This window comes from Haliotis cracherodii, unplaced genomic scaffold (assembly GCF_022045235.1).
Source record: "Haliotis cracherodii isolate W230 unplaced genomic scaffold, xgHalCrac1.p SCAF_4, whole genome shotgun sequence".
Classification (NCBI taxonomy): Eukaryota; Metazoa; Mollusca; class Gastropoda; order Lepetellida; family Haliotidae; genus Haliotis; species Haliotis cracherodii.
The window spans coordinates 47197931-47313718 of record NW_027266297.1 but is presented as its reverse complement, the minus strand read 5'-3'; the positions used below and the strand labels follow the sequence as shown (position 1 = coordinate 47313718).

The 115788-nt window shown below is 39.3% G+C and overlaps 2 protein-coding genes across 6 annotated transcripts; one reads left to right on the top strand and one right to left on the bottom strand.

Moving 5' to 3' along the window:
* Window positions 1–26963: 26963 nt before the first annotated feature.
* On the top strand, window positions 26964–105034 carry LOC139478925 (cAMP-dependent protein kinase catalytic subunit alpha-like). Of its 5 annotated transcripts, none has more exons than XM_071261618.1 (10): window positions 26964–27199; window positions 64259–64320; window positions 75887–76015; window positions 76746–76844; window positions 85280–85362; window positions 91219–91345; window positions 96772–96867; window positions 98083–98205; window positions 102797–102961; window positions 103278–105034. In XM_071261618.1, exons 1-10 carry the CDS (start codon window positions 27160–27162, stop codon window positions 103401–103403), a joined length of 1050 nt encoding a protein of 349 aa, XP_071117719.1. In that variant the 5' UTR covers window positions 26964–27159; the 3' UTR covers window positions 103404–105034. The 5 variants fall into 5 exon arrangements, with proteins under 5 accessions (XP_071117719.1, XP_071117717.1, XP_071117716.1 ...); XM_071261616.1 differs by lacking the exons at window positions 26964–27199; window positions 91219–91345 and adding exons at window positions 37322–37758; window positions 91821–91947; XM_071261615.1 differs by lacking the exons at window positions 26964–27199; window positions 91219–91345 and adding exons at window positions 37322–37758; window positions 91511–91637.
* LOC139478285 (iron-regulated protein FrpC-like) lies at window positions 35305–37391 on the bottom strand. The gene is made up of 4 exons (XM_071260698.1): window positions 37328–37391; window positions 36773–37147; window positions 35939–36280; window positions 35305–35501 (listed from the first exon to the last, which is right to left on the bottom strand). Exons 1-4 carry the CDS (start codon window positions 37389–37391, stop codon window positions 35305–35307), a joined length of 978 nt encoding a protein of 325 aa, XP_071116799.1.
* Window positions 105035–115788: the final 10754 nt, after the last annotated feature.

The following is a 115788-nucleotide window of genomic DNA, read 5'->3' as shown; positions in this document are numbered from 1 at the left end:
ATAACATTAGTCGATTGGTTATGAAAGAAGGAGAGCCTATTCTTTATTATCTTAAAGATGGACCGGTGCAGGGCATTTGTACGGGAAGAGTTGCTCATAGTTCCCAACGATACTAAGGTATTACCGCCCTAAATAACCATAAGCAGAGGTAGTTACACCATCCTTATCAATCCATCTCTTTGTATCTAAGGGGGATAATGATGTCTTGTTCATTCTTAATCAATATATCCTATGATTGTAACTTCTTAAAGAGTTCATCTCGTGTTTGAATGTTCTACCATTGAATAATGCTTCTTTATACTGTTCGTGTTTGATATGCTTTTTTACCACATACTTCTTAACACCCTTAGCTTTTCTTATCTCTCCATCATCGGGCTTCTTTATAGAATACATCTTAGGTCTTAATCCGACATACTCCACTATAGGAGTCCCAGCACATTCATCCTTCATCTTACCTAACACCTTTTTATTTACTACGCTGTGCAGTGGATTATCTTTTGGGTAATCGCTCATGTCGTACATATCTATTTTTTTCTGCCATATCTTTATACACATCCTCGGTTTGTATTTCTATCAACAAAGAATCTGTGTCGGTATATAACACCTCACATCTATAGCCGTATTGTTATCTTAAGTTCGTTGTAATAAAAGTCATACATTAAGTGTTTTGAGAAGTCGAGAATACTCATACCAACGTACACCGGTCTGTTGAATTTTATATTACTCTTCTGCATATGCAATGCGGCTAAGTCGTTATCGAATATCTTGCTTCTGTGAAAAGCCGGACTGGCAATAAGTTTCCTGAGTCTTTCTTCCTCATTAGATCTGACGAATTTAACATCAACACGCTTCCTTAGATTCTCCATAGTTTTACCAAATACTGAGTACTTCATGAGCTTATATAGATTCTTTTCGAAATCGCTGGTAGCTATCTTTCTTAAATCTGTGTTCAACCTTATATAGGGCTCCATCCAAGGGCTTTGATCAAACTTTAGAACTCTGTGTATTTTCTTTAGTTTCATACCTAACGATAGATATAACTTGAGATTTCTATCGTGAACTATATATTTTGTCTTATCCATCAAATTTGGTACGAGTTTTTCTACGTTAGCTAACCTTGTATTACCCATCAAGGAGTGTTGATATTCCGACATCCAATCTTTATTCACTATAAATCTTTCTGGAGCTAGAGGATAACTGTTATGGTCTTTATGTAACGAATTTGGATATTCCAAGTCAACTTCTAGTGTGTACCCTTTATCGGAATCTGAGGGGATATCATCCACTTTGATATCATCGACCCACTCAAAACCACTGGTGGGTAAAGGTTGACTCATAGCCCATCCATAAAAATTGTTAGTGTTGAGATATAATATGTGCGTATCGGGTTTACTCGGATCATATCCTTCCACTAATTTATTATTAGCCTTAGAATACCTTTTCGCTACCATCGATATACCACCTACCAAGCCTTTCTCAATAAACAAGTGCATATCGTAATCGGTGAGTAATTTTAGTTCTACACCGGTCTTCTTCAACAATGCATCCCACGATAGTCCGGGACTGGAAAAGTACCATGCCGGGTCCAAGCGGTATTGTTTTAAACATGTCTTTCTAAATATCTGGAATATATCGGCGAGTAACAGTATATTGGTTTTTAAGTACAGATCGTGATAATCGCCTAAATTCTTACAACCTAATTTATCCCACACCGTCAGAGCGTGTTCATAATCGGCATCTGTTATTCTAGATTCTGTTAAGTTACTATTGAATGATTCAAGGGGTGGTAATTTAGTTTCGTCGAATCTAGACCAATCATCCATATATTCGTAAGGATATACACCTTTTCTCAACAACAAGTGACGAGTTAACCTATTGATTTGTTATCTCATAGTCATCGGGATTGTTCGCATTAGCTAAATTGTCCAGGGAAGATAACAGAAACTGTACGGAGTCTATGAATCTAAGCCCATTACTTTGCTTTATTCTGGCTTTCCCACCCTTGTCCGTATAATGTATAGTTTTAGTCAACGAGAATGATATGTATTTTTCCATATTATTAGGAATGCACGTTAAGCCACTGTCGGTCTTTGAGATAGCTTGCATGATGAGATGAGAATCGTATCCTCTAAGGTTATGAAACACAATGGGGATGGGTATTGTTTGAGAATTCATTTTTAGTTTCAAGTTACACTCGTTATGCGCGGCTCCCCGATAATTACCCATGACGTGGCAATTCTCTCTTACGCAATCCCCATTCAGGGGTTTATTACAAACATGACAACGCGTTGTTTTGCCATAGCCTTCAATTCTCTGACAAAAACCATAGTGATTTAATGGTATATACAAAATGATACATTTGTCTAAATGGTTATTTTTCATATATAAATATGTATTCTCACAAACCTATTCCTCTCATTGATGTAATCTCTCTTCCTAGCGTAAATAATCTGCATAAACTGTAACTACATTTGACTCCAATCCCACATACAGAACAAACGTATTTTTTAAAACTGTTTCTGATGTTATAAGCGTGGGTGCCACAGTAAATACCAACGGATAGCTTCTGACATTGAATCGATTTCCCCATGAGTGTATATTTGCACAGATTCATGGTTATACACATATTGTATCATTTGTCTAAAAGGTAAATCACATCTCCTCTGCTGAGTCATAGCTGTCAGCGCTACATAGATTAGTGGTCAGGGTGACATAGTGTGTTTACAGGTCATGGTTTATGCGTAGTAATTGTATAGCTGAAAATTGCAACAACTGATAACCCCAATATTATGAATATGACCTCGCGGTTTTTCTGAGCCTCTGACGCTGTATAAAACTTACCTATTGTTGGTCTCGGCATTGGGTCAAGTTATTTTCCATAAACGAGGAAGTATTCGTGCATGGCAGATTCAACATCCTTAAACGTTTGAATTGAATGTCCCTGCCTATGCAGTTCATCATGAATAAAATCTAATCTCTCCACTCTGTGCCTGGTCCATTGTGACTGGGCTGCTTCGAGTTTTTGTGATGCTTTATTATGTCTTTTCTGCTCAGAACCTCTCATACTAGAAAATAAAAAATTACTCCCCAAAAAAGCTAGAGCATTAACAACAGCTCCACCGACCATCATTGCAATTGATGCCATATTATATGAATATAAAATATTCAAATGTTCAATAATATAAAATATTCAAATGTTTAATTACTTCATTATGTCTTCCGGGATAAGCCCTTGTTTGATGAGCATATCTTTTGTTGCCATAGCCAATCCAATATCAAGAATCATCATACCTATATCATAACCATTAAAATCTAGCTTGGGTGGTGTGGCTTTAGTAATCATTTTAGCTAAACGGGCATAGCCAATGGCCAAGCCGCTGACCACTGCCGAATGATATGTTGCATTTCCCAATATTTTACCATCTGTAACTGGAGTAGTCATGCTTCTTATAGCATTATATGAGGGCTAACCTCTAATTGAACTTGTTGTGTAATCGGGGGTGATGTTTTCTCTTCTCGGGTCTTATAAATCAACCATACAATCGCTATAGCAACAATTCCTACTAATGCCCAAGTTTTAATCGGATCAATATTTGAATTATGCATTAGTTTCGCTTTCTGCGCCAGCCCGCCCATCCTACCAGCCGCGATTTTTGGGGGGTTCTTCCTCGTCACTCTGGCTTGTTTTTGTGTTTGTGGTTGTGGTGCAATCGCTGGTATTTCCTCATTCACAATCTGTTGTGTTTCCGCAATCTGTTGTGGTGTCACTTGAGTCTCCATTATTATTAAGTGGGCACGTATGTTTAAATTGACAATACCTAGCCATTATTAAAGCTGTTGTGAGTGGAGCTAAGAACATTCTGTATCTATGATAAAACTCACAGCTTACTGCGTGTTTGATGAATTGGTCTTTCTCGAGAGATTAATAAATACATGTGATGTTCTGCCGGGATAGAAAGAAACGTACTAGCTACGACTGTGTATAGTTGTAATATAGACGACCCTATCGTTTTAATCATGGTAGCTCCCAGTCTAGACTCTTAACGCGTGTACTGTTATCATGTTATCAATTTTTTCGATGGTATAATTTTCCCCCAAATATTGGGAACATTTTCCACCGGCTACCAAAGCCGCGAGTCTTTCTCTATGTTTATCTAAAGATTTATCTACATGTTGATCAGGCTCATCTTTGAGCATTTGTTCGATGAGTTTGTCGCATTCGATAATGTAATACCTAAGGAGATATTTAAGTCTTATATAATATAATATGCCAGATCCAATACAGACCGTAATAATAAACTGTTGCGAAAGAATGATGATTTCAAACCACATTATCTCATAATAACCACTAATGTTCAATTTATCGTATTTTTACTATAATTTTGCTATATTTGCTATAATTTTGCTATTTTTGCTATAACTTTGCCATATATTTGTCATATTTGCTATAATATTGCCATATTTTTGCTATAATTTTGCTACATTTGCTATAATTTTCCTATAATTTTGCTATAATTTTGCTATAATTTACTAAGCAATTGCATAAGCAGATGGTTGATCGGTTTTTAATATGAGTTTACAGTGTTTCGTAACTGCTAACAGTTTTCTGACTTTATCTCATTCAAGCTTGGTATAAATAACATCATTTTCGCGTAGACATTCCTCGAATGAATCTCGGTCTTTGCAGTGAAACAGGGCTATTAATCGTCTATTACGAAACGGGTTGATTCTCCTTAGTATTTTTCGTGACATACTCATAAACATTCTTGTAAACGATCGCCCAGATCAACTCTGTGTACCCCATCGTCATTCATTACCCAATCTCTCGATGGATATGTTTTATTAATGCTTATAGTCGGTCACAGAATAATAATATGATCGAAAACGTCCCGATAATGACTTTCTAAAATATCTAGAATAAAAGCTGTTTTTCCACAACCCGTTTGCCCGCATATGACAGCGCAGTGCGGTTCTTTAGGTAAAAGATTATCAATAGATTGTCCATTCTGTATATTAAGTTGCGCATCCATAATCACCTACAAATATATGTTTAATTTACCAGCTGATTCCTGGAGCTTCGTCATCTGTATAGTGACACCCTCGCTGGCATTTTCTATTCTCCTCCGACTGCCGTGTAGTTGGTCATCGTCCGTGGTTCGCATGTCGAGCCATAGCGCGTACTTCGTGGTGAGGTATTCACCCATGGATACGTCGAGACAGATCTTTCCCGACCGCATTAACTTCTGGGCTTCGTTTTATAGAAGGGAGTTTTTTAATCTCATCCCACTGTTGATACGCTAGCATTCCTTGACTATATAGTCGATTAGGAACGCCCTCGATAGTCAGTTCTACTTTTGTAATCTTGGAATTGTAGAACTTCTTGGTATTTCTTTTAAATGCATCGGAGGGGTCCTCGAACAACATTAAAATACCCTTCAACAACCTCGTGGGGACGTTTAGATTGATATTCCACATCGTATCTTTTTTGTTCCTCGTGATCTTTCGGTGTCGAAGCACGCGATCTTACAAAATGGCTAAACTTCCAGTATACTGGTTACGAATTTGTCTGGCTAATTCGGGATCTGTTATCATATCATACTCCAATGAGATATTGTCAATGGAATAGTTAGCATCTTCAGTAGCTCTGATAACTCTACCGTAGTCATTAAAAGTGAATTCGTATTCTAACCTATTGCCTAGGGATGCTTGATAAAAGGGCATTTGGGAATCTAGTAATTCAAAGTCGAGCGGAATATAGAATCGGTTACCTAATGTGCCGGCAACAGCGAGATCTTTTACGAAGGTATTATCACCATTTTCAGCACCCACACGCAGTTTCAATGTGTTCCGATTACAAATACCTTGGTACTGTAAGTTTTTCCGCTCTTTATCCGTTCTCCAGAGATCCATGTAACAATAGTATACATCGCTATCATCGATACTCAAAACCTCATTACAGCTATTTTTAATGGCGATTTTCTTAACGATAGCACGACCTATGTTCTGAACAGGCTCCCTGTTAATGTCGGTAGAAGTCAAACTAATCGTAAATGCTAGTCGGACAGTTCCTGGAACTAACACATCGTGTGCGCCGAGATTAGGAAAGTGAACCAGAAGCGCTTGATTGTGATCGATGGTACTCAGGTTATTAGTTATAGTTACAGACTGACGAATTGCTTTGACCCCTAATGGATCTCGAAGTCTATGTTGTGGGTTTAACTTGCGTCCGTATTGCGAAGACATTGATATATTGAAATTATGTAACCTTATGTTTAATATAAAAATGGATGATTTTAATCTAGATGATTTTGATAACCCTAGTACAATCGAAGAGGGTACTGATGAAACCAGCTTTGGTGGCATGAATCTTAACGATGAACTTTTACAATCAACCGTCAATGATTATTATGATACCTGTAAAGAGGTTAGTCCTATTGTTCATGACTATTCAAAGTTTGAGATAGATAGTAAAGGAATATTGCGACTGAGTGGCGCTCAAGATATTGATCTTATGAATTCTCATACTCATAAGCCCCTAGACTTGTCTACGATAGCCTGTAAACACAGCTTCAACCTTTTACATAATGAATTAGGTTTTGTAGACTACTCACGAGGAGCAAAACTTCCCGCTACTAAGGTCCTTCGGACTGTGCGTGATGAACTAGGTACCATAGATAATTTGGAAGAAAGCTCGAAGCTGGCCTCGGACGAAATCTTGGATATCTTGGAAAGATCGGCCTGCATCGAAGCGGCTTCCAGTAATAGAAAGGCCCTTCATTCACAAATCAGTTGAATTCAAGAAACTATCGATCAAGTCCTCAACGATGACACTACACTGGCCGATAAAATTAAAACATTGTTCAGAGAACAGGGAATAACCATTGCCAGTATTTTAACCGCATTGGGATTTATTATATCAACTTTGACTCTCACGCTAACCGGTGGTGGTACAGGAGGTGACGCAAAAAAGCATTTAAAAGCATTAGGTTCAGCACTGGGAAAGCTCGCTTGGAAAGCCGCGTCTGCACTTCCTGGTATAATAGGGAGTATTGTTTCCTGGCTCTTGAAATTATTAGCTAAGACCACCACTTGGCTTAGTCAAAACTCGTGGGTACTGATCGTAGTAATTGCCAGGCTGTTGTTCATATTCGCTAAGAACTATTTATCAAAATCAGTTCGCTAAGAACTATTTAACCAAATCATGAGTAAACCAGCCGCGACTCCACCTACTACAAGCGCTGTTTTTTCATCGGTATGTTGTTGATTTTTAGGCGCAATATGCGGTGGCACTTGTGGTTGTATGTTAGTAGATGTGTTAGTAGATATCTGTGGCTTGACTATTCCCGTTTCGCCTGTGTTTGTTTGCATTATTAATGTATCAGAGCTGTTCCAGTGAAAGATGAAAAATACAATAGCGGTAGAACGGAATCTTTCTCATCATTACAATATAAAAAATTAAAGCGTGGTATTATTTCAGACCTCAAAATTTCTGTATTAGATGTGAAACACCAGCCTGTACATATAGGATACTTAAGTGTAACACTCCATATTATAAATAATGGTTGATGCATCAGGCCCTGGAACGCTCAGACAATGTAATACAATTGCGCTTTCCGATCTCGGAGACACAGAAGGATTCGGTAGACCCGGTACCGATGGTAAGTTATACGCTTTACACTTACAAGATAATGTATACAAGTGGAAAGAAGTTACATTCACAGGTAATCTAGGAGATTCAAGTGATGTCGACGTTAGTAGACTCTTATTCTCAACGGTGATAATAAATGGACTATGGTCAAAGCAAACATCGAGTGGCTATTGAATATCATCATTACCCCACCGTATGTGATGATGGGTAAAGCACATAATTTAACTAAGATAATAAATCTTGGCATCGTACTCGGGGCTTATATCCCATCAAAACGAAAAAGTGTGTTCGTCACCCACCTGCCAGAAAACCCAGGTCATATGTTATATAGTCGTCCGGGAGTAAAAAATGTTAGTTTAAATTTGGTTACTGAATTCAATGATATTAAACAAACCTTGAGTGCAAAACCTAATATTTCTACGCTTATTATTGAAGCTTTGTTCGGAGATGCACCGGAAAATGCCTTCGAAATATTACCAGGTCTATCGATTAAATGGCTCAAGAAACACGAGCGTCAACGTTGCAGTATTATTCATATTGGAGCATCACCCGTTGCAACCCTTGAGGGGGTCCGAATTATTAAAAGTGACAGAATTTCTCTTACTAAGATATTCATGCTGTATAATATATATTTGATAAGGTTGATGTATACTCTCAAAACATTTAAGCAAGACCAATTAAAGACTATTATATTAGCGTAATATACACTATGAGTTTATACCTGGTGCTCAATGAGGCATCTGAAAAGATGGATACTGTTGATGGATTTAGATTACATCAAATAAGCGACATAAAACATTGAATAGAAAAGGAGAGGGAGTTTAGACTTGGATTGTATAAAAAGTATTGCAGAGCCGTGAATGCTCTCGACGGAGTTGACACCGCGGATGTAACACCTGGCATGGGACTCGGTGTAGCCGGTGTTGGTTTATTATCGACTATAATCGCCACGCCTATCGTACTTTGCATGGAAATAGCAGGAATAGCGATAAAATTCATTTCTCGTAAAAGAAAGCATTAAAACATGATAATATTCGGATACTCGTCGAGGCAAAGTTGAACAGCATTGAGGATCATATTTCGACAGCAATGGCTGATTGTAAGATATCCGAGGAGGAGTTTCATTTAGTGTTGTCAGAACTCACCAAATACAACGCAATGAAGCAGGAGATTCGATCTAATTCTCGTAAGACCAGAGTTATTAGCGAAGATGAGAAAAAAAAGTTCATAGAACAGGGGACACAACAAGCACGTCAATTATTCCGTGCCAAAACCAAAGAACTGGTTGGAGATTAAAAATAGATTGCTTACTATCATTAGATCACATTTAGAAGAATGCTTACGTAAATATATGATAATGGAGAATTACAAACCAACAAAGGAAAAACTCAAAAAAGCTATCAAAACATTTATGCTCAGGGACAAAATTATCAACTGGAGAGAATTACCACAAGGTATATATTATATCAGTGATGTCAAACCAACCAAATGCGGTCATAAATTGTTTCTTTCCAATTACCAAGAAGAATATATAGTCTGGTATCCTAGTAAAATGAACGAAGAACTTAGTAAAAATGTTGAATATCACTTCGTTAGAAATAATGGTATATGTATAAGTAAAAATAATAGAGAATATTTTCATTACAATTTAGTTTAGTCTTATCATCTTGTTTGTACTAAAAATTCCCTCTATGGTATCACTGATTGACTCAAGGTGGTGGTGAGCTAGAGTCAGTTTAGTTTAATCTCATGACTATCGTTGAATCGCATCATCATTTTTACATAAAAAATTCCCCCTGTAGTGGTGGTATAGGTATATAAATCTGGCTCCAGTGGAGTTGCGGCAGAACCCCTATTACCTATACTACTCGTGATCGTGTGATTTATCCAGGCCGATTTCAACTCTGCACAATAGAGGGCGTTCCTGGTGGAGAGGCGTGTGAAGTGGAGATCCAAGCGTTATTACCATAACGGTCACACTGTTCCTAACACCATCAGCTCATGCAGATAAAACGAACAATGCTAATGTAAATACACCATAGAAGATTAAACAAAAATGAAAGTAAGACATCAAAACATCTATGTTATTTCTAACATTATCTATCTACAACAGACGTATAGATGTGACGTTAGTACCCCATGGCATTTACTTCCATGAAGTTTAAACTTATATACTTAAAGGATAAGAGAACAAAAGTGGTTTATTTTAGTCATTGACTTAGATAAATTCATAACACATTATTCCAAAGTGATGTTTTTTCATACTAGATATTAATCTGATTGTTTGCGTATATAAAATTATCACCTATAAATTAACATCACCTCGATATATTGTCAGCACATATGTCTGACATTTTGCTCATTATTATTGATGATAAGATATATCCCCACTTCAAGTTCTGTATAAGATCAATGTTGTATGAAAACAGCGAAAGGTTTCTGATTGACACCGATCTTACTATTGGTATTACTAATCTCAACATTGTGCAGGGTGCAGTCCAAAAGGTCTTTGTGAGACAACAACATTACTTCCTCGCGATACACACAGAAAGAAAAAACATCATAAAACTATTGCAAAGAAAAATCACGTGTGGAGAAACACCAAGACACCCAGATTTCAACTGGCCCGGTCTGTCATGTATTGACCTTGTTTTACCAGTGAAGCTGTTCACCGCCAGAGTGAACACAACTAATAGAAACCGTTACGTTTATCAGTGACTACGAAGATAAATAGAATTATTTTATTTTGGAAACCTCTGTTTCATTTCACAATGACACTATGTACGTAACAAAAAAAGTTGACACTGAGAATGATATAATTTTATGCTTGTCAGTTTTAAGTGTTGGGTTTAAAATATATTGTATCGTATAACTATCAAAGTGGTTGTGCGAGTGCGCCATATCCTGTTCAGAAAAAGACAGCTTTACAACTGTTATACTGTTGTATTTCGCTTGCTCTTAACTCATTAAGAGTCACCACAGGATACCTGATACTGTTCACCTTGACCGTTGGCAATAAATCTACTGTCCACCTGAGCTTTACCCATATTTGACAAACAACACATCAACTATTGCCCCTCTATAGAGATATCCTCGATAAGTTTCCGCGTCAGAGAACTGGAGGAATTGACGCTTTGTCTCATTGTTTAAATACTTTGTTCACCCTTACGCTCAACAGTAAACTATTTTCACAAGGACAAAAGGGGAAGTTCAGTCTATTGTTTCACCGATAGCATTATTTACTGACGAAAAAGCCGACTATAGTTATTTGTGACGTCACAAGAAGATGACCCCAGAAGACGTGTTTTGTATATTCGTTCAGTGCGGTGATGAATAAGTTTTATATAATATTAGAATAATTATAAAATGTGGATTTCGGTCATTGTCAGTATACTGGTGGTGCGAGGTACACATCCTGTCAAACTTCTCCACAGATCATGAAATACGCATTATTGTATTGGAATCATAATTCAGACATCTATTTTTGTGCAAACCTTTTGTGAATAGTGCGTACTATAGTGGCGTCTACCGGTTCCACACACACTGTATTGATTATGATGAAGGATCTCTTCTAATATGGAATGGAATCACAAGAGTCACAGTGAGAGGATTACAGTGAGAGTATCTGATCTCACTATACTGATACTATAACTGATGCTTCTACAGTAAACTCCTCGCAAAAAATAAGTAACATATGTTATTTTATTTATTAAGTTGCAACTCTCAAGTAACGAAACAACACTCTGAATTGTTTGCACCCAAATAGCAAAAGTGCCGCGAACAGTTCACTGTACAAACAAGGGCGAGGAGCGCATAAGGATCCACCCTTGAAAATAACATGCACCAGTCAGTCCACTGATTTTTCAACAATCACCTATTCTGGTCATATGGTCATACAGGATCTGGCACGTGCATGTCCACCATTGGTGCGAATGTTTGCTTAAACAGCGTCGTGATATTGAATCAAGTGAAACGATCAAGTTGCTACTGGGCACTTTTCTGCCATTCTATCCGCAATGAATGTGATCAAAATCCTGGGGCTAAACATGCACGAAGAGTGTCTCTTTGCTGTCCCAATTATATTCGATAATGTTGAGGTCAGGATATCTGGAAGACCAGTTCATATGTCTAATAGTGTGAAAACGGAACACAATCGCCATCAACATAAAGGTAAGACAACCCACCTAGGAAGGATAACAGCTGTGATGATCTCAGCCCGATACCGTGAACCGGCCATGGCACCCCGTCAGACGATTACAAGATCGGTTCGTCGAGGAGGCAGAATCTGGTCTCGTATGTGAAAAGGCCATTTCGCCATAGATTTTAACCGTGTAATTGCCATACTGATTTGCCAAAAGTTGTCTGCTGGAGAAGTATGATACCTATCTTGTCTACTGGGGAGATCTTGATACTGATCTTGTCTGCTTTAGAGGTCTACTACTGATCTTGTCCGCTGAGGAGGTATAATACTGATCTTGTCCGCTGAGGAGGTATAATACTGATCTTGTCCGCTGAGGAGGTATAATACTGATCTTGTCTGCTTGAGAGGTATAATACAGATCTTGTCCGCTGAGGAGGTATAATACTGATCTTGTCTGTTTGGGAGGTATAATACAGATCTTGTCTGTTGGAGAGGTATGATACTGATCTAGTCTGTTGGAGAGGTATGATACAGATCTTATCTGCTTGAGAGTGAGAGAGAGTTTATTGCAGTAAAGGGGCCACCGGCCCATTATACAATACATATTTCATTGATTTTTTTCAATTCAATTGAGCGCCATACAATATTATACATTGGTCAATCAAAGTGACAATTAATTAATATTGAGTTGTTTACATCTTTTTTTCATTGACAGGAAAATATATTTCGCTAAGACATTTACAGTGTAGGCATTTTGTGATGACAGTAGTTGTTGGAATTTAAAAAGAGTTGGGTTTTGTACATAGTATTTCGGTAATAGACTTCTTATATCATTATAGAATGGGCATATCATACAAAAATGGTATTCAGTTTCGACACAAGGTACGATACACAATGGACAGAATCTTTCATTCGCACTTATACCAAGTGTACGTCCGTATTCAATCATAAGTTTATGGTTTGAACATCTAAATTTAATCAGAGCATTTCTATAAGGATGTACAATGACAAGTGATAGGTATTCTTCGAATTTAAAGACAGTCTTAACAGACTGGTACATTTTCAATTTAGAATATTTTGACAAATCCTATAACCACATTTGGTAATCAATCTCTTTACAACGCTCTTCAAACTCTGACAAAAAGGAAGTGATACAATTAACATTTTGGTTTTTCCAAACGAATCCAAAACCGTACTTAAATAAAAGCATTTTAACATTATATGCCCAACAACTCTTATCTAATTCAGCTAACCTATATTGAAAAGAATATGCCTGCTGTAAAATCACATTATCTTGTTGATAAATTAATCTCAGCCAATACTTAATTATTTTGATGTACATCTTAGCTTTTAATGAACAATATCCAACTTCACCTCTAGCAACAACATTTGGTGTGTTTCTACCAAGACAGAGTAATTGCTTAAAGTAAGTATCATAAACACGGGTTGCGTCTGGCGATGGATGAAAACCCCAAATTTCAGATCCATAAGTCAACACTGGAAACAATTTAACATCAAAAATATACAGCAATACTGGCAATGATAAATTTCTAAAATTATTACATTGGGAGCGCATTGTATTCAAAACCTTGGTCATTTGAAAAGGCAGAGTTTTCTGTGTTTTATACCAGGAACCACTGCTAGAGAATTGAACGCCTAAATATTTATAGGACGGAACTATTTCTAATGGTCTATTGTCAAGATAAAACTTTTCATATTTTCTAAGTCTACCACCTTTTCTAAAAACAACTACTTTTGTTTTCTCAACATTAACACAGAGGCTCCATTTTTTACAATAAACAGATAGTTTGTCAAGTCTTTTTTGCAGACCCTTTACTGTACTATCGAAGAGTGCCATGTCATCTGCAAACAGTAACATAAAAATATTACAAATACCCAGTTCTATACATCTGTCCTCATCTACATTCAAAAAATCTATAATATCATTAATATACAATGAAAAAGGTAATGGAGATAGTTGGCATCCCTGTTTCACACCGTTTAAGCAGTAAAATCAGTAAAACCACCCTGCAGTGAAATACATGACTGAACATTGGAATACATATTTCTAATAAGGCGAAAAACACTTCCTTTTATGTTGTACAACCAAATCTTATATAAAATACTTTTTCTATTAATTGAATCAAATGCAGCTTTAAGGTCAATAAAACAACAATATAATCGACCTTTATACAAAGCAAAGTATTTAGCGATCAATGTATCTAAAACAAAGATGTTGTCCAGTGTTTGAAATCCATGTCTAAAACCAGCTTGTTCAGGGATACGAATATCATTAGTTTCAACAAATTTGGTCAGTCTTTCACATATAATTTTAGCAAATATTTTACCAGAAACTTCCAATAAAGTTATGGGGCGATAATTTTTAGGATTGTTAACATTTCCTTTTTTATGAATTGGAAGTATTGCACCAAGTGACCACTGTTTTGGATAGATGCCAGTTCTCAATACTGCATTGTATAAAGTCAGTAATAGGTTAACGCAAGCAAATGGAGCATTTTTGAAAAAGTCGATTGGTATACCACTATATCCTGGAGCTTTGCCCTTTTTCATACCTGAAATAGCAGCAGTAATTTCATCATAACTAATATCTCAATCTAAATCATTCGTATTTACAGTTGTATCTATCAAATCATCGGTGATTGAGTCAATAAAGTCCATTATGCTTTCAATAAAGGATTGTTCATCGGGTGAAGTGCTTATACTATTAAAGTGGCTTTCAAAATGTCTTATCCACTCAGCAGGTGTAATATCTGGGTTAGTGAATTGTCGTTTTCCCTTTAGAATTGACCAGAATAGTTTGTTGTCCCTATCAAGAAGGCACTCCTGAAGTTTTTCCTTTTTCATATTGAGAGCACGTGTACAATTCAGGTGACATAAATGTTTGTATGATTTCCATGCTTCGATATAGGTGAGGCGGTCGCGTGTACAGTTAGTTGCATGAAATGCACGAAGTTTACGGCGTGCGTCACACCTGGCTTGGTAGCATTCCGCATCCCACCAGTTATGTCCCTTGTTGACTGTGGATACTGACGATTTCTTGAAGTCCTTTGAACATGACAGTAGCAAATCGTGGAATGTTTCAGCAACTTCCTCGACACGCCCACATGCTGCTATTGTTGTTATTTCTTGGATAGAATGTTCCGATGTTAAATTCCAATTTTCAGTGTATTTTACCCTTTTGTTCTCGTTCCAGACATATCTTGACTTTTTAGATAATGTATCGTTGGTCAACTTAGGTGATCTATATCTCTTGAACAAGACAGAGTATGTGATAGGAAAGTGTGTGGATTCATCTTCGTTACAAATATCGAAACTGGTAAACTGGTGAAATATGTTATTTGAGCACAAAACATAATCTACAACGCTTTGGCCCTCATTCACAACACAAGTTATTTTCCCAATGTCTTTATCTGCTTGAGAGGTATAATCCTAATTTTATCTGCTGGGGAGGAATAATATCTATCTTGCCTGCTGTAGGGGTATAATACAGATCTCGTCTGCTGAAGAGTTATACCATTTATCTGGTCTGCTGAGGTGGTATGATACAGATCTTGTCTGCTTGGGAGGTATAATACAGATCTTGTCTGTTGAGGGGTACAATAAAGATCTTGTCTGCTTGAGAGTTATAATACAGATCTTGTCTGGTGGGGAGGTATGTCACTTATCTTGTCTGCTTGAGAGTTATAATACAGATCTTGTCTGGTGGGGAGGTATGGTACTTATCTTGTCTGCTTGAGAGTTATGATACAGATCTTGTCTGGTGGGGAGGTATCATTCTGGTTTTGTCTGCTTGACAGGTATATTGAATTACTTAAATCAGCTGCCTGCAGTTTTCTGCCTCTATGTCATGAGCGGCATAACGTGCCTTTGAAGTGTAATGCAAAAAAAGGATAAATATCAAAAGTTCTTGAAGTTTATGTTTGAATCTTTCTCAGTTATCATCAATAACACAGACACTATTCTTTCACTGTTGCATTCAGGCAGAAACAGTCAAATGAGCGTCCACTCTTTTGGAATTACAGATTGAAATAGCCACATGACGACATACTTGGGTAGTCGCAGTTCGTTATATATACTTTCATCAATCAACAATACAAAATGAAAAAATATTACAATTCATTTGGATCATACCACCTGTCCGACTTTAGGAGAGAAGGTAATTTCTCCAAATTGCTATCTGTCGTCGTTTTGGATGTCATGAGTTTACAGCTTGTGATTTACAATCCTGCACGTAAATCGTCACCTGGAGGCCTAACTGTGTCAGCTGGGTCAGCCTATCGACCATTCTTCAATTTTGAATATCATGTGAAATAGCGTATCCGTTCGTAGTCACTGAGACCATCTGCCAGATGATGACACGTCTTGAAGTTGGCTTCAACAGTGCAAGGGAAATAACTGTAATTTCATAAAGGCAAAGACAGCTGCTCGGTGCGCAAACGTCTCAACATTGAGTTTAAAATGATACACACTGATACAGATTTCTACTTCTCAATCAAAAAATTAATCAAATAGCTCCATATGGTAAAAATATGTATTTGATATAGCTTGTAAACAACTTAATATCTGAGATGCAGACATCATAGCTGTACATAAAAACGAGGCCCTGAAATGAATTCCGCGCAGTGCCGGTGCAGTCGGGACCTACATTCTCCAGAGGAAGGTGTGCAAACTATATATAGCATGGGGCTAGTTCTAGTTTTGTCAATACCATCTATGGCAACCACAGTATGAATTGGGATGTATGCCAGTTATTACGTATCTAGTATGGCACGAGCTATAACAACAAATCACTGAAGGATACACAGTTATAGATACAGATCCATATAGGAGACACAGTTGTATCCAAAGATCACTATAGGAGACGCATTTGTATCCAAAGATCACAATAGGAGACAGTTAGAAATAAAGATTGCTATAGGAGATAGTTAGAAATAAAGATCACTATAGGAGACAGTTAGAAATAGAGATTGCTATAGGAGAGCAATACGGTTACATGATATACGGTTATAAATATAGATTACTAGACATAGTTATGAATAAAGATTATTCCAGGAGACGCAGTTATAAATACAGATTACTATATTAGACACAGTTATAAATAATACTATAGGAGATACAGGTACAAATACCGATTACTATAGGAGATGTAGTTATAAATACAGATCACTATAGGAGACACAGTTGTTTCCAAAGATCACTATAGGGGACACAGTTATAAATACAGATTACAATAAAAGACACAGTTACAAGTACAGGTCCACATAGGAGACACGGTTATAGCCAAAGATCACTATAGGAGACACAGTTATAAGTACAGATGACAATAGAAGACACAGTTATAAATACACATCCATATAAGAGACAGTTATAAATAAAGATTACTATAGAAGACACAGTTATAAAGACAGATTGCTATTGCAGACACAGTTATGAATACAGATTACTATAGGAGACATAGTTATAGATACAGATCCATATAGGAGACAGTTGTATCCAAAGATCACTATAGGAGACGCAGTTGTATCCAAAAATCACTATAGGAGACAGTTAGAAATAAAGATTGCTATAGGAGACGCAGTCATAAATACAGATTACTATAGGAGACGCAGTTATAAATACAGATTACTATAGGAGACGCAGTTGTATCCAAAGATCACTATAGGAGACACAGTTATAAATACAGATTACAATAAAAGACACAGTTATAAGTTCAGGTCCATATAGGAGACACGGTTATAGCCAAAGATCACTATAGGAGACACAGTTATAAGTACAGATGACAATAGAAGACACAGTTATAAATACACATCCATATACGAGACACAGTTATAAATACAGATTGCTGTAGGAGACACAGTTATAAATACAGATTACTATAGCAGACACAGTTATGAATACATATTACTGTAGGAGACACAGATATAAATACAGACTGATGTAGGAGACACAGATATAAATACAGATTACTGTAGGAGACACAGTTATAAATACAGATTACTATAGCGGACACAGTTATAAATACAGATTACTGTAGGAGAGACAGATATCAATACAGATTGCTGTAGGAGACACAGTTATAAATACACATTACTATAGCAGACACAGTTATAAATACAGATTACTGTAGGAGACACAGATATAAATACAGATTGCTGTAGGAGACACAGTTATAAATACAGATTACCGTAGGAGACACAGTTATAAATACAGATTACTATAGCGGACACAGTTATAAATACAGATTACTGTAGGAGACACAGATATAAATACAGATTGCTGTAGGAGAAACAGTTATAAGTTCAGGTCCATATAGGAGACACGGTTATAGCCAAGGATCACTATAGGAGACACAGTTATAAGTTAAGATGACAATAGAAGACACAGTTATAAATACACATCCATATAGGAGACACAGTTATAAATACAGATTACTATAGCAGACAAAGTTATGATTACATATTACTGTAGGAGACACAGATATAAATACAGATTGCTGTAGGAGACACATTTATAAATACAGATTACTGAAGGAGACACAGTTATAAATACAGATTACTGTAGGAGACACAGATATAAATACAGATTGCTGTAGGAGAAACAGTTATAAATACAGATTACTATAGGAGACACAGATATAAATACAGATTACTCCAGGATACACAGTTATAAATACAGGTTACTATATTGGACACACAGTTAAATATTAATATAGGAGATACAGGTACAAATACCGATTACTATAGGAGATGCAGTTCTAAATACAGATTACTATAGAAGACGCAGTTATAAATACAGATTACTATAGCAGACGCAGTTATAATTACAGATTTTTATAGGAGACGCAGTTATAAATACAGATTACTATAGGAGACACAGTTATAAATACATATTACTATAGGAGACGCAGTTATAAATACAGATTACTATATAAGACACAGTTATAAATATTACAACAGGAGATACAGGTACAAATACAGATTACTATAGGAGACGCAGTTATAAATACAGATTACTATAGAAGACGCAGTTATGAATACAGATTACTATAGGAAACGCAGTCATAAATACAGATTTCTATATCAGACACAGTTATAAGTACATATTACTATAGGAGATACAGGTACAAATACAGATTACTATAGGCGACGCAGTCATTAATACAGTTTGTTATATTAGACACAGTTATAAGTACATATTACTATAGGAGATACAGGTACAAATACAAATTACTATAGGAGACGCAGTTATGAATACAGTTTGTTATATTAGACACAGTTATAAATACAGATTACCGTAGGAGACGCAGTTACAAATACAGATTGCTATATCAGACACAGTTATAAATATTACTATAGGAGATACAGGTACAAATACAGATTACTATAGGAGACGCAGTTATGAATACAGATCACTATAGGAGATGCAGTTATAAATACAGATTGTTATATTAGACACAGTTTTAAATACAGATTACTATAGGAGACGAAGTTATGAATACTGATTGCTATATTAGACACAGTTATAAACATTACTATAGGAGATACAGGTACAAATACAGATTACTATATGATATGCAGTTGTAAATACAGATTACTATAGGAGACGCAGTTATTAATACAGATTGCTATAGGAGACACAGTTATGAATACAGATTGCTATAGGAGACAGTTATTCTCACGGATCACTGAAGGAACCTACAGATCACTATGAGCGACACAGTTATGAATACAGATTACTATAGGAGACGCAGTTATAAATATTACTATAGGAGATACAGGTACAAATACATATCAATATAGGAGATGCAGTTATAAATACAGATTACTATAGGAGACGCAGTTATAAATACAGATTACTATAGGAGACGCAGTTATAAATACAGATTGCTAAAGGAGACAGTTATACTCACGGATCACTGAAGGAACCTACAGATCACTATGAGAGACGCAGTAAGAACTAAAGACATACGATTGCAGTTATAGACAGGGTATACATGTACATGTACGTGCAAACAACCGTGTGGCATCAAGCATATGTGTATTTGTGTGGGTAAACATAATTATTTGTACATACTCAGCGGGGAAACAGTTATGTAGTTAGCAATTAGAGCTGAACTAGTAGGTACAGCTGTTATACTCTTCCAGCGAAGCGAGTACGTCATATACCTAACTCCAAGGTCATGGTGATCATTTCATTTACACCTCAGGCCAAGAATAATCAATAGGTTTTTTTTCATTCATCTGACGACACCCGTCTGGCACCAACCCACTTTGCTGGTCAGGATGAATCATGTTTCAGTGTTCGCAAACACAGAAATACACATTTGCACAAGAGAGTTGTGCGCCGTACCCGCTGACAACACAGCCACCATCACGATGCAAACACCAATGCAAAAATGTTCTTGAAACAACCAAAAAAGGCGAAGTGTTCAACTTGTCCTCGCCACTTGAAAATAGAATCACGAAATATCGCGATGGTTAATTAATGAATATAGCTGCATGCTTGCTAATACTTATAAAGTGAAAACAAGCCATTCCGCCGAAAAGGAATATTACTTATAGTAATTACAAGAAATGCAAAGTGCGCATTTCAAGAAATATCTATTTTACTAGCGATAAACATCACCATAGAGTTTTGATCACATGGTTACAATCAGACTGATGATCGGCAGACAATGGAATAATGTAAGGGACATTCTCGCGATCTCGCACCCTCGTGATCTCGACTTTTGGAAACGAGCTAATTATGCCCAAAACACGAGAATGCGAGATCGCTAAAACGCAAGATTTGGCCAAATTCTCGCGTTCTCGCGACCTCGCATTCTCGTGGGGTGTTTTTTGGTACATAGCACTTTTTGTCAAAAGTCGATAACGCGAGAATGCAACATTTGGACACGATGCAAAATCTCATAATTTAGCAATCTCGACTTGTCAAATTAGCTATAGCCCACTTGGAGATTGAAGAGCATGAAAGTAGCATGACGTCAGGACTACTAACGTGCGCATGCGCCTTGGCCTTATGATATTACGCATGCCCACGAAAAGCGTCCCAAACGCCAAAACGCGAGATCGCGAGATAATTAAAAGTCGCATTCTCGCGATTTCGTGTTTTTGTGGCCTAAATTGACAAGTCGAGATCGCGAAACTCTCGCGCTTCGTGAAACTTGTACATTTCAGCATGACATGACTTTATTTAAGTGTTTCATTTAAGAGGGGAGGAATGTTTTGTGTGATAAAAGATTTCATAGACTTTAAGTTAGTCTAAAACCCGAGGGAAGTGACTCCTTTGTGCATATTATGAACGCTTCTTTCCTATGCCAATTCCTCATTTATGTCTGTGAGACGTTGTGCATACATACATCCCAATACAACATATTCATATTGCTTTCTTTTCTTTAATCTCCAAGATGATATTGCGTTCAATGCTTTTATTTTATAGCACTCGTTTCTTAACGATGTGTGTATTGCTACCGTATCCCTACTAACATGATCCTGTCGTCATCACTGTTTCATAGTGATTCATAACCACATGCTCATGATATAGCCGGAATCGCACAATCGAATCTGCTTTTGGCAGATAATTCTTATGACTATAGCTTTGTCGCTTTATTAAACTACTGCCTCTGTTAAGGCGTATATATAGTAGCTACTGGACAAGTGCCAGTACTCTATCGGGATACAACGTACTGTTGCGAGTACAAAGGACTCCCCGAATATAAGCGTACTGGTACAAGTTCTCTAACTATCTTAGAGCATAGGCAATTATACAAGTTCCACGAAATATACACTACACGTTATGTTAATTTCCCTGCTGCTGGTTGTAGAATAGAGCTCGTAAGAGCTGGCTAGACTTGTTTTATATAAATCAAGATTGGTTTTGTTTTCATTAAATACATATATTCCACAGTAATGGTGAAGGACAACTAAGGTTTAAGCCGGACTAGATACAGTGACCAAATAACTTCGTTCCGAGTGTATGTTATATCACTAGAGATATGATGAAGCTATTGTAGTTTAAATCCATCCGTTATAGAGAGTCTTTATCTCCTGATAGTTACAGATATAGCGTGTGGTTGGTTATTGGACTTTATTAACCTTGAAATGCTACTATGCCATCACCCTTTCAAGGAGTGCACATACAAATGCACCGCTAAGTTCTCACCTGTCTCTCTGACAAACACCGGAATACCACATACATCATACATCATACATGCAAGCATACATATAGCTCTCAAATTCAAGCTATCACAGCTCAAAAGCGCTTTTGTGTTCTGACAAAAGAATTCAAGGGCTGAATCTTCACCAGAGACCCAAGTTAGACAGGTTTGTCTGATGTGGCTAAGACTGGTATATATCACACATTAAAGGTATTCTTGAACAAGTCTTAAGATTAGTACATACATATGGTCGTGACCCGATATGAACAGGGAGCTTGTTCAAGAGGTAAGGTCCTGTTCTTTCGAAAGCGACCGCCAAACGTTTTTATGCCGTGTCGACAGAACTTGCAGAAAGTGCTGTTCACTGGACCTCAACAATCGGTTGGTGGTGATTAAGGAGATGGTTAAGCTATTAAGGAGATTGTCCATTTACACATTTGATGACAAGGACATCATCCTGATATGATGGTATGATCTTGCAGGTGGTGTTGGCTCGTGACTCAAGATTAAGACAAGAGTCAAAGTTGTCGCAAAGGTTGCGAGGCTGTGGGCTTGTCGGAATTATGCAGCTGCCTGTGTATGAACTATGGCGGTGAACTCCTTGTCTGTTTGAGTTTGAGGAGAATATGAAAGTCTCTGTTCAACACAGCAGATTTCTCTAATGGTTTCAAGGCAAGATAAATCTAAGTATGATCGGCTTAAACGATTAAACCCAAGGTGTTGCGATCTGGAAAATGTCTCCCTGCGATATAATGTAGATTGTAAATAGAATAGACCTCATGAACAGATCCTTGGTGTACGCCGAACAGAAAATCTTTCTTGCTTGACATATAGCCGTTAATGCATGCTGACTGTTGTCTCCCCTACGTGTAGTATATATTCTATCCCAGTTCCATCCTGCAATACCAATCCTGCATTTTCTGTTCTGGAACCTTGTCAGCGCAGTCTCGGCCAGTGATAACTACTTCCAACATCAATTGTGTGTGTGTGTGTGTGTGTGTGTGTGTGTGTGTGTGTGTGTGTGTGTGTGTGTGTGTGTGTGTGTGTGTGTGTGTGTGTGTGTGTGTGTGCATGTATGTATCAGTGGTACGTATTGATCTTATGGTGGTGATTCTGTACAAGAAGTACTTGGAAAGTTCATCTTAAGAAGTGTTGAATAGCATACACACGCGTCTGTGAAAACACCTTTCTGTCCAGTGACAACCCTAAACGCATCATTGTAGAATACCAGTTTTGCCTTTTCAGACAAAGACGTGACGTAGTTTCTTTGCACATCAAGTATTTGCTTTTCAGATTTGTTTTCCAAAGTTGTTTTCAAGGTTGTTATGTTTTCGTTTTTCTATGCGGATTTCATCATTGCACCAATATGCATCTGGATCCAGTGTTACAATGTATGTGTTAACATTGCCTTTGTACAAGTTCATATATTTAAACACTGAAATCTCTTGGTAGTTAGCCCGGTACGTCGATAGGTCAGATTGGAAGATATCAACCCTGATGTCTTTCCATTTTCTGAACGAAAGTTTCTTTGTCTCACGTGCAGATACTTTGACACATGTTGTGAACAGATGCGCAAGATGGTCGGACTTGACAGAATAATCATATCTAGTTATTTCAATGAACATTGAGTGAATGAAGATTCCAAGAGGAGTTTCAATGCGTCTATATTCTTCATGTCACCCATGTGATTAATAAAGTCGTCAGTGATTCCAAGAGTGTGTTAAACTCTTCAAAGAAGTAATGTTTACTTTACAGGGGCATGTGTATTACTGAAACGTTCATACTTTGCTTGTTGGCGTGGACTGTAATGGCAGCATTTCAAAAGTAGTTGGCGAGTTCCACGTCTACAGATTGGTACACACTATCCCCCCACAATCCCTGTCTTCTCTGACAATCTGAATAAATTTGTAGCCATTTGGAGTCATTTTAACCGTGGAATTTGTGTCTATAATAGCCATAATGTCTGGTATGTCTGAACGTAAGATTTAATGTTCTTCACATTGAAGTGAGTTTCGTGGCCCTTTGTAGTTGTTTTTGTTGTTGGATGCACTTCTATATCCATGGCGTGTCTTCTTGATGCTGCAGGAACCAAGTTTTCGAAGCTTACGAAGCGTACATAATTGTATGCTAAGACGTCTTTCTTTATTGTGAGATTGCAGGAGGGTGGCGAGAATGACAGCAATGTGAAACACTCCTCATAAGTGTTCTTATTAAGTACTCCATTATACAATCAATCTCACATGTCACATGTGCTCTGACACATAGCAATACACAACATCATATCAAACATGACTCCCTGATACAGACGGGCGGTCGGGTAGCCTGGTGGTTAAAGCGTTCGCTCGTCACGCCGACGACCCGGGTTCGATTCCCGACATGGGTACAATGTGTGAAGCCTATTTCTGGTGTGCCCCGCCGTGATGTTGCTGGAATATTGCTAAAATATAAAATCTCACTCACTCACTCTGACACAGACCAGTGCAGCATATGACACGTCTTTCTGATACACAGGAGTACAGCATGAATATATATGTCTTTCTGATATTCACGAGTACAGCATGTTTATATATGTCTCTATAGTCCCGAGTATAGCATATAAAACGTCTCTCTGATACAAACGAATACAGCATATTACACGTGGCTCTAATACAGTCGAATACAGCATATTATATATGTATCTCTGATACACACGAGTACAGCATATTATATATGTCTCTCTGATACAAGCGAGAACAGCACATTATATATGTCTCTCTGATACAAGCGAGTATAGCATATTATATATGTCTCTCTGATACAAGCGAGAACAGGGTTTTATACGTCTCTCTGATATACACGAGTACAGCATATTATATATGTTTGTCTGATACAAGCGAGTACAGCACATTATATATGTGTCTCTGATACAAGCGAGTACAGCATATTATATATGTCTCTCTGATACAAGCGAGAACAGGGTTTTATACGTCTCTCTGATATACACGAGTACAGCATATTATATATGTTTGTCTGATACAAGCGAGTACAGCACATTATATATGTGTCTCTGATACAAGCGAGTACAGCATATTATATATGCCTCTCTGATACAAGCGAGAACAGGGTTTTATACGTCTCTCTGATATACACGAGTACAGCATAGTATATATGTCTGTCTGATACAAGCGAGTACAGCACATTATATATGTGTCTCTGATACAAGCGAGTACAGCATATTTTATATGCCTCTCTGATACAAGCGAGAACAGCATGCTATACGTCTGTCTGATACACACGAGTACAGAATATTATATATGTCTGTCTGATACACACGAGTACATCATATTATATATGTCTGTCTGATACACATGAGTACATCATATTATATATGTCTGTCTGATATTCACGAGTACATCATATTAAATATGTCTCTCTGATATTCACGAGTACATCATATCATATATGTCTCTCTGATACAAGCGAGTACATCATATTATATATGTCTCTCTGATATTCACGAGTACATCATATTAAATATGTCTCTCTGATGCAAGCGAGTACAGCATATTACATGTCACTCTGTTACACACGAGCTAGAAGCGTCGATTAATGTTATTGTAGCACTTTGTTATCACCACCGAGTTCACTATTTGGTGTTCCGTTGGACCTTTGATCTAGATACGCTGCGTGATCCAGGGGGCCAGGTGCTTGCATCTATCTAGTCAGTGTAAAGTAGCAGCTGGGAGGATGGAGACATGCATGCATATAATTCGATGTGTTACGTGCAAGCTTATCGAGAGAGAGAAAACAGGAATGAACGTGAGCCATCCGCGGGTTATGTTTAAAGAACACAACAAACTGTACTTTGTTTTAGTCATTGACTCACATAATTTATAACATGTTCCGCTACAAATATCATTCAAGAAATAATAAGTAAATTTTCCCTGTGGTCATTGAAATTCCTGCATTCTGATTAGCTGAATTGGTCACGTGTTATACCATTCATTTCCCAATGAATGAAAAAAGTAAGCCATGCCCACCGAGGCTTACTACCTTTATTACTACGGAATGTCGGGGAATCCTAATATTACAGTCGAGGGAATTCCCTTTCTGCTCACGTGTATCGCCATGCAGTGGTCATTTAGCTACTTTCATGCATATTCCTTGTCCATACAACCCTTGAGACCCAGGGCCGAGAAGGAATGAAACTGCAAATGTGCAGACTCGCTCGCCTGTTTTTGTCCCGCTCGCCTCGGTGCCACAACTTTCATTTCTTCGGGTTTCATTTCTAACTAGCATTTTTCCAACTAGGTCTTCCCGTTCTCAGGGAACTAATGTTCGAATCTGGCGGTAACTGACTATGTCATTTCAAACAGCCGCCTTCTCCCGGACACATTTGTTCCGGCTCGTTACAGTCTGACTAGCCGATGTGCAAACTGTATGAATACGCGGATACATACAGTTTGCACATCGGTTTTTCGATTCATACCTCAATGAACCGAGAGAAATGCACAGCCAATCCTTAATTATATCGCTACAAAAAAGAATTCATTAAGTGAATGATGATGTGAAAGAAACATGTATGTGCTTATAATTTCTCAGAAAAATCACTCCCTTGCATCATTCTTCCAAACCCTGAAGACAAATCTGTGCAAACAGACTAAGTGAAGAGAGCGCGTCTCGTTATATTGTACCTGAAGCTAGCTATAGCAGACCTATATTCAAGAAGGACGTTTTGGTAATGGTTTACCTCAGCGCCGGTGAAGTCGAGCGTTTCAGTTCTAGCCATACTCCTCCTACGTTATTGTTTGGCTTGAATAACCGTTAGCTCTCGACGACAGCTCGAGTAAATCTCATTTTGAGCCATTTAACAAGAGTAAGCAACAACCCCTGCTTGGACTCGAACCCTGCTTACCGACCGAAGTTCGCGAGCTCGCTCCTACAGCGATAACAGTTGAATGTTGAGGCGGGGCTGTACTACAGGACGTACTTTGTAGTGGTGCGGAGTCGGCGCACACCACCCACCTTCCGTCCCTTGGCATCATTAGGGCCTCGCGTCTCCTTGTGGACCACAAGTACCAAAGAAAATTAATAATTTTCTGGACACCTGTCTCGACTGACATTGTACACTGTTATTTTCACAACGTGTTTGGGCGGTGACAGTGCCATTAACGCAAGGAGTACTGCTGATCGATTGCATTGGGTTGATTCGAAATGGCAGAAAGTTCAAAGTCTGGCGATGCTAAGACATTTTGTAAGTACTTTTTGCTCCATTAACTGTCGAACACTAACATGCATTTCTCTAACCTATTAGAAACACTCGGTTGGAGTGCTGTGTCCTGTTTCGAAATAACGTTATTGCGATTTTTTTAGAAACAATAGCAGTATTCAAAGATATCATGGAGGTAAGCCCTCACTGTGTGCTTGTTGACATTGGCATGTAACTAAGGTTGTTGATAAATCCGCAGGGCGCCTTATACACTGCAAAAAATGCTACGAACATGCAATACATGTCCAGCGTTTCAGGGTAGCACTGTAATATGGTATATCTAAGTAGGTGTAATCACTTTAGCGATAATCTCTTTGACCGACTAAACAAGCTACTTGAAAGGTTGTCCTGACAGGATTGAGATATTATTGTGTAGCTTTATCAATAAGACTATAGCGATCAGCGTGGTGTAGATATGGAACGGTAACACACTGACTACCCGACATGACCTAGAAACACACACTCGGGATGGAACGCTAAACAAGCTAAAAGCTATCATTTTAGGAGCTTTTTCTGGAATGAGAATAACAAGCAATGTCCCTGCAGCTTTTGGTTGGGATGAAGAGGCTGGTGTTCTGTGCTTGCCAGCCAGTTCTCACTGTGTTTACATCCATATACAACTTCTCCAAAGTTTACATGGGAGATGGCGAGGAGGGAGAACTCTACAGTTGCCATGGAAACAAAATGCTCCATTGAAGTCTTGCACATCTGTGGATAGCTTCCTAGTTTCCCCTCTGTTAGGCTGAAAACGTTTCTGTGTTTATTATTAGTAGTATCGGTAGTGTTAGTCACGTACATATGTGAAACGAATGGAGTGCATAGTTGCCCTCTCTTATAGCGTTTTACAATGTTTCAATTCCAGTTAGAACTTGAGCAATGTAGACACGTCTTTTCACTGGTTGAAGGATGGTAATATGTTGTGAAAGCGTTGGTGCGACACCAATATATGAGAGCTTGTGGATATGAATCATAATAATGGTCTAATGGTTGGCTGGATATCACTGAAGTAAAAGGTCTTCAACTGTGTTAAAGTTTGATAAAATTTATTTTCCTTGAAAATAGTGTTTTTAAGTATGTACAAAAGATGCAATGTTGAATCGTACCGTTCAATATATCGAGCTGTTTGTAATGGGGGATGCGCTGGTGTGTCGTTTCACACACTCAGCACATGCATGCTCAAATAACACTAAATAATTGATTAGACCAGAGAAAGCAGTGTTTGATATTATGAGCATCGATATTCGCCGTCGGGGCTCGATAACACAAATTCAACCAAGTCAGCGAGCCTGACCTCCTAGCCGAGACGTCAGGCGACAGTTATAGGTTGCTAGGGGCCAATTCTAAAACGGAATGCCCAGGGGGACCATTTACATACACTCATATTCAAATGGTTAAACACAATCACAGACAGAGAAGAGCAGATACAACAATGTAATTGGAGATGGCAAAGACAAAGCAGGATAACACCTGAATAGTTTTGTTTGGTAACGCTATGCTGAGCTCATTGCTTTGTGTCGCCATGTTTTATTATACAATACATGCTTATTCACTGTGAACGTTTAACGTGGCAGGGTAATGATATAAAGTATGTTCATGGACTGTCATTGAAAGAAGATCGATCACCCTTTATACCCGCTTGATATGCGTAAGTTGATAGTCTAACATGTCTCCCAACGTTCTATGGCTAATAGCATTGTACGCAATACATACGAGTAATACAAAGAGGCTGATTCGTGACTGAAAGGAGGTATGCCATTGTCCATTGATTTATTAATTCTGTACTACTATCTGAAGGTCCAAATCAGAAAATATATGACAAATGACATCGACTCACAATCTTCTGCATATGCAATGTCGTTTTTGATCAGCTGACCATTGACAGCCAACATAATTTGACAAAGAAATGTTTCGTATTTACGGCTAATGTTCCTGTCAAATGATAGTCATCACAATGGTTTCAGTTTGTATCTTACACGAATACGTTCATACCATGAAACAGACAGTAAAGTGCGGGGGGTTTTAAGTCTCCTACTGAACGTTATAAGGAATGCTTGCAAGGATGAGTGTCTGCAAGCATGAAAAAAAAATGGGACAGAATGGTCTCTAGTGCCATCCACGAATTGTTCGCCTCCTAAAAATGTACACAAGTCAACCCCAGGCATTTTAATAGGGTGTATAGACGAGTGGTATAGGTGTATTGTATTACGTTTGGCCAGGGTCGACACAATACACGCTAGATGTGCTTGTAGATAGAGTGCCAGCGACTTGACATATGACACGACACAGTACGTAAGCTTATCCTACGATCTCTGCAATTCGAGAAAAATTATGATGTATCATAATGGACATTCGCTCTTACTGCAGATGGTGAGCCTAATGGCCTCTCAGAGGCGACTTTGGAATTATAATATCCCCTATGATCGTCCACAAATAACGTGTTCCTGAAAAAACAGTTTTGACTTTCAACTTGATAAATTGGATCATGCTATGTTAATGCTCTGCCGCCGACCCCTAACAAAGGAACCTTACATGATATAAGTTGTCAGGCGAGTTGTATATGCCCTAGCTGTACCTTCGGGCAGGTGACGCTCCTTCTTTAGCTAAAGGGCACGGACAGCCCAGCTGTCTTAGGTGCCGTAATATGCTGTGCAGATTTGCGTCCTTTACGCGTGCCTGGATCCTAAAATCGTGGGAACAATGCTCATTGGTTTCACCAAAGTGTTCAGACCTGCATCACTTTGGTGATTACTCTCACTATTAGCTGACGAGATAACTGAAATACTTGTCAAAGTGACCTAAAACCCATCTCGCGCACTCTATACCCAGTGTTGGGTGCAGCATGGTAACTGTGATATATTGATGAATATTCTTCTCTACTATCATTACCCAAACACCACAGTTGATCTCCAGCACAACACACTGCACGTGCCACGTCCTCCAAACAATCAATGACAGCGATGACATGCTGTTCGCAATTTCTTGTTTTAATACTTAAGGTGTCTCTCAGCTTAAAATGTACTTCATGCGACTGGAAAATACCCTTCACTCTGGCGATTTAATTTTCACTTTAACAGTGCAAGTAAACTATATTGATGTGTGAATGAAGCTATATTATAATGTGGTAGTGTTATATTGCATTGTGAAAGCAGCTGTATTGTCGTGCGAAGGCAGCCATATTGTCGTGTGAAGGCAGCCATATTGTCGTGTGAAGGCTGCTGTATTGTCGTGTGAAGGCAGCTGTATTACAATGTAAAGGCAGTCATATTGTCGTGTGAAGACAGCTGTATTGCCGGTGTGAAGGCAGCTATGTTATCGTGTGAAGGTATTATATTACAATGTGAAGGCATCTATATTGTCGTGTGAAAACAGTTGTATTGTCGTGTGAAGGCAGCTATATTGTCGTGTGAAAACAGCTGTATTGTCATGTGAAGGCAGCTATATTGTTGTGTGAAGACAATTATATTACAATGTGAAGGCAACTTTATCATCCAAACCGAAGATGAGCAGTCGAGCATTGCAATGTCTTAACGCTAATGGTGAAGGAGATAGAATTAAAAGAGTACGAGTCAGGTAGTAATGCCTCACATGGGAACGTTTCGCTCTCTCCTTTACCTGCAAACTGTTGGTGAGGCAAATGTGGGGAAGATTTTTCTGTCGGCTCATTACATGTTCGGTTTTACCGCCATAAGTTGTGCTATATTCCCTGTACCACGAATAGACCCGTCCTTCCTCCTTCCTTGCAACACCCATTCCCCGGGGATGCTGGTAAAATTAGCACACGTTCTGAAATATTCTCCGCCTGTTCAGCTCTAATTTTGTTCAACTAGCGTGTCTACCAACATCGTATATGCACTCTCCCTGATTGATTCACAGGCATGTTGTGGTTTTGTTGATGGAGGCTATTTATGTCTAACTTCGTAGTCGGATGTCTCCATAAATGTAACTTCATACACTTCCACATATCGTCGTTTAGCTTTATGCCTTCGAGTCTGTTGTACTTGACTTACACTGTTTACTGCGTAGGTCACTGGGTAAATGACCGCCTCTGTGGTCTAGTAGTAGAGCGTCCGCCCGGAGAGCGGAGGGTTTGAGGTTCGATCCCCGGCCGCGTCATACCTAAACCAAGGACTGGTCTGCTCGGAGTCAGTATACTGTGTCTGATCGGGGTATTCATGTTAAACTGCGGCATGGTATCTCAGTCAGCTAGCACTATAAATCGGCATCAGTCCGGACTAGTACAAGCAGCAACACACACACACACACACACGAACGCACGCACGCACGCGTGCTTAATTGCTTAATTTAGACAACGGATAGGTATTTTTAATGTATTGTTCAACTTACAAATATATGCATTATTGCTACTGAGCTATATTGGTGTAATTTGGCAAAGGCTCCAAGGGAGCGTCTGCCTCGACCTTGGTGAGTGTAGGGATCCGTTGCGCGCAACAAGCTCTCCCTTGTCGACTATGGTTCCAGTGAACTGAGCACGCTCACAGCTGACTGTGTTACTAACAGCTAGCTCTATCCACATTCTGCCCAAGGCAACACTGTCCAGTCCTCTATCTCTCGCCACCTGTATCTGGATAGTTATCTGCCGGGTATACCAAAAAGTCTTATCTTAGTAGTTAGACTAACAGCAACCCTGGAAACCAAGGATACCACAGGAAACCACCCAAGTTAGACAAACGTCAGGACAAAAAATGCTCGTGGACTGAGGATCAGTGTTTTGTTGAAGGGAGATCACTCGTTTTGTCTTAGGACGCAAATACACCGCATTGAAGAACTGTGTTTGTGTCTTGTGTCTTAGAACACTTACACGTTGTTAAAATAAAGTAATTACAAAAACATATTTAATCACTGTATAACATGGAACATACTCGCATGTGTATAAATAGTATATGTACGAGGCACTTAGAGAAAATGAACGAGCATCTCAAGGGAGGAGTTGGTTTGCACTTCATTGCGAAATAGGAACTCTTTTTGTACAACGTGCGTGTATTTAAATGTGTTGGTTTTCAAGATGACAGGTGCTCTGTACAAAATGATAGTGTATTGTCCGTTTTTCAGTCGACTAGAATTTCAGAGCGAAAATGTATGATCTTCGTTTTCTAATTTTAGTGATTCATAGGCGGATCCAGAGGAGGGTCCAGGGGGTCCGGACCCCACCCCGTCCGTTTTTTTAAAGTATGTTGTAGGCAGTAAAATTACATGAGAGAGGATTTTGGTGTCTTTCCCATCAGATTACAACACATTCATGGACCAATACATGTATGGAGTTCCTGTAATGCCACCTGAGTGTGCCGTGCAGTGATCGGAAGTACTCTTACTCCATGTGAGCTTGTGATGGAATGACCTTGAGGCGACTTTAAATGTTGACGCACATTATGCCTAATGGCAAGACATGCCTTGACGTCAATGTTGTACCTATATACAACCCAATATCTACAACCGCCTTCTTGCTGCAGGGGAGCGCGGAGTAATACACGATCACCTGATCGCTTCCCCGCGTTAGAAGTAACAGTGTTTGGCCTGTCCCACCCGACCGGTTCTGTGCCAACTTGAAAGTTCTAAACGTACCCTGAGTCTATGTAATGCGATATAGTATTTATTTGGTGTTTGGTCTGGCCACTGGCATACGCTATTACTTAACAAGTACAGTCCATAAGCTGCATGAGGTGAACCCGTCCAGGCCGTCTATTGGATGTATCTCGTTTCACCGGCTTCTCCGCCACGAGGCTGCATATCGTAAGGCATTCACATTGTGTATGTAATACACAGTTAGAGGTGCACTGTCAAATCACCACAGAAGTCACCACAAGAGAGTGTATCTTCCACGTAGCATTTATTAAGTAGAATACTGTACACAGTGCGTTAACCCTCGCCCAGTAATCTGTACACAGGGCGATAACCGTCACGTTGTAATCTGTAAACAGTGCGTTAACCCTCGAGTAGTAATTTGTACACAGGGCGATAACCCCTGCATAGTAATCTGTACACAGTGCGATAACCCTTGTGTAGTAATCGGTACACAGTATGATAACCCTAGTGTAGTAGTTTGTACACTGGGCGATAACCCTCGCCTAGAAATTTGTACACACGGCGATAACCCTTGCGTAGTAATTTGTACACACGGCGATAACCCTCGCCTAGAAATTTGTACACACGGCGATAACCCTTGCGTAGTAATTTGTACACACGGCGATAACCCTCGCCTAGTAATTTGTACCTACAGCGATAACCGTCATGTAGTAATTTGTACACAGTGCCATAACCCTCGCATAGTAATCTGTACACAGCGCGATAACCCTTGCGTAGTAATCTGTACACAGTGCCATAACCCTCCCGTAGTAATCTGTACACAGTGCCATAACCCTTGCGTAGTAATCTGTACACAGTGCCATAACCCTCCCGTAGTAATCTGTACACAGTGCCATAACCCTCCCGTAGTAATCTGTACACAGTGCCATAACCCTCGCATAGTAATCTGTACACAGCGCGATAACCCTTGCGTAGTAATCTGTACACAGTGCCATAACCCTCCCGTAGTAATCTGTACACAGTGCGATAACGCTTGCGTAGTAATCTGTACACAGTGCGATAACGCTTGCGTAGTAATCTGTACACAGTGCGATAACCCTTGCGTAGTAATCTGTACACAGTGCCATAACCCTCCCGTAGTAATCAGTACACAGTGCGATAACGCTTGCGTAGTAATCTGTACACAGTGCGATAACCCTCGCGTAGTAATCAGTTACCCCATACAGAATACAGGACACGGGACAGTTACCCCACACAGAATACAGGACACGGGACAGTTACCCCACACAGAATACAGGACACGGGACAGTTACCCCACACAGAATACAGGACACGGGACAGTTACCCCACACAGAATACAGGACAGAGTCACAGAGCATACTATGGATACAGTACACGTGAGAGTGACAGAGCATACTATGGATACAATACACGTGAGAGTGACAGGACATACAATGGATACAGTACACGTGCGAGTCACAGAGCATACTATGGATACAATGCACGTGAGAGTGACAAGGACATAATATGGATACACTACACGTGAGAGTCGCAGGACATACTAAAGATAATCTACACGTGAGAATCACAGAGCATACTATGGATACACTACACGTGACAGTCACAGAGCACACTATGGATACAGTACGCGTGAGAGTCGGAGGACATACTAAAGATACACTACACGTGAGAATCACAGAGCATACTATGGATACACTACACGTGAGAGTCACAGAGCACACTATGGATACAGTACGCGTGAGAGTCGGAGGACATACTAAAGATACACTACACGTGAGAGTCGCGGGACATACTATGGATACAATACACGTGAGAGTCACAGAGCACACTATGGATACACTACACGTGAGAGTCGGAGGACATACTAAAGATACACTACACGTGAGAATCACAGTGCATACTATGGATACAGTTCACGTGAGAGTCGCGGGACATATTATGGATGCACTACACGTGAGAGTCACAGAAAATACTATGGATACACTACACGTGAGAGTCGCGGGACGCACTATGGATGCAATACGCGTGAGAGTCGCGGGACATACTATGGATGCACTACACGTGAGAGTCACAGAAAATACTATGGATACACTACACGTGAGAGTCGCGGGACATACTATGGATGCACTACACGTGAGAATCACAGTGCATACTATGGATACAGTTCACGTGAGAGTCGCGGGACATACAATGGATACACTAAACGTGAGAGTCACAGAAAATACTATGGATACACTACACGTGAGAGTCGCGGGACGCACTATGGATGCACTACACGTGAGAGTCACAGAAAATACTATGGATACACTACACGTGAGAGTCACGGGACATACTATGGATGCACTACACTTGAGAGTCACAGAAAATACTATGGATACACTACACGTGAGAGTCGCGGGACGCACTATGGATGCACTACACGTGAGAGTCACAGCACATGCTAAGGAAACAATACACGTGAGAGTCACAGGACATACGATGGATACAATACACAATTACTAAACATATCATATACATGTATACTGTTGTTAACTGTCACCCCATATACGTATTACGTTGTTCACAGTCACCCCATATATTACGTTTTTCACAGTCACCCCATATATTACGTTATTCACTGTCACCCCGTATAGTAAGCTGTTCACTGTCACCCCATATATTACGTTATTCACTGTCATCCCATATATTACGTTATTCACTGTCACCCCGTATAGTAAGCTGTTCACTGTCACCCCATATATTACGTCAGTCAGTGTAACACCATATAGTAAGTTATTCACTGTCACCCCTTATATTACGTGTTTCACTGCCACACCGTATAGTAAGTTATTCACTTTCACCCCCATATATTACGTCATTCACTGTCACCCCGTATAGTAAGTTATTCACTGTCATCCCCTTATATTACGTCATTCACTGTCACCCCGTATATTAAATTAATCACTCACCCCATATATTACGTCATTCACTGTCACACCATAAAGTAAGTTATTCACTGTCACCCCTTATATCAAATTAATCAGTCACCCCATATCTTGCGTCATTCACTGTCATCCCGTATTGTAAATTATTCAGTCACCCCATATATTACGTCATTCACCGTCACCCCGTATAGTAAGTTATTCACTGTCACTCCATATATTACGTCATTCACTGTCACACCGTATGGTAAGTTATTTACTGTCAACCCATATATTACGTTTTTCACTGTCACCCCGTATAATAAGGTGTTCACAGTCACCCCATATATTACGTCAGTCACTGTCACCCCGTATAGTAAGCTGTTCACTGTCGTCCCATGTATTACGTTTTTCACTGTCACCCCATATATTACGTCATTCACTGTCACACCGTATTGTAAGTTATTCACTGTCGTCCCATGTATAACGTTTTTCACTGTCACCCCATATATTACGTCATTCACTGTCACACCGTATTGTAAGTTATTCACTGTCGTCCCATGTATTACGTTTTTCACTGTCACCCCATATATTACGTCATTCACTGTCACACCGTATTGTAAGTTATTCACTGTCGTCCCATGTATAACGTTTTTCACTGTCACCCCATATATTACGTCATTCACTGTCACACCGTATTGTAAGTTATTCACTGTCGTCCCATGTATAACGTTTTTCACTGTCACCCCATATATTACGTCATTCACTGTCACACCGTATTGTAAGTTATTCACTGTCGTCCCATGTATTACGTTTTTCACTGCCACACCGTATAGTAAGTTATTCACTGTCACCCCTTATATTACGTCATTCACTGTCACACCGTATTGTAAGTTATTCACTGTCGTCCCATGTATTACGTTTTTCACTGCCACACCGTATAGTAAGTTATTCACTGTCACCCCTTATATTACGTGTTTCACTGTCACACCGTATAGTAAGTTATTCACTGTCACCCCGTATATTACGTGTTTCACTGTCACCCCGTATAGTAAGTTATTCACTGTCACCCGTATATTACGTTTTTAACTGTCACCCTGTATATTAAATAATTCAGTCACCCCATATATTACGTCATTCACTGTCACCCCGTATAGTAAGTTATTCACTGTCACTCCATATATTACATCATTCACTGCCACCCCGTATAGTAAGTTATTCACTGTCACTCCATATATTACGTCATTCACTGTCACCCCGTATAGTAAGTTATTCACTGTCACTCCATATATTACGTCATTCACTGTCATACCGTATGGTAAGTTATTTACTGTCAACCCATATATTACGTTTTTCACTGTCACCCCGTATAATAAGGTGTTCACAGTCACCCCATATATTACGTCATTCACTGTCACCCCGTATAGTAAGCTGTTCACTGTCACCCCATATATTATGTTATTCACTGTCACTGTATCAACTTAGTTGCCATTTATTCCAATGTGAACCTATGTTGGTTAGTCCACCTTTTTGTCCAACTGAGTGACCCGTCTCGCTCGATCACTCAACGCCCTGTCGGCCTGTGGGCCAGCTTCTGTCTTCCTTTGCTCCTATTGTGTGAGGGTGCGGCGCAGAGTGCACCCCGCTCTACAGCTTCCTGGCGTCAGCACCGGATCTGCATAAACATTGAAACTAGAGCACAATTTAGTTGCCATTAGAGAGTCTGGACACAAACTAGTTGGGTCAAGGAAAGATTGTGGAAGTACAGTAAGAATTGTACGAAGTTTGTTGCGATCTGATCCCGAGATAGTGACGGATGCGAGTATCACAACAAAGAGACTGGGTTACAGTCGAATCCAAAGATGGATTTCTTCCTGGATCTGTTTGATTCTGATAAAAAGAACAGAAAGAAGGAGGAAAGTAAATTAAAGGCATCCCCTGGAAAGGGCGCTAGCTGTCCCGACCTCCCCCCACTAAGGAGAGACAAGGGGCAGCTTCTGAAGAAGTATGACCCGCGGGAGGCCACTCGTGTCAAAGACGATCGCATGAGAAGGGAATTGCAAAGGTTATACTTGTGGGACGGTAAGTTTAGAGTCCATCGTAACCATTTAAGCAGACGTCCAGGGCCATATATTTGTATACATACGGCTCCTCACATCAGTTGATTGTTATGTGTGGTGATTATCAATAAACGGCACTCAAACTCGAATCATCTCCGGTAAATCCCCGTACAAGGTGTTATAGCGGGGTATTATGACTACACATGGGAGATATTGTAAGGAAGGGAGGGCTGAGCACGCTCCACTGACTAAGCGCTTGGCTTCTTTGCGGCATCTGAACATAATAACACGGCGTATATGTTGGAGACAACATTTACCTCTTACACTATTTTAACAACAATATTCTATTCAGTCGGACAATATGAACTTTTCTGTAGCAAGTTAGAATAAGACATCACATGAAACGGACGTCACACTTCCATCAAACATGATTGTAACATAATTGTCTATAAAATGTTGTTGTTGTGTTTAACTATATACTGACGTACCACACACAATGGAGAGATGAATGTACATATGGATTGGCAACAATTTTTTCCTGCATATTCCTTCGCTTAGCAAAGATCTTGACCTATCCCCTGCGCGAAAGGCGTCGTAATCCTACAATTTTGTACGAAAAAATACATTTCTGATTTACTGACCATTGAAAAAAAATCATCCAAGTATAAGCATAGGCAACACGACCAGGACTTGGGGACGTGGAGTCGCGGGTACAAAGAAATATATCTAATATAATTAATGACAGATCACCACTTCCATGCAAATGTATACATGTCGTGAAGCACAATTATTACATTGAGAAAGAGCATTTTCTGAAACATCTGTTTGCTCATGTTCCTCACGGACACACAACACACCTGTCGTGGATGTCCTGTATGTTGCTCACTCTCACACACAACTGTCGTGGATGTCCTTCATGTTGCTCCCCTCACACACAAATGTCGTGGATGTCCTGCATGTTGCTCACACTGACACACAACTGTCGTGGATGTCCTGCATGTTGCTCCCCTCACACACAACTGTCGTGGATGTCCTGCATGTTGCTCACTCTCACACACAACTGTCGTGGATGTCCTGCATGTTGCTCACTCTCACACACAACTGTCGCGGATGTCCTGCATGTTACTCCCCTCACACACAACTGTCGTGGATTTCCTGCATGTTACTCCCCTCACACACAACTGTCGTGGATGTCCTGCATGTTACTCCCCTCACACACAACTGTCGTGGATTCCCTGCATGTTGCTCCCCTCACACACATCTGTCGCGGATGTCCTGCATGCTGCTCACTTTCACACACAACTGTCGTGGATGTCCTGCATGTTACTCCCCTCACACACAACTGTCGTGGATTTCCTGCATGTTACTCCCCTCACACACAACTGTCGTGGATGTCCTGCATGTTACTCCCCTCACACACAACTGTCGTGGATTCCCTGCATGTTGCTCCCCTCACACACAACTGTCGTGGATGTCCTGCATGCTGCTCCCGTCAAACACAACTGTGGTGGATGTCCTGCATGTTGCCCACTTTCACACACAACCGTCGTGGATGTCCTGCATGTTGCTCCCCTCACACACAACTGTCGTGGATGTCCTGCATGCTGCTCACTTTCACACACAACTATCGTGGATGTCCTGCATGTTGATCCACTCACACACAACTGTCGTGGATGTCCTGCATGTTGCCCACTTTCACACACAACTGTCGTGGATGTCCTGCATGTTGCTCCCCTCACACACAACTGTCGTGGATGTCCTGCATGTTGCTCACTTTCACACAAAACTGTCGTGGATGTCCTGCATGTTGCTCACTTTCACACAAAACTGTCGTGGATGTCCTGCATGTTGCTCCCCTCACACACAACTGTCGTGGATGTCCTGCATGTTGCTCACTTTCACACACAACTGTCGTGGATGTCCTGCATGCTGCTCCCCTCACACACAACTGTCGTGGATGTCCTGTATGTTGCTCCCCTCACACACAACTGTCGTGGATGTCCTGCATGCTGCTCCCCTCACACACAACTGTCGTGGATGTCCTGTATGTTGCTCACTCTCACACTCAACTGTCGTGGATGTCCTGCATGTTGCTCCCCTCACACACAACTGTCGTGGATGTCCTGCATGTTGCTCACTTTCACACACAACTGTCGTGGATGTCCTGCATGCTGCTCCCCTCACACACAACTGTCGTGGATGTCCTGTATGTTGCTCCCCTCACACACAACTGTCGTGGATGTCCTGCATGCTGCTCCCCTCACACACAACTGTCGTGGATGTCCTGTATGTTGCTCACTCTCACACTCAACTGTCGTGGATGTCCTGCATGTTGCTCCCCTCACACACAACTGTCGTGGATGTCCTGCATGTTGCTCCACTCACACACAACTGTCGTGGATGTCCTGCATGCTGCTCCCCTAACACACAACTGTCGTGGATGTCCTGCATGTTGCTCCCCTCACACACAACTGTCGTGGATGTCCTGCATTTTGCTCACTCTCACACACAACTGTCGTGGATGTCCTGTATGTTGCTCACTCTCACACTCAACTGTCGTGGATGTCCTGCATGTTACTCCCCTCACACACAACTGTCGTGGATGTCCTGCATGTTGCTCACTCACACACACAACTGTCGTGGATGACCTGCATGTTGCTCACACTCACACACAACTGTCGTGGATGTCCTGCATGTTGCTCACTTTCACACAAAACTGTCGTGGATGTCCTGCATGTTGCTCCCCTCACACACAACTGTCGTGGATGTCCTGCATGTTGCTCACTTTCACACACAACTGTCGTGGATGTCCTGCATGCTGCTCCCCTCACACACAACTGTCGTGGATGTCCTGCATGTTGCTCCCCTCACACACAACTGTCGTGGATGTCCTGCATGCTGCTCACTTTCTCACACAACTGTCGTGGATGTCCTGCATGCTGCTCCCCTCACACACAACCGTCGTGGATGTCCTGCATGTTGCTCCCCTCACACACAACTGTCGTGGATGTCCTGCATGCTGCTCCCCTCACACACAACCGTCGTGGATGTCCTGTATGTTGCTCCCCTCACACACAACTGTCGTGGATGTCCTGCATGTTGCTCCACTCACACACAACTGTCGTGGATGTCCTGCATGTTGCTCACTTTCACACACAACTGTCGTGGATGTCCTGCATGTTGCTCACTTTCACACACAACTGTCGTGGATGTCCTGCATGTTGCTCCACTCACACACAACTGTCGTGGATGTCCTGCATGCTGCTCCACTCACACACAACTGTCGTGGATGTCCTGTATGTTGCTCACTCTCACACACAACTGTCGTGGATGTCCTGCATGTTACTCCCCTCACACACAACTGTCGTGGATGTCCTGCATGTTGCTCCACTCACACACAACTGTCGTGGATGTCCTGTATGTTGCTCACTCTCACACACAACTGTCGTGGATGTCCTGCATGTTGCTCACTTTCACACACAACTGTCGTGGATGTCCTGCATGTTGCTCCACTCACACACAACTGTCGTGGATGTCCTGCATGTTGCTCACTCTCACACTCAACTGTCGTGGATGTCCTGCATGTTACTCCCCTCACACACAACTGTCGTGGATGTCCTGCATGTTGCTCCCCTCACACACAACTGTCGTGGATGTCCTGCATGTTGCTCACTCTCACACTCAACTGTCGTGGATGTCCTGTATGTTGCTCCCCTCACACACAACTGTCGTGGATGTCCTGCATGTTGCTCACTTTCACACACAACTGTCGTGGATGTCCTGCATGTTGCTCCACTCACACACAACTGTCGTGGATGTCCTGTATGTTGCTCACTCTCACACTCAACTGTCGTGGATGTCCTGCATGTTACTCCCCTCACACACAACTGTCGTGGATGTCCTGCATGTTGCTCACTCACACACACAACTGTCGTGGATGACCTGCATGTTGCTCACACTCACACACAACTGTCGTGGATGACCTGCATGTTACTCCCCTCACACACAACTGTCGTGGATGTCCTGCATGTTGCTCCCCTCACACACAACTGTCGTGGATTCCCTGCATGTTGCTCACACTCACACACAACTGTCGTGGATGTCCTGCATGTTGATCCACTCACACACAACTGTCGTGGATGTCCTGTATGTTGCTCACTTTCACACACAACTGTCGTGGATGTCCTGCATGTTACTCCCCTCACACACAACTGTCGTGGATGTCCTGTATGTTGCTCACTTTCACACACAACTGTCGTGGATGTCCTGCATGTTGCTCCACTCACACTAAACTCGTACATCCATATGCGTACCTTGTTTGTGGCTTATCTACGGACACTGTGACGTACATCCATAAGTGTACCTTGTTTTCTTTTTGCTTACCTAAGGACACTGTAACGTACATCCACATGTACACTTTGTTTGTAGCTTACCTAAGCACACCGTGACGTACATCCATAAGCGAGCCTTGTTTGTGGCTTACCTAAGGACATCTTGACGTACTTCCATATTGGTTCCTTGTTTGTGGTTTACCTCAGGACACTGTGACGTACATCCATATGTGTACCTTGTTTGTGGCTTACTTAATGACACTGTGACGTACATCTATATGTGTACCTTGTTTGTGGCTTACCTAAGGACACTGTGACGTACATCTATATGTGTACCTTGTTTGTGGCTTACCTAAGGACACTGTGACGTACATCCATGTGTACCTTGTTTGTGGCTTACCTAAGGACACTGTGACGTACATCCATATGTGTAACATGTTTGTGGTTTACCTGAGGACACCATGGCGTACATCCATGTGTACTCTTTGTTTGTGGCTTACCTAAGGACACTGTAACGTACATTCATATGAATGCATGTTGCTGACTTACAGAACACAGTGGCACACAGTTGTGATGCACGCTTTGCATGTTGCATTTTATGGAGCACTATGACATACAGCAGTGGTGTATGCCTTGTGAGGTGTCTTTATGGGACGGTATGCCGTATGATCACCACGTATGCCATTGTTATATCATAATGAATAATGTCGAGAACAGCCTTGCACATTGGATGACAGTGGTAACTGTCATACATGAAGGGACTAGGCGATGCTTTATTGCTTGCACTGCCTCTTCAAGCGACACCAGATTCATTAGTTTGAATCTTATTATTCTGGACTAGCCTAAGTATTGATCAGAAATCGCAATGACATTGCAAAGCAGAAATTATATTCGAGCGTTGCATGACATTTGACATGGGAGCCACAGACACGGAGTAAACATCCATTCCACTCATCCTTCCTGAGCACTAAATTAATGCGCGCACACACACGCACACACACATACACACGTGTGTGTGTGTGTGTGTGTGTGTGTGTGTGTGTGTGTGTGTGTGTGTGTGTGTGTTCATATATTCATATATTCGAGCGTTGCATGACATATATAATTAAGTATTCTCTTCGGGTGTGTAAGCACACATTCCAGATATTTGTGCTTGTCAAATCTCCTTTATTCCTTTATGTATAGCGACTGACTACAAACGTCTGAGTATATGGAGTAGTTCTTGTGATCAACGACGCGTAGAAAACAACGAAATTGCATTACACTATTCTTAGTAACAGTGACAAAAGGAACCAGCCTTGAGATGTTAATGTTAAATATAGAATTGCCCCGAAGCAAATAGACTGTTATGGGTCCAGTATTTCTTGAAATGATCATCTGCACTGTCTTGTGTATATGTATATACACCAACGCTATTTCACCACACACACTACATTTGCTTGTAGCCATCCTAAATAGGCAGTTACTACAGTAAATTGTTTATTTGCATGCGTAAAAATACCATAACCATACACACTGGTGCATCCAGAAGAAGGGGGGGGGGGGGGGGGGGGGGGGGGGCAACACACACACACACACACACACACACACGGATTTTTTAAACATAGAAAACAGTTTTATTTGACGCCCTTGATCTGTCTATCTCGCTAGCCAGTTATTCGGCTTCCCCGTGGCGACAAATTGCCAAATCGGTTTGCAATCACTAAAATAATACACCAACCTCATAATTAGTTAGCAATAACATAGCTTCACCTGTACGTATATTTTCATGTTCATCTGAAGCCCTTGTAAAGCGGATTTAAATGAAAATCGAGTCTATCATTAGGCTAATAGCGCGAGATTCCCCGTTAATTGACGAGACGCGCTAACGTTATCGCCATTTTAAATTCTAGAACGTCAATAACAATGCCACAAATCATTGTGAAAAATAAACAAAGTATGGACCTTGAGGAAGGTAAACCCATGTCCGAGGGTAGGTTTGTTTATCGTTCACATGCTTTTACTGATGGATGAAAGATAAGTCCTGTGATGCTCTGTCTAGGCCTATAAGGCAAATGATCTTGGTGTGACAAGATCAGTATCAACGCTATATTTTGGGTAGACGCTTTGGGAGTCTTGGTATAATATTGTGATTCGCGGGTACTTGTGATTGTATGTTTTGCACGAATTCATCCTATAAAAGGTTTATGACTTGTTTGGAAAGTAGGCGTTAGGCTCGCTCCAAATAACAAGTTGAATTCAGTTCGAGTCATTCAAAACCCATTTATCACTCATCTTTTTGTACGTTTTTGGTCGGTTCGATATTAGGCTAGGCTACGTTTGGGGCGTCGTAATTTTGCTGTCTACAGATGAGAAATACCTAAAAGACAAACTTTGGGGTCTCTGTCTTTTCATATTTATTTGTCTCTGCTTTTGATCGTCGATTAAATAATTTCATACTTTTGCTATATTACCTCAATTTGCGAGTTTGTTATTATTATTAGCCAAGTTATATCTAGGCTAGAGCCGGCATGGTCCTGTGGTTGGCTGTATGGCTCCCGTCTTATGTACTTTAACAAAGTTAGCGGCTACAAAAATTATACAATCAACGTCTCACTGACACACACAGATTCACGAGGCTCAGTTTAGAGTTTAGCATTGTTATATCATGGATATAGTACGATTTTGGAAGACTTTTCACATTTCATACTTGTAGGCTATTATTAGACTAGGTCGTCAAAGGCAAGTCTCATGTGCGCATTCATTAGGCCTAGGCGATAGAGTGTTAAAAAATTCAGAGCATATAGGGCCTATTATATATATACTAATGTGTGTGTCTAAAAGCACAAAATTGCAGGAAGCTGAACTAAAAACTAGCAAGTATTCATGCCTTTATTGAAGCATGTACAGCAAAGAGGCCCTCTCAAGCCACACTGGAGGAATACATAATGTTTACGACCTACATCCCATAATACACTGCGCAGTCTGAGAACGACTCGACAGCCGCGAGAGAAAATAATTCCCAAACATTCACCATCGATCTTACGATTTTACTCGCCTTGTTGTATTTAGTGTGTATATTTCATCAAGACAAGGACTTCCAAATAGGATTTTCCACACTAGACATTGCAGTTAGGAAAGTGTTAGTGTGTTTGTCAGATCGCAGGCACGGAAGAATACTGTTGTCAGCCATTCGTTTTCATGGTGGAAAGGCCTTGTAGACTATATTATAGTGACCTTGTGTTTGGATTTTCTGTAACAATCACTCACGAAAGAGCCTCCTTTTAGGGGAGTTACACCCAAGAAAAGGATATGGGTAATACTGCCACGGCGAAAAAGGGTGATCCGGCTGAAAATGGTGAGCAGATATGTGCAAATAACAGCAGGATATGGGTCAAATTTGTTAGCCTGATGCTTTGACTGTGGAACCTTGCAATGGCTTCTCTTCGTCACTATTTCTGGTGTGCATTGCCTTAGAGATAGGGTTGCATACATAGTATTTTACCTTCTTCTCATTGGTACCACTACATTGCTATGATTTGAACAATATTGTCGTTAATTATGTACAATTTATACAGTATATGTCACTTTGACAGGTGACTAGTTGTCATGGAAACTGAGGACCCATCACGTTCATTACAGCTTCAAGCAGTCATGTATCATGGTTGATGTTCATTGAAGACAATTACATCTCTTTGCTGATGTTTTGCAGTTTCTACAGTGAAATCTGACATTATTTGCCCCAGGAATATCTCATAATTTGAACAAATGTAGCATCAGTTATTTGAAGTACAGTGTGTCCTTTTAATATCTTCTTTGCTGTTCTTTCATTTTATACTCCATGGGTATTCTGCACATTGAAACAATCTTAAGTGACATTGAGGTATCGGAAAGACTTCCGCCCGTATCCCCCCTCCAAAAGTTTATGTATGCATTGCCACTCAATCCTTTTCATTATTTTTGTGTGTGTGTGTATGTTAGGGGATATGGGCGGAAGTCTTACCCAGTTATCAACATACTCTTTCAGACCACCTTTAGAATACAGTACCACAACTTCTCGTGAGGACAATCTCTGCCTTAGGTCACATGTCTCCAAAACAAGCAACTAGTTTTTGTGAGAATCCGCCAGACGCGAACTCGCAACCTTCAGATTGATATAGCTCAACAGCTTAACGAATGAGCTACATCCACACTGTAAAACTAAGTGCAAATTTACCTAGTCACGCCTACCCGTGAAGATTCCGGAGTAGAAATAGGTCTTCAGCATGTCAGCAACCCATGCTTACCGTAAAAGGTGACTATCCTTTTTGTAAAAGACGACTAACGGGATCGGATGATCAGGCTCGCTGTGTTGGTTGATGCATGTCATCGATCCCAATTGCGTGGATCGATGCTCGTGATATCAATCACTGGATTGTCTGGTCCAGACTCGATTATTTACAGACTGCTGTCATATGTAGCTGGAATATTGCTGAGTGCAGCGTTTCAACAACAAACCAACAACCTAGTCATGCCTACAACATTACGTAACTGAAAAGGGTCGAATAAGTGAAGGTTATGGGTATGCATGTGCATTCCTGTGCATAATAATGGAAATTGTTAATTGAAACAATAATATATGTATATTAGTTCCCAATTTTGATCATTTTAGCCACTTGAATTAAGAAAAAAATGAATTAAATGTAAAAATTCAGAAGCAAAATAGGCCTACCTTTAGAATACAGTACCACAAACTTGTTCAAAGACGTCATAATACCCTAGGATGTAATGTGTGTAATTTTATGGCCAGATACACTGGCGAAACAATCCCCTGTGACGTCAATGGTCATCAAGTGTACACAAGCTCTTCTCGATGATCTACATGAGCCTGCCTGCAGCAGAAGCCAGTTTATGAACATGTCTATTTTTGATATATATTAATTTTTTTGGTTTCAACTTAACCATGTAACTTAACTCAGTAAGATATATGGATTGTAAACATGGTAAATGGGAACTAATAAGCATATTTTATTTTTTCACTTGGGCAGTTTTAATAATAATAAGTCCATTTATACTGCGCCAGATTCCATTCACCAAGTTAATGCTCATGGCGCTACATAGTTTTAGCAAATAGTGCTGATGAAAGGTGAGTAGAGCCAGAGTGGATAGTGTTGTCTGAAAAGGTATGTTTTCAGATGAGCCTTAAAGGATGCAAACAATGACGACAGCTTAAGATCAAATGGTAGTTTGTTCCACAGCGAGGAAGCGCAGAACTGGAAAGATCTCTGACCAACGGTTTTGAGACATCTTTCTGGGACTTTGGAATAACAGGTGCTTATTCTGAGAAGAAAGACATCTGGAAGGCTTGTATTTAGGCAGTAGTTTGTTAAGATATAATGGGTCTGTTTCCATATACCATTTGTAGGCCAGGGTTAGAATTTAGATTTCAATTCTGGCTTTGAGTGGTAACCAGTGCAGCGACTGTGCCGACATCAGAGCAGGTGTTACTGGAGTCCATTTTGATGTCTTTGTGACAATACGTGCTGCTGTATTTTGTACACATTGGAACCTGTGGAGTTGTTCATTTGTTGTGTTAATCATGAGACTATTGCAATAGTCAAGCCGTGATATGACTAAAGATCTAGTCAAAGTGTGTGCAGCTTCTTTTGTGAGTAGATGCCGAACGCTTCCAATGTTGCAGAGATGAAACAAGCAGGACTTTGAGAATATGGCTTACATGTTGTTCCATAGTTAGTCCACAGTCAGTTTCATTATTATACACAGGAATGCATTTTTTTATGTATATATTTTTTGATGTTGCACACATCAAAACGTTGCCAGTCCGATCACTATCTACTGTGGGACTTCTTTAAAATACATAAATTAAGATTGTAGTGACATGTTTGGATACAGGGCTTAATTTTCGACCTGAGACAGGGGTCTAAGGGGATTGTACCTCCCGAAGAAACGAAGTGTGCAAATAAATGCACTTCAGAGCTCTAGATAAGCTTTTGGTTATTTGGGTATTTTACCCAGGGGTTTGATTATGATTGGGTATTCACAGTTGTTGGAGGGTATTCAATTGCTTGTACCCACCTGTTTCTTTACATTTGGGCATATAACATGAAAACTTGTTTCATAAGAATCACTGTAAATCACTAAAACTAAATGAATAGTAGTATACCTGTGTGTCTTGCTTGCAGCTCCCTCAAGCATTTTAAGAAAGGTGCTTTTTTTTAACCGCCAATCAGCGCCTGTGGAAGATCATTATTCAAGTTTGTTTGTCTCACATGTTTTTCTGATCAGCTGATACACAATCGCTAATCTAATAGTTGTAATTATTATATGCATTATTTTATTTTATAGCTATCTATCATGTTTATAACAAATGTTATATTTGGGATAACACTTTCTGAGTAAAGTACAAATTGTAGTATGATGCGGGGGGATATAGCGTTCAGCCAGTCTGTCTGTCCGTCCGTCCGCAATCATTTCCTTTTCCGGGGCAGAATTCCAAAATCATTCTGTGTATTTGATCGAAACTTGGCAAATCTATCCGGCACATACTGAAGTGCTGCCTTTGGATATTTTGGGATATTTCTAATTTTTATGTTTTAAATTTTTTATGGAACATGTGGAATGAAGTTGGACATAGACTCAATTGGGGATGGGGTTTGTTTCCCAGGCAGAATTCGAAAACCATTCAGTGTATTTGATCGAAACTTGGCAAAGCTATCAGGCACATACTGAAGTGGTGCCTTTTTATATTTTGGGATTTTTCTAATTTTTATTTTTTTAAATTTTTATGGAATGAAGTTGGACATAGACTCAATTGGGGATGGGGTTCATTTCAGGGGCAGAATTCGAAAACCATTCAGTGTATTTGATCTAAACTTGGCAAATCTTTCAGTCTCATTATACTCTCATACTAAAGTTGTGCCTTTTGTTATTTAGGAATTTTATTTAAAAAAATTACGTTTCCATGGGAACAAGTTGGACTTAAGTTCTATAGGGTAGAGTTCGTTTCCGGAGCCTAACTCAAAACCTATTCAAAAGTTCCTAACAAAACTTTGCATGTCTATCAGACTCTTGCTGAACTGGTGCCTTTTGCTATTTACATGGCAACAAGATGGATTTAAGTTTTAATATAGGGTGGGTTCACTTATGGAATAAAACAAATAAACTGTTAAATATATCCTTGCCAAACATAGCATGTCTATCTATATATATAGTAATAATTAAATAAGTGGAGTAAGATTGAACACAGTTTTAATAGGCTAGCGCTTTCAACTCGTACCACGTACGAGTCTCATCAGGTCATAACTGAATAACGGACATGAAGTAGTAACGTATAGTTACGTGACGTCATAACATTTAGGAAACTATGACGTCACAATACCAAGGTGACAATGGACAAATAACTTACGCCTTTACATTTAACTTAGGCGCGTATTTATGAATGAAATGTTGCTCTTTTTGAAACAATGTAGGTTCACGATCAAAATTTAGCTTATATAGCAGGAAAACTAAAACCTTGCATGCTTCTAAATGTTCACTGAGTGGAATACAAAGGCGCATGAGTAATAGATACAAAGGTGGGGATAAACTAAAGAATATTAAAACATATGGCCGACAACGGGGTCCCAACGGACCAAGACGTGATCATAAAAACAAATCGTTTGGAAACAAGTGTGATGGTGACAATGTTACCTACATCGGCAATGCAATCAAGAAATATTTTTTAGGAAGAGGCAGCTTCCACGAAAAGCCAAGACTCACAAGGTGGAAAAGTCAGGGAATCACATAAAAGATCCTAAAATCATAAACCTATCTTGTCATTCCCTCAGTGTAAATGAAGTCAGTTTACTGAAAAAAGGTTTAAAGTTTACACCTACACCCAATCAGGAGGCTATCAAAACAGACTTAAAGAACTTTACTCGAAAAGTGAGACTGGCTGAATATTTTGAACCTGAAGAGGACAACGACGTTAAATGGGATGATGACGCAGGCAATAGGAAATATTGTGAAAATCTGGTGAAAAATAAATCCAGTTTCATACCTCCACGCGGGAGAGAAAAATATTTGGAAGACTCTTGTGACAGACTTGAAAGTGCTCCTGTTCATGTAAAACAAACAAAACAAAACCTATGTGAATTGAAAGGCCCTACTAATCTTAAAAATAATACAGACATCGTTATTAAAGAAGCTGATAAAGGGGGTGCTATTGTTATTATGAATAAATCATTTTATCAAAGAAAGATAATTTCCATTTTAAATGATGATCAATATAATAGCAATTCTAGTAAAAGAGAAGAAAAATCTGTCCAGAATAAGGTTAAGAATTTGTTAGATAAGTATGATGACGAAATTCTAGACAAAGAAAAGGACTATCTTACCAATTTTGAACCTAAAACCGCTAATTTTTAGGGTCTACCCAAAGTACATAAAAGTAAAAGTATTCAAAAGGAAATTAATGATAAAAATTGTGAAGTTATTTCTATTGAAAATCTCGAAGATTTACCAATTAGACCAATTGTGGGAGGACCCGAGAGCTGTACTCAGTGTCTTAGCAATTTCATAGATATCATTCTTAAGCCTTTATGTAAACATGTAAAAAGTTTTCTCAGAGAGACATTGATTTTTTATGTAAATTACCTACTGAGGTACCGGAAGGATCTATCTTAGTTAGTTTTGATGTTGTTAGTTTGTATAGTAATATTGAAACTGAGTTCGGACTGGAAGCTATCAGATACTGGCTGAAAGAATACCGCCATGAAATATCAGATAGATTTTCGGATGAGTTTATCATTGATGCATTAAAGTTGGTTATTACCAATAACATGTTTTATTTTGATGGATCTTATTATTCACAAAAGAAAGGAGTAGCCATGGGTACTAAGGTAGCCCCTACTTATGCAACCCTTGTGTTGGGATTTTTAGAGAATATGTTTTATGATAAGGTGAGAGATACTCTTGGTGAATCTATGTAAGAACAAATTGAATATTCATGGAAAAGGTTTTTAGACGACTGTCTTATCATATTAAAAACCAGTGAAAGTCAACTTACAGCTGTTCATGAAATTTTAAATTCACTTAATGCGTCACTCAATTTCACCATGGAAAAAAGCGAATCCAGTTTAACCTTTCTCGATGTAAGAATCAATTTAATATCTGGGAGATTTGTACAAACTGATATTTTTTATAAAGATACTGATACGCACCAATATTTGGATTTCGGATCATGTCACTTTCATGAACGAAATATCCCTTACTGTCTCGCAAGACGTATTTGTACCATTGTTTCCGGGAATGATGTTAAAACTACCCGCCTTGCTGAACTTAAGAGTTTCCTACTGGATCAAAATTATCCCGCAAAGCTAATTGAAGATAGCATACAGAAGGCGCTAAGTATCAAGCAACTAAAACTGAGAGAAAAATCTGAAGAAAACAATATGGGGAATAATTTAACTCTAGTATCTACCTTCAACCCTAATCATGAAAAGACATTATCCATGGTTCAACGATACCTGCCTATTTTGAATCAAAGTATTAAAATGGAGAAGATATTGAGCAAATACAAAATTATCAACAGCCATAGACAACCCAAAAATCTTAGAAAGATTTTGACAAGTTCTAAATTTGATTCTATTGTCATCACTCCACAGGTGTCTAAGTGTGTCGACAAACGTTGCCTAACTTGCAGCAATATAATTGAAGGCTGTTCAGTCCAAATTACAAAGGACACTAAATTTACTGTAAAACAAAATATGACTTGTGATACTAGAAATGTTATTTACTTGATTGTTTGCAGTGGATGCAATGAAAAGTATATCAGAAAGACAGAACCCTAAATTAAAAAGAAGAATGAATCTTCATCGTTCACAAATAAAGCAGCCACACAACCGCACGATTCCACTCTGAACATTTAGAAGCATGTGGAAAAGGCAACGTTTTAGTTTTCCTGCTATATAAGCTAAATTTTGATCGTGAACCTACATTGTTTCAAAAAGAGCAACATTTCATTCATAAATACGCGCCTAAGTTAAATGTAAAGGCGTAAGTTACTTGTCCATTGTCACCTTGGTATTGTGACGTCATAGTTTCCTAAATGTTATGACGTCACGTAACTATACGTTACTACTTCATGTCCGTTATTCAGTTATGACCTGATGAGACTCGTACGTGGTACGAGTTGAAAGCGCTAGCCTATTAAAACTGTGTTCAATCTTACTCCACTTATTTAATTATTACTGTATTGTGCCTGAGAGTTACAACTTTACTGGGCTTTTTATATATATATATATATATATAAAGCACATACTGAACTGGTGCCATTTGATATTAAGGAAGTTAATAAGTTTTAGAAATGTTTATTTTAGAATTTCCATTGCAGCTATTTTGAAATGGGCTAAAAGAAATGTTGGGTCACTTACCTGGTTTGGGACCATTACATGTTAAAATGGGTGGGGGATATAGATGACTTCGTGACTGTACACTTGTTTAGTCATTGTTTCTTGTAATTTGTCATTTGTTTGCATAAAAAAAAAACACAGAATACAGAATAGCACATTTACTCGTGTTTACTTTACAGACAGCAGCTGGGAGGGATATGTCATCTTTCTGATGACTCTTGTTTTGGGTTGAGTCCCACAGAGCTCCAGATAAGCTGCGTATCTGCGTGAAATACGCATCAGAAATGCAGAAATACACAGTAAAATATAATCTAAGCGTATCAAATACGCAACGAGCATTACAGATACGCTACAAAAATAAAACTTGTGCGTATTATCAAAATATTGTGAAGTAACCCTGCGTATTCGATTAGCAAATCAGCAACTTATTTTGAAATTATAAAGGGGCATTCCGTCAACCTTGCCAAACTCCACGATGACAGTTACATCACGATCATTTGCCATCACACTTTCTTGTGGAAGTATCGTGGTATTTTTGAGTCCCATAAAGCTCTCGAACCCACACGACACCAGTTTGCAGGGATTAGATGAATAGTGTTTTTGAATATTTAACTTAAATACCCATGTGTAAAAACTAGTGGGTAACAGAAATTTGAATACGCAGTCTAAGGCGCCGCAATTCGCTGTGAAGAGTTAGGTCCCTTGGGCACGCCAGAAACCTAGAATTGTGGGTTTGAATCCCGGTTCGCCCTGATTATGTTTCTAGCACCATACCCGTGCTCATGGGTTTCACCAAAGTGGTAAATGTCAGAGAGCTGCATCACTTCGGGCTTTCCTCCCACATTAAGCTGACACAGCGCAATATAACTGGAATACTGTAAGAAGCTGCATTAAACCCAACTCACTCACTCACTCATAACGTCTTAGGCATGACTAGGTAAATTTGCACTAAGTTTTACAGTGTGGACGTAGCTCAGTATGTTAGCTGTTGGGCTACCAATCCGAAGATCGTGAGTTTGCTTCCGATGGATTCTCACAAAAACTAAAAACTGGTTGCTGGTCTTTGAGACCTAAGGCAGAGATTGTCCTATAGTTGTATCCTAGAGGAATTTTAGAAATTTCTAATTTTTTTTTGTTTCCATGGCAACAAGTTGGTCTTAGGTTCCATAAGGGTGGTGTTCATTTCAGGAGTGAAACACAAAACTGTTAAATACCTTCTTGCATATCTACCAGGCACATGCTGAATTGTTGCCTTTTGCTATTTATAAATTTTAGAAATTTATTTAAGTAATAACACAACTCAGTTACATATTCTATCATAAACTGTAATTAATTCACCAGTAAGGTAAGAACTTTTTTAGTGCTGCAATAAGGCCATTTACAAAAAGGTCAGTGAACATAGTTCACAGGAGCTATTGCATTGCACACAACTGGACATGTCATATTGGTGGGGGATATGAGTATTTCATGCTTGTTTTTTCAATATACCTCTATGTGAGAAGCATTGAGCGCAAGTAGCATCTAGGGATGTCACGATAAGACATGTCTCCTGGTATGATATGCATCACAATACTTTGCTCACAATATCATACATATCGCGATACAATTTTGCATTTATTTATGATTCATTGGGTATAAACGTTAATAAAGGCTTGCAACTTCCTGAATATCTGCTCTCGTATTGGAAAATATATATGTCTCATTCAATCAGTACTTTATTGCAGATAAAGCCTGAGTGTCATACTGTCAACAGAAGTATTTTCTATCATTAAAGAAATAGCAAATTCCCTGTTCATGAAGTACCTTAGATATGCCCACAAAAAGAAATGATTGAGTATATGGGTCTGTGACACAAAACGGAAATAAAATATGAATCGATTACAGGATTAAAATATGAATCGATACAGGTAAGTGCTTTTTACATATCATATTGTCAGAGAATATTATCGTTGTATTGGTGAAGCGTGACATCTGTAGTCAATAAAAAAGCGATCATCCCTAAGGAAATAAAGAGCTACAGATAACCTGCCTATTTGCGTAAAATCCCCCCCCCCCCCCCTAAAAAAAATATATATTCAAACCCAATTACTTTAATTTAATTTGCGTACAGAAGCGCATGTATTTAATGAAAAACTCAAATGTATAGAAACAGCACGAGTAAATGCCCAATTAAGCTTTTTAAGCATGCATACAGCGAAGCTAATTTTTCTAAACTAAATTACAAGCTTATTTACTTTCCGAGTCAAGCCTATATTCAGAACCGTTATATACATCTAAAACATTATTGCATACACTTTTTAATCTCAAAATGTTTACCTAATAGAGTGATGAATAGAATATGGATTACCGAATCAAAAATGTAATAACCCAATTAAGATAGAAACCTTCAAGTAAAAACTCAATTGCTCAAAAAGTTATCTGGAGATCTGATGTCTTGCAGAGTTACTAGTTCCTAGCAATTTTTAAGGTTGGGGGGAGGGGGGGGTCCTTGACCTTTGCGGCTAGATTATCCCCCGCCCAACAAAGTTGGCGGGGAAAACAGAAACGGGCTCCGTCCGTCATGTTTCGTTTCCGTAGCATAACTCTGAAACCGTTCAATATTTTTTCATGAAACTATGCAGGTCTGTCAAGTACATGCTGAACTGGTGCCTTTTGCAATTTAGAAATTTTAGAAATGTTTAGTTTTTACATTTCCATGGCAACAAGATGGACTTAGGTTCTGTGAGCATGGTGAGGGTAGGGTTCGTTTCCGGAGCATAACTCTTAAACCATTCAATATTTTTTCATGAAACTTTGCATGTTTGTCAGGTACATGCTGAATTGATGCCTTTTGCTATTTAGCAATTTTAGACATGTTTATTTTTTACGTTTCCATGGCAAATAGATGGACTTAGGTTCCAAATTTACACCTCGGTTAAAAAAGGTTAGGATTTGTTTAGATTTAATTATTCTGCAACAGGGGTGGGGGATATAGCTACGTTAGTGGCAAACTCTTGTTAGTATTTGAATCTAGGAACACCCTAAATCTTTTAGAATTAGGGTTGTGACGACGATCTCATGACTTCCATGCTTTTCAAACACTGAATATTAGACCGTCACATGGCTCATTGTGATGCAAAAGGTATGATGTTTATTGACTGAAAAAATCTAAGTCTCAATCTCTATGCTATAACTATGTAACTCTTTAGTAAGTTTTTGTTAAATAAGTTGTTTCAATTTGAGGTCTATTTTGGGATATGAAACCCCCGATTGACCAATCAGAATGAAGTATTTTCCAAAGTTGTGGTATTATGTACTCAAAGGCAAAAGTTATTGTGAAATAATAAGAACAATGAAAACAGTTGAAACCATTTTCCTGCCATGAGTGGAATGACATCACATGGAAAGAACATTGTTTCAACTCCTGCCATATGCAAATGAGCTCAGTTCACACAGTGAGCACAAGTATGTCCACCTAAAGTACTCATGGAAATTAAAAAAACCTGTTTTGCTGGATTAAATAATCGACACAAAGTATTACGTAGATGTAAATACGAAATAATAAAACAACTGGAAAAGTACTAGTCTGGATTTGCTAGTTTTATCTCAGTGCTCAATACAAAATGTACTTTACTGGAGGTTATTTGTAGGCACTTTCAACATTCAAAAATAAAACTAAGTCCAAATTGACATGGCAGAAACAGGCTATAGGCATTATGCAAATTAGCCTTGGAAAAAAGTTATCAAAACAACAATAAAAATAACAGCTATGTTCATGTACATAATAATAATGACATGTAAGTTGTTGTTTGAGAAGGGAATATGTTACTTTTACGTTCTGATATTTTGACGATGATTCACTATCCCACAAAACCACTCACAAATCACTAACCACTGACAAATCACATGCACGTGGGTTTCAAGCACCTGTCGTCAAGGTGTCATAGGTCATGGACATTCACCTTGATCTACTAACACCTGGTTATGCTCAGTTTCACAAGTCTGTTTTGTTCATATTTTTACACTCTTTTACGTGTGTAAAAAGACATAAAAACCTTTGATACGCTGTATTTGTGCCAAGGCCCAATTTGTACTAATTGAGTTGTTTGAATATTTATATATTTTGTATATTAACAGCATTTATTTAAAATCTGAGATGGAAAAAACATTTTTTTTTCATTCCTGTGAGTACTTTAGTGCATTGATGCAGACATGAAACCTTTTTCCTTTCAAGGCTACTAAATGTTGATGAAAACTCTGGGGAGTGGCATTCCATATCCAGGGATTATCCTGGAAATTTTTACCTATGAGAGAAAATCTCCCCTGGTCCAAAAGCAATGAGATTTTTTGGCGTGTGATGAGATTTTGCTAATTTTCAGAGATATTTCATATTCACACAGTGTGAAAACTGTATTTGATTTTTGGTACTTGTGACTCAAATAATGTTGCAAGTAATATTACTAGATTATATGGATATATCCTATTTTGGAACATTTATTATTCCACTGCGAATACATGTAGATTCTATTTAAAAATATTATCATTCGTATTAACAAAAAAATACATTCAACTTACACTTCTGTTCTACTTAAGAATAAATTACACTAATATTTATGTATTTCTGTTCATTGTTGACTTGATGGGGAATTATTCGCGAGGACAATTATAGATCGTTTACCACCATCAGCTGTTCATGTCGTTGGCATGCAGGAGACAACAATCCGCAGTTATCAAATTTCGACAATGTGTGTTTAGATCGTAATTCAATATATTTAGAGTGATGACATGAAATAGCGTATGGTATTACAGTTTGTTGGCAAAAATATAAATTATTTACATTGCAGTGCTTTCATCAATTTCGCCGTCTTATTTCCGTCTGAAGTGTGTTCCATATCAGATGCCTGGTCTCTGATCGTATCAAATGAAATCCTATCAATATGCACTTTTCAATTAATTAATCAATGAATCAGTTTATTATACAACGACTATTGCTCCAGGTTCACCCTCTTTTTTAATTAGCAACATTTAAGTCATTTATTTCACACAGAAGACGGCGTGTTTGCCATGTGCAGCAGCCAGAAAATGTTTACGAGTAACCGGAAGTTGAAAAGACTGTTGACATTAACAATGTTTAAGAGTTACATTTGAATGATTAAGTCACAGTTTTCAATTTTTTTATGGCAAATTTGGAAGCAAACGTGGGCCACTAGAAATAGTTCAAAATTTGTAATTCACGCACGGTGGCCATTCTTGCACGAGGGTACGTTCATGAAAGCTCTTCCACTGGTGCCGTCACTGGCTAGGCGAATCTCATCTAAATTACGATCGTTTCTGATCCGCAATTTGTAGATTATTATTGAGAAAGAGTTGTATTTATATTCATTTAGTTTTTGTTTTGCTGTCATTCCAAAATCGAAATTTGCTCGTGTTTTGAAACTTTACCCGTGATTGCCTTTTTCTCTCTTGACTTCTGCACGGACGCACATACATGTAATTCAATGTCTTTGATTTCTGCTATGATTTAAGTCTTAAAAAAATATGTTTCATGTCTTGGATTTGTAGATCACGGAATAACATATTTGTGCGCTACCAAAGTGTTTTGTTTGTAAAAACAAACACTTGTTTGCCAATCGGGGATAAAAAAAAATGTTGCGCACTCCGCCATTGTCAGCTGATGCAAAGCTCCATGCAGTGATATAGGAATCGGTTATGCACAGTATTAAGAGATACAAATGTAGCATGCAATGTTGCGAGTATGCCAATCGCTGTTTCGAGTGACAACATTTGACGATGGAATAAACAAGCGTGTAGGTTTTGTATTGACATTTTTAGGTACCGTAGATAAATTTATTCAACCAATACGACATTTTAGATTTTTGTTGGTGAAAATGAGAGTGTTAATGCAGATAAAACTATTGAAAGCTCCTCGCGATTTTCAATCGCGCCGATTGAATGTTGATGCGATATCTACGACAACAATGCGAGAATATCGCGGAATCGCGGGCTAAGTCAATCCCTGCGATATCAGAGGATGACATCACAAGCGTTCCCTTTATATCCAAGACATGTTTGATTAGTGACACATCAGGATAAGACATTAACATTAAGAACACTAACGTGTTGGCCAATGCATGTGTTGTTTGCACTGCTGGAGATGTTGATGTGTTGTTATCTGTACAGGTAGACAGCAGTTGTCATATCAAACTAGTCTGAAGCTCATTTTGGACCGGTGGTTGATGTTAAAGAACGAGAGTTTGGGATAAAACAAATTAAACAACTAGTCCCTCAAAGTCTTCACTAGTCTTGAACAAACAGACTAGTGACCATGTCTATCCCCGATCAGGATTGGCCTTCTGGCTGGGAAACTCAAACAGATGCCATAGGTGTGTAGACATAGTTGGTCTGTCCTCACCAATACGCACTTGCTACCTAGGATTGTATGGGCTTGGAGAATTCCTGTCACCCACTCTGAAATCTGTGGCTGCATATTATCATTTAGTTACTTGCAAGACCAAGCTCAAATGCGTAAAAGCCTTCTTTGATAAGGTGATATTGGAACCAAAAGTAGACTGTCAATATGTCACACATGCAAAGCCACTTCATAGTTTACTGGTAACTAAAAACATCCTGCAATATAAACATTAATCCATGTTTGAAAATCTTGTTTCAAATTGTATATGGCGCAAGTTGTATTCCAAAACAAGGTCATAAAATGATAAATATCCATTCCAGTGTTTAGAGTCCCTTATCCCTTATTTATTTACACTGTGTCTTGAGTTCTCAATAATTGAGATTTTATATATATATATTTTTTTAATTTATCAGTTTTAAAAAGTTCTGAAGAATCAATAATTTAAGTATTCTTTCCCCTACATATCAGATATTTTCATAGTGAAATTGACAAGAATTTCTCATCCCAAGTTGAGTGTTACTACTTTTCATTTGGTTCATCTAACATGTCTAACAAGTCTAACAAGTCTAACACAATTTAGAAACTTTCTTTACTGTATTTTCATTTTTTAACTAAACTCACACCTTAGAACAAGTGGTGGGTATTGGCCTGACTTCCATATTGCAATTTATTGCAGTGATGATTCATGTATTGCGATTTCTGAGATGCTTCTCTAAAAGATCGAAGTCCTGTGATAAAGTCCTTCCCCCATGATCTACACTGTTTCTGGTGGCATTTTATCTGACGGTCATGTGGGCCGATAGCAAAACCAAAATACCGGTCCCAGCTAAAATTTACTTGTCCGATAAATAGAGAATCTCACCCTCGTGTCTTTTGATATCAAACATATCAATGCTCCAACTGATGCTTGTCAAGTTTTTCCACTTGCACCAACATGTCTTGATATATATCATATCAAAAGACATGAGGATGAGACTTTATTTATCATCCAACATCATTCTTTCAACTTTTTCAGTTTGAAGACAGTAATAAGCAGTGTCTTAAGTGTAAAAAGTACTGCTAACCGCTTCTTGGCCCCATTCCTCAAAGCAATCTTAGCTCTAAGGTGATCATAAGTTCAATACTTTAACATGGGTTTACGATCAGCATAGTGCTAAGATCGCTTTGAGGAATGTGGCACAGTACCCGAGCCATAAGTGATGTCATTTGATTGTTACGTCATGGTAACCAATGATGTCACAATGACCTGCAAAGCATTGTGATGCAGTTTCATTGCAGTGATATCTGCAATGTAGATATGTCTTGATCTCACCCAAGCATATCTCCTGTGGGAGACAGTTTTGGTTGATAATAAAAGATCTAAAACTATGTACAACACCTTTTCGAACAACCATATTGATAGTGATTTGGCCATTATAATGAGAGGTGTGATGTCATCAAAGCTGCCAACTTGACAAAGGACACGTCAGCAGTGGGTTCATGTGAAATACAGTACATCTGTCAGAACAGTTCCTTGTCATTCAGGATCGATGACATGCATCAACCAAGTCAGCTAGCCTGACCACCCGATCCCGGTGACTAACGGGATCATAATATTGATCACTGGATTGTCAGGTCCAGACTCGATTAATTACAGACCGCCGTCAAATAGCTGGAATATTGCTAAGTGTGGCGTTAAAAAAACAAAGCAACCAACCAATCAACCTTGTCATTCAGAACTTGGTACTTGTGCTTATTTACACTTTGCTAAGTAAAGCCAATTAGGTGAAAATATGCCCGCTTTTGACACACGATGTACTGGTATTTTAAAACGTTTTGTGATATGTATTCATTAGTATTTCGAACATTTTTGAAAAAACCCCATTTAAGTTAGAGATATGAGTGAGTGAGTGAGTAGGGTTTAACATCGCTTTTAACAGTATTCCAGTTATATCGCGGCGTGTCAGCTTAATGTGGGAGGAAAGCCGGAAGTGATGCAGGTCTCAGACGTTTTCCACTTCGGTGAAACCCATGAGCACAGGTATGGTGATGACAAAACTAGAAACATAATCGGGGCGAACCGGGGTTCGAACCCGCAATTATAGGTTTCTGGCGTGCCCAAGGGACGCAACTCTACACAGCGAATCGTGGGGCCTTAGGCGACTGGGCCACCAGTGCCCCTTATAGATACGAAATGTTAGTGAGAGAAGTGAAATGGGGTCAAGTTTTCTCAGAAAATTACTGAAGCTCAAGAGATTTTGCAAGCTCATCATCTAAGAGATACTTATCAAGACTGTTAGAAAATTGGTGTCATAAATTCTATTTTTTCCAGAGCTGGTTCCCTGCTACATGTTCTTAGATTTTTTGCAAAATATCCTGTCTTCATTGGGGACACAATTCCTGGGAAACATGAATGTTTCCACTTTTAACCTTTTAATTATTGTGATAGTTAGCGAAAATAATATATTGTAAGTCTACGAAAATTTAGGTTGGAGAAAGTCATAAAATATTATCTTTTGCTATACGCTTTGTCAGAAACCTGTGAAGATTCGGGTAGAATATGTCTTCAGCAACCCATGGTTGCCGTGAAAGGCAACTATGCTTCGTAAGAGGCGACTAACAGGATCAGGTGGTCAGGCTCGCTGACATGGTTGTTGCATGTCATCATATCCCAATTGCGTGGATCGATGTTCATGATGTAAATCACTGGATTGTCTGGTCCAGAATTGATTATTTACAGATCGCCGTCATATAGATGGAATATTGCTTAGTGCAGGGTCAACATGTATGTTAAAACTATTTATCCATCAAACCAGGACTTTGTCGTTTTTTCGTCTAATTTTGTGGTTGATCTGGCTTGATCACTTTTTTTTAATACCTTTTCTGCAGGAACCTTCCTTAGAGCATAGAATTCTATTAATTGTTTGTATATTTCCCAACAATTCTTTTGTAGGTATCAAGTTCTATCAGAACTCTGGTCAGGAACAACCACGTCACATACGCACCCTGCTGAGATTTTGTCATTTAGAGGCATGTCATATATCTTTGCTGCTTCTGAAAGGTTGTTGTTGGATACATCCTCAATAAAGATCTGGGTTAGAATAGGTCTTCCGCAACCAATGCTTGCCATAAAAGGCCACTATGCTTGTCGTAAGAGGCGTCTAATGGGATTGGGTGGTCAGGCTCGCCGACTTGATTTTTCCATGCCATCGTATCCTAATTGCATGGATCGATGCTCATGATGTCAATCACTGGATTGACATCATATTGCTGGAATATTGGAGTGCCGCGTGAAACAACAAACAAACAAAACATCCCCAGTAGATTCAGCCAGGGAACTACAAAGATCTAAATCCATATCAACAGTACATGCTGTGACAGGATTGACATTGCGGAAATCTACAGAAGGGTGTTGTTGAATATTTGAAGAAGCCTCATTACTGATGTAAGGTCTCCATATGTAGGGATTGGATACTGGAATGTTTTTGACAACATAATGGGCATTCAGTGCAGTATATACCAGGAAATGCCTTTGGCAGCTCTGGTTGCAGCTTTACCACTAAGCAGTGACTGGTTGGAGCGTATAGTGTTTCCAGCAGTTCCTGTAGACCAGAACCGCATATGAGGTTGCCAACACATGTACAATCGACCGTAGACAACTGGAAGGTGGTTCGCTTGCGATTTTCATCAGGGCCTTCTGATAGTTGGTCAAAGGTCTGGATGGAATGAGCACCATGCTGCCTGGCTTCTATACTCAAGAATTGAGATGAGTAGATACATGATAGATCACTGGGTTTATATTAAATCAAATCAAATCAAAACCCAAACATGCCAAACATACTGTACCTTTGCTAGCATGCTGTCCAGTAATATTATAATGCTGTCCAATGTTAATAAAATAATCATTTGATGTTGATTGTGGTTGAAATGCAATAACACAAGATATCTGTTAATTTCTTAAGCTAATGATTCAATAAAACTAAGCATGTAACAACATATGTGCATAAGGAAGCTGCCTTCGTAATGTATGGTTAGCAGAGGAATGCATGGTTATTATAATAATAACACACTAAAACATGCACAAACATGTTTGGTCCGTGCCATGTTTTATTTGTTAATGGTAAGTTATATGATAAATTTATGAATCAGTCACCAATTACTGGAAACACTATCATTCAGTGTTAATTCGCTTCAAACAAGAGTCTCCCTTTACCTGTACATTTTCATAATTATTTTGCACATTTTAGTTGCAATATACACTATAATCCCCGTTTCAGATTTTCTCGATTTTTGTGTGTTTAATTTACATGTATTCCCATTGTTTTGCAATAACAATGGCTTCTGTCAGAATTGGTTAAGAGGCCAAACCATCAAATCGTAGACTGACTGGACTTATTATCAGTTTAGGTGTTTTCTGTTGTAAAAGTTGAAACTTTGTTTCGACCACTAATATTAGGAGACTGCAGGGACTACATGACATGAAATGGAGTGCTTACTGAGTTGGTTGCACTAAATGATACCGTAACCGGCGTCAATCGACAACTTCAGACATGAAATGGTGTCGCCTTAGGAGTGACATGAAGGAGTAAGAGCAACGGGATCGGGTGGTCAGGCTCGCTGACATGGTTGATGCATGTCATCTTATCCCAATTGCGTGGATCGATGCTTATGATCCTATCACTGGATTGTCTGGTTCAGACTCGATTATTTTACAGAGCACTCTCATATAGCTGGAATAGTGCTGAGTGCAGAGTTAAACAACAAACCAAATCCCACACAAATAAAACATGCACAATTGGTTGCTATTTATAGGTCCATGGGTACAAATTGTGAAGCCCATTTGGGGCATATCGTCATGGGTTTGAATATCAGATTTGATTCCGCAACATCACCATGCTCAATTTTTCATTGGTTAAACCACAGTGGTAAATGCCTACATTAAGTGTCACTTTATCATGTTTATAGGGCTTTGACATTTTTGATACTGATGATCATGTGATATCACTGAACCTCATTCACTCACTCACTCTGACAGCTCCATAAAGATATCAGTATTTCACCATATCATTGCTGGGTGAACAATAAGGTCTGTTGGCCCACATTTTGGCAAATCTAGCATCAAATCTGATTTTGTCGCAGCATGCTGTACAAAAAGTCACAAAAGTGTATTTGTCTCTTTCAAAGAGTCAATTAGTGAAATGTGTATTGTCTCCTCCTAGTGCCACGGTTGTTGGTTGGATTCCCATATTCACTCTGATGATCCTTGGTTGTCAGCACCATACCTATGCTTAAAGATTTCACTATAGTGCTAAAATGTGTAAGACCAGGTACTGTATTTACACATTTAGCTGCCACACTCGCATATAATGGAAATAATATTCAAAGTGGTATTATGCATGCTAAAGCCAACTCACTCGCTCCTTGTTTTTAATACTTGTTTATTTATTTCAGTTAAACAGTTTCTTGCTGAAGCCAAAGAACAGTTCACTGCAAAATGGGAAAAGCCAGCAGTTGTAAGTGAGATTTTTCATGCATAGTTATATTGTACTCCTCAAAAACAGAAGCACATGTGATATTGAGAGACATTAACGCATGAATAGTGAGTGTAGCATTCATATATCATAAGGAAAGAAATCAATTATATCATTGTTGGAATGATGGAGACATAATAGCAAGCACAACCTAAATAAAACAAAACAAAATGTAACACGACATGAGAATCACAGTTTTGATGCACATGCATTTTCTACACGTGAAACATCATGAATAAGCCTATAAAACAGTGTTCAACAGTAACACTGGTCCGCTAGTTGCCGTCTAGGTTATTTCTCTTTCTCTTTTTCTCTTATAACTCTTTCAACACGGCAGGCCGATACACCGGCCAAGACATCATGAGTCCACAGACCTGCCGCCGTAGCCACGTCAAAATAGTATATAAGTTTATGAACTTACCTGTCATATCATTCATTTATTAAAGCTTTCACTTTTGAAATATGTATTTCATTTCGATTAATCACAATTTTTTACTTATGCTGCATTACTCCTTAACTCTTTCATCCCTGGCTGCCCCAGAGTTATGTCCCTTGAAACACTGCTGTCCCTCACACTGACAAGGCCTGCACACTGGCCTCCCTGGCAGTATTATTGGAAAATCACACTATCATTTTTTATGCACTTTTTCTACCAGAAACTTACTTTTAATATACATTTATCATAAACCATTGTAAAGAGGATTAAGTATACTTTAATATTCTTTGTTGTTATTGTCTCTAACCTTTGTTATTTTCTAATTACAGGTGTTTACAAGTGAAATAAAACTTGAAAACACTGAAAAAATGAAAGCAGACAATGAATTTTGGCTCAAATTGTATTAAAAATCACAAAAATAAATCACAGATACAAGGTAAACATAACACAGTGGTCTTGTCATCTTGGACGGCACAGGTAATCCCAGGTGTTACAGGTAAATTCTCTTCATGCACATCTGTAAACAAATAAACAAGTTTACAACTCTTGGTACTGACTTTGTTTTCTATACTGATGTCACATATTACTTATGATACACTTACAGCCGCTTAGGTAAACTCGTTAACGCAGGTAAACTCGTTAACACAGGTAAAAACACAAATATTTGATTTATTTTGTTCTTTTTCAGGATTTGAAACGAAAATTAAGTTTTTAAGTTTTTAAATAGTAATTTATCACATTACCTGAACATTGAACCACAGCTACTATAAAAATGACATCACAGAGAAGATATCACAGATTGATCTGAAAGGAGGGAAAGATTGTAAAAGGACGGAAAGATCGTAAATTCAAGTTCTGCAAATATACAAGTTGTGATAACATATTTACAATACACTGTTATTTACAATTGCATAATAAATTAAATCAGAACTTTATTAAATCAATTAATAAATAAATAATCATTACAGTTACTAAAATTTAAATTAAGATGTAAAAAACAAGAAAACAAACATGAATATGGAAATAAATTTTATTCAAATTGAGCGAAATATAAGGACATACGACAAACCGGCAAACTACATTTCGGATTGCGATCAGAAACTTAAATTTAAAAAAAAGAAAGAGATACGTCATGCCACTCACCTTTGTTGTTGTTGTGATCGCTCATTCACCTGTAGGCTGCATTCTCATTCGTCGCACTGATAATCTGTTCAAACACAGAATCATTGTAAAACAGTTGGAAAAAATCAATAGCACGATACTTCACTCATCGTGTCAATATATATTCTTGAGTCCGGTCGCCTCTTCAAAATCCCTCATGTCTCCACCGTTGTGGTCCCTCTGCCACTCCCATTCTTGAAAGTTGGCGGGGGGGGGGGGACACCTCGTCGAAACCGTCAAAATCTTCACCAAAATCTTCACGAAATTCCCTCTCCCCTTCACGTAAATTATTCAAATCAAACACATTATTATTCCCGATAGAGTCGTTGTTAGTCATCTGATCGCTATCCGAATCGTAGTTGGCCGCCATTATGCTAGATTTACGATTCAAGCGAGAAAAATACCTGTCGCGAAAACAGGTGACATCCGTGATTTTCGCGCCAAAAAGACTGGGAAATTCCATCGAATGACGTGTCAATCACGTGTAGATCTCGTTTCCTTATTTAGAACGAGATTACACACGAGAAAAGAAGTAGAAAGAGCGATTTTGTAAACACGGTCGCGCCGCCCGATTTATCGGGCAGCCGTGTGTGGGGCTTGGACAGTAGCCGCCCGATATTTCGGGCAGCCGGGTACTGGGACATGGTTTATGCTGCCCGATAAATCGGGCAGTCGGGGCGAAAGGGTTAAGAGGCTTCTACTTGGGTGGAGCCAGCGTCTACCTATGCATCCCCGGGCGCATCAACTATGACTACATCTTCAGGGCTTTCAGGGGCAGTGGCTTAGCCTAATGGACATGGTCAGGGCGCTGGATGAAGACTTTTCCAGGTTGGCACTTGCACCATGGTTCAAGGCGCCAAAGTCCAGGAAAGATGACTTCCCTATCCATGACTTCGCTGCAGCAGAGCAGGACAACATTTTGGATGAGAAACTTGCAGACTGGCTCTTCAAACCCAACCACGCTTAAGCTCCCAAATGCCAGATTTGCCTTTATGGAGACAGAAATCAGGAGATTACTCAACCATCATTGGCACTAGTGTCTTCAACCCTAACAATGGAGCAGGACGTATCGGAGATTAACCTGAACCATCTAGACCATTCCCAGACTTGTAGATTTTGAGCAATACCATCTTCCTTGTACCCAAAAAAGACAAGATGCGAATGATCCACAATATCTCCATGTTTAACGAGCCCTACCTGGAGCGTCCACCTTAAGACATGCTCAGGACAAGCATCAACGCTTTCGATTTTCTGATTAGCCTCATTGTGCTGGATGCGTACCTGCATGTACCTATCCATCCCTCCGACTGCAGGCTCCTCAGGTTCCTGTAATGGGCAGTCCTGCAGTTTGGCATTTCAGTAGCCCTGTGGCTATTTAAACAGTAACCAAGCCAAAAGCTGCCTCTCTACGCCTAAGGAACGCCCGGTCTGAGTTGTACATAGATGATGGTCTCCTGATTCATCCAGACACGTCCACCCTGATGCGCATAGGGATTTCACCAGGCGTCTACTTGTCTATATCAACTGGGATGGATGGTCAAGAAGGCGAGGTTGGAGTGAACTCCCCTTTACCAGCTCTAGTTTATAAGAGACCTGTTTCAGACAGATCAGGACCTCCTATCAGTACCAAGGGACAGATGGCTCAAGATCTTACGCGACAATCTTGCACGCTTCACCAATGGCAAGTGTTGCTGGGGTTACATTTTAGCCCCGGCTCTGACAATCAGAGGCCGCCTATATCTGCGTCCAATATAACAGTTCCTGGCTCCTTAATTCAGGATTCAAGGATCTGTACACAGCCTTCACTCTATCATCCTGCCTCTGGACTCATCTCAACTGGATGATACAGTTGAACATCTTAGTAGGTGTCTCCTTATCTGGGCTACAACAGCATGGTGCATCATTAGATTTTTGTTCGGGGCATTCTCATACACATCGCGCACAAGTTTTAAAATACAATCTTGGATCCCTTCCCTTGGATTTTGTACACACCAATACTTCATCTGCTGCAACGTTTAATATTCATTTCTTCAAGTCTGTGTATTTACGACCTCTCCAAACACTTCGTTTATTTAGATCAGTCCAGAAGTTTTGGCAACACTGTTTTTTGAATCGACAAATTTCTGCAACATGGTGGCCGCATCATTCCCTAACTGCGATTGCATGTGCTATGTCACGCATGGTTAACAAAAGTAACGTGAACATACATATTCGGCTTCATTGGTTCCACAATGAAATATCACTGTGACACTGATTCTCTAATCCCAAGAATGGGCACAGAATTTGTCAAAGTTTCTGTTGCACTTGCAAGGGCGGGAAGAGAGGCGCTATCTTGTCGATTCAAGTTGACGATTGGAATTATGTCATCTTGAATTGGAACTTTCTCCACGATAGAGTCACCAATGTCATAATCGAAATGACCAAAGGCTCCCTGATCATCTCGAACAACTCTCCGTCAAATTAAACGTCACATGAAAATGTTTTGTTGCTCATATTGAAGACAAGCGTACTTGCAAAGTTCCTGACAGTTGTAAGCAGCAATCAGCTTGGATGTTCTCGTGGGGCATGGTTGCTAAGAGACCTCATGGTCAGAAAGGGGGAAAACAAAAAGTTTAGAAAGTAATAAAAAGAAATCCGCAGTGCAATCCAAAAGTACCATGTACAGGATGTTTTTTAATATACTCAACAACAAAAGTTCCTGTAACACCAATATTTTTGTGTATTTCTCAAACAAGTAAAGTTTGGTTTTCAATATTGTAGTACATGTATGGAATCAAGTCACAAAAACGCAACTGCTACAGACAAGCATGCATTCCATGCAAAAGTTAACTTTCATGCAAGCCCCATGCATTTCACTACCCAAGAATGGGTATAAAAACGTGCGTTAACGGGATTCCATATGTATTGTTTAGCATCATGCTGACACCAACCACTCAGAAAAACAACAAGATTACGCAATTATTCAACATTACGAAATGCCACGCCTGTCAGAAAATAAGCGTCTGCGAGCCATTGGTAGGCTTGAAGCAGGATCTAGTCAACCTGATGTTGCAAGACAACTAAACGTCCGCAGAAGAACCATTTGTTGTTAAACAGACGAATGCAGACCATCTTCGGAGAGGCAGGTCACGCGTAACCAATAATCGACAAGACAACTGGATAGGAACAACACACCTACAAAATCGATTCCAGCCAGCAACAGTGACTGCAAGAAGCATCCCTGGCCTTCAACGAATATCTTCACAAACCGTACATCGTCGCTGGACGGTCATGCAGTGGGGACAAGTTCTATTCACTGACAAGTCTCGTTTTCACCTCAGCCACAGCGATGGATGGATTCAAGTGTACTGATGTCGAGGTGAACGTTACATCAATCATTGTATCATGGAAGAAGATCAGTTAGGGGGCGGAAGCGTTATGGTATGGGGTTGGATAACAGCAAGACAGAGGACCCGTTTGATAGTGGTAGACAGCGCTACCGCGGCGAGATCATCGGCCCTGTTGTTCAACCTTTTTGGTTCGTCATGGCCCAGGCATTACCTTTCAACATGACAACGCTTGGCCTCATATTGCGCGACTCGTTCAGGATTCCCTCCAACAAAACAATGTGAATCCCTGCAACAAAACAACGTGAATGTCATCCCCTGGCCAGTTTGCTCCCCTAGTCTCTAACTAATCGAGCACATGTGGGAATGGTAGGGTCAGTGCCTTCGATGTCAACCACATGTTCCACAGACACTCCAGGAACTTTAAAACATGCTCAAGCAGATATGGACAGATATCCCACAGGACTTTGTGCGATGCCTGGTCCATTCCATCAGACGAAGATGTGTTGCTTGCATTGCAACCAGAGGTGGACACGCACTATTGATTTGTAAATTGACATTTTGGTATGTTCATGTTTTTTATGAAATCACGCATTTTCTGAAGTCAGTATTGCAAATTAAACCATTAGAACACTTACAGGAGTCTTTTATCTGTTGCAAACCGAAATTGTTTCAGATTTGGTAAAAAAAATAACTTTGCATTAAATCTTATTCAATGTCACAGAAACTTTTGTTGTTCAGTATAATCTTATTCACGAAAACATTTCTTTTCTAAAAATGAAAATTAATTTATTAATTCATCCCAAGGTCTTACCCCTTGGTTTTTGGGAAGAATCTTGTGATGATGCTGTGAAGGAGGCTGTGTGTATTACACTGTTGTAATCAACTGACCAGGAAGAATGTGGAGGCTTTGACATTATGACAGATGCTGGTCATGGATGGAAAAAAAATGCATCTGAGAGAAACATTGTTGCTTTGAGCATCAAGACCAAACGTGTTCATGCCAAAGTCGTTTACAAGAGAGGATGATCTGTGTAGCCAGCGACCTGAATAAGCTTGATGAAAATAATGTTGAAATCCATGTTCACAGACATAACAGAATGAATGTGAACAAATATTTATCTGAACGTTTCGAAGTATGTGAGGCTGTTCGTATTTATCTCCATTCCGGTGTGAAATAATACAAAATTTAATTTTGTGTCTCAATTTTTCCTGCCGCTGTGGAAAATTGCACACCGATCTAATAAAAGAAATACTACTTGATCTACCTTTGCAGCATCTAAAAGAACCAGGTCAACCTTATCTTTCTTCGGTTTATTAAAAGTTTGTTTCCGAAGCAAGGCGACTAGATCTACATCATAAATTAATTCATAAACTAGATTCTTGTACCAAGTATTTAAACTTTTTTTTAAATTATCATAAAAGATCTTACACAATGTTTGAAAGACATTTTTGGTATGTAATATATTTTATTTCGTCCGCCCGCTCTCTTGAGGCTTGAGGGGAGAAACACATACAAAAAATATGGATGACCCTTGTCATGCCAAATCAACAGGGAGTATAATTTTATGAAGATGTGAAGAAGACATGGCAGGTAGGTTTTGAAACCTAAGACCTACGCTTTTGTTAAAAAGTCTTGGAATCGTTCGATGGATATTTACTACCATTAAAACTTACGTACTTGTTGTCAAACGGCCCACGTGGGTGGGTGTTTACATGACATCACCCGTTTATGCCTTAACCAATGAAATTTGTGTGTTATCATGACGTCATATTGACCTGACAGATCACTCGTATAAGCTCCGCCCACTAGAGAGCGGTAGTTCCTACCGCAGATGTCCCTTTCAGCACTAAGGGCTATTCTGGGCGAGCAGCCAAGGCTATTGCTTTCACACATCTTCCCTCAACCAGGGGGTTTTATGATGACAAATGGAGATCATTTGAAACCTTTCGAAAGGCAAAGAATGAAGATCCAACAACAACGTTATCTCAATTCTTAGCCAAAACATCCTACACTTGTGTACAATTACAACGTATTTGGTAGCACTTGATTCTGTGTTTGGCATTCCGGAGAATCGCAAAATTACTACGGTCCTGGAACTACCGGCAGTCCTATGCTCTTTTAGGCTTGAGGATCAGAAGGCATCATCCTTTTTTGGACCTCACCACAAAAACAATATTTCTCTTGGCTGTAGCCACTGCATCATGGTCGAGCGAGTTGCATGCAGTTGACAACACATGTGTCTGCTTTGACCTTGGTACGCAGGGAGCAGGCAACCAGGCCAATCCAACTGGTCCTTCACCATTCCACCAATTTCTACGATTGTAGGGGTCGAAGAGATTAGGGTGAATTCCTCTTGTGCCCTGTACGGGCACCACAAGTATTCATCTGCTGCTCCAAAACTAGGCGTGGCACGAGGAAAAGGTTGTTCATGCCCTTGTACTGTCTTTCCACAACCATATCACAATGGTTACGCGCAGTCATCCTGTCGGCTTACGAAATCGCTAACCTTGATCCTCCAAGAGCGAATAATCCTCACGAGATCATTGCAGTCAGTTCACCATAGCTCTACATAGCAACTGTTCTATTGGAGCAATTATGGAAGGATGTTCTTGGAGGTCTGACACTGTCTTGGCCAGCCATTATCTTCATGATGTGGCGTCAAGGCATTTGTAGCTTTGGCCTTCTGGTTGTAGCCCAGCAGGGTAACCAACCCCAGACGCAAATGATGAACTCTTCCTGTCCGTAGCCAGTCTAACCCTTTAAGGCTTGTCAAAATAGTATATAATTTATAACCTACCTGTCATATCATTCATTTATTAAATCTATCACATTTCACAATGTCTGAAATATGTATTCCATTTCAATTTATCATTTTTAATTAAGAAATTATTCACTATTTCCCTCAATGTTATTAAAAATAAAATTCTTGGACATACACTTAGACAACAGGTCCTGATCGAACATGTCAAAGAGCAAAATAAAGGCATTTCAGGCAAATCTTTAAATATAGTATAGATGTATAAAGTAATAAATAAAATCAACAAAAATATGTTTAAAAGTTGTCAAACTTACAGCTAAGTAATTATTTAGATCTTTTCATGGGATCGTGTGTAATGTAAATCAAATGTCATCTTGGCTTTCGTCGCCTCGAAATCTCGGCTCTTTCTGTCTTGAAGATATCATATATTAGTCATGTGTTTTCCCAAAGTGGAAGCGAAGTCCTAAAACTGTAAGTTCATACAACTTCATTATAACAATCTTTGAGGAATGGAACTTTCTGTTTTCAAGTTCAGTGCATATGAAATTTAATTCTCGAAACCCAAAGTTTATACTAATTTTCCTCTCTAGTTAGTTAGTAAAGCTGTATTACTTGGAACTTTTAAATGCAATATATTGCCACTGCCATTTTTATGAGTTATGTAACTTGAAGAAGTAAACATTTTTGGCTGTAGTGATGTGTGAACAGTAATGACACTTAGGTCTCCCATTATTGTAGACAATAACTATGTTGGCAAACATGATGTTAGCCACTGGCGCTTCTATTGTGGCTCTTTGGGAATGACAGCACTACATATACATTTTCTGATACCATAGCAGCAGTACAATATGCAAGTTCTGACGAAAAGATTCAATTTCATGGCACCAATGTAAAGATTTACCTGACACTAAGAAATGTTTTATGATGACGATAAATATGAGACGGACATTCATAAACCATAGACTCGTGCCGCGGGAGCGGTTAAAGAATATATACAAAACAAAAACTTGAATCCTGCAGGTGTGGCCCAATCGACTGACCAACCAATGGAATTTATGCCCAGGTAAAAATATTTGCGTAAAGCGAATTCCAAACTGTCGATAACGGACAAGTACGTAATCCATCTGTCTAGTCATTGAATAAGATCATGTTTTCTTCCCCATTTATTTTGATACTTGATGTTATTATCCCCCGCCACGAAGTGGAAGGGGGATATAGGAATGAGTGCTGTCCGTCCGTCACATTTCGTTTCTGGAGCAGATCTTGAAAACCGTCCCATATTTCTTCACCAAACTTGGCACATAGATAGGTCTAGTGGTGAACTGGTGCCTTTTGATAATTTGGGATTTTAAAAAAAAATTTTTTTCGAGTTTCCATGGCAACGACTTTGATTTAGACTGAAAATGGCGGTAGTCCTTGTTTCCAGAGCAGATCTTGAAAACCGTACCATATTTCTTCACCAAACTTGGCACATAGATAGATCTAGTGGTGAACTGGTGCCTTTTGATAGTTTGGGATTTTTAAAAAAATTGTTTTTCGAGTTTCCATGTCAACGACTTTGATTTAGACTGAAAATGGCGGTAGTCCTCGTTTCCGGAGCAGATCTTGAAAACTGTACCATCTTTCTTCATCAAACTTGGCACATAGATAGATCTAGTGGTGAACTGTTGCCTTTTGATAGTTTGGGATTTTTAAAAACAATATTTTTCGAGTTTCCATGGCAACGACTTTTGATTTAGACTGAAAATGGCGGTAGTCCCTGTTTCCGGAGCAGATCTTGAAAACCGTACCATTTTTCTTCACCATATTTTGCACATTGATAGGTCTAGTGGTGAACTGGTGCCTTTTGATAGTTTGGGATTTTTAAAAAAGTTATTTTTCGAGTTTCCATGGCAACAACTTTGATTTAGACTGAAAATGGCGGTAGTCCTCGTTTCCGGAGCAGATCTTGAAAAACGTACTATATTTCTTTACAAAAAGGCCCAGTGAACATATTTCTCAGGAGCTAATGCATTGCACACACCCGACATGTCATATTGGCGGGGGATGTGAGTATTTCATGCTTGTTATTCTTGCAATTGCTATAGTGTAAATTATAGCTTTTGCAACATATTGTTGACATAACACGCGCAGTGAACTTGCTACAAATAAATACCCGCCTGAAACACATGGTGACTGCTGATGTAACCCATAATTATTACTGATCGTGCTAACTAATAATGGAGCTGTCAGAGAAATGATGACATCTGAACTTGATTACAGAATGAACGTATATATTTGTTTGGAGTACATATTTCATAAAGCAAAGAAACAAGACAACAGGCATACTGATTTCTTCCGTTGACTTTTATTTCTAACATCCTAAAATAAACAATCAAAACGATATGCCTTTACTTTTCCATGACGCGGATGAAATAGCTAATCAGCTGCTAATTGATATAGGAAATGCCCACACACACATAATGTGAACTCTCAACATCTACTGAATGTAGTATTGAATCGTAGACCATTCATTGTGTGCTATAATGAATAGATAAACCACTAAACTCATGAAGTTCACATAATAATTTTCAAACCAACAATCCTGATTGTGCAAAACGTCAGTTTAAAATCGCACACATTCAAGTACACACATGTTGTCTTCTCATGTATGTGCATTCAGCTGCTAAACGCACAGGCCGCGGCCACCTAAACAAGTCTCCTGGTGGTAATGAAGACCGGGAATCAGCTAAGCGCTAACGGTGAAGTGGCACCAATACACGGATATTCAGTCCTTTTACACACGCTTCAGTGACATTGCCCAGGCACGCTAAAAACCGGGGCCTGTGGTAGGAATTGAAAATCCACATCCCAAAGAGGCCACCCTGACTGATGTAGACAGTGTGTACTAGAAATACTAATGTTCTGAGATTTGCTGTACCATGTACATAATTTATTTCATTATTGATAAAACACAAGGAAACACATTTATTTACTAATTTTCTCAATATATCAAACCATTCAGCAGGCTTTGTAGTTTGAAACATAAGAAGTTATAAAACTGAAAGTGAATGTAACGTTCACATTCACTCCTTCATTGTTGTCTATTGAAAGTCAGGGTCATTTGAATAGTAATTTGTGAGGTAGTTCTGCTTCTTTGTGTACTTAGCCAACCTTTTGTGTTGGAATTAGATGTTTGTAAGAGCAAATACCCAAGAATTCAACTAGAAAAGAGCAAATACCCAAGAATTCAGCTAGAAATAATCAATCACATGATTAAATTGAATGTCAAAGTCATAAAACTGGAAGAAATAACTTTCTTAATAATGTGGCTAGAAGTATGGACATGTTTTCCCAAATCAGAAGTGATACAACTAAAGTGGAAGTGCAGATGACTTTGTTAGGGTTGCTGTTGGGCATAGGATTTAGTTTCAAAATTCAGTACACCGTGTTACACAATGAAATGATAAGAGCTGCTGTATCGATACAAAACAATGCATACATATTCAGTTTTTAGTTGGAAAATGTTTATTTCTCCCCTTGGTCTTCTCATCTTCCTTTAGATGTAGCAAATCAACGTAATGTCAGTTAATTACATTTTTGTTGCACAAATACATCTTGAAATAACTTTCCAGCATGAGCTCGTTGACATTTGTATCACATTGTGAACATACGACTGGGGTACATCTATCATGTATATCAAGACTTCGTGTATCATTACAGACCAAACACTTACTTATGAAAAATATCAAACACTATGCACCACAAAATGATATCAATGTGTACAAATGTGTTTTAGTGTAGTGTCTTTTGTCTTTTGCTTCTAGCTTCTTTGCAGGTTTGTGCGACTAAATAAATGAATGATTTCCTTTTTGTATCTGCAGGCAAATGCATGTCTCGACGACTTCGATCGAATAAAAACATTAGGAACAGGTTCCTTTGGTCGTGTCATGCTTGTACAACACAAAGCAACTAGAAACTACCTTGCCATGAAAATCCTTGATAAGCAAAAGGTATGTATGTGGTATATGTTAGTTTGATTTCTGTCATGTGTACCTATGGGTGATTTAACTGCCTGGTTAAATGGAGTATTTTTCAATCTTGTATTAATATCACACCTGTCTGAAAATTAAGTGTATATCTCAGAAACATCTCAGAAACCACTGGACCAATGAAGATGAAATTTCACACAATTGTCTCCACCAATGGTGACACCCCAATGTTTTCAAGAGGCTCAAATCTGTTCATAATCGCCGCCAGTAAGCCATATTGAGAAAGCCAACTATTCTGCCCATACATCCCACAAAACATCTTCGATGCCATTGCCTCATTCATTACAAAATCAGAACTTACAAAACGATTCTAGACCCGCCCGAAACCTAAATCCAACCTCACACTAACTACAACATCAAAAACCCAACATAGGATCGACATCCAAATTCACCATCCAAACCGACCTCTCCGACGTTCGCGCCCCTAGGCCCAATCAACCATACTATTCAACTCCTTGTTCACTTAGCCAGCCACCAGCACCCCACGCTCAAGCCAAGATCTAGCCATGACTTGATCTGCCCTCTGTTAAAGTTTGTCAAAACGTGTACCCCTTCTCCCTTAAATAGTTGATGGTTGGACTCCAATTGACAGATAGCTCACTTTGAATGTACCTGGTGAGTTATTTTTGAATAAAATAAAATAATTTATTCACTGCTATCATCTTTCACGATTGTGTATTTTCATTTGCAGGTTGTCAAATTAAAACAAGTGGAGCACACATTAAATGAGAAGAAAATATTGAATGCCATAGATTTTCCATTTCTTGTCAAATTAGAGTATTCGTTTAAGGTGAGTGTTTTTTATCATTTTAGAGTTAACATATTTTTCACTTATCCTGCACTACTACTTAATGCATTTACGTAAGCTTACCTTACGACAAAAAGAGACAGCCCTGGTCCTGGGTGAAAAAAAAAGCTGTCTCCATATCAAGTCCCGCTTTTTGTAGGACATTGCCAGTCAGGGGACCAGATGTGACGTCACATCACATCATATTACCGCTTGTCGCCAACCAGAAAGGATGTGTCTCACTTGGAGGGGGGACTCGAACGTGGGGTTTAGTTTGGTTGTAAGCTTCTGCTACCATACTAAATTATGTCTTCGGTGGGTGATGTATTCCTTTCATATTTTCCTCCAATTTTCAAATGTAATTTTTGTTCACCTTCTCCATTTATAGACAGGTCATTCACAAACATATTTTACAGCAACTACGGGCAGACCCGTAGTTGTGTGAGGAAGATGTCTCAGTTGCAGGATGCTACCAGCCTCCAGTCTCCAGTTATTACCACCCTACCCTTACTGTCGGGTGGAGCGTTGTCCACCGTGATAGTGACTGCAGACATTCATTCACCTCCATGTTCTACAACTTCAGGCTCATCTGTGAGTATTGCACATGTTTAAAATTTTCAAGCGTCCATGGCCTTCACTGTGACGATCCCAACTACACAACCGCATGTGTCTTATGGTGCTTCTACTGAGATGCACAAGCCACGATCCAGTCGACACCTACAGGCAGCTCATCACAAGGGCTTGCACCGAGGGCTTGTTGCCTACGCCGTCATAGGTGCTTCTACAATGACTACAGCCTCAGGGCTTCAACGTATCCTGCAATGTCATCAACTCCAGGTCAGCTTAGCACTGCATTGCCCCTCTCCAGTAGCGCAACTGGTGTATGCTCAGGCTTCAGCGCCGTACCAGGAGAAAAATTGGATGCAAAGTTGATGGCACAGATGTACAAGGCGCCTGCACCAACGTACCACCCTCCAGCATCAGCTGCAACGCTTACGCATCAGACAACTCAAGCGCTAGCTACTACACCTGCATCTAACGTTTATCAGACGCCAAATGTGTGATCTGCTGCAACTTCGGTCAGCGCCAACACCACAGCTCATACATGTATTTCGTCGCAACTCGCAAAGGCTCACTCTCACTAGTGGTGTAACGATACGGCGATACAGTATTGTATCCCGATGCACAGCCCACGATACGATGCATCGATTTGGAAACCATGTATCGCGATAAATACTATATTTTCATAGCACAGTTTTACTTACCGTATTTCCTTGAGTATAGTGCACACTTTTTTCCCCAAAAATACAGCTGTGTAGAAGGGGGTGCGCATTAATACACAAATTAATGAGTTTTGATGTTTTTTCCCCCCATGGAAAGACATTACCGTGAGCACGTAACACCGGAAATACCATGTCAACAAATCCATACCTAAGTTCGCAAATTAATCATGTAATTACACTGTCTGGCTATAAAAAGTGTTCTTTGTATATCTGGACTGATGTTTGTAACTTATTTCATTAATTTTATTCAAAATTCCTTTTATTATTGTTTTAATTAATTTCAGCGAAATCGTGTGTAACTCACCGTTATTAACAGCAACCACGGTCAGATAACCGCTATTGACGCCTTGAAACGAACTTTAGATGACGGAGAATGGATACATATATCATAAATGCCATACTTTGATTCGTTAAAAGTCATATTTGTTTTTGTTGGACGATTTTATGTCAACACGTAATTCTCGCGATCACGTTTACGGGAGCCTCGACGGTGACTGGTCAGACTGGTTCCATGTAAAAAATTATACCCGGCAATAGCAATCAGCTGCTTCGCTTAGGGTTGTTATTTTAAATATGTTTAGTAAAAGCTGCATCTAAATTAACAAGATATTGAAATATATGTTATTCCTGATAAAAAAATAGTTTCAGATACAACTTTTGCCGATCCTTGCATCAAAATCCTGTAAAGTTATATTATTGGGTGTGTCTTGACCGAATCACCGGTAGATTCCAAGAAAACGTGTGTACAGCTGATTGCTGTGTTCGGCTTAGTTTACGAGAAAATCCACAAGGTAATCTTAATCCCTGGATATAAAAGAATGCCTAGCTGCACAATAAATACAATTACAAACGGTAAATCAACATGTCAGGTGATTTTTTATCACAAATTTCGAACTTGTACTGACAAAGTTTCTCATCACCCGTTCGTTTGCCCGACTTCGCTGAAGGGGTACAGTGTAATTTTTTTCTGCGCATAATATTCAAATTTCTTTTTTTCCCAAAATATTGAACCAGCTAGACGGGGGTACTTTTGAACATGAAATACGTTTAACAGTTTCAAAGCCAGTTTGTTGTTTCAGTAAAACATACTGTATTGCTGACAATTTGCTATAACAGTAAATAAACACCTTATCTCTTCTTCAACTGTACTTGTCACATCTTTTAGAGAGCAGAAAGACATCAACTTGGCTTAGCTTGTACCAGTAAACACTGTATCGTGATACATATCGTATCGCGACCCCTGTATCATGACAAGTATCGTATCGCGACCCTCCCGTATCGTTACACCTCTAACTCTCACCCGGTGCTTCTTCAATGCTTTCTGCTAGAGCAAGAGCTACACACCATAGCAAAAGTCGCTCACCTACAAGGAGAGAGCATCACCATCATTCGGATTCATTGGAAGTATCAGTCTGTCAGGATGGAGATTCCTCAGTTAAATGGAATACTCACCTTAGCCAAGCACAGGAGCCTGATTGGGTAGCAGATAGTCTCGTGTCAGTAGTGCCTTCCCCCGGTATCAGGGTATCCATAAGAAGGATACCATATGGTCAAAGCCCACATCGATACCAGTGAAAATTTTGCTCAAGGATATGGTTAGGGCGCTAGACGTAGATTGTTCAAGGCTTACGTTTGCGCCATCATTCAAAGCGCAAGTTGAGGAAGCATGATTTTCCTATCCATGTTTTCGCTGTAGCGGATCAGGCACAGGCTTTGAATAAGAACTTACAGAAAATGAGACCAACCACGCTCAAAGTCCCGGACGCCAGATTCGCTTTCATTGAGACTGAAATCAGTTTTAGCGGGTACTAAAAACCTTCATCCTCACGTACGATGGAGCAGAATTGATCAGCGATTAACCCAAACTACATAGACTCTGGTTGCGTTGTTACAACGTCAGATTGACAAAATAAGGAACCACCTCTGAGTAGCCATAGCGGAGATCGCCATTACGCGCAGGCTTGGTTACTTAGCGCTCTCCAACTGGGATTCGGACCAGGATTCCTTTCATGATAAGGGCATGGGAGAGGCAAACTACAAGGCTCATATCAGTCTTGCTGTGGTAAATTTCAGGGCAAGGACGGTGATAAGAGGCAGAAACACTGAAGAGTTGGACAATTACGACTGAGAGCTCCCACCCCCAGTCGTCCCAATCGTCACCACCCCCATAGATGGGAGACTGAGCCTATTCTGGCAGAACTGGGCCATACTGAAGGACACTTTCGTACTCACGTACTGCGCTAGGGCTATCGTCTAGACATGGAGGTAGCTCCACCGTTGAACACAGCTCCTTCACCTTGGGATTATCATCTGCAACATAGACATCACCCTCATTCTGCTGGATGCGTTCCAGTTCAATTGGGTCTACTACCAATGGGCAGTGATTCCCATGGCTATATACATGGATAATCAAGCCAATAACTGCCTTTCTCCACCTGAGGAACATCAGATTCAAGTATTACATAGATGACTGTCTCCTGTGTCATCAGGACACGTTATCCCTAGTACGCCATCAGGATTTCACCAGGGATCTGCTTTTCCAACTGGGATGGATAGTCAAGGAGGTGAAGTCAGAGTTAACTCTTATCGGCTTTAGTACATAGGGTGCCTGTTTCAGACAGATCTGGACCTTCTATCAGTGCCGAGGGACAGATGGCTAAAGATCTTACACCAACAATCACGCATTCTTCACCATTAGCAAGTGTTGGGACTACTCACTTCAGCCCAGGATTTGACAAGCAGAGGCCGCCTACAACTGTGTCCAATAAAACAATTACTGCCTACTTACAGGATCAACTTTTTGGTATCGCTCTACCAGTCCACCTAAGGTTTAACCTCAACTGGTGGACGTTAAGAGTCAAACGTCTTAGAAGGCATCTCCTGATCTGGGCTAACACCGAAGCTAAATCTGTTTGTAGACGCTTCCCTTCAGGGGTAGGGTGCTCACTTGAAGGGCCAGACAGCCTCAGGCCTATGGTCCAGCGCACAACAAAACTTGGCACATAAACAATTTGGAGTTTGATGCTCGCATTCTGGCCATCTCACATTGGCAGGAGCAGCTACAGTCCACCCAACTTGCAATATCCACCCAACTTGCAATATCCACCGACAACAGCATGGTGGTGTGGTGCCTGCGCAATCAAGGGACAATGTACTCCCACACCCTTCTTCAACAGACATTCAGGTTCTTTCATCTAGTGGATCATCTGAGACTACAATTCCTTGTCCAGCACATCCCCACTCAGGTGCGTTCCAACTGGTACTTCAGCGCTTCGGGCAACCATACATCGATCCCAGGGGATGCGTTCAACATCCCCTGGTAGGGGCTAAAAGCGTACACTTTTCCCCCACCTATACAACTTCCCAGGGTGATATAAAAGATCAAAGAATAAAAGTCCCTTGCTCTGACTGTGGTCGTGCCTTGGTGGCCTGGCGAGGGGATAGTTTGTTGATCTCAAAAACCTTGCAGAAGACGATCCACAATCCCTCCTAGAGTGGTCCAATCTACTAATCCACCCCCACAGCAAACTACCTCACCCAACACACGGCAGGTTTCATCAGCATGCCTGGTTCGTCTTAAAAAGGCGTTAAGCGCAAAGGGCTATTCGGCACGGGCAGCTAAGACAATTCCTTTGGCACATCATCCCTCAACCAGAGGGTTATACGATGACAAGTGGACATCATTTGATCCCTTTTGTAAGGCTGAAAATCAAGATCCCTCGACAGGGTCTCCTCAAATCTTAGCCGAATACCTCCTACATTTGGGTACCAAAAGACACTTGAACGGTAGCACCATTACAATGTATTTGGTAGTACTTAATTCAGCTGTTCTGGAGAATCGCGAAATAACCAAGGTCCCGGAACTAAAGGCCCTATTTCGCTCTTTCAGGCTTGAGGATCAGCCCCTGCACTGCGTTTTGAGCATTAGTATGCAGGGAGCAGTACATCTCACATTGTGCTGGGATTTCTTGGCGAAAAATCAACCTCTAGATCAACCTGATCGTTCTTTAGCATTCCACCAATCTTGACGATTGTGGGCTTTGAAGATGAGGGTGCACTCCTTTTGTGTCAGGTGCGCGCACTACAAGTTTTCATCCGCCGCTCCAAAAGTAGGTGTGGTTTGCAGAAACGGCTATTCATTCCGGTATCCTGTATGTCCAGGACCGAAGTTAGTTGCAACACCATATCTCTATGGTTATGTGCAGTCATCCTGCAACCTAAAGATTGCTAGACTTGATCCACAGACTTGCTCTTCACAGCAATTGTTCTATTAGAGCAATCATACAAGGATATTTTAGAGGTCCGACATGGTTTTCTCAAGTCAATATATTTGTGATGTGGCTCTTGAACACGTCGAAGGCGTTCGCAGTTTTGGCCTTCTGGTAAGCCAGTTTTCTCTTCCTGCCCAGTGCGAGGAATTTTCAAGCTTTTTATCAGCTTAGGCTTGGTAACACAGCATGTAAAAATTTAGCTAATGGTATCTTCTGTTTTTACAAGTTTGTGTACATGGACTTATCCTCAGTTCTCATGGTCCGTCTGTAAATAAGACTAAACGAGCCCTACTGCTTTTTTTGCCTTACGCTTATTCTGTAGTTTGTCTTTTCAAGGGTATTATTGAGGCTTTTAAATACTCCTCCATACCTGGTTACCTGATACAGATGCATTAAGGAGTAATGCAGGATAAGTAAAAACATTTAGTAAAATCTAAATATTTTTGACATTTGTATACTTATACTGCATTACTACGTCTAAGACTTTTAGTAAGAGGCCCACCCATCGCAGACCTGCTATAGCTTCAGAACCTTCTTTTTTTTATAACTTTGGGCGACAAGTGGTAATATGATTTGATGTGACGTCACCTCTGGTCACATGACAGCGGCGATGGTCCTACAAAAAGCGGGACTTGAGATGGAAACAGTGTTATCTCTTTCTACAAAGACTATCTTTAGGCACTGTCTCTTTTTGTAGTAAGGTAAGCAGTAAATCTATTTAGGAGTAATGCAGGATAAGTATTCAAATGTAAAAAATACTATTTGACTGATACTTTTGATCGTTTGTTGGTCATATCTTGAAGACAGCCTTGATGTCAGCCCTAAAATCAACCACTGATTATATAATATTGCATAGGCCATACTTGTTGAAGATTTGTTTATATATCTTGAAAACAGTGTATGTAAGCTTGTCAAATATGAGCTGTTGTTTCACAATTGATTGGCTTGCCTTTTTTGTTATCGCAGCACATTTCATCACAATCTGGCCAGTAAAGATTCCACTTGGCCAATGGGTTAAATATTTTACTTAAATGACAAGTAAATTCAAAATTGAACTTGGAACCCTGTAATTAATGCAGTTAATTTTTATCCTGACATGACACATTGCAATTTCCTTCTTCACTTTGATCTAATAATAACACTGAACCCAAAATGTGCCTTTTCTACCTCAAAGGGCACCCCTTGGACTTGGTTACCAATTAGGAGTTATGTCCTTGATCTATCATTTTCCTTCTCATCACACTCAAGCATACACATGTGCTTGCCAATGAGAAAATATTTCCTTGATTGTGTTGATTTGACTGGATAGATCAATGGGTGGACACACCCAAATTCAATCGCTTCACGATAAGATGTCTCATGTCTCCAAAAACCTGACTCTCTGCCTTGGGATCACGTTGTTCCCTCATCTCCTTTGTATCCTACTATTTGTATCAATCAAGTGGTTGAATCCTATGAAGGCCATGCCTCAGTTCATTGAGGCTACTCTCTTCTCACAGCCAAGAAATTACAGGATGTGTGGTAAAGGAGGCATCAACGTTGCTGCCATAATTTCTGTACTGGCAGCTTCAAGGTTCGTGAAGACTAGCACATGTAGGTTAAAGAGTTGCAGGCTTGAGACCTAGGGTTATTGCTACAACAATTTGTGTCACAACCGTATGAACCAATAGAGCAGGCAGGATTAGAGTTTTTGACTCAAAAGACTTTTACTTATGGCCTTTGCTACAGCAGCTCTTATTGGAGAAATGCATGCTCTGGATCCAGAGAAAGTTTGACAAGATACCAAGGTTTCTTCACATGAGTCTAATGTGGGATTGTGGCCAGAAACCAACAACTAGGTGAAGACAATTCTAGGGCATTTGTCATGCAGGGCGTGCTGATTAGCCATTATGTCTGGTGCATGCTCTTCGAAGGTACTTGAAAACTCCCAGGAGAAAGAGGCTGTTTCTTCCTTTAGCAACTAATAAATAGCCAAGGTCACGAAAAATAAGATGGCGTTTTTACTTTGGTTGACAATTCTGCAGGCATATCAACATGCAGGTTTGGCTCTGCCTCAAGTGCACCATTCCCACAAAATCAGGCTCTGGCATCCTCGATGTCACAACAAACCATTTGCTCAGTGGGTGATGTCATCAAGGGATGCTTTTAGCGAACAGACACTGGCTTTACCAACTATTGTCTGGGGGATCTTTGAAGATGTATGAAGTCTTTATTTGTTTTTCCATGTGTTAGATCGTGTTGTGTGTCATGGACGTGGCGCCACTGACTGCTGACAAGGTATTTTTCTTGTGTCTTTTAATGTAAATATTCTGAGGGATGGCTTGGATTTTGTTGTTACTGACTACCACTTGACATTCTGCTACACCTTGCTCAGTGCTTTGTCAGCTATTTCCCTGGTGTCACAACATAGTGTCAAAATAAATATTCTGAGGGATTGTTGGGCTCTGTTTGTTATGTGCTACAACTTAAAAGTTCTGTTTCTCTGGATACCGTGTATCTGAATCCACACAAGTACTTGACCATGAAACATAGCTTGACATAGGAGTTGACAGGTATTTCCAGGATTTGTGAAAGGGCACAGTCCAATCCTCACGTAATGTGGCGGTAGTTACCTGTTACACAAGCTGCAGACCTCACCACCATAGGATGCAATAAACATGACAATGTGTTGTGTCAGGATAAGAAATAATTTACATGAATTTAGATATTCATGATATAAGTATACTTATCCCGATACATGATTCAGTAGTTAGAAGAGGTACGTTTTGGGTGATATGATTGAAGTGAAGAAAGTAATTGCAATGTGTCAGGATAAGTATACTAATGTGATAAATTTCCAAATTCATGTAATTTTCTTGATTTTTCTATTCTCCTTCTGTTGCAGGACAACACTAACCTGTACATGGTATTGGAATTTGTCTCTGGTGGAGAGATGTTTTCACATTTAAGAAGGATAGGACGTTTCAGGTACATAAATCATTGCTTGTTGTCGGTCCATTGAAATTTGATACTTAATCATTTCCTATGATCATATGCAATCTTAATCCCATATTAGTATTTATTAGTGATCAACATTTTGCTTGTCACACCAAAGGCCAAGGTTTGATTCCCCACGTGGGTTCAACACGTGAGGCCTATTTTTCCGGTGTCCCCCATCATGATATTGCTGGGATATTGCTAAAACTGGCATAGAACTATACTGACACACTACCCTTGATATTTTATCTTTACTTGAACAATTGAATGGTATTGGCCTTTGGGGAATTCTTTGAAGTCCGCTGTACAACAGTTAGATGAAACACCTCCTACATCTTGAACACTTGATGAGTGATGACATATTACAAATAGGACAACAGTCGACACTTGTCCAATATGAAGACATTAATTGGAAAATGAAACAAGTCCAAGGTCGTGAGAAACATTAGCATCAAGTTCTGTCTGGCACCTCTTGACCATGTACAAAATGAGATTTCTGGATCACATGTTGGGGAATGGTTTCCTCCCACGTCTTTATGCTTTCACTGCCACATATGTTAACTTCCTTGATACTGTTCATGACTACAACTGTAGAGGCTTGTTAGGCCACTGATGTCACAGTTATGATGCTGTTGCGACAAAATATCACCTGACGGTTCTGCACAATCCTCCAACAATATGGGCGTTACTCATAGTATCAACCATTGGTCTGATGGGATTCTGTTGGATTATAACTGACTGGTGTAAACAACAAACAAACTTTAGTCAGATCAGCTGGGATATTGCTGAGTGCACCATTAAACAGCAAACAAACAAACTAGACCTATCCATGTGCCAAGTTTGGTGAAGGAATATTTAAAGTTTTCAAGATTTGCCATGTTGATACGCTGAATCCTAATGTTGCTGAAGATCTGAATTCCACAATCCCGATTGACAGGCGCATAGTCGAAGGACACCCCCAAATGAAACTCTCTGTAACTTTTTAACGAGTAGGCTTTGCGTATATTTTTAGTTTTGTATGGTATGCATAAATGCTCAGCTTGCACAATATAAAAACTTTCAGTAGTTTATTTACCTCAAAAAGAAAACATTGCGAGTTAAGAAAGTATCGGCCAAATTTATCAGCACTGATAATGGTACACACTACAGACGGAAATAAGACAGCCAAATTAATGAAAGCACTGGAATGTAAATACTACATTTTTTGCCAACAGTAACAGCATTTACAACAGTCACAATTTCATGTCATAACTTGAATATATTAAATTACGATCAAAACATACATTGTCGAAGACCTAGAAATTTGATAACTGTAGATGTGTGTCTCCTTGATGCAAACAAAATGAACAGCTTGTGGTGGTAAACATGCTCACTTAAAGATCTATAATTGTCCCCGCAAATATTTCCTTCTAAAGTCGAAGATGAACAGAAATACATAAACAAAGATAAATATTAATGTTATTTCTCCTAAAGAAGACAATGAACAGAAATATAAATACGAATGTAGTTTTTTGTTGATAATAATGCTAAGTATTTTTAAATATTCGCAGCGGAATAATTAATGTTCGAAAATAGGATATCTGAGGATATATCTATATTATCAAGTAACATTAATTGCGACATAATTCAAGTCACAAATACCAAAAGTCAAGTAGTTTCCACTGTGTGAAGACGAAATATCTCAGAAAATGAGTAAAATCCCATTACATGCAAAAAAAAATTCTCATTGCTTTTGAATCAGGGGAGATTTTCTTACATAGGTAAACAATTCCAGGATAATCCCTGGGCTGATCTGTAGTTGTAGTGGTGCATCCCATTCTTGCTTTAATGAACATGACACTGAAGTGATTTTCCATTATTGTGGGTTTATTAAGGATGCCAAAATAGGTAGTGTGTTGCATGGGGGGCTGTACTCTTCAAATTTCCAAGTAAAAAGACAGATTTGTCAAGGACAGTTTGGATACAGCATTTTGAGGCATCTGCCTATAAGAGGGATCCAGACTAAAGGAACTTGGTTATGAAAATGTGAGAGAGAAAGGATACCCAACCTGCCAAGTTTGAAAAGAAGACTTTTGAAGAGAATGACTTGCCGACCATACATACAAGGAGCCCACTGCTCAGCCATTTCTACAAGTATCAAATTGTATGAATGGAGGCTGAAAAGTTCTGAGACTAACTATAATGGACTGGAAGTTAGTTGCGGCACACTTCTGCAAATGATGCTGGCATGCTTGGATCCCACTGGTGTAGAAGGCTTCCTCCTGGTGGTGTGTGTAAAAAGTCCTCAACAGCAGAAATGACATCATCATCATTTGCATATTGCTTGCCAGACAGTTCTTATACAAATTTGACTGTGCCAAATCTGGTGAATATGGAAGATGTTCGATGAGTTCAAAGCCACAGTCTCATCTTGAAGCTCTTGCGACTTCAGATTTGTGCACAGGCACATTGTCTTGGTGGAGAAAAATGCATTTTCCACGATGTTTAGCCTTGATATTCTCATGCAGTTGCCTTTGCAGGTTAGCACAATATTGGCTGTTAATGGTCTGACCTTTCAGGAGGTAGTCCATTGGTAGGTTTCCTTTGGAATCCCAGAAAACCAAGGCCATCAGTTTACCGCCTTAAGGAACAAAGTTTGCCTTTGTCAAAGACATTAGATGTTTCCACTGCTTTGACTGTTGTTTTGTCTATGGCTTATGGCAATGAATTGAACACTCATCCATGGGTACATTTCACTCAACAAAATCATTTGGGTTTGAGCTGAGATGATGAACCCTGAGTGTTTCTGATCTCTGATCAGGAGTCAGTAGTCTTGGAACCCAGCTTGCTGAAACTTTGCCAAGCCGAGTTTTTTTTGTTTTTTATTTTACGGAATGTTCTCAAGTCTCATATGCCTACTGTATTGGCTATGTGAGGTGTGGGGTGTCAATCATCCATAATGATATCATATATTTTATCAACATTTTCCCTCGTGGTTGCAGTTGAAAATTTTCATGATCTTCAAGGCTCTCTCTTCCCCTCTTGGAATTCATTTGCCCACTTCTTAACAGTGGCAAAGGAAAGAGCATCATCGCCTTAAGTTGACACCATGTTGCATGGACAGCTGTTGCTTTAGTTGGAGATACTTGGTTGACAGCTTGATAGCCAATATTGTCCATTTTCGTCAACAGAGAATACCTACTCACTTTCATGCCTGCAAAAAATATGCTGCCTGGTTGAGTATTTGGTTCAAGTGCAGGCTTTAAGCTTGGAAAGTATTGTAATTCATACATGCGAAATGTTAATAGTGTACTTTATGGTGTGTCTGTGTGTAATAGTTCACCTGACTAGAAGTCAAGTGAGCATATGCTATGGTGCATTGGTCAGCAACTCTCTGCCCAGGTGTCTGTCCATCTTTTGCATTTTAGACATTTCTGAAACTACAATTCAATGAAGCTGAAACTTTCCATGAGTGATCCCAGCTGGGGTGTCTTTAAAAACTGCTCACCAAATTCTAATTATGTATATGGCCACCATGCCACCCATATTGAAAACATCATTTATGTTGAGGCATTTTTTAATGTATCATGCAAAATAACATATGATACATTTGGGGGGAATATTTTGATTTTTGATCCAGCTACGACATGTCGTCCTTTGACTTTCACATACCCCAGCAAAGGCAAACCATATTGACAAACCTATGTAAGGATACTTCAGTGGCATTTGTTTTTAAAATGTAATGAAATGTGTCACATGCGTAGGTCTTAGTGGGGCTCATCATATGTGTTCTGGAATTCTTATTGCAATATTTAAATCATGCTCTTACATTCTCCAAGCATGCATTCTAGGCTCTGTAAGCATCTTCTCTGAATTTGCCAGACTTCGGAAGCTTAAAATGTATGCTTCTTTAGATTACGTCATATTTCGGTCAAACCTATGGAATTGAGTGTTTTGTTTTAGTTCTCAGTGTTTACCCATAAAATATTTGAATATCAATGCTGACAGCAAATTTGATGTGGGTGTTTGTTGGAAACTATAAACTTCATATGCGGGAGAGGTACTGTCTCGTGGCACTATTCATTCTTTTCCAAGAATATTTTGCACATATTTGATTTAATTCACCATAGATGTAGGTCACCATAAAGTCATAAGATTACTTCTTCATAATTCAGGTGAGCTACAGAGACTTGTGGCTCTATAATATTTCCCCCGCTATGATCTTTCAGCTTCACTTACCCTTAAATAGTTTTTTAAAGTTGCTACCTTGAAGCCACACTTTTATGATGTTGAGGAATATGTTTTTAGATGTGATCCCAAATGTGCTCGCACAATTCTGCTGAGAGTTAATGATGGCAACCATTATGGGCATATTGAAAATATAATTTTAGCCCATTACTCATCCATTTCTGGATATATTGCTGTTAAATCCTAATAACAGAGATAAATCTCGGTCGCACTTCACATTCCCACAAAATGATTATTCCAAAGGGTGATAATGCTCATGCAAATATAAGGTGCCACTATGTTTCATTTGTGTAGTCGATGTGTGAACATCTTTCTTATTAGTGAAAATAAACATCCTAATTCCCCTTTTTATATGATGGGGGCTTCCTTCCACTTGATGCTATCCCAGATTTATCTCGGTCATGTGTGCCCATTAACATTGTTGTGTGTTTGTGTTTTTTCCTTCGACTCAACATTGACCTTTGACCTTCATATAACTCTGTGGCTGACACGGCAATCATAATTGAAAAATTGAAAATCTTTTACAAATTTTTGTGTGTCACAGTATATATTTTGATCTACATGCAGATGAGATGTCTGTTTTATTGAAATTTGTGTCGCCTTTTCCAATTTCTTTCTTTTGGGGAGACTAGTACTTAGAGTGTTTGCTTGCTCTTTGCATCGAAAATAATATGTGTGATGCCAATTCTTGGTGTCTTCCAGAGTGATGTTGCCAAAATACTGTTACTGTGGTGTAAAACTTTGTGGTCAAATGTTTCAGGTGAGCTACAGAGACTCCAGGCTTTATTTTTAAGTTTGTTTGTAACAATGAACCTACGTTACTACATGATGGCTTCTAGCATTGCAGCGTGTAAAACTGTTTTATGGAGCGTCTTGTGGGGCTTGTTCTGTTTTTGTATGTAATGCATACCCTTTGCAATTTGTTATTGTTCCTCATCAAGGACACTAGTCCATAGTTTCGAAAAAAATCTATGGGCTAATTTCTTGTTCATATAGTACAACATTTTGATAATCAGTCTTATCACTGGTCACAGTATCAAGTGGTCATATATGTAGATGATAGGTATGATTATAGTGATCTATATCTATATCCACAAATATCTTTTACAAAATCAGGAAATTCATCATAATATGTGTGGATCATATTTACATTTGGGTATCAGAACAATGTTCATTTCTACTTTGGTGTTTCTTTCTGTGATTTATGAATACTTAGATGACAAACGCAATTACAAAATTAATATAATTTTCACTATCTATTATATTTCCATGTCTTCCCAATCTTTTCTAATATTCTTGTATTGTTGGTGTAAGATTAACTAACTAAGAGATTTCTATGTTTTCCACACTTGACAATTAGTGACTAACCTTTTTGTTCTTTCTGAACATTTCATTGCAGGTTTGAAGACAACATTCATATGTACATTTTGCAAATTGTCATTATTTATTAATTTTGTTGCAAATTTGTTTCCTGCTATATTTCCATGATTTCAATTTTTTCCAGGCATTGTAATCTCAAGCAGTTGATCATTTTATTTCAGTATGCATAAAGAGAATTTAAAGTCAAAATAAGCTGTTCCTTTTTGTAATGAATTTTGTTTATTTTTCTTTATTGATCAGTGAGCAACATGCCAGATTCTACTCATCACAAATTGTGCTGACGTTTGAGTATCTACATTCCCTTGACATTATATACAGGGATCTTAAGCCTGAAAATATCCTCATTGACACTAATGGCTTTGTCAAAGTAAGTTGGCTCTCATAAAGCCACCTAACTGGATGTAGTTGAGAATGTTCCGTAGTCTACTGTTACTATTAACACATTATACATTCCTTTCATTTTTTTCCCATTTTTTTCTGTTGGTCTTTAGTTTTATTTTTCCTGTAACCCTCTGCTTTTGCTTTGCTTCAGTGAACCCCACTCCCGGTTTTACGCCGCTCAAATTGTTTTGGCTTTTGAATACCTTCACTACCTGGATCTAGTGTACCGAGATCTCAAACCAGAAAATATGCTAATTGACCCACAAGGTTATATCAAAGTAAGTTGACTGTGCTGGACATGCTATCCACCACCAGGGCTGACCGTGTGTAGTACAGTCCTGCTGTTATTGTGTCCACGCCAACATGTTTCTTGACAATGTGTTTTACTTTCTTACCCGTCGTTACAGTCAACTTGTCTTTCAGTTACTTTGAACCATTGTTTTTGTACTTCTCTTTGACAGTGAGCCGCATTCCCGATTTTATGCTGCACAAATTGTGTTGGTGCTGGAATACTTGCACCATTTGGATATTATGTACCGAGATTTAAAACCTGAGAATTTACTGGTTGATTCTTCAGGCTACTTACAGGTATGGCGAGGTGTCTTCAGCTCAACTGATTGCTCTGTCTCTACCACATATATATATTTCCAATATTCTGTATGCCTTGGGTAATTTAGGTTAGCACATGCTTCTGTGACCTTGTGGTGATGGGGCTTTTCTTAAAGAAACTTCCAGCCAAATTATCCAAAGATTATGACATTTTACCATATGAAACAGTATGTATGTCTTGTCCACACAATTAATAACAAAATACACATACATACACTAGCATTATTATAATATCAGAGGAAAACCATATTGAAGTTGTGAATGGAACTATCTTATGGCGCACTAGACAATGTAAGTTTTGAGCATGTCGTGATTATATGATTTCAATACTTAACTAAGACAAGTGATGACAAAAGTATTTTTTTTACTGTGACCTTCCAATAATTAGTAAATACCATTTTGGGGTTGTTATATTTAATTTCACCCCAGTCTGTTGGCTGAAATACTTGTCACTGACGGAGTGGAATAGTTCTTCAGCAACCCATGCTTGCCCTAAAAGGCGACAATGCTTGTCATAAGAGGCGACTAACGGGATCGGTTGGTCAGGCTCGCTGACTTGGTTGATGCATGTCATCGTATCCCAATTGTGTGGATCGATGCCCATGATGTCAATCACTGGAATGTCTGGTTGTGACTCGATTATTTACAGACCCCTGGTATTGAAGTTCAAATTCACTCTGAATGTAATATACTCAAGAACTGATAAGTAAAAACAGGAAGAACTGATAAGTAAAAACAGGAAGACGTTATAGTAGTAAGATTTAGTACATCCTTATGATGGAGCAATGAAGTGTTAAGGTTGTGAGTAACTAACAACTAAAGACCTTAATGTATCACTAGTACTTAAATATGGTATTATTGCTACACTAACAACACATTAGTGATGCCTTAATGACAGTAAATGTACATTTAATTGTCACCGATCCGTACATGGTATGAAGTGTGGGCTGAGATAGTAAACTGATCGTGTTTGTTGGTAGTTGAAGCACAGGTTGTGGTTGAGGTTAGTGGAAACACATTGTAGTACCGGTAGATATGGTTGTAGGTTTTCCGTTTTGCATGGCTGTATGCCAACACACCAATGTGTAATCATGAAAAGTTTAAATTTTTTACTTATCCTGCATTACTCCTTAATGCATTTACTGCTTACCTTATGACAAAAGAGACACAGCCTAGCGATGGTCATGGGTGAAAATAAAGAAAAAGCTGTTTCCATTTCAAGTCAACTTTTTGTAAGACCAACGCCACTGTCATGTGACTGGATGTGACGTCAAATCATATTACTGCTTGTCTTCAACATGGAAGGATGTGTCTCGCTTGGCTCTCCAACTTTTCGTTTCATTTGGTGGTTAGCATTCAGCTACCACACTAAATTACGATGGGTGATGAATTGCTTTCATATTACTTTCACTTGATTGTGTATTAATATGCGGGTGTTTTCAACGTAAAAAGACTATTAAAAAAGTATTTTTTCCTGCCATTTTGATTCATACCGAGGTAGTCAAGTTCTCGGCTAGGTGTTAACATGCTTATGTATATTTAAATACCTGTAGCCTTTGGTGTTCTATAGAGTTTTCGCTTCGGCACATTTGGACAGCAGTCTATGACATGGAGGCATCCAACGCTTGTGCCAATATTCCAGCTACATCAGACACCAGCTCATGATACAACCCTAGCATTTACGGTTTCATCAGTGCCTGCCGTACCAGATGCCAGTGATACGTCAACTTGTATGCCCAAGTGCCAGCAGCCTATGACACGGTGGTATCCAGCGTTTGCGGCAATGTACCAGCCACTCAAGCCACCAAACCTCAGCGCTGGAGATGACACAAGGGCTTATTAGTATGTCAGCGTCAACCATCTATGCCCTTTATGTCCGCGGGTACAATGTCGTTAAGCTTTTATGCTACTTCCCCATACGTGGATATCATCTCAGGGTTCAGTCTCTCCCGGCATTTTTCAGCCAAGCACTCATCGGTAGTGAGGCCTACACACCTTACCAGAAGTTGCTCATCGCTGTGCTGAGTGAATTGCCACAGTTCCAAGGTTTCTGAACGTGCATCAGACGAGGATCTGCGATAGGGAATACCCACCTCAGTTTGGCCAAGATGCTAGATTGAATGGCAAACTGACTCACTTGTGGTAGGTCCATCACCCAGGCCCAGGTTCGACAAGGACACCATTTGACCCCACCCTACACTGATATCACCGGATCCCGTACTCAGGGGTATGGGTGAGGCGTTTGAAGAAAAAGTTATCCAAGTTGGTGCTTGCACCAGCGTTTAAGACGCCAAAGTGTAGGAAAGATGACTTTCCTATTCATGCCTTTGAAATGGCTGACCAGACGTAGAAGGACCCTCAGAGGATGAATGGCTCATCCATGCTGACCATGCTTAGCATCCCAGATGTTAGGTTCTTCTTCATTGAGGACGAGGTCAGACACTTACTTAAGCTTAGGCTTTCTCATCTGGCCCTTAGAACAAGACCTGACTGAGACCAAAGCCATTCATCTAGACCACTTACGGACAGTGATAGAACTTTCAGCATTCAACGGAGGTCAGGTTTCCTCAACCTTCAGCAGCGCCTCATGCTGAAGTATCTGTGAAAGTTCCTGCCAATTCTACTATCTTAACAGTGTTCGCTCAACGTTCGCTAAATGATTCCACAGAGAGGCTTTTGTACTCTCGTTGAATTTGTTTCATGTGGCATCTGGTAGACAGTAGCTATACCAAACTTGAAGAGCTTCAAACTTTCAAGATCGGTTTGACATTTTACAGAATCGTCATATGCTCACTGACTTGATTGATGTATGTCATTGTATCCCAATTGTGTGGATCGATGCTCATGATGTCAATCCCTGGATTGTCTGATTGTGACTCGGTTATTTACAGACCAGTCATATAGCTGGAATATTGCTGTGTGCGATGTTAAACAACAAACAAACGATATCTGAATGCAGGATAAGTAAGAACATTTAATAAAATCGAAATATTTTTTTACATTTGTATACTTAACCTGCATTACCATGTCAAAGGACCCATCCGGTGCAGACTTGCCTCCCCACTATAGCTTCAGAATCTCGTTTTGATAGCTTGTCTGACGAACTGTAATATGATTTGATGTGGCATCACATGACAGTGGCGATGGTACTACAAAAAGACGACTTGATATGGAAACAGCCTTCTTTTTTTTCACCCAGGCTCATCGCTAGGCGCTGTCTCTTTTGTCATAAGATAAGCAGTAAATGCATTAAGGAGATATGCAGGATAAGGATACAAATGTAAAAATTTTGCTAATGGTGTATAATGAACAATATATTTGTGGTCTGATTTTGGCCGAATTGTGGGATTTGGAACACATTTTTTTCTTAGAATATTATTATTGCTTACTGAAAGTTTGTTCCAACCATTTAACCTTGTTAAGCCCATTTTAATAATGTTTTTCAATTTTTGCTTTATGGTTTTGTTTCACATACTCCACCTAAAAAGGTTATTCAGGATAACTGCATGAACACTTGGCACTGATGGCAGTCTTTCATAGCTGTCCAATATTTTAGCTGGGTCTTAGGTTTGTGACATTGCCAGGGATTATTTCATGGTGTGGTATCAACAAAATGTTGGAGTTGCAAAAGTATATCAATGGTATTGAGCAAGAAGACATTTTCACCATTTGTAGTTGTCATATAAAGCCTGTTGGCAATTTACTTCACATTTCAAAAAGGAAGGACCCCTTCTTCTGTACCTTGCTATCACACAGTTTTGAGCAGACTTGATGTTGCTAGATTAGTTTGTGTATTGAGTTTGCATGAGTTAGAATGTGTTATTATGTATTAGATGCTGTTTATTCCTAGTAGATGTCATCACATATGCCAGTTCCTGTTTGCTAATTTTATAGACAAAAAGTAACATATTCTTTAATTACCAATAAATGTAAATGTCAAATCCTACAAGGCTTCCATTGATTTGTTTATGTCATGTATGGATGACTGCTGCTAGTGTTTGCTATGAATGTATACTATTATGTCAGCGAGATAGAGATATCTCTCGTTGCCACTCTCTGTAGCCCTTCAGACAACCAGGTGTTGCCAGCCAGTCAACCCAACCCTTTCGAAAGGTAAGGTAAGTGAAAGTCTGCATGGCCTGCAAGGCTTGTGTCTGGCTGGCTGGCTGGCTGGCTGGCACGACAGTTTATGTAATGTCTAGAGCAAACTTAAGTTATTTGGAAGTTGAATACATTCACATTCTAGAAAATACTGACATATATTTCTAAGAAGTGCACATTGTTGGTAAAACAAAATGTAGTACAAATGATGAACAATAATAATGTTTGTTTCTGATGGTTTGAACTTATTTGTTTTCATGCCAGACTTTCATCTTTCAAAATTAACGTTAATTTCAGTTATCTGGTTGTCTGATGGGAGATATTCATCAATTTCTGTGGTGCATTCAAAATAGTCATTTTTAACAAACTGATAAATTAAAAGATGTTTCTTTTCAATGATTCAAATGTTTTGCATTCTATTGTAATCTCTTGGATACTATCTGCTGACAAGTAAGCCTGATCTTTGGTCATGTCTGCAGCATATTTTAATAATATTGTATTCATAAAATTTGGCTGAAATTATACATAAAATGTCCTGTTAAGTCAATAAATAAAAAGTGCATCTTTTCATACTCCATACCATATGCAGAAAACCAACCTTGCAATGTAAGCAGCCTATGTGGAAATAAGATACATTTATCCTTCTTTTCAATGTGTGTAATTTATTTTAAATATGATGTACCCTATATATCATTTGTACAGGTAACAGATTTTGGTTTTGCAAAGCGTGTGAAGGGTAGAACCTGGACCCTTTGTGGTACACCAGAATACTTGGCTCCAGAAATCATCCTCAGCAAGGTACAAATCACAACCCTTTTCATGTGCTCAAATCGTACTAATACAGCCATGAATGAGTAAATGTCTTACTTTTTATCCCCCCGGCACATAATGCAGGGGGATATAGCGATCAGCCAGTCTGTCTGTCCGTCCGTAATCATTTCCTTTTCCTGGGCAGAATTCCAAAACCATTCAGTGTATTTGATCGAAACTTGGCAAATCTATCCGGCACATACTGAAGTGCTGCCTTTGGATATTTTGGGATTTTTCTAATTTTTATTTATTAAATTTTTATGGAATGAAGTTGGACATAGACTCAATTGGGGATGGGGTTCATTTCCGGGGCAGAATTCGAAAACCATTCAGTGTATTTGATCGAAACTTGGCTAAGCTATCAGGCACATACTGAAGTGGTGCCTTTGGATATTTTGGGATTTTTCTAATTTTTATTTTTTTAAAATTTTACGGAATGAAGTTGGACATAGACTCAATTGGGGATGGGGTTCATTTCCGGGGCAGAATTCGAAAACCATTCAGTGTATTTGATCGAAACTTGGCAAATCTATCAGTCTCTTACTGAAGTTGTGCCTTTTGCTATTAAGGAATTATTTTTTAATTTTTACGTTTCCATGGCAACAAGTTGGACTATAGGGTAGAGTTCGTTTCCGGAGCATAACTCAAAACCTATTCAAAACACATACTGAACTGGTGCCATTTGATACTAAGGAAGTTAATAAGTTTTAGAAATGTTTATTTTAGAATTTCCATTGCAGCTATTTTGAAATGGGCTAAAAGAAATGTTAAGTCACTTACCTGGTTTGGGACCATAACGTGTTAAAATAGGTGGGGGATATAGATGACTTCATGACTGTACACTTGTTTAGTCATTGTTTCTTGTAATTTGTCATTTGTTTGCTTAAAAAAACAACACAGAATACAGAATAGCACATTTACTTGTGGTTACTTTACAGACAGTTGCCGGGGGGATATGTCATCTTTTTGATGACTCTAAGTCTTGTTTAACATTTGGCTGTATCTTTCACGTTTAAGAAATTATTTTGGTGTAGTGAACAGGCAAGGTAAAAATTAATATGTATGGGCATTCCCTCACAACATAAGGTTGACGGGTCACAAAATTATTTCTTAAAAAGTCAGGCCTTCTTGCTCTGTTATTCTTGATTTCATTCATTTTTAAATATCTTGTTGACATTATTGACAGACTGAATGTTTGTGCAGGGTTACAACAAGGCAGTTGACTGGTGGGCCCTTGGTGTCCTCATATATGAGATGGCTGCAGGATACCCTCCATTCTTTGCTGATCAGCCAATCCAGATCTATGAGAAAATTGTCTCAGGAAAGGTAAGATACAATCTGCATTTTAAAACTGGTCACTTATAATAAACCAGTAGAACATAATTATGTCACAGTCAATCATGTTATAATGCTATCGCAGCCATAATGAAACACCTATTTAAGGCTATTATTTTAATTTTTCACTTTTGCCCTTTGACCATACTGACAGTTGAAGCTTCTTATGACTATTTTCTTTCAAAATATAATGAAACTTGGTATGTGTATAGTTAGTGGGACTCAAATCATAGCTTTCTTTTTTTGCAATGTTTAAATGTTTTTACATTTACACTTTGACCATGCTACTAAATTCTCTCAAACCAAAGTAAATTTCCAAACAATGTAAACATCATCTCCTAATGACACTGAAATTTCACTTGCTTGTTTCCACAAGTGATGACATTCAATTTTGATCAAGAGGTTTGATTCTGATTTACGATATGCCTCCTGCTTTTTGGTTATTTCAATCGCAAATACAATATGTTGACATCAAATCATCAAATGACAACAAATATGACTTTTAACAAGCCTAGGTTTGTTATTTATGATAAATATCCTTTCTCTGTCAACTAAGATTAGTTTCAAGGCATCAATAGCGGTAATCTGATCGTGATTGCTGTAAATAATGATGAGTTGGTGAGATCTGCCTATCAGTTCACATGATTTGGCCGAAATTTATGTAAATATTGAATGAAATTTTGAATAAAATTAATAAGTTACATGACAAACAAGTCAAGATATATAGTGAATGCTTTATGACCAGATAGTGTAATAACAGGATTAAATTATATACTTCAGTACAGATTTGTTTGCATGGTATTTCCGGTGTTACTGCTCACGGTAATGTCTTTCAGAACTCACTGTATGCATGTATTATGCACACGCCCCTCTACACATCTGTATTATATTAAATACGGTACTAGATTTATTCATTTGTTGTGTTTGTATAATAGAAGACATTGTATCAGTATCAAGAACTGATGTCTAAGGCTTAAAAGTTTTTAAAGAATTGGTTCTCAGCACAATTGTTTTTGAAAATATAGTGCAGGCGGGTGGCCTTTATTTTTTCATAATTTTTGTTGTTCAAACTAAAATGTTACCAAATATACAGTTGTGTACAATCAACCTGGGCAAGGGCCTCCAACATGACTGTATTCTTTGATGCAAAAAATACTGGAATACAGTATGTGTGCGCATAATACACACATACAATGATCTTCAAGTTTATTTCACAACATGAAGATGTTATCCTGAGCACACAACTGTGGAAGTAGCGTGTCAACAAATCCGTACTGAAGTACGCAAGTTGGTCCTATTATTACACTTTCTGGCTATAAAAGTGTTCATTGCGTATCTGGACTTACATTTGTACTCCCTTTATTACTTTTATCCAAGATTTCATTCAATTGTGTCTACATTAATTTCGGCGAAAATTGTTATGAACTGATCGACAAATCACATAAACTCACCATGAACTCACTTTGAAACGAACATTAGTCATTAGAGATACAAAGTCTTTGGTCTTTCTATCCTTGTATTGATATTTCTTTTCATTTATGATGTTGGCCATGACATTAAGTATTTTTTAAACTAAATCAACCATAGATCGTGGAGAAAATGTGCTAACAGCTAATTTCTATTTCTAGCTCATTTTACGAGAGAAATACACATGTAATCTTAATCTCTGCCAAGAAACATTGTTCAGCATACGGTACACAAATCCCATTGAATTTGTAAATCATTATGTCTAGTGATGTTATCGTAAATTTCATGTCTCATTGATCAAATTTACAAACAGCAAAATAAGCACACAAACTCCTATTGCCGCCATGATCTTAAAACGAGATGTGAAGTAAAGCAGTGCCATGTAAAGGGAAGTAACTGCACGCTATATTGGTTCGAATGGTTTTAAAGTATTGTAGCATTTTACTGCTGGGGTTATGTGTTCGAAACATGGAATATTAAAGGATTTTTTTATTTTTTTAAAAATGGAAATAAAAACGAAACGTGCAGCGGACTTTGTGATTATGCAGCTGTGCCTGAGAACCAAGAATTTTCTCTTTTTTAGGCTAACAATCTACAGGTATATACAGTCAAGTCTCGTTAATCCGACATCGTTGGTTGCACATGATTGTGTCAGATTAACGAATATGTCGGATTAATGAAATTAAGTGATTTGTGATCGAAAATCGGACATCTTCACGATAGATAATAACCGTGTGTACCTTGTAATAAAATCATTGAAATATTTATATTGTTATGTTGTTTATTCATTCATTCCTTAATTTATAATTAATGACATTACAAAAATAATAATAATAATAATAATTTTCCCATTTATACATAACAATAGAGACATTACTTACTGAATTTATCACATGAACGACACACGTTTCCTAGTGTAAATGCAACACCACTGTCTTAACAACTTGCTTCATCTACTTAAAATAGTCTGTCAGTGTTTTCTGTTTCTCATATTTTGAAGGCACATTAATTCTCAAAGTCCCTTGCTCGCTTGACACAACATTGTGTAATTTCATTTGCTGTTTCTTATAATAAAGCTTGAAATTCTTTATGATCCCAGCATCTAGTGGCTGAATGTGCAATGTGGTGTTTGGTGGCAAAAAGTGACATTTCACATTAGTTTAGTTGACAGTAGCATGGGATGGGACGTTGTCCAACAGCAATACCACGTGGCGTCGCTCCAATCGCATTTGCCGATCCAAGATCAGTAGCCAGGCTTTGAATATTAATGAAGTCATCCATGCTTTCTTGTTTACATACCAGTTGACCATGGTGAGTCGACCATGTTTTATATACCTGTTCGTATTTTAAACTGGCTTCATGCACATTTATCTGGCTTCAATTTGTAAACAACACTTGTACATACAGGTTTGAATAGCTTTTCCTGTTAATTGTTAAGTTAATCTCTGTTGTGTACTCGCGGGCAGATGACCTCGGAGTATGCTGACCACTGTGTCAGATTAACGAAACTGATTAATGAGTGATTTCGGTAATTCGTTGCAAATTAGGTTTGTAGGAGTGCGAGAATGTCGGATTAACGGGACTACGAGGGGTGTTCATTAAAGATTTCCCCTAAATCACTTAGGGTTATCATATTTGGTTGAAATTTCACATGTGTAATGATACATGCATCTATGGGTTATGTCTGAATTTGCAGCACCGAACTATTAATCTTTTACAGGTGTTATGATCGAGTAGGGTGTGACAATGGAGCCAGTAGAATACCGAACAGTGATTAGGTTTTTACATTTGAAAGGTCGCACACCAAAAGAAACTTTCGATGAAATGAAAGCAACTTATGGAGAAGATGCCCCATCATATGACGTTGTTAAACACTGGCATCGCCCGTTCAAGTGTGGTCGGACATCTGTGGAAACAGCTGCCATTCCTGGTCGCCCCCATTCAGCCATTGATGAGGACACTATCCATCAAGTGGAGACCGCCATTTTGGCAGACTGACGTATAACTGGTCGCCAGTTAGCACAAGATGTCGAGATCAGTGTAGGGTCTGTGGAAAAAATCATCCATGACAATTTGAACATGTAAAAGTTGTCTGCACGATGGATTCCCAGGTTGCTCACACCTTACCAAAAGCAGGAACAAGTCAATTGCTCAAAGGATCTTTTGGACATGTGCCAAAAAGACCAGGCAAACTTTTTTGACAGACTTATCACACTGGATGAAACATGGGTCCATCACTATGATCCTGAGGCTAAAGTTCAGTTGATGCAATGGAAGCATGTGGAGTCACCATCCCCAAAGAAGGCACGTGTCCAACCCTCTGCAGGCAAGGTCATGCTCACGGTGTTTTGGGACCAGCACAGAGTAGTTATGATGGATTTCTTGGCAAAGGGTACCACAATTACAGGAGCTTATTATGCTTCACTGCTGCGGAAATTGCGGGACGCTATCAAGCTTAAGAGGCATGGCATGCTGACCAAGGGTGTCCGTCTCCTGTAAGACAATGCTCCAGTACACAACTCTCATGTTGCCCAGACAGAAGCGCGGTCCTGTGGCTATGAAATCCTTCCACATCCTCCCTACTCTCCTGACCTTGCACAATCAGACTACCACCTCTTTCCAACCATGAAGTCATTTTTGAAGGGAAAACGTTTCACAGATGAAACACTGATTTCTGAAGTCAAGTCCTGGTTTGAGAGGCAAAATGAGGCCTTTTACAAGCGAGGTCTCCATAGTTGCATTAAACGATGGGAGAAGTGTGTAACTCTTTGTGGTTCCTGCGTGGAGAAAGACTAATACCTATGCCAAGTGTCATTCCACTAGGTCCATCGGAAGTGGGTCAGGGGAAATCTTTAATGAACACCCCTCCTAAATAGCACTGAACCAATCAGTTCACATCATTTGTGTCGGATAAAGCCAAGAGTCGGATTAATGAGTGTCGGATTAACGAGACTTGACTGTAGATCCAGGCCTAATGGACATGGTGTCAAGGGGACTACTTCTACAAGTCCTTCCAATCCCATTTCTAGTTAATATGAGCTCTTGTATTTACTTATTTTGTACATGTGATAAGTAATCTGGGATGAATGTTGATTGATTCATTTATGTATTGTAGGTACGCTTCCCATCCCACTTCAGTGGAGACTTGAAAGATTTGCTACGGAACCTGCTTCAAGTTGACCTTACCAAGCGTTTTGGAAACTTGAAAAATGGAGTCAATGATATCAAAACTCACAAATGGTTCAACACAACAGATTGGATAGCAGTCTACCAGAAAAAAGTATGCAATAACAATCTGATATATTAATACATGTCTATCAAATGTCTGCCTTTCGTTTCGTTTCTGAAAAAAAGAAGAGTTTTATGGTAATGACTTTAAACGATTTAAAAATATTATCATATTTCACCTTTCTAGAATGATTCAAAATTAGATTGTGAATATCATATCATATACCAAGGCTTAAATTGAGATATCTTATCTGCAGCAGATTGTGAGAGACAGGAAAACATATACTTTTCATTATTAGATTAAAGCTAATGTTAAATCCAATTTGAAGACATTTAGTTAATGCTACAACTGTGCCATTTATTTTCAGGTGGAAGCGCCATTTGTACCTAAACAAAAAGGACCAGGTGACTCTAGCAATTTTGACGAGTATGATGAAGAACCTCTGCGCATATCTTCAACTGAGAAGTGTGCTAAGGAGTTTGCAGATTTCTGAGCCCCCTAAAGTTTCCTGTGCTGAGCACAGATCATTTCATGCATGGCATCTTCCCAAACAACAAATTGAGTGGCATTTGTCCTCTACTGATCGTGCAATATGTTGTCGGAAAGAATTGCGCGAGACTCACACTCCTTGGAACATTGTAAGGAGACAAATGTTTGTGATAGCAGGAAGCAATCGGTTGTTTGAATTGGTCAACCGTTCTCTGGTTTTTCTTGATTGCATACACGACTTGATTGCCTGAGCAGGGACTTTTCAATTCAGGCTTGTTTGTTTGCCTTGTGAGACTAGTCAGAGCTACATGTTACAACAGTAGTCAATGGTTTTGCTCAATTTGAGACCTAAGACTACTTGTGGTTAATGTGTGTTGCAACAGAGATCAGACTGACACTCACAACACGGGTGACAAGTCACGACTCAGGCATGTCTATTCTTCTTGGAATCAAATGCAATTAACAAGATAGACAAGTCCTCAAACATGGCATTGCTGTGTACATAATGCTCTCTCATAATCCCTGTTACACAAATGTATGTGAATCATTTACAGAGAAAGTCAGCACTGCCCAAAGCATGTCTCCATTGTCAACTAATGTTTTGTAACTGTATGTTTGGGTTTTAAAGCACAGTCAAACCGCTGTGAAATATATTTATCTATGTCATGATCAATTTACTTAAGTCAAAACCTCTAGTTAGTTATTTTGAGTGTCGGCATCACTGAGATGCTAAATATCCAAGTGTTATAAGTGCTCTTATGTTACAATGTATGGAAATGTGTTTCACAGTATTGTATATTGAGTTACTTGTACAGCTTTCCTAAGAAGCAGTCTTCTGGATTATGCTTTTGGTTTTGAATCACTTAAATTTAAGTCAAATTGTGTACCTTTGAACAAAAAATAATGATTACTATTACAGGATTTAGGTGCTTTGACAAAACAACTAAATTTCTCATTTTATGTTCACCATGTCGTCTTTACATCAGTTTCCACATATGCACAAATGTTGTCATTTTTCTAAACAAGACTAGAGTGGCACCCTGTGTTTCTAACATGTTGAAATCTAACAATGTACATGTGTGGTGTTCTTTAGAAGAATGAATGCTTGTCCAAGCTGCCAAGTTGAAAAGTGTGTAAATGTGCTGATCAACGTTCCCCAGGTTTATGTTTGTGTTTATATGTAGTTAACCTCTTGTTCTGTTGTAATTCAAACACTTGAATATGATGTCATGTATCATTAAGATCAATTTTGAACATTTTGGGAATGAATGCTGTGCTTTTTTACTTACTTATCTAAACAATAAACTTAATATTTATTCCAGGCCATGAATTTTTAGTCACGTTTGGAAGCAGGTTGTTTCAGCTAATACTTTATGTGACATTTCAGGCTGATTTTGGGGTTCACTAACCTTTTATTCATTTTACTTCCCCTCCAAGATTGTGTATTAATTTGTACATAGAGTACATTGAAGCATTTTTACCCTGTAGAAGAGAAACTAGAAATCTTTCTATTGTCCCTTTTGTTATGTTGTACAGCATTGATGTATAAAACAAAGTTTATTAGCTTTAATTATTATATGGCATATTTGGAGATTGTTAACGCTAGATCTGACATCATTAAAGAGAAAAGACCACTGTCTTGTGTTTAATTTCAGCCAAAAGTTGACTCAAATACCACACTGGCCCTGCTGATAGGGAGGAATAACATCTTTCCTCTCATTACACAAGTAATATACAGCAAAATAAGCATGTAAAGGTTTGTATTGTATTCTTCATTAACATGATATGTGAACAGTTTGTTACATCGAGTAACATTCTCACTTTTATGTATACTCAAAAAAACAAAAAACAAAACAAAAAAATAGTAAAATTTTAAATATCTGACATCCATACAAAATTAATTTTATAATATGAATGTCATTTCTGCCTTGACTGTCGACTGCAAACAGGAGAATCATCTTCAGCTGTAGTGAGGTTTTTCTACACAGCACCAGGGGCGGTGGGGTAGCCTTGTGGTTAAAGCGTTTGCTCGTCATGCCGCAGACCCGGGTTTGATTCCTGACATGGGTATAGTGTGTGATACCCATTTCTGGTGTCCACCGTCGTGATATTGCTGGAATATTGCTAAAAGCGGCTTAAAACCATACTCATTCACTCCATGGCACCAAGCACTATCACAAGACTGTGGAACCGTTATGAGTTAGAACACCGCACAATCCCCCTTCAATGTTCAATATTCAATGTTTACGTGACAACAACTTGGATAGACCACAACGCCCGGTTCCCTGCTCTGAAATTAGAATAGATAAATCTCACCCAAACATTCACAAGTTCCTGAAGCAAATCAAGAAGGTTGAGGTGGCAGACAGGGCAAAGAACCTGGATCATGGTGCCACATCTAGTCCTAGACTAAGAGCATTTGGACCAGTGCATCATGCGACTCGAGGATCACCTCCACTGTGGAAGGAAAATCCCACTTCGTTTCCCCAATGCTGCTGGTCTCCAAATCCATGAATACACAACCAATAATAGACGCTGTCATGTTTTAAGACTGTTGGCGAAATGGAATGTAGGCCGATAAAGAACTCACCACGTGGAGGGTTCAGCTACTTATTGGGGTGAGGGTCTATTAATAGCTCTACCATGAGAATTGAACTGTACATGAGTGTACGCTTGTGTATAAGATGGCCGTAGCAGATGGTCACCAGGAGAGGCTAAAGGTGAGGTCACATCCCATTTATTTGATGCCTTAAAATCACAAAGGCCATGGTAGAGTTCTCCAACATTGCGTGTTACCCAAGTGGTTTAGTCAAAATAATACCCTCTTGAGAATATTATAAATAAATGGAGTTTCATGGTGTTTTGTGGGCATAAATAGCCACATAAATAATTCAACAAGGGGTAATGTATTGCTACATTATTGGTACTTCATTCAGCCCTTTGGTGTCAATCCAGTTTCTATAGTGAACACATAATCACATTATTGTGTCTTTTTGCCGAAAATGGCACAATGTTGTTTCTGACTTAATCATGCTATTCTCGTTTTTTATAAAAACAATTTTCATTCCGGTGTTTCAAAGATTATTCATAGAATATAAAAACAAAAACACATTTTTTTAATGTTGATACTGCTGCTCATTTGGGATGTTATAGGTTCAAAGTTCGTTTTGCAAAATTTAATATATTATGCATAACATATGTACATTACACAAATTGTGATATATTCATCTTTGAGTGCCCATTGATATTGATTACATTTATTAGCAAACGGTGAGTAACCAGACCTCAGCTTTCGACAGAACCAATTCCGAGATTATTTCTAAATGATTCAGATTTGTGGTTATGACATTTGATACTGATTTCTTATGTTGTTCACATTTTTCATAACTTAATATCGTCCAAACTTCGATGCTGCGCTGCTGTACATCATAAGAACATGCGTTAAATATACCACTTAACGTTTGATAAGGATCACCACTTTGAAAGGTAATACGTCAAGTTGTGTGCATCTGTTGAAATAGCAAAAGACAAAATTGCGTGAAGACCTATTTATAACATGAACAAAGGTCCGTTGTCATGTGCCACACAATGCAAACAAACAGATGCTCAATAATCAGTCGGGTCACCCGTCAAAATGAGTCTCTGACGGAAACGTCAAAAATGTCACGAAAACCAAATTCATTGTCCGGTAGAACCTATAATATTTTGGTCACTGACCACATCTTTCAGTAGTGCGTATGTGATCCACGTCCCTGGCACCGTCATCTTATCTTCATAAGTTGCCAAGGGAGAATTGTCCCACTCTTCAGTAAGAGTGTTGACGATTTGTGTAGAGTTGCCGAAAGGAAGGGCGATCTACAGTTCGTTCCACTTGTGTTCGATAGGGTTGAGGTCTCCTGCACAAAGTAGACATCAATTACCCTGCTCCTAACAGGTAGTGCGTTATCGTTCATGAGGATGAAGTCCGGTCCGATTGCAGCAGCATACGGTCTCGTATACATCCGGAATGTCATCCCTGTGATGCACACCTGTCATCGTGCCCGCTGTAAGACATGGAGATCTGTCTTCTTCCAGCTCTACTGATCCCACCTAAATCATGATTGATCCCATCTATAGCGGTCATGTTCGGCAACGTTGGAATCCTGACGTTCAGACGCTATCTCGATTAATCCGTGAAAATTATTAGAGCTAAGTTCTGGTCTGGCCAATTGGCGTGATCTTCAGCCCTATCCAAACGTGCCTGGTGCCTGATGCCTGATAATAATGTGCAACAGTTCTGTTAGTATCCAAAGACAGGTTTTCACGTATTTCGTGCACATCGTGCGCAATACTGCATGCCTCTGTCCGGTCATCATGAAATTAAGGTAGTATATGGGTTACTCAATCATTGTGTACCGGGATATTTCAATCTTTATGTGTTGGGTGATATTTTGATATTACCAAAAGTTGACCCTTTGCAAACTTTGAGTGGTATATGAGTTTATGGATATAAAATGATACAGCCTCACGCGTCACTCATGCATTAATAATACACATTGGAGAATTGATCCTCTATTTCTCTGTATTTGGAACGCCTGTTCTCGGTTATTTCATCAACATCGAGGGGAACGGTGACAACATAAACATTTCCATTCCCTATAAGTAACGTCGGATGCTAGTAATTAGTGTTTTGCCTGGTACACTAAAGGTCCACTATCAATCAAAGCCAGGTGTCAACTCCGTATCTATAGCATCGTATCTTGTATCGCAATACACATTCGTTGGATGAAGAATGTTGTCGCCAATGTTGTATACGACAGAAGATAAGTATTGATTATACTCTTATCAATACTGAAATGAGACCCGTGAAGATCCGGGGTAGAATAGGTCTTAATCAACACATGCTTGCCCTAAAAGGCGACTAATGGGATCGGGTGGTCAGGCTCGCATGTTATCGATCCCATGATGTCAATCACTGGATTGCCTGGTCCAGACTCGATTATTTACAGACCGCCGTCATATAGCTGTCATATAGCTGGAATATTGCTGGGTGCGGCGTTAAACAACAAACCAAACAACCATCTGAAATGAATTATTAAAGTGAACGTACGTTTATGAGTAGAATGTGCCATGCTACTTCGCAAAGTTATTCAACTCCCATGCTCTTGAAACTGACAACGCCGCGCCCTCTGAATTCCGTTTCTTTCCATGCAGACTCGCGTTTCAAACAAATTCACTTGAGCAGGTTTTTTTCTATATGGTAGCATACCTCATTTTCACGCCTTTGTTGTATATAAAATTTCCGTCAAATTTGGCCTCACTGATTATATATAAATCTAAAACGTAAATTACTCCCTCAGGTTTTACAAGCTGATGACAAGTTTGATGATTTTTAAATTGAAATGTCCCACGAATGTGCTGCATGTTAAACGGCAAATATGTGGATTATGAACCCATGGAGGACCAAACGTCCACACTAGTTAATCCACGTGACCTGGCTGAGAAAACACCAGTGTCGTCATTCATCACTGGTGGTCAGTTGCAGTGTGGTAATTGTAAGGCAAAGTTTGTTGGTAAAGGGTCTCTCAGTGGGGTATCACACACACACACACGTCCATCTATGAACATCTATGAAGTGCAATGATATTGGACGCGATGTTAAACCCCATTTCACCCCCGCAGCTCACTTAACAACAGCACCCACAATCAGCTCATCAATGCATGACATGGCACTGCACTGCACACTTGTTAAAAAGGAGTCCAAAACCAAACGTGGATTGAGCTGACGCAGGCGAACGCATATCTCCTCTATCAAGACCATGTCAATGTCCATCACGGACTGCATAAAGTATACGTGAAGTGTCAAGCTACATTTCCCCTTAAACACGATTACCTTTTTTCAAATAACAATCAGTGGCAATAGTGCTTGTTTGGAGGTGATATCTGCCAAAAACATTCAAGGGTTAGGCGAAGATGTATTTGACGGACCACATGCATTCCACACCATTCCAACAGTGGCGGTTTTCGTGGGCATACTGAGGGTCTGCTTTTGGAGGAAGTGTGTATCTAGGTGTGCTCATAACTCATTCTGTAATGGCGATGTACATTTCGGTTTGATAATCTGGAACAAGGAATAACCTCTGAGGTAATAAGGTCAAACCACCCTGTGATTAACGTTAAGATTTTTTCTGAGCGGCTACATCGATTACCTCTGTACAAGTGATTGCATCTGGCTCAGTTACTAAATATAATACAACTTTGCTATCAGGACGTATCTTTCCCCAGAAAGCATATAAGGGTATATATTGAAATGATGAATTTTCCAAATATGCGTTATTGGGATTGTTAAATTATTATACCCCCAACCTTTTAGGTCGGGGGTATATAGTTATACCAAGGTTCCGTCAGTCCGTCCGTCCGTCCGAAAACTTTGTCCGCGCGATTCTCCCATGTGTATTTGAAACGATGCAAAACTAAATGATGTATACAGATAAAAATGTTTTACCCAATTATCAAATGCTTTCTGCGTTGTTTGTTGTTTATCGCCACACTCAGCAGTTTTCCAGCTATATAACGGCGGTCTGAAAATAATCGAGCCTGGACCAGACAATCCAGTGATTGACATCATGAGCATTGATCTACGCTATTGGGATAAAATGACATGCATCAACTAAGTCAGCGAGCGTGACCCCCCGGTCCAGTTAGTCGCCTCTTACGACAAACATATGGCAAGCATGGGTTTCAGAAGACCTATTCTAACCCAGATCTACACGGGCAATTCTTTGTTGTAATATTAAAAAGCAGTTTGGGGCAATGGCATTTAGCTGGTGTTTTGAAAGGGACACACACGTTTCAGGTGTTTATAAAGTTGGACAGATCAGCCGTTATACTGTAAATAAGGTGACTAAGATCACGGTATAATAGACATAAAACACAGCCTCATTATTAATATAATCATAACAGTTAGTTGACATATCTGCCTGTTTAGATGTGCAATACCACATCTAAAATTTGCAGAGGCAGAACAGTAAATCGGGGGATTACAGATCATGACAATTTTCCCAGCCACAACAATCTTTTAAAATACTTTTTGCTTTGAACCAGTATGAACATAATTGTTTCCATAAAAGTTCCCGACAGTGTATCAGAATATGTCTCCACAAGAACATCTTGCAACTAGAAGTAACCAACTTGGACGAAAAACACGCGTATCAATTCTTATATAAGAATACATATAATGACATTTTTATTTAATCAGTCAGGCATATTTCTAAAAAGACACCATTGTCTAGCTATATATACATATCAACTGTCTGACTATCGGAAGTATCCACCCTGTATCCCCATTAAGAGACAGATTAGGTGCATATCTGCCCATGCACCCCAAGAAAATGCCCGACAGCCCGGTAGCTATAGTGTAATTAACAGAAGAAACATCACGATTACCCACACAGTTGCGCCGTAACTAAGGACTGACCACACCATTAGTCTCATATTTTAGAAGTGGTGCTAAAATGCATGTCACCCATAGTCCTAAATTAGGAAATAAGTAGGCCTAGAGTTCTGTTAGCTGATTTGGCCGCAGTCTTAGCCATTGCATTTTTCTCAAGATAATGTAACATAACAAGACATAAAACCGAACTACCAACTGCTGTTATATAGATGGTGTCCTCCCATTAGTTAGACAGCCAGTTGTTAGACACCTTAATATAACAACAATGATGTTACCTTGATTGATAATGGAATGACCCATAGCTAAACATCAAGATATAACAAAACAAAAAGACGTGTTAAGTCAGTACTTATTTTTATAAACGTTCATCTCAGATTTGGCTGTTACATCAGATGTATATAGACATATATTAAATTTAGTCATGATATGTACACAACGTCATACTCGGTTCATCCTGTTGTCATACTAAGGTCTTTAGGCAAGTTTCAGGAGTTGGCCCACAGCATCTAAAAACTGAACTGGAGTCTTCTGACCAAGGCATTGATGGTCTTTCAATCTGATGATCCGGTTGTCGATCTCGCGATACACTCGCTTGCGGCTAGGTGGTGCTGCTCCAAAGTTAACCTGGGCGAGTTTGCTTCTTTCCGCATGTTCAATACGTCTGATGACCTCTATAAACCGGAAGATATTGGGATGGCGATGAGGCAGGGACTGGTTCAACCGGCAGTGAAAACCTTCCAGACTGTTGTTGGTGCGTGGCCCTTCAGTTTCATGGTGATTCCACAGGGGCAGCGGAAACCTTGCATCATCATCCACCCAGTTGATAACCATGTAGTCTTTGAAATCTTCAATGCGACGACCATCAGGGGAAGAGTTCATTACATCAAGCCATACATCTTGCACTCGGTTTGGGGGAAGTAGAGCCAGGCTAGCCGCTCTTCTGATGAACTGTTGGACCCGAGGGTCTTCTTTGTAAGGTACTGCCAATCCTAGGTCTTGCAGTTTTCTCCACAGGGCTTGGCAGTAGTGGAAGTAGCACCCTTTGATGATGATCAAACACTACATATTGGATTAACATAATAACTTATAATCAGAGTACAACATGCAACTGGAGTAGCAACTGGAGTAGCAATCTAGTAAATAACTATAACAATAAATCAGTAGAAAATAAGTAGAGACAGATCAAACAATGAACCTTGAGACATTCCTAATTAATCCCTCACTGAGTAGGACTGTACCATTGTTGTGGGTACTGCCCTAATTAATCCCCTACTTCAGTGTCTGACAACTGGCTGTCTAACTAATGGGATATAACCATATAGATTGTTCTGTTGTTCTTGCAAATGTAAATGATACTTATCAACGTTAATTACAGTATCATTAGTTTCACACCAACTATTCAATATTTGCAGCAATGTGTTCAATTCATCTTCAGAGTCTGCAAATAAAATGATATAGCATCAGCATAATGGTGCCATCAATAGTAATGACAACTTTTAAATACGTCATAACATTCAGGAACTCACTGATGAAAACAGTAAACATAATAGGAGACAGTAAACATCCTTTTTTCAAGCCACGATTAACATCAAACCTGGATGTAAACATACCATTCACTTGCACACTACATTTAGCGCAACACATATATTTTCATTGACGTTGATGTTGAACGTGTACCTGGCGCCTACCTTTTCGTGATCTAACAAAGTCAACTTTCCACAAACCTACCTTGTGTATAACAAATTCGGATACCTCTGAAAATATATGCACAATTTAATAAAAACGTAAATTGAGAAAACTCAATAGATTCTATTCTCGTAAGAAGCTCTGGTGAGAACTTAGAAAATCTAAGTTTTCATGATCAAATGCTTCATTAGTCAAATCAATAGGGGTAGAAAGTGAACCTCGCATCAAATACTGTCTTGAGCCGCCTCGACAGAATACAATACAAAGCCTTAATGCTGGCCACATGTGCAGCAACAGGCACGTCACTAGAAGCACTACAAGTAGATACAAGAGAACCCCCATTGAAACTAAGAAGAGAGCAGGCAATATTATCATTCTGGGGACGAACACCAAACTCTTTGGTGAAAAAGATATGGCAAAACAAACACAACCGAAATGAAGCCCTAGCTCTGAAAAATCCATCACAAAAGCCGTCTCGAATATTAGTACCAGAACTCATCCGAAGTAACAATTGTAATGACATTCAGCCACCAGAAAGTCACTACAAAGGGTTACACCCTCCCTGGACTTTAAAATCTTCCAAAGTTGACGCTGCTTTAACATCAGAAGTTACTAAAAAAGAAAATCCAACCCTACTACGATTTGTATCTATCACTAAAATTCAAACTACCTGGGTCAGCTGGGCCCATATATACACTGATGGATCCAAGAATCCTATCAACAACAGTGCTGGTTACGGGATCTATATCCACAGCTTCAAACCCCAAGCACATTCGGTTCGCCTGTCTGATGGTCAGTCACTACTGACTGCTGAATAGGAGGCACTTCATCATGCACTCAAACTCATACCGGAACTACCGGAAGCAAAGACAGTCGTCCTATCGTTAGTCGACTCGTTAAATACACTTCAAGCCATCAGTGGCAGAAACTCCAGGCCAAACAGTCAATAATATTCTATATGAATATACAAAACTATCGGACCGAGGGCAACAGACCCAGCTGTGTTGGATCCCCTCTCACATAGATAATTATGGAAATGAAAAAGCAGACACACTGGAGAAGCTAGCTCTAGAAAAAGCGGAGACACAGCCTATTCCCTTCAGTAACCGAAAGATAAAAAGCAAAAGCAAAGCCTCCATAGCCCAAAGATGGCAAGCCCAGTGGGACAAAAGTAAGATCGGCAGATGGCTATACAAAATTCAACCCAAGATCCACCAAAAGAAGGGGTCACCGGTGGCCTAGACGTCTAAGGCGAAGCGATTCGCTGTGCAGAGTTGCGTCCCTTGGGCACGCCAGAAACCTATTATTGTGAGTTCGAATTCCGGTTCGCCCCGATTATGTTTCTAGGTTTGACAGAACCATACATGTGCTCGTGGGTTTCACCGAAGTGGTAAACGTCTGAGACCTGCACCACTTCGGCCTTTACTCCCACATTAGGCTGACACGCTGTGATATAAGTGGAATGCTGTTAAAAGCGGCTTTAAACCCAACTCACTCACTCACAGTGAGCCATACTCATACTCAAATGAAGGGGAACTTGAAATACCCATCTCACGCCACAGACTTGGTCACAACAAGCACTATTACTAGGTATGTCCATCTTGTAATCAACCTGAATCCATTGCTCACGTGTTACTAGAATGTCAAGACCATGCCCCAGCCGGGCTAAGTTAAAACAAGAATTGCCGTTAGATCCGATATCTGTAGTAGATCTCCAAAAGCCAGATGATGCAATAGCGAAGGCCAAACTTACTCTATTTCTGAGAGATAAAAATGAAATCATAACAATATACGAAAATAGAAATGATATCAGTGAAAAAACAGAAATTCTATGAATACCTAAACTCGCAACAAATATGTGTACCCTGCTCACACACAGGAGTCCCAAAGAGGCACAGGTCAGCCGAAATTGTTAAGGCAGAAGACGACCTTTTAAACACTTAAAGCAACAAAATAAGTGGTCTGCGGGTCCACAACGTTTTATTGTGACAGCTCTTCACTTGGTGTACAGTTCCCAGATAGCAGCTGCCAGCTCGTGCTGGTCTAAATGCATATAACTAACCTTCTAACATTTATCCTATACTTTATAAGATAATACAGCTATACCACGTAGTATCTCGTCCACAACCAAATCTATATAAATATATCAAAAATGAATTTTCGTAAATATTCTCTAATCGCCAAGCAATAAATATTATAGATGGATATGAATTTAGAATTATATTTGGTGGGATGTACAACATTTTGCTGTTATCCACATACATAAGTACAGTCATGATAGCCAATCAATCCAGTAAACATGAACAATGCTGCTGCTTTATAACAGTAATGAGAAATATACCACCAACAGTATGGTGGGGAACCTATAGTTCGTTCCATGTTCATGGTTCCTACGGCTACATGAATACCTGTGTATGACATAATATGACAAGATTATAGGTAAAATTTGCCTATCAGTCATCATCGTGTATAAACAAACTATCACGTTTCCTCCTTTTCTTTTAATATACACACATCAGTCGTTCACTCTTGCGTCCACTCACACACGTTTAACATACACATTATGCTTGCAAATTCATGCATATGTCAACACGCATGTTGACGGGGAATTAGCTCTTGGGGGAATAAGAACAAAATCGACATCACTGTCCAGGAACGCTTTATGCATAACATGTAAATTATAAACAACAATTGCACAATGAGCGGAATACCTGCTCTGACAACACAAACACAGCGATGAGCTGACCTTCCAGCTCAGGCGTACAAGAGGTGAGCGGAGCTCAAGCTCACCTCAGGGCGTTTCCTACGAGCGGCACATGCTGCTCGAGGTCGTCCCTACTCCAACACTCGGAATACCAAGCCTGACTAACACCGTAGTAACAGTGTAATGGTAGCACATATATAGTAATGAAGAACAATGGAAAGACAATGACGTTGCTCTGGACATGGGACTTCTAGGGGGTGACGCAGCTTAGGGGATGAACAATTAAGGCAATAAATGTCATACTATATATATAAATAACAGTAATGAACGGGAAGTGATAAAGTAGCCCAGGTTGGCCGTCAGTCAATATACAATGAAGTGTTGGTGAGGATTAACAACGGGGATTAGCGCCTAAAACGTAATGACAATTAACTTATGAAGACATGGCTACAGGGTAATTTGCCTTTGGAGTCAAATGTACTTCAGACAATGGTTGTCATAAATCAGTCGCTATGACACATATAATGTAAAATTTGACATTAGCAATCACTCGCCTTTCTTCTGCGC

Coding starts and splice junctions, on each gene's coding strand:
- LOC139478285 (XM_071260698.1), bottom strand. CDS start 37,391: ATGGCAACTAAATTGTGCTCTAGTTTCAATGTTTATGCAGATCCGGTG. Junction 37,148..37,327: donor GGTGCTGACGCCAGGAAGCT/GTAGAGCGGGGT, acceptor AAGTTGATACAG/TGACAGTGAATAACATAATA. Junction 35,502..35,938: donor AGTAAATAACTTACCATACG/GTGTGACAGTGA, acceptor ATGGGGTGACAG/TGAACAGCTTACTATACGGG.
- LOC139478925 (XM_071261616.1), top strand. CDS start 37,539: ATGGATTTCTTCCTGGATCTGTTTGATTCTGATAAAAAGAACAGAAAG. Junction 76,845..85,279: donor AATTAGAGTATTCGTTTAAG/GTGAGTGTTTTT, acceptor CTTCTGTTGCAG/GACAACACTAACCTGTACAT. Junction 102,962..103,277: donor TAGCAGTCTACCAGAAAAAA/GTATGCAATAAC, acceptor ATTTATTTTCAG/GTGGAAGCGCCATTTGTACC.